Source organism: Mus caroli, unplaced genomic scaffold (assembly GCF_978045245.1).
Source record: "Mus caroli unplaced genomic scaffold, Mus_caroli_1 scaffold_9, whole genome shotgun sequence".
Lineage (NCBI taxonomy): Eukaryota > Metazoa > Chordata > Mammalia > Rodentia > Muridae > Mus > Mus caroli.
Window position 1 is genome coordinate 58,153,575 of NW_028227264.1, and position 124,900 is coordinate 58,278,474.

At 46.6% G+C, this 124,900-nt stretch overlaps 2 protein-coding genes across 5 annotated transcripts; one reads left to right on the forward strand and one right to left on the reverse strand.

Annotated features, from left to right (window-relative positions):
* Positions 1 to 11,086: 11,086 nt before the first annotated feature.
* On the reverse strand, positions 11,087 to 25,861 carry Anapc16 (anaphase promoting complex subunit 16). 2 transcript variants are annotated; one of them, XM_021174520.3, is made up of 5 exons: positions 25,679 to 25,839; positions 25,152 to 25,201; positions 19,563 to 19,729; positions 14,096 to 14,170; positions 11,087 to 11,998 (listed from the first exon to the last, which is right to left on the reverse strand). In XM_021174520.3, the coding sequence occupies exons 2-5, from the start codon at positions 25,181 to 25,183 to the stop codon at positions 11,883 to 11,885; spliced, it is 390 nt and encodes a 129-aa protein (XP_021030179.1). In that variant the 5' UTR covers positions 25,184 to 25,201; positions 25,679 to 25,839; the 3' UTR covers positions 11,087 to 11,882. The 2 variants fall into 2 exon arrangements, with proteins under 2 accessions (XP_021030179.1, XP_021030180.1); XM_021174521.3 differs by lacking the exon at positions 25,152 to 25,201 and having other exon boundaries at positions 25,679 to 25,861.
* Positions 25,516 to 119,023, forward strand: Ascc1 (activating signal cointegrator 1 complex subunit 1). Of its 3 annotated transcripts, none has more exons than XM_021174518.3 (11): positions 25,516 to 25,616; positions 27,320 to 27,452; positions 29,715 to 29,814; positions 34,558 to 34,655; positions 35,686 to 35,864; positions 61,420 to 61,556; positions 69,567 to 69,686; positions 81,916 to 82,040; positions 83,804 to 83,889; positions 117,134 to 117,255; positions 118,731 to 119,023. In XM_021174518.3, the coding sequence occupies exons 2-10, from the start codon at positions 27,344 to 27,346 to the stop codon at positions 117,248 to 117,250; spliced, it is 1,071 nt and encodes a 356-aa protein (XP_021030177.1). In that variant the 5' UTR covers positions 25,516 to 25,616; positions 27,320 to 27,343; the 3' UTR covers positions 117,251 to 117,255; positions 118,731 to 119,023. The 3 variants fall into 3 exon arrangements, with proteins under 3 accessions (XP_021030177.1, XP_021030178.1, XP_029338513.1); XM_021174519.3 differs by lacking the exon at positions 25,516 to 25,616 and adding an exon at positions 25,946 to 26,160; XM_029482653.2 differs by lacking the exon at positions 25,516 to 25,616 and adding an exon at positions 26,187 to 26,617.
* Positions 119,024 to 124,900: the final 5,877 nt, after the last annotated feature.

The following is a 124,900-nucleotide window of genomic DNA, read 5'->3' on the forward strand; positions in this document are numbered from 1 at the left end:
GCCCTTCACATGCACGCTACACACACACACACACACACACACACACACACACCACAGAGAAGTGTCATAGTTGTTTTGATTGAGAGAGAGCTGGGCTGGACACTCCTAACAGGTGTTAAAGTGTGTCTTTCTGAAATTCTCCTGTGGAGGTGTGGGAGCCCTAAGCCCAGGCATTCCGGGCTGAGCTAGATCTTGACAGAGATAATCAAATGCAAATAAAGCCCCGCAGGTTCCTAATGCATCTGTCCACGCAAAGCAGGGTGTGCTCCAGAAAGGGACTCACAGAGGGGAGACCAGAGGGCACTGACCAGAGGGCGGGCGGGTGGGCGGGGATGCAGCTCTGCTGGGAGAGTGCTTGCCCAGCAAGCATGAAGTCCTGGATTTGGTCCCCAGCATTGCATAAGCTGGGCAAGGCTCAGGAGGTTGGTGGCAGGAGGATTACAAGGTCATTGTCAATAACAAATTGAATTTGAGGTCAGGCTTGGTCACATGAGACCTCTGGAGGTGTGTGGGGGTCACTCTAGACCAGAGCCTTCCCTTCTGCCTTCTGAAGGGACCTTACTGACACACGAATTGTGGACTCGGTGAGTTAAATTTCTGCTGTGTAAGCAGGTCAGCCTGTGGCATTTTGTTAGAGAAGCTCCAACTAACAGTGTCCCTATGTCCCTTGAAGTTCCCAGGCCATGACTCTTCCCGGCCATCCCTGCCATGCCTTTGTGGTTTCCTCCCAACCGCATGGCGTTTCTTTTACCTCTTTCTCAGGGAATAAATGACATGTGTGGGAAGTCCCTGGCACGATGCTCCATATGTAGTCACGCCTTTCTATGTTAACCAGGATGAGTGTCCCTAGTGTTCCCAGAGCTGGGGTACCACTGGTTCCTACCCATCCTCTATGCTAAAATGAGAGACATGGCTTCGAGCCCAGGGGCTTGTCTTTGTTATTGAAGACTCTTCCTTCCCACCTCAGCACCTCTGAAATCTGAAAGTACCCAGCTGGCACTTGCCAGGGCAGAACTCTTTAATGGAAGCTCATTTTGGCCACAGAGCCAGCAGACTTAGAAAAACTCAAAATGGGAAGTGGCTTCACTGTCCTTGGGTAAGAACTTCTTCTGTGCTGGTGACTGGCTTGGCTTTTCAGGGTAAATTGGCACTGCAGGCCTCTGGGATTAAAGCCTGGGTGTTCCTAGTAGCTTAGTGAGGACTCCTGTGGCTGTCAGGAATTTATAATTGCAGACTATAAACTTAGGTCCTCTCCCTCCCTCAGCTTCTCTTTTAGTTCCTGAGTCCTCCTGAGTCTGGGGTCTCTGGAGGCTATACCCTTGTATTTCTGCTGCAGGCCTGGCTCTCCACAGGCTCTGACCTCCCATCTCCTGATGTCTGGATGCGGACTGAGAATGGGGCCACAGGGTGAGACCTGGTTCTCTCTTGGCAGTGACACAGGGCAGGGATGGGAGTGTCCTGAGTTGTCTTTCAGCTGCTGTTTGTTTTGAGTGCACCCTGACTTTGTAGGATGATCTAGATGGACTCTTGTTTTTGAGGCTCAGTAAAGAGCTGAGCAGATATTGAGACCCAGTCAGCCCCAGTGTGACTTTGGGGGTCTGCTGAACAAATTCAATGTCCATGGCTTACTTTCCTGTGCTTGTTCAGAAACCTCTGAAAATAAGGGAGAGATGGGGCTGGGGGTCAACTGAGGCTTTTAGGGCCCCAGGAAGGGAGGGAGAAGCAGCAATGTGGGAGAAAAACAACTGCCCACAAAGTCGGTACACTCCTCTGAATGGGCTCACTCTAGGCTGCCTCTTATCCTGACTTTTGGCTGTGAGCCCGGAAGGGAGGGTCCTTCAGTAATTCTCTCCCAGCTTAGGACATACGCCTTTCCCCTAAAGCAAATAAATAACTTCGAAGCTGCAGTGCCAAGTTCCAGTCCAAGCAAAACGACTGGACTGCTCCCCTCCTAGTGGTCTGCAGACTACACCTGATGCGCTGGACCAAGCAGTGGCTCTGCCCCCCAGCCTCAGAGCCTGTTGTCCAGGCCTTTATGGAAGAGTCTCTTGTAGACAACCTCTGGCTCTTCTGGTGGAAAGTGGGGCACAGGAAAAGAGGCTCAGAACAATGTTCTTGCTTCCTCCTCCTGAGACACCACACCACTCCCTGTTTACACGGTATGTGTTCCAGCTACACCAAGTGACCGGAGTTCAACAGATGTGGCCTTGTCTTTGCACATGCTGTTCCCTGGGCTTGGAACACTGGTTTTGACACTTTCCCCTCTGCTGGGCTATCTGGAGCATCCTTCCACCTACAGCCTGGACTTATCACTATGAAATTGTCTTCGCCACCCTCCTCATACCCAGCTCCCAGTCCGCTTCTGCAGCCTCCTGGACTAGGGCGGGCCTGCAGCTGCCACACTGAATAGTCTCTGTGCTTGCTGCTGCTCCTTTGTTCCAAATGGCTTCTAAATCTGACTACAGAAGAGTCACACTTGAGCCTGAGGCTACGTACTGGGTACCAGGAAGAGAGAGGAGGCTGTAGTTTTTATTTATGTGGTATCCAGCTATGCACGTTCCCGTGTGTGCACATGCAGGCCAAAAAGTAACACTGGATGTTTTCCTTATTCACTGAGGCACTGCTTCTCAACTGAAGCCAGAGCTTGCTGTTCCTGCTCGCCACCTTGCCTCAGGGACATGTCTCTTGAGTACAGAATTATAAGCAAATCGCCATGCCGACCTGGCATTTATACCTACGCAGGTTCTGGAGATTGGCTCCTTAGGCTCGAGTGGTAAGGGCCACTCTGTGAGCCATCTTCCCAGCCTTTATTATTTTTAAATTAAAAAAAATTATTTTATGTACACTGGTGTCCCGCCTGCATGTATGTCTGTGTGAGGGTGTCAGATCTCCTGGAACAATAGTTATAGACAGTTGTGAGCTGCCATGTGGTTGCTGGGAACTGAACCCAGGACCTTTGGAAGAGCAGTCAGTGCTCTTAACCATGGAGCCATCTCTCTAGCCCCTTATGTATTTTAAAGCAAGGTGTCATATAATCTATTGTTCAACCTTAGTATGTAGCTGAGAATGACCATGTAGAATTTTTTAAAAAAATATTTATTATATGTATGCATACCGTAGTTGCTTTCAGACACTCCAGAAGAAGGCATTAGATCTCATTATGAATGGCTGTGAGCCACCGTGTGGTTGCTGGGATTTGAACCCAGGACCTTCGGAAGAGCAGTCAGTGCTCTTTCCCGCTGAGTCATCTCTCCAGTCGGTACTTAGGTTTTTAAAACATTATTTATTTTATGCGTCTGAGTGTGCCGTCTGCATGAATGTGTCCAGAAGCCAGAAGAGGGCATCGGATCCCCTGGAGTGGAGTTACAGGTGTTTGTGAACTGCCACATGAGGGGTAGGGATTGAGCCCAGATCCCCTAGAAGAGCTACCAGTGCTCTGAACCACCAAGTCCTAGCACGGACAGTGAACTTCGGATCCTCTGCCTGCCATGGCCTTAGTGCTGGGATTACAGTGTGCACCTCACCTGGTTTGATACCCTGTGTTTGAGACATAGCCTTAGTCTGGAGCTCACTCTGTAGCCCAGGCAGGCCTCTGACTCACAGAGATCCTCCTGCCTCTGCTTTCCAGGTGCTGGGATTAAAGGCGTGTACCCCCACACCTGGCTTAAAGCCTGCATTTTCACTTGTGAGGCACAGGCAGGCCTGGAGACTGTCGCCACATGTATGTCGGCCCATGGTGCTGTTGTAACCTGCGGTGTGGCACATGCTGGCTAAGTACTCACTCCGACTCCTGCGAGTTGCTAATGCCAATGGCCCCAGCGTCTTGTCTTCCTGCTTTCACTTCCCCTGCCCTCTAGCCCAGCACAGCAATTTGCCTACGCCCTTGCCCTTACCATGCAAAACCTCCACCAGCAGCTACTTATTTTCTCCCGTCCCATTGCTGGGCTGTGGGAACTGCTTATGAACTTCCTCCCAAGACTGCTGGCCAGTTCACAGACAGGAGCCATCAGATGGGACCTCCCTCAACTTCCTGTCAGGTCACCTAGGAGGCTACCCACATCAGCAGTATCCTTTCCCCTCCCTCTTCAACCGGTTTCTACTTGTCATCTGTTCCCACTTCTCAGCTCCTCAGTTCCAGCAGTCCCTTCCCTTGCCACCTCCTGACAAAGGACTTTAAGGCTTTCTAGGCTTTGCCCCCCAATCCCAGCCCCTTGCCCCCAAGCAGGCAGTGCTCCCCCCCACCCCCCGACCTCTGATGTGGCTGAGCTGAAGACAAGGTCAAGCAGCTGCCTTCAGCCCCAAGCTCAGTTGTGTGGCTGCCCTAGATTCCGCTGTCTGCCTCTGACTTTTGGGTGCCACCTTCCTGCTTCTGCTGTCTCTCTGGTAACCAACTGCCTGTCGCTCTCCTGGCATCCCTCTCTGCCTATAAAAGGTTGGTAGCAGCTCCTGGAGAACCCTGTTGGGTACAATCCTCTGCTTACTGATTTTCTGGACAGTGTCATCTGTACCCTGCCATGGATTTTCTTGTGTTCTGGGGATGGAACTCAGGCCCTCATACATTCCAGGCAGTAATTGTGCCACTGAGTTACACCCCTTACCTTCCTGTGGCTTACCAAACACTTCTAGGCTGCTGAATCAGGAATCCAAGTTACAGCCCATTCTCTTAGAACCTAGCCTCACAGCCTCGGGAGGCTTTCTTAACCTGCTCCTGTCTGTGAACCCTCACCCTAGCCAACGGTATTATCTGACACGAGAAATCAGGCCAATTCCACCAACCACCACGTCCTTCCCAGGGCCCTCTGGAGCAGCTCCTGGATGAGATCCATCCTCCTGTCTTCAACTCCAAAGGCAGCCATTTCTCACTCCATCTCCCCGCCTCCCGCCAGTGTTCTCTACCACACCCTCAACTCAGCTCTGCATCAGAACCAGATCTTGGCGGTTCCCCTCTGCAGTCCTCAGTGGGCCCCACAGTCTCTGAGGGGTCTGAGTTTGGTCCCACTGCTTGCGGAACCATCCACAGCAAGCCACCTGTAGCCCACAGAGCACGGGCCCTTGCTTACCCAAGGACTCCCAACACATTTAATTCCTTCTACCTAGAAAGTTCTCTTCCCCACTGCTTTTGGCTCAGGTCTTGGTCTAACCATATCCCTTCTGGGAAGTGGTCAGACCTCTGTATCCCAGCTGGATCCCTCCTCTCTGCTGTGATATCTTACAGCACCCCAAACTTTCTACTTAGGTTCCTTTGTTGCGTCTGCTATTTCCACAGACTCCGGGGGCTGAGGACTGCGTCTTGCTCAGCACCGTGACCTATCAGCCGATAGACCTACAGAGGCTGAGTTAGTGCTCAGTGTGTGGTGAGGAGCTGTCCTCCTGGAAGCAGTAACCAACACGCTGCTTCATTATCTGCTCTGGACAGCTCGTTATAATAGTGACACAGGCCGGCGGGCTTGGGAAAGCGACTCTTAGAGAGCCCGGACAGACTCTCAGAGTCTCCAGAGAGACTGGAAAACTCACGTGTGAAGCAGAGCCTGGCTGCTGGATGCCGACACACTGCACTGCCACCATGCCATCTGCATGTGGGCAGGAAGTCACCAGCATAACTGGCTTTGGCTCACTGCATGGATAGAATCATGTACTGCGGCCTGGTGAGATGGCTCAGTGGGTAAGAGCACCCGACTGCTCTTCCAAAGGTCCGAAGTTCAAATCCCAGCAACCACATGGTGACTTACAACCATCTGTAATGAGATCTGACTCCTTCTTCTGGAGTGTCTGAAGACAGCTACAGTGTACTAACATATAATAAAAATAAATCTTAAAAAAAAAAATCATGTGCTGCATGGCTGCTTTAGAAGCTCCTATCTGTTCCATAGTTTATGCCATCAGTGTGGCAGCCGAGAGGTCGGGCTCTGGGCTAAGTTCTAGGGTAGTCTAGCCTCTGTCCCTTCTTACCTCAGACAGTACTGTGCTCTGGGTTTTGCATTGGAAATTGCTAGGGGCTTTTAGATTAGAGCAATGTTTCAGGATGGAGCTTAGCGGAGAATACTTGTTTAGTCAAGGCAAGGCCCCAGCTCAATCCTGTTAAGAGTTTGAATGTGAAGTGTCCTCACAAGCCATGTGTTTGGACACAATGTCCCTGGCTGGTGGTGCTGCTCTGGAAGGTTGTAGAACCTTCTGGACATAAGGCCTAGCTGGTAAACGGAGGCTGTAGGAACAGCCTGTGGACATTACAGGCTCTATTTTCTGGTTGGAGCCATGTAACTAGCAGTTGTTACATACCCTGCCACGGTGTCCCCTAAATTGTACCGAGAGCTAAAATAAACCCCTCTTGACTTAAATGAACTCTGCTAGGTATCTGGTCAGTTCCAGGGTAAAGCAAAGTAACTAACACAAATTCCAGCCTTTGACAACAGAGAAGACCTGTTAAATGCATTTACTTAGTTTGTTAGTTCTGCAGTGTTTGACATGGCAACCAGGCTGTATGCATGCCAGGTAAAGAAGTGCCCTACCACTGAGGGCAGCCCGGCTCCGTTCTATTCTCTGACCTTGTTTCTATGTTCCGGGCACAGCTGGTTGCATCATCCTGCCTTGTAAGCCAGGTGAACTCACCTCTCCCGGCTGTCAGACCCCCCTTTGACCAGATGCTGATAAAGGAAGCTCGGAAGGCCAAGCACCAAGATCCAGCTCCTCCTGCCTCTTCCCCTCCCCTGGAGCCATCTCCTTCCCCAACTCCAGGGAAAAAAGTCTGGTGTGATTTATGCTTTGCCTGTTGTCTAAGACTTCACTCTCAAGTATCTGTCACTTTAGACTTATCTCTTTTGTGGCACTTCAGGTAATTATAAAGAGGCCTGGCAGGATATTCAGGCAATGTTAGGTGCTTTGGTAAAAGGCTGGCAGCCTTTGCTGAGTCTGGTGTCTCTTCCTGGAACAGCAGGATGGCTCTCTTCAGGTTCTATCTCCATCCTTTATGGAGGGAAAGGTTCCCAGCCTTAAGGGCCAAAGTTTCTACAACTCTTGAACCTGACTGGGAACAGAGGATTCGGGGGGCTTCCCTGTGTGAGGAGAGAGAAGCCACAGCTGCAAATGAATGGCAAAGAAAGCTCTGATCAGCAGCTGGTTCCTCAGAAGGCCGATGCACAGCAGGGGAGCACTGACAGGCCAGATGAGCGGCAGGCATGGGGTGGCAGTGACAAAGAACACTCTCACACCCAACCTGGTGGCACATGCCGTAACCTCAACACTCAGGGGCAGGAGGACCAGGGAGGGGTTCAAAACCATCTTCAGCTGCATAGCAAATTTGAGGCCAGCCTTGGCTACATGAGATCCCGTGTCAAAAACAAACTAAAAGTGTGTGTGTGTATCTTAGTCATGAGGACCTGAGACGCTGAGTACCTCATACCAAGCTAGGAATGGCAGTAGAGTGTGTCTGTAATTCCAGTACACGGGAGGTAGACAGAGATCCTATGTCAAAAGGAAAGGTGGAGAGTGACTGGGAAGGCACCTGGCACCAGCCTCTGGCCTCACAGGCATACCCAGATGCTCCTGCATATGTGTGTACATATACATACACCACCCACAGTACTAGAATATTCATCATGGGAACTCTGGGTTTCTAGCTGGCATGGCTGCACACATCTGTAAGTACCAGCTACTTGGGAGGTGAAAGAGAAAGATCACGTAAGCCCAGAAGTCTGGGGCCAATTTGGGTGAGACCATATATCCAATTCCCATATTAATATTTGTTCCTTTTTTTTTTTTAAAGATTTATTTATTTATTATATGTAAGTACACTGTAGCTGTCTTCAGACGCTCCAGAAGAGGGCGCCAGATCTCGTTACGGATGGTTGTTAGCCACCATGTGGTTGCTGGGACTTGAACTCTGGACCTTTGGAATAGCAGTCGGGTGCTCTTACCCACTGAGCCATCTCACCAGCCCTTGTTCCTTTGTTTGTTTGTTTGTTTTTTGAGACAGGGTTTCTCTGTGTAGCCCTGGCTGTCCTGGAACTCACTTTGTAGACCAGGCTGGCCTCGAACTCAGAAATCCGCCTGCCTCTGCCTCCGGAGTGATGGGATTAAAGGTGTGTGCCACCATGCCTGGCTAATACTTGTTCATTACTCTACTATTAATGTTGCTGTTGTTAAAGATCTGTTCTATATGCATGTATGTATGTGCACCACATTTGTGCGTGATACCTGAGGAGGTCAGAAGAGGGCAGTTATTGGAAGCCGCAAAAATGGAGTTTGAGATGGAGTTTGAGATGGAGTTTGAGATGGAGTTTGAGATGGAGTTTGAGATGGAGTTTTAGATGGCTGTGATTTACCATTCGGCTACTGGGAATGAAACCCAGGTCTCTGCAAGAGCAAGTGCTCCACATCACTGAGCCATCTCTCTAGCTCCCTAACCCTGCATTTTAATGTTCAGACTAAATAATTACATGCATAGTTAAAAATGGAGAGCTTTGGTTGGCCTAGTAGCACATCTTGCTAATTCTAGCACATAGGAAGTAGGAGGAAGAAAATCAGGAATCCAAGACCAGCCTGGGTTACATGAGACCTGCGTTCAAAATCAACCTGGGTACTCAAGACCCTGTCTCAAAAAACCAAAATCATCGAGGCTAGAGCGATGGCTCAGTGGTTAAGAACACCCTCTGCTCTTCCAGAGGTCCTGAGTACAATTCCCAGCAACCACACGGTGGCTCACATCCATCTGTAATGGGATCTGTATGCCCTCTTCTGATGTGTCTGAAGACAGTGACAGTTTATGCACATATATGAAATAAATAAATCTTTAAAACAAACAAACAAACAAATACACAAAAACAACAACAAAACCAAACAACAGCCCCCCCTCAATCATTGAAGTTAACTTTTGAGTCTATTAAAGAGAAGCCAGTTATTAGGGTTATCATTTCTGTCTCATTACCTTAGGCTATCCAGACTAACATGTAGTTAATTCTTGCCAGCTCCAGAATAAACAAGCCTCCACTGTGCTTCAGAGTCTTCCTTACGGAGCCTGAAGGTAGAAGGCAGGACGGTGACAGCTCATTGTACCAACACACAAGCTCTCAGCACTTTCCCCTTGACGTGCATGTGTGTGTGAGCATGTCCACGTGTGCAGGGTAGAGGACACATTTATCTCATCCTCAGGAGTGCCAATCACAGCCTTTGAAGCGGAGCCTCTCAGTGGCCGGAGAGCACCGATTATTAGATAGCTGCCAGTAAGTACTCATAGCTCTGCTTCCCCAGCTGGCGCCTGAGTGTGTGCGGCCACGCCTGGCCTTGTGTGGGTTCTGGAGATGACACTCAAGCCCTTGTGCTCGTGAGGCACCTTACCGAGCCATCTTACCAGCCCCAGAAGTTTTCATGGTACAAGGGCTAAGGCTGGGGATTATACTATGCTGTTTCAAAGAGCCTGAGCTGTTGGGGCTGGCAGACTGGATCCTAGCTCTGCAGCTTGCTTTGGACTCATGCTCCTCTTCCATGTATGTGTGGGATATTATTTAGCTTATATGCTATAGAAAGGGCTAATCAAGGCCTGGTAATGACTGGCACATAGTAAGTGCACAGAGGAGAGATGAGTTAGACAAAAAAACTAGAGATGAGCTAGCCCAAAGCATGGCAGAACTGTGGATGAGAGACAACAGCCAATAAAAGGTGCAGAGCTGGAGCACACATTTACAAAGTAGCCAGGGCCCTGTTGGGAGGGCTTGTGATGCAGTTGAATGATTCATGCCAAACATTCACAAAGTAAACCTGTGGTTCTTTAATCTCTCTCCAGCTCTCTGTCCTCTCTTCCATTACCCACACGATCTAGCTTCTCTCTAAGGTCTTGTGTAGCCCAGGCTGGCTATGAAATCCTAGTTCTTCTACTTTCACCTCCCAAGTGCTGGCATTACAGGTGTGTGCTACCAAGCCTGGCTTCTCTCTAATGTTCAAGGTCGGATCAAGAAATGCTCAACTTGGGCTGGTGAGATGGCTCAGTGGGTAAGAGCACCCGACTGCTCTTCCAAAGGTCCAGAGTTCAAATCCCAGCAACCACATGGTGCCTCACAACCATCTGCAACGAGATCTGGCGCCCTCTTCTGGAGTGTCTGAAGACAGCTACAGTGTACTTACATATAATAAATAAATCTTAAAAAAAGAAATGCTCAACTTAATCGAGGAAATACTCTGTAGTAAGCCCAAGTACCAGTGGGAGAAGGGAGGTGAAAGTCTGGTCTCACATGAAACCAGGGGTCTGGTCGCTTCTCTCCATAGGGAAAGTCTGACCACGGGCTGCACCTGAATATTCAACTCTTCTCTAGGGAAGCAGCTGGGCGTGGGGCTTTCACCACAGTGGCGGAGAAGAACAGGGAGACAGTGAGGCTGGCGCTGGTACTTCTCAAGCTCTGGCTTGCTTCAGACCAGAACAGTGGGCTCCATGATGGATCAATTTTTCCCCACTCCCACTTACACGGTTGTCCTCTGCCTGATCTATGTGGCCCTGAGCAGCAGTTTCTCTTCACTGGCCTAGACTTTCCCCAGTAAATGAGGCCAGCTCCTCCCTGGCAGCGACTGTGTGTTAAATAGTTTCAACTCCTGAGATTAAGGCCAATTGCTACTAGGATTAAATTTATTTATAATTAAGCAACTCTAAGCAGATCAGATGTAAGTTATTAATTAATGAGCAGAAAGCTAAATGCTGGCTAGGGTAAATTTGTATGTAAAAGTACATAAGCCTCCTAATTGTGCAGTGTGGGTCCCATGACGAGGGCTTGGTCATCCAGGTTTTTCTCTATCTTCGTGTAAAAACCTAGTGAAGAAAGAAGGGTAATCCTCACACTTAGTAGGCTGAGGCAGGAGGATGGCTATGCGTTAAGGCCAGCCTAGCTACTGAGAGACAAGGTTCCAAACAAATGAACTAACCAACAAACAGCCCACCGCCACACTCACTGAGGTTGCAGGAAGTTGGAACTTCTATACAAGCAAACAGCCCACAGCAAAGCAAACCTACGGCTTACTTAAGTGTCTTTCAAGTCTAAGGAAAAGCGGGCCTGACCTCCTCTCTCTGTCTAGGTCCCCCAGGCCGGAAAGGATGCGCACAGCCATCTGGACCTCGTGTAAGGGTTTATTTGCCACAGAACTGCTTTCATACCCAGTAAGCCGGACTAAGGCTTCGGGGTTCAAAAGGATTTAGGTCACTTCATATTTTCAAGTGCTGCAACATTCAAAAAGCAATTTTGGGGGGCAGAGATGAGGTGGGGTAGCACCATTTGGCATGTCGTAAGAGGTGAGAGAAATAATCTGTAATATTAAATGTCTAAGAATAGAGAGGAAAAGGACACTTTACAGTTCCCATCTGGACGGACCCTGAGCTGAAATCACATTCATGTGTGAAGAGAAATGTTTGGGCTGCGACCGTGAAACGACAGATGCTGACCTTGGGCTTGGCTGGTGAAAGCTTCCAGACAGCTTCTGAATGACAGGACATCCGCCATCCAGTTGGCTGACTCTGGCATGTGTCCACTTGGCTTGTGAGAATCAATTTTTCCTAGATCCCAAGCTCCTGGTTCTCTGAAAGGACTGTCTTCATCTGATCCCCAATACTTCTTTTTATTTTTATTTTTTTGAGACAGGGTCTCATAGCCCTGGCTGTCCTGGAACTCTATGTAGACCAGGCTAGCCTCAAACTCGCAGAGATCCTCCTGCCTCTGCTTTCCAAATGCCGCCCAATGCTTTAAAGAATATGAATGTGAAAAACATCTCGCCAACATCTCACGTGAGCACTCGTTGCCTATTAACAGAATCCGAGAAACCAAGTGTGGGTGTGGATTCAAACATGCAGCTCACAGGACAGCTGTGACTCCCTGGGTGGCTGTGCACTAAGGGTGGTCGTGCAGGCAACATCAGCCAGAGGAGGGTGTGAACCCCAGCAGCTGCTCGATGGGTTTAAACCGCCACTCGTCGGCCTCCAGCTCTTCCACCAGACCAGCCAGTTTTTCCATCCGAGCGACTTGCTGATCTGGAGAGTCCAGGGACAGAGCACACCAGGGCATTTCCGTCAGATGGCCGCCAAAGTTACCAATGTGACAACTAGCCTAGGCTTCATCTCCAGGTGGATCTTCCCACTTGGAATTCAGTAATGGGGCCTTACTTTATGTACGTCTGAAGACTCATTTTTGGGAAAAAAAAAAAAAACCAAACCCCCCCCCCAAAAAAACAACAACCCTTTTTCCTAACCATTCTCCACTCATCTGCATTACGCACGTCTCCCCTTTGCTTACGTTAGTGGGGACTAAACCCGGGGTCAAGTGCTCCACCCCTGAGCTGTACCAGCCTCCGTGTGTGTACACGTCTGTGTGGATGTGTGTGGTGCACATGGTGGGCAGAGGCTGCACTGGCTTCCTCCTGAATCCACTCATTCCCATTAGTTATTATTTCTGTGTATGTGACTAGGGAAGCCAGTCTCTCTAGCCCTTATCTGAATGTTCTTTTTCCCTCTTGCTGTGCGAATTCAGCAAGGCCTGTCACCCCTTTATCTCCCTTCAGGCTCAGCCTTTTCCATGACCAAATCACAAGAGGGGGCTTCCATGTCCTTTTCTTTCTCTAAGTCTGGAAAGTTTACATTAAAATACTTTTAAATACAGTTATTAAGAAATACAGGTGACTCTCTTGAGAAGCCCACACCCATACTTGGGTATGTACGCTCCTTTGCCTAAGGGTCTCTCTTTCTCTTAATCCCTATGTTTAAATCTGTATTAAAACCTTCCCTCTGCTCAAAGGCAAGCAGGGTTTTATTGCTGTAGCAAAAGTGGTACTCAAAAGTGAGCTCTCTAAAACCTCTTAATAAAGAAAACAGAGGGGCTGGAGAGACGACTCAGCAAATAAGAGCACAGAGTGCTCTTGCAGAAGAGCTGAGTTCAATTCCCAGCACCCACGTCAGGCGGCTCACAACCTGACATCACTGCATCTGACATCACTGCATCTGACATCACTGCATCTGACATCACTGTATCCGACATCGCTAGGCTTTTGAGGCACTTGTTCTCACTCACACCCTACACATGGACTGCATACCTACGTATAATTAAAAGAAGAAAAAAAAAGAGAGTATGAGAGTGAAAGAAAGATAGACAGAGGGATACACACAGAGACAGAGGCAGAGGCAGAGATGGAGAAGGAGGAGGAGGAGGGACGGAAGGAAGGTGTGAGGAGAGAGAGAAAGAGAGAGAATATAAAACAAGCAAGGTGTGGGAGTTCAAGCCTAGCGCTTGGGAAGTGGAGGCAGGAGATGTGCACAGAGTTCCAGGCCAGCCTGGGCTATACAGTGAGTTTCTTTTCTTTTCTTTTCTTTTTTTTTTTTAAGACAGGGTTTCTCTGTGTAGCCCTGGCTGTCCTGGAACTCACTCTGTAGACCAGGCTGGCCTCGAACTCAGAAATCTGCCTGCCTCTGTCTCCCAAGTGCTGAGATTAAAGGCATGTGCCACCACTGCCCAGCCACAGTGAGTTTCAGAGTGAGGAAACAATAAAGAGAAAAAAACCAGTTAGGATAGGCTGCGGAGGAGCCCAGTGTTGGAGCACATGCTAGTACGTGCCATGCTCCTTGTTTGAGCCTCAGCACTGGAAAAAGCAAAAAGATAATTACCATCACCACACTCTTACATGTGCTAGGTGCTAAAGAGTGGAGCTGGACTTCGGGCTCATGCCTAGAATCCCAGCTCTCAGGTAGCTGAGGCGGAAGCCCCCATGGTTTGTCCCAGGAGGACTGGTGCATGTGGAGACTCGGTGAAGTGCACATGCCACCCGGGGCTCAGGCTTTGACAGGGCAGAAGGTGCTTCAGACACTAGAAGATAGTGGCCCCTGAAGGGATGCAGTAGCCAGTCTCAGAAGGAAGAGGCCGAGGCAGCAGAGGAGCGGGTAGCGGCGGCTCCCCTAGAGAACTGAACCCGGGCCTTCAACTTCCAACCTCCAATGGAATTTTCACGCTCAACAAGATCTTAGAATGCTCTTCAATTCAGAAGGTCCTCTTAACCACTGTGGGGCTTTGGTCACAGCACTGCCCTCTCATAGTCTGTGTCCCTTCATTTCCTGTAAGTGTACAGCAGCTCCTGTACTTACCATGCTTCACCTGTTTAAGTGTGGACGCCACTTGATAGCTAAACACCGACTCACAGAGGAATCGCTCGGAGCCATCTACGAGGGAAAGGGCACAGGCGTTAGTTTTAATGGCTTCTGGAAAAGCAGGAGAGGCTGTCCACTCATTCCGTGTCTTCTACACTTGAGGTCTAGGGTATTTCTGGTGAGAACAAAGGTGATCCTTTAGAACACTGCTTCTTAAGAGCTACCTCTTCTATACCTAATATTAAAATAGTCCTACTTGTTTGGGAGTTCAAAAATAGTGTTACAAAAACAAAAACAAGAAGCCCTAGCCTGATGTCCTAGTTACCACTGCCCACCTCCTGACCTGTTCTCTTCTGTACACCGGGCAAACAAGGCAGCAACAAGCTAGCACACCCAGCTATAAGGTACGTGTGTAACTTACTGTGACAGAGCTCCAATTACTTTCATTCTAAAACACAGCCAAGGGAAAAAGAGCTGTTGACTTTTAATTCATCAAATTACATCATCATGACCATCAGCAAACCTTGCTGGGAAACTTCATTCTGTAAGGACGAACGGCAAGCTTGACCTTCCAACCAAACCGAGCACTGCAGTCTAGATCCTGATAAGGGAAATGGTGCAAGCTCAGAGCCTAGTGCCAAGCTAGTGCCAACAACTGCCAAGAAGAAGGTGGCTAGCTCAGTCATGCCACCATCAGTGCAAAGGCTGGTCCTACAAAACACAGCTCCAGAGACATAATTCACGTAGGAAAAGGCAGCAACCCCCGAGGGCAAGTGTTTTATTGCCCAAATTTCCAGACAAATGGAAGAGAGGACACAGCTGTCTCTCTCAAGGTAGGAGTTCACACTAACACGGCCAGATGTCAGCACCCACTCATCCGGCATGGCCCGGTGTGTCACGGGGATTAAGTGGCCCTGAGATACTAACACACTCTGGCCTCATGCTGAGTTTCACACAGATCTTTCTTTACAAGTCTGGGTGATCAAAGGGAAAAGTCCAGATACTGAGTCTACCTGAATGATGTGGACACACAACCAGAAAGGCTTCCTGTCTTACTACCTTCAAGTCAATGCCAGAGAAAGAGAGAGAAACAAACAGAGAGGGGGTGAGGAGTATTGCACTTAGGATGAGAGGTCTCTAAGTTTAATCCTCCCACCCTTGGCTTTTCATTCCCCTTTCTTGAGGTTAAGACCCAGAGCACCACCATGCGCAGTGTACCCTGTGCTTCTGATTGGTGTGAAGATCTGCACATGCTAATGACATCATCAACTGTATCTAGAGAAGGGCAGAGAGCAGTGGGCAACTCCAGAGCCCAAGGGGAGGGAGCTGCAGAGAACCCTGACACCAAAGACACGGTTGGTGGACTATGCTCTTGCATGGCAATGCTACACTGGCATTCGTCTTAAAGACTCATCTACAGCCCACGGCTTACTTTGCAAAAAGCGAAACGCAGAGGTAGAGATGTCCTCTCAGGTGGTGGTCCTGAACTGCAGGAAGTGGGAACTATGGGCTGTAAGGATCAAGTGCTGAGTGGGGAGGCTCCTGGAAGTGCTGCCTCCCACCCTCATTTAATCACTAGGATACTGAACTTAAGTTATCACACTGGCCTATCCTTGGTACTGCGTTCCAAAGCAAAGACAGCAGCTTACACCCTCCCACACTTGAGGCCCAAGACCGCATTCCTTCACATGCAGCAGTGCACTGACTACAAAGCCTAGTGCTTCTTTTTTATTTTTGACTTATTCACTCTACATCCCAGGTCCACTGTTTCTGGAACTACATCACATCATGTGTTACATCAACCAATCTAAAGGCCGGGATTTCTCCAGAGAGAGGTCGGCCTGAGGCGGCCTGTGTATAACCCACACATCAACACATCAGTCAGCAGTGCATCAGCTTTCCTTTTAAAGGACAAGCAAAGATTACGGGTGGTGAAAAAGTTCAGTAAATGGCCCATATCCAACTCTATCACCAATTCCACTCAATTCAGTGCTAAGACATTTCATTTAAAAGCTATTACTCCCCAGTAGGCAATGAGACAACCCCAGGTGATTTATATGAAGCAGTGGCCTGTGAGGTCCCTAAGATACAGCCACTTGTGGGCTGGAAGGCAGCCTCTAATTTGCTCACTAATAGCTGGGTGAGTGCAGTGTTAGCAGAGGGCAGGACACTGTTAAGTCTTGCTGCACGCTGCTCTTAGCAGACAGCAGATGTAACGAGAAGTTCATCCCAGAGGTTAAACATAGGTTGTTTGGATTTATATCCTAGATTTAGGGGCAGGAAACATCAAGCTGAACCTGTTAGGATTATGACCCACACCCAACCTTGACTCTTTAATTCCTTCCTTTAAAGGATTTATTTATTTTATATATGCAAGTGCTGTTTTCAGGCACACCAGAAGAGGGCATCGGATTCCATTACAGATGGTTGTGAGCCACCACGTGGTTGCTGGGAATTGAACTCAGGACCTCTGGAAGAGCAGCCAGTGTGCTTAACCACTAAGCCATCTCTTCAGTCCCACTAACCTTGATTCTTAAATGCTTTTGTTCCTTACTCTCTGCTGCTCCTGCCCCCTCCCCCCTTTTTAATAAAGTCTCACTCTGTGCCCTGGCTGGCATGGCAGTCTCTAGATAGTTCAGGCTATCATCACACTCAGAACAGTTCTCCCATCTCAGCCTTCTGAGTGCTGGGGTTTCTTGCTTTCCATCAGCATGCTCTGTTTCTATTTTCCTCTTCCATTAAACTAATGTTAAAAAAAAAACAAAAAACAAAAAAAAAAAAACGGGGCTGGGGATGTAGCTCAGTTGGCACCATTGGGCTTGGACCCCAATGTGGAATAAAGCAGACAGAGTAATAATCTATGTCTGTAGTCTTAGCACTTGGGAGGCAGGAGGAGAATAAGGAGCTCAAGGAGTCAGAGGTCCAGCCTGGACTACACGAGACTCAAAACGAAATGAATGCACCAACCAAGAAGAAAAGGCTTTGATGCAGGCATATTAACCTACAACAGGGTCACCTGAGCTCTGACATTCCTGTCAACTCACATTTAGGAGTGCTTCATGGAAGGACACACACAACTCATATGCAAATACCATGCCACTTCACAGAAGAGACTTGAGCACCTGCTGACTTCAGTATCCATGGAGATAGGTGTGGAAGTCGGAGGTGTGGAAGTTGGAGGTGGTGTAGGAGAGGAGGCTGAAGCAGAGCCAAGCCCCAGCAGATACTGTGAGGGTAATGGTGGTGTTTTCATTTTCTCAACTAGGCATTTATTACTTAAGTATGGGTCCTCATGGGAAGGTCAGAGGACAACTTTTAGGAGTCAGTCCTCTTCTCGAACCATCAAAGCCATGAGTCATACTTAGGTGGTCAGGCATGGTGCCAGGTACCTTTTACCAGCAGAGCCATCTTTTCTGTATTTTACCAGATAGCCCCTTTTCTGTATTCTTGATATTCAAAAGTATGTCAGATACTTGCTTTGTCGAAGTCAGTTGTCTTTCATTGTAAGCAGCTTTTAAGATTACTGGGGAAACTCCTGGTTAAGAGAGGCCATAACTACACCATGAATTTACACGTAGTAAATCCACCATACGATAGAATCCAATTCATTCCTCAGTGAGGTAATGAGAACGTCCAGATAGAGGCCTGTTAGACCATGAGCTTCTGACGGACTTGAATGACTTTTTCCTTGAAGCAGTGTTAAGCACTGATTCTTCTCTGTTCTATAAAGCTCGCTAAGCAATTTAAATGCCTTCAACTTGCCATCTGTTTTGTGGCTGACCTCCTTAACTACATCGCTGCTGCAGAGAGCTACAGTTGTAATCCACTTTTAGTGCCAAACACAGACACAAAGATTCTACTTCCAGTCAAGACTTGGTGATACCAACTTGAATATCCGCACAAACGGAGACCAACAAAAAGGCAGAGCAGAAAGTCCACATGCCTGACACATCGCCTTCCACACCACAGGGCACCTGTGGCTGCTCTGCCAATCAGATGTAAGTGGCCTCAGAGCCTTCTGGCACGAGTCTGCCAGGCATGCAGCCGGGCCAGAGTGCTTGCTTGTCTACCATGCCTGAGGCCACTGGGTCCAATCCCCAACACTGCTTTGGCATAGTTGAACCTGAAACTGGGGTTTTTAAAGTACCCGATATAAATGTATAATGGGGGCTGGTGAGATGGCTCAGTGGGTAAGAGCACCCGACTGCTCTTCCGAAGGTCCAGAGTTCAAATCCCAGCAACCACATGGTGGCTCACAACCACCCGAGATCTGACGCCTGAAATGAGATCTGACGTCTTCTGGTGTGTCTGAAGACAGCTACAGTGTACTTACATATAATAAATAGATAAAAAAAATATTAAAAAAAATGTATAATGATGTCCCTAGAAAGCCAATCCCTAAATAGTTTGTACCTTTCTCAGAGATATCACCCAATTAATTTAAAATATATGCATGTAAATATGCAAGATTTAAAGCAAAAAAGACCCTCTTATAATTCAATACAAAAATGCTTGACTCCAGTGAATTTCGAGTCCTTAATGGGTTCTTTGTCAGTATTTTTTTTTTTTTTTTTTTTTTTGGTTTTTCGAGACAGGGTTTCTCTTTATAGCCCTAGCTGTCCTGGAACTCACTTTGTAGACCAGGCTGGTCTCAAACTCAGAAATCCACCTGCCTCTGCCTCCCGAGTGCTGGGATTAAAGGTGTGCGCCACCACGCCTGGCTCTTTGTCAGTATTTTGAAAATATGAGAAGACTCCCTCATGAGAAGGCCTCAGATACTGGTCAAAAACCAGTTTCCTGTCCTAGGCTAATTCAGGATCTGTAGGGTGGGCCCAGACATGTGCATTTAATTTCTTTTCTTAAAAGAAAGAGAGTCTCATTGTACATTCCTAGTTGGCTGGAACTCACTATGAAGACGAGGCTGGCCTAGAATTCAGAGATACATCTGCCTGGCAAGACATGTTCATTTTAAGTTAAATGTGTCACATGAGTCTTACGCTCCTACAATGAATTACCAGTCTAGTTTACATGAATCCGAGACATTCCAGTCACTAACGCCGTTTCATGGCTGCTGCCTGTGACCTAGTTCTGGCCAGCCAGTCTGTGTGATAAGACCAAGTCTATCTCCAGTGCTATAAAAACCATGCCGTCACACAGCCATGTCTGGCAGTGGTCCATGAGAGTCACCTTCACAGAGGTAAATACATTGACTTTTATTTCCCCTCAGGCCTCTCTGGTGGGATCAGTCTATTGGTAGATACTCACTAAAAGAGAAAATACATCAAGCAGGTGTAACAAGGCAACCTGGAGCAGGAGACCAAGAGGGTGCGCGGTGCCAGTGGCAACCCTGGTCAGGTCACTCAAGGGCTTTGGCTTGGAGCTACCTGAGGCCCCCCCAGCCCCAGGTCCTTTACACTCTACATGCACTGAAGGTCTGAAGCAAACCCAGCATGAGAGACATCACCTTCTAACATCTCTCCAGCTCCTTTTGGGTAGGTGAACAGAGCTTTCCGAGGTGGGGCAAGGTCGGACACACTGAAACCAGATCCAGTGACAGAGCTTCCACTGACCCCACCAGCTGAAGACGAAGATGAGGAGGCGGCCATTCCCTCCAGTAGAAGTCTCTCTTCACTAGAGGAAAGAAACAGTGATTGGCAAGTTTATAAAGCCTGAGTGACCGCATTTCATTCTGGCCCATTAGGGCCAGCTTTCCCTACCCTCCAGCCTTAGGTAGTGTTTAATAATGTCACTTAGGTTTTAGAGTAAATCATGTTTAAAAATCGCTTGAAACAGGCTGGCGAGATGGCTCATGTGGTAAGAGCACCAATTGCTCTTCTGAAGGTCCTGAGTTCAAATCCCAGCAACCTCATGGTGGTTTACAACTACCCATAATGAAATCTGACATCCTCTTCTGGTATGTCTGAAGACAGCTACATTGTACTTATGTATAATAATAAATAAATCTTTGGGCTGGTGAGAGCAGGGACTGAGTGAGCAGAGTTGACCGGAGCAAGTGGGATTGGCTGGAGTGAGTGGGGCTGGCTGGAGCAAGCAGAGGTCCTAAATACAATTTCCAATAACTACATGAAGGCTCACAGCCATCTGTACAGCTACAGTGTAATCATTTACATAAAATAAATATCTTTTTAAAAAATAGCTTGAAACTAGGTATGGTGCTATATGCCTTTAATCTTAGCACTCTGGAGGCAGAAGCAGGCGGATATGTGTGAATTCAAGGCCAGCCTGGTCTACTTAGTAAGTTCCAGAACAGCTAGGGGTACACAGAGAAACCCTGTCTTGAAAACCCAAAACCCAAAATGAAAACGAAAAGAAACCTTAGAGAGTCCTATTTTCTCCCATTAACAAATTATACCACTTGGGACTGAGTGTGGGTAATTTATGAGTTATGAATGTTGATATGGCAGTGCCAAGGCAGAAATGGGACCAAGGATAAAATAATACTGCACCACAGGACACTTTGTCTTGGTTACATTCCTCACCAAGCCACAGCACGAAGTTCACTTATCAGGTTTTCCAAGTACGAGTCCAGAATAACACTGTGTTCTGTTCCCAAAGAAGGGAAATCGGTTAGGACACTACTGGCATGTTCATTAAGAACTCATTAACCTTTTCATCTAATGTAATACCTAAGTCTAACACTTGGTGGCGCCCCAAAACTGGAACAAAAATAATTCAGGACCTGCACTCAGAAATCATGGTCCTTCATGAACTGAGCATCTATGGGCTTAATTCTGCATCCCATCTGAAAACCCAGATCCCAGTATTGAACACATGTGTCACAAAACTTCACAACAAGAACATAGCCTCAAAAGTCTAGTATATTATTTAAAAATGGTTAGTACTATGTTTATTCCATTTAGAACTTGCTGTCAACCTGGAAATGTTCTGATATTCTAATTCTTTCCAATTTGGTAGCCATGAGTCTCATGTATGTCTACTAATGCAACTGAAGAGCTATTTGTGTCCATTTAAAAATAATAAAATTTCAATAAAACCATATGGCTAGTGGTTTCTCACTGGGCAAGGATTCTAGTATTTAACTGAACAAATGACTTTACATAGGAGTGCCCTGGGACATTCTAGATTCACAGGAGGCTGAGGCAGGGGATTTTGTAGCCTGGAAAACATAGCCAAGAGCCTGTTTCAATAACAATAGACAATGGGTAATTTTCATATTACATAGATTTCAGCATTTTTTTTAAAAAGGACTATTTATAGAGAAAGCCTTAATTTGCTAGCCTGGAACTTACTCTACATCCCGGCCTGGCCTGAATGACTCATGGCAACCCCACTGTGTCACCCTCCCAAGTGCTGGGATTGCAGCCATGTGCCACCATGTCTGGCTTTAGAACAATCTTTAAAATGAAATTTCCAGGGCTGGGGATGTCGCTCAGTCAGTAGTGTTTGCCGAGTATGCAGGAAGCCCTGGGTCTAGCTCCTAGCACCATATAAACGAGGTGTGGTGGCACAGAAGTCAGGGGGCAGAGGGGGAACAGTCAGAAGCTCCAGGTCACCTTTGGTTAGAGCAAGTTCAAGGCCAGTCTGGGAGAGATAAAAGCCCTCAACAAAACCAAACAAAACAGAAAAACAAAACCACATCTCCTCTCCATTCTGGCCAAGAATTCTGAACTTTACTGAAGTTTTTTCCCACTTCCCCACCTTGGTTCTGACATACTTGCTAGAAAAAGTTGAAGGCTGGGGTATGACTCAGTGGTGGAGCACAAGCTTCAAACATTTTACGATTTAGTTTTAATTCCCAATGCTGAAAAAGTTGAAGCACTTTTTTTTTTTAAACAGAAAAATACTGGAAATGCTATGTTCCTGTATATCCTTTATGTCCAGACCATCTAGTTTCCTTCTAAGGAAAATGGTTCATGTAGTCTGAGAGGGTGGCTGCTGGTTCCTAACTCCGTGTCGGTGACATGTGGTTGTCCGAGAAGCAGAGCCTGGTCTCTACTTCCATGACGTGGTCAGTCACAGGTTGCACTAATGAACACTGACATGGGTTAACAGAAAAGCTAATGCTGTTGGACCAGCAGCCTGTTATAGAGAAATGCTATCTCACTAACCGGCTTTTTCCGTTTAACTTTCTGTTGTTGTTGTTGTTTTTGAAACAGGGTCTCACTGTGTAGCTCTGGCTGTCCCAGAACTTGCTATGTAGTTTGGGCTGGTGTAAAACAGAGACCCACGGGCCTCTCAGTGATGGTATACAAGGCACGGTCAGCAGGCCCAGCTCATCAATAACACTCTCACCTTGTCTTTAGGTTACTTTCAGAATTGTATGTCTATCCATCAGGGAAAGCAGCTCTTCATGTGCAACTTGTAACTGCTCTTTTGTGGCATAGCAGCTCCAACTCTAGCCTGGTAAACCTTTAATTGTTCCTTCAGAGACTTAAGTACTGATGGCGGGGTCCAAGTCTCTAACCCCCTCCCTGGTTGGGATTCGAGGGAAGCAGACAGCACACTCACTTGGCTGCTCCCTGGAGAGCAGCTCTGGTCTTACTTCCTCCCAGTTCAGGGCAGGACCCACTGAGAACTATTTTTCTCAACTAAGATTTTAAACTCTGATCTTTTCAGCTTCCACCTTGATGATGTTCTATTTAGTTGCTTCTGCTTTGGGTTTTGTATTTTGAGATCAGCTGCTCCACAGAGCACCCAGGCGACTGCCAGTCAGCTTCAAAGGCTAGCCACAGTGACTATTCTAAGCTGAAACTCATCAAAGGACTTCCCTTTCATCTTACTTTCTTCCCAATTCCCAGAACTATAGCTCCATGTAGAGAACAGTTGGAGTGGAAAAACAGTGCTGAATCAAATCAGCACAAGGTTAGAACTCACTTTGTAGACCAGGCTGGCCTCGAACTCAGAAATCCACCTGCCTCTGCCTCCCCAGTGCTGGGATTAAAGGCGTGCGCCACCACACCCGGCCAAGGTTAACTTTCAATAAGCCGTTTTCTGCTGAGACGGAGAGACACCTGTAGGATGTCTGGCTCTAATGATTTGCTTAAGGTTTATTTGGGTTTCTTTTCTTTCAGGTGCTGGAGATGAAAGCCAGGGCCCTGTTAAGTGCATGTTCCACTCTGAGCTACACCTCAGTTTCTAGTTTTGGATGCCATCATTAAGGGGTAAAGAGAGTAACAAACCCTAGCCTGTAGCTGCTGAGCTTGGGGACTGACTGATCCCTGTAACTCTAAGTAGCCTCTCACTTAGGTATGTTCATAGAATGCTTACACAGTCCATGGGAACCCCTGACTTCCTAAAGGTCACCTAAGTTTTGAAGCAATGGCTTGTTGATGTGCTGCTGTGCATAAGGGCAAGGTAGTCCAGTGGTTAGGGACTGACTGTGGGGGACTGACGAGCTGGCTCAGAGGTGAAGGGTGCTTGTGGCTCTTGAAGAAGACTGGAGGTAGGGTCCCAGCACTCAGTGTTTGGTGGCTCACATCCACCTACAACTCTAGCTCTGAGGGGTATGCTGCCCATTTCTGACCGACTTGGTCAACACACACGTAAAAATAAGTAAATCTTTGTTTGTTTGTTTGTTTTTTCGAAACAGGGTTTCTCTGTATATCCCTGGCTGTCCTGGAACTCACTCTGTAGACCAGGCTGGCCTCGAACTCAGAAATCCGCCTGCCTCTGCCTCCCAAGTGCTGGGATTAAAGGTGTGCGCCACCACTGCCCGCCTACATTAAGTAAATCTTCAAACAAGCACCGATGGTAAAGAAGTGCCTGCCTAGGTGAGTACCCTGGCTTTGCTGCCTGCTGCGAGACTGGAGAAATCGGCTGCCTTTTCTGTTCCTTAGATGCCTCGCCTGTAAGCTGGAGTCAGTAACAGTGGAGCCTACCCCGAGGAAGAATTATGAGGATTAAAGCACAGCCTAGACAAACAAACCGGCCCAGCCTGGCCTTCAACCCCAGATTCCGCTGGCTTGGCTGGCCGAGTGTTGGAATTACAGGTGTGCACTGGCACATCCACTTTTTCCTATGCACCATCCAGCTTTTCACTTACAGTAAACCTCCCGGAAGGGAAGGGTCTGCTCCGGAGGCAGGCAGTGTGATGTTACGCACTTCACACATCCTAGCGCCGGGCTACACACTCAGTCAGCACATTCACCTCATGGTCTTATTAAGAATCTTGCAGTGGGGCTGGGGAGACGGATACATGGGGGAAGTGTTCTCAATGGAGGGGTTGGGGATCCCTTCAAGTCACTTACAAGCCTCACAGGTGTGGTAGCTGCCTGTAAACCCAGCCCTTGGGAGGTAGAAGATAAGCGAATCCCCACGTTGTTAGCTAGGTTATCGGGAATGGGAATGTTCTGGGTTCAGGGGAGCTATGAAAGGCTAAGGAGGAAGACAGCAGACACCAGCTTCAAGCCTGGGCCTGGGGATGTACTGTGCGGTGGTTAGAGTGTTTGCTTACCCAAGTGTGAGGCACTGAAAAGGATCCCGAGACAATGGAAAGGAGAAGACAAACTACCTTTGTACCCTGGAGGCATCTTATAAAAACCCTTGTTACAGTGGCTCCTGGATGAATGATTTATAAATACGAGGTCAGCCGGGCGTGGGGGCGCACGCCTTTAATCCCAGCACTTTGGGAGGCAGAGGCAGGCGGATTTCTGAGTTCGAGGCCAGCCTGGTCTACAGAGTGAGTTCCAGGACAACCAGGGCTATACAGAGAAACCCTGTCTTGAAAAACCAAAAAGAAAGAAACAAAAAACAAAAAACCCCAAAAACCAACCAAACAAACAAAAAACAAACAAACAAACAAACCGAGGACAAAAGCTATCAGCTCAGTAGAGGCTGCAGGGAACCGAGACAGTTCCAGTCATGACTCTTTCTGCACGGAGTATTCAACCCTGTCGCTCAGGAGACTACCATCCTCATAACGAGGCACTCAGTGAAATTTTGTTGAATGATGATTATCTGGAACTTGGCCCTATCAGGGAAGCTGTGGCTGCTGCCAAGCAGAGGAAACGCTCCTAAGAAGCGGAATGATATTTTGTGGGGCACAATATGGCTGGCGTGGTTAAATACTTACTTTGTGTACGACAGGGACGACCTCGCACTCATAAACTTTCCGCTTATGGTCTTAAAACAAAACAACAAAAAAAGAGATCCTCCTTTAAAATAAAGCCCAGAACAAACCAGATGCTTAGGTCGATCGGGATCCAAGTGAGGTGGCTAATTATGACACCCGTTGGGTTCTACTAACAAAAATCACTAGGTGTCCCACCTAGACAGACGGATCACCACCCGCAGCATCTAGCTGCGGTAGCTCTCTCTGGGTGGGATGAAGAAGCTAGCGGGAGAGGGGAGGAGCCAGCACCCTAATCCTGGCTACTCCAACTCCACCCAGGTACGCTTCGGGAAGGCTTGCGGCCGGCCCACGGCGCAGGCGCCAACCCGCCCCACGCATGCTCAGTCGGATGACGCTGCCTTTGCATACGGCCGGCGCCGGCGAGCCTCCAGGGTCTCTTCCTACGCTCCCAGTTAGTCCTGGCAGGTAGGAGCGTACTGGGGAATCAGTTCCCCACCGAAGGGTCTGGAAGGTTCTCGGCCACTTACCTCAGCAGCTTGTGCACTTTGACTGACAGCCCCGCCCCTTGGACGAAGCGGTGTGGCCTCGCTCGCCACGACGTAGACGGCGGCGTGCGCGCGCCCGCCTGAGCTGTGGGAGTTTGATGGCGGTGCTGCGCCTCTCCCTGCGGCGGTGAGGGCTAGAGGGTGGCGCTAGCGCGCATGCGTGAGGGGGCGGAGCTCGGCTGGGCCAGACCGAGCTTTCCGAGAACACTTCCGGGTCGCTGTGGCTGCCCCGCCCTCGTCCCCGCCCCGGTCCCCAGCTGTTCTGGTTCTCTTGCTGCGTTGGAGTTGTCTGGTCCCCCTCTCTAGCGTAGGGTGTTCAGCGTTTGTTTTTTATGACTTAGGACTTAGCTTCTCCCGTGAGAATTGCACGAAGGCATATCTACTTTGCCCTCTTCAAACACCCATGACCCAGGGCTAGTCCTCTCCTTCTGCGCAGTCTCTGTGCCTGGAGCTGCTCAGGAAAGGTACCGCAGTGGCTTCGTGCTCAGGGCTCACACTTTGTAAAGGCTCCTTTTCGACAGAACGTGGTTTTTGAAGTGGGGCAGGGATGCTAAAGGAGTAGCACACCAGGGGGGCGCGGCACAAGACTGTTGATAATTGCATCCCCCTGCCAACGTTGACTTTCTGTTTTCTCAAAGCACGAACCCTCCTGCGTCCTGCAGGTGGCTGCAGATTAGCGACTTGACTGAGGGTTGGGCCAAGCATTCATTTGGAAGGGATTGTTAGGCTTTCTTTGGTGGAACTTGTTAAGTACGTGAGCTTGTAGCCGCAGCCATCTGGGATGGGAACATGGGGTAGTTTATCAGGAGCCTTTAATTCCGAATTATTGATTCAAGCGTGAAGCCGTTTGTTGTGTTCTGGAGGCAGTGGCCTCGGGAAACTGTTGCTTCTCAGTACTGTGTTGGGCCGAGAACTGTGTTAGTAAGTCATATTTTAATTGTAGTTTGATAGGGAAATAAATCTGATTGGAAGGTATTTCTAGCATCTTTAAAACGGCTTACCTCTCTTCCGCGGGTATTGTACCGATGGTTCCTCAATGCGTTATCAAACTGGATATGATAAAATATCATACTGGATAGGGTGAATGAAGCACTCTGCTCATACTTAGGTGGCTAGCAAGACCTCACCCCCTATAGGTTAATCAGACACCTATACAAGAACTTACATTGGTGAGCCCATGGAAAGCGACACTATTTTTGCTTAGGATGTGCTGTGAACTGCCCAGTTGAGGCTTACATAATGGAGTTTTTAATTTAAATTTCTTATTACATTTATTTACGAATGTAGTCTGTGCATATGTTACCTGCCTACATAGCAGAATTTTTTAAATTTAAATTTTTATTACATTTATTTATTTAGTCTATGCTACTTGCCTACATAATGGAGTTTCTTTTAACTTAATTTTTTATTACATTTGTTTGTTTATTTCCATATTTTGTCTGTGCGCTTGCTACCTGGCTGCATGTGTAGTCCAGAGGAAAACCTGCAGGAGTCAACATTTTCCTTCTGCCGTGTGGGTCATTGGCCTTGGGAGCAAGCGCCTTTACCTGTTGAGCCATCTTAGTGACCTAAGTATTCATTGTTTAATAAAAAAAATAAACAAAAGGGCACTTTCTTTTTCAGGACTTTTCTGGAACGTCATTTGTCATGGATGTTCTACGCCCACAGATTGTAACGTTCGATGGACGGAATTATAGAAAGAATCCCATCCAGGAGAAACAGTACCAACATGAAGAAGACGAGGATTTCTATCCTGGTAATCCTGGTGGGGGGGGAGCTCTTAGGTCCCACAAGAAGGAAAATGTTCTTTGTACTGTAAGGGCAATTCTTTGCTTTGTTGCTGCTCAGTGGGTCTAACAAAGCTGACTTCAGATGAGGTGTTCCTGGCTGCAGTTCGTGTTTCAAGATAGATTTCATCCTGGACAGAGGCCTCAGTGCCACGTAGAGTAATTTTTCATTATTATTATTATTATTAAAAATTATTTATTTTATGTGAGGATACTGTAGCTGTCTTCAGACACACCAGAAGAGGGCATCAGATCCCATTACAGATGGTTGTGAGCCACCATGTGGTTGCTGGGAATTGAACTCAGGACCTCTGGTAGAGCATGCAGTGCTCTTAACTGCTGAGCCATCTCTCCAGCCCTCATCATTATTTTTTAAATCTGTGTGTGTGTGTACATGTGATCACGGATGCCCAAGGAAGCCTAAAGGGGTGTTAATTGGATCTCCTGGAGCTGGACTCACAGGTGCTTGTGAGCCACTCAGTGTGAGTGCTGGGATCGGAACTCAGGTCACCTGCAAGACCAATGAGGGCTCTGAACTGCTGCGCCCCCCTGTGGAGTACTTGTTAATTACTACTGTTACCTCTAAATAGTCTGTGGCACAATTAAACCCCTTTACCTGTGAAATTGTAAAAGAATAGGAGTTATTATTATTACTAATTTTTTCTTGAGACAGAGTCTCTCTATTATGTAGCCCTGGCTGTCCTGGAACTCACTCTGTAGACCAGGCTGCTCTTGAACTCATAGAGATCCACTTGCCCCTGCCTCCCCAGTACTGGGCTTAAAGGAATGCACCACAATGCCTGGCTAAGAATATGAATTATAAAAATAAAGCCCTGAAGGATTTAGTCCAGTGTCAGATAATATTAACTATTGTTGTTATGTTAGTTTTTTTTCTTCCTTCTTTGTAGTCATGCCTTGACAGGTCTAAAGACACAACTAACTTTATTTTAACATACAGTAATTTTGTAAAAAAAAAAAAAAAAAAACAAAAACAAAAAACAAAACAACTAAATAGTTGAGGTGGATCATAACTATTTTCAGGGTTATGACCGTGAGGTTAGGTTTAGTGTATAAACAGCCTTTCAGGTTCTTTGCAACTCTTCCTTTTCAGTTCCTAAGGGTTTCTACTGAACCTTAAATCTTGGGATCCCCCCCCCACACCCCCCACCACCATGTGATCCTTTTGACTGCCCACTGTCAGCCTTGAGCTCTTTGAGATTTCCAGTATTTTTTTTCTTTTGGTTTTTTGAGACAAGGTTTCTTTGTGTAGCCCTGGCTGTTCTGGAACTCACTCTGTAGACCAGGCTGGCCTTGAACTCAGAAATCTGCCTGCCTCTGCCTCCCGAGTGCTGGGATTAAAGGCGTGCACCACCACTGCTAGGCGAGCTTTCCATTCTTTGTCTCTCCCTCCCTCCATCCTTCTCTCTCTCTCTCTCTCTCTCTCTCTCTCCCCCCCTCCTGTCTTTCTCCCCCTCCTCTCCCTGTCTCTCCCTCCCTCCCTCTCTTTCTCTCTCCCTGTTTTCTTTCTTTCTTCCAGTCCTCCTCCCAGATGCAGGAACTCTTCCAAGCATTTGTCGTTATGCCTGACCTCTCTTTTCTCTACGTTGAGTTTTTATTGAAAAAGTTCTCCTAGTACCATTCTTCTTTTTTTTTTTTTTTTAGATTTATTTATTTATTTATTGTATGTAAGTACACTGTAGCTATCTTCAGACACTCCAGTAGAGGGCATCAGATCTTGTTACGGATGGTTGTGAGCCACCATGTGGTTGCTGGGATTTGAACTTAGGAACTTTGGAAGAGCAGCCAGTGCTCTTACCCACTGAGCCATCTCTCCAGCCCTCCTAGTACCATTCTTATTTATTAATAATTCATTGAAGTAATTTTGTGCCCTAACACCAAAATGTCCTGACTTCTAGACTTTAAAAGGTGAGTTCATGTGGCATGACCTTCATGTCAACAGGATAAGAGTAAAATGTGTTGTTCAGGCACCCTAACTTTGTAGAAAATTCAACTAAATATTGGTGTGTATATATTACATTCCGAGCTTCTGAGACTGAAGGATTTAAAGTAATCACCATGTTCTTTTTATCCTTTATTTCTCTATGCGCAGATTGGGGTAAAGCAATCATTAGACTGTTCTTTCCCCTCTTTAAACCCTGAGATTGGTTGTGGGCTAAGGCGGGGGCTGTTCTCCATTGAGCCTTTTTCGACATGTTACGGTTTCTTTGCAGACTCCATGGAATACTCTGATGAGCCCTGCGGTGCCTATGAGGTGGCACAGACCCCTCACGGATTCCGGGCCACCGTCAGTGCCCCTAGCCTGCTCTACAAGTGAGTGAGTAAAGTCCCTATCAGCTTCATGGGATAGGGCTTCCAGGAAACTCAGCAGGGAGCCAGCCCTTCAGTCTTCCACACTTACTTATGGTGGTTCTACTTAACTACTAATGATGAGAGTTTAGTGTTTTGTGTCCTGAAATGTCAGAGGACTGATTGCAGATTAACGTAATCATTTTGCGTATATTGCCACATCCTGCTGACTTTCACTTTTAAATGTTCTTTGAGTCTACCATTTATCTTCACTGCCACTCCCTTCTTTTCCATGCATTCCTTTTTAAATATGTGTATTTAGTTTGTATGTGTGAGTGCTTCCATGTGTGTGTGAATCCTGCTGGTGTATCTGGTGCCCAAGGAGGGTAGAGGACTTGGTTGAGTCCTCAGGAACTGGAGTTAACAGGTAGCTGTGAGGCACCCGATGTGGCCCGTGGGAACAGAGCCTGGGTCCTGTGCAAGAACAGCAAGTGCTCTTACTCGCTGAGCCATCTCGTCGTCGGCCCCTCTGTGGATGTCTTAAAATAGCCCTCTGTGGTCTCTCCGGATCTCTGCTCTCTTCTTAGCCCTCACATCCAAAGTAGAATGATTTCAAAGCATTGTTTTTTGGGATTTGTTTTTATGTGGACTGGTGTTTTGCCTGCATGCTGGCCTATGTACTGTGTGTGTGAAGTGCCTGTGCAGGCTAGCAGAAGTCACTGCATTCCCTGGAACTGGAGTTACAGATGGTTATTAGGCACCATGTGACGCTAGCAATCTAACCCAGGTCCTCTGGAAGAGCTGTCAGGACTTTGACCACTGGGCCGTCTCTCCAGCCTCCCGATTCCCACGTGTTTATTTATTTATTTATTTATGACACATAGTCTTCTTTATAGTTAAAGAGTGACATGGAACTCTTGCACTCTTGATCCTCTTGCCTCAGGCTTGGAGTGATCTTTTTAAAAGGAAGATCTGATTATTTGACACCTTCTGCTTAAGATCGACTGTAGGGGCTGGTGAGACTGTAGGGGCTGGTGAGACTGTAGGGGCTGGTGAGACTGTAGGGGCTGGTGAGTCGGCTCAGCAGGTGGGGGCACTTAGCAGGACAGCCTGGCGACCTGAGCCCCCTCCTGGAACCCTTGTTGAGGTGAATGGTGGGAACCAACCAATACCACAGAGCTTTTCTCTGACCTCCATGTAACCTGCTGTGGAAGGGGCACCCACATATGCATACACACATGAAGACACTTAGGTATACACACGTATACACTAATAATACATTTTAAAAACTCTGTGCTTTTCCAATACAGATGGAATTGTGGTTCATTAAAGCAGTGGACAAAATTGTGAGCATGCCTTGGCTGATTCTGCTTTTCCCCTCCCCGCCTCCTCCCTCCCTCCCCCGCTTCCTTCCTTCCCTCCCTCCCTTCCTTCCTTTTCTTTTTTTCCTCTTTAGCTTATATTACTCTTTTGCCTTGAGCTTAGTGTCAGAACACGGTCTGATTTTTTTCAGTTCCTCATATGCGCTGTTGTTTCCAGCCTTTGAGTTCATGTGTGTGGTGAGCCTTTTGCCTTGGGTGTGTGCTGGCCCTCAGTCTTCTTACCTAGTTAATTTTCCTTCCTGGAGAAGCTGGCTCTGATCCCTGCCATCCCTGCCAATCATGGGTTTTCCACCCCACTGTGTGCTTTTTTCATAATGCCCTCTGCTGGGGTCAGTAGCATTATTCATAGTCCGTATCTGTATGTATCCATGTGCTGCTTCATGTCCCCTCCGCAGAGGGGAGGCCTTGGAGGCAGGCCTCTGTCTGTTCTGTTAACCCTCAGTGCTCATCCGGACTAATGTGCTCTTTTGAGGATTGTCATTTTAAATTGCTGTGAACTCTGTGGTCACTTCAGCATGTGCTTGCACACATGCTCGCTCACGCTGTCCCCCACACTACCTGCTAGGCGAATGCTGTCAGCAGCTGAGCAGCTTCTGGGCTTGCCTGGGAAGGCAGCTGGTCTAGGAAGCCCGTCAGTCAGTGCTGTTTCTCTGTTTCAGCAGATGAGTTAGGTCCACTCGGTGGGGAGAGGGGCAAATATGGAACCGAATGCATTTGAATTCCTTTTCATCCTCCTTGAGAACATTCTGAAGTACTTGTTGTGAATAAAATTCTGTCTGAATGTAGCCAAATGGGATACCAAAGCTAATCCTGGCAGCTCACTTCCTAGGCTTTGCTGACATTTCCTCCTAGGGGACATGATTTCAGGATGGCACATTTTCAGCTTCCTGAAAGAAAAAGTGTAACTTGGTTTAAAGTACAGAGGTGCTAGGGCTGAGGTGTGTAAAGGTTCCTCAGATGCCTACTTCCGATGGTGACCTTTTGAAGTCTGTAGACTGTAAGTTCTTGTATTCCTGAGGAACATATGCATGATAGATTAGATGCTGACCTGCTAAGTCTTTTTTTTTTTAATGTTTAATGGACTCTTTTTTTTTTTTTTTTAAAGATTTATTTATTTTGAGCCGGGCAGTGGTGGCGCATGCCTTTAATCCCAGCACTTGGGAGGCAGAGGCAGGCAGATTTCTGAGTTTGAGGCCAGCCTGGTCTACAGAGTGAGTTCCAGGACAGCCAGGGCTACACACCAGAAGAAGGCATCGGATCCCATTACAGATGGTTGTGAACCACCATGCGGTTACTGGGAATTGAACTCAGGACCTCTGGAAGAGCAGTCAGTGCTCTTAACCACTGAACCATCTCTCCAGTCTGGCCTACTAAGTCTTAATTACTATATAACATTTCCTGAGAAGATCTCCCCAACCCCCACCCTTTTCTGTCTTTCTTTTCTCTGTCCCCTTTCCTTTCTAATAGGGGCTCTGGTATCGCCTGTGCTGGGCTAGAACTTGTAGTTTGCCTGCTCAGTCTCCCGACTACTGAGATCTCAGGTGTGCACCATGTGTCTGCTGGAAGATTTCTTATTTCATTTCTGTGGGCTGATTTGGGTCAAGGTTTTGCAGTGCTTGGGATGAATCCTTGGGCCTCTTTGTGCATTGCCAGATAAGTGTTCTACCATTGAGCTGCATCCCCAGTCAAACATTTCACTGTTGGAAAAAAAAAAAAATGGACTACTGTAGTAGACCTTAGTGGCAATGACCAGGCTTTGTTATTCCTGTAAAGACAGTTGACTAAGGGCTAGGTGCTAGCTCGGGCTGTGCAAGTATATGGAAAGCCTCAGGTTCAATTCCTGAACTCTTCCCTAAAAGAGGAGTCTCAGACATAGTCAGCTGTGGTATTGGGTGTGTAATTGGAATTGTAGAAGTTGAAATAATGTTGATGACAGGGAGGTCTTTCTATTAACTTTATCATCCCGTGATGGTCTCAGTGCTTTGTAGACTCTGAAATGTCTCTCCTGGGATCCAGTAGTCTCGCCCATATTGGCAGTTTTAATACCGTAGGTTCCAGAAGGTAGCCTTGAGTGTCAGTATTATTTATACTTGAGGCCCAGGCAAGGAGTATAAATGAGTCGGTGGGAAGTAGCTGAAATGGGTGGGTGGGAGCTGAGAGGAATGGTGGGCTTGTGATGGGTTTGTCCCGTCTTCGAGGGGACTGCTCCGGTAGCTGTGATTCAGCAGATATACAAACACCCACAGTAATAAAATGGATAAATAACATAATATTATAGTATAGTATTACATCCCTGAGGGAATCTCCCAAATAAAACACTAATATGTACTGTGCTTAACTCAAAGGTCATATGTTTGCTTCTGTTCCCCCTTTTTTATTTTTGTCTTTGATACAAGGCTCTCTGTCTCTTGTCTCTCTCTGTCACTCTGTATCTGTGTGCTTGTGCACACGCGCGCGTGCGTGTGTGTGTGTGTGTGTGTGTGCATGCGTGTGTGTGTGTATGTGTTTGTGTTTGTGTTTGTGCTTGCGCATGTGTGTTCTAGGCTAGTCTTGAATTACTGATCTTCCTGCCTCAGCCTCTTAGTACTGATTCCAGACCTCCTCGAGAATGGCTCTTTTTGCGCTTTCCAGCTGTCTGAATGATAACTCCTGATCCCTTTCCTAAGCTCCTTCCCTCTATGGTGGTCTGAGTGAGAATGGTCTCCGTAGGCTCATAGATTTGGATGTTCAGTTCCCAGATTAGGAGGTGTGACCTTGTTGGAGGAGGTGTGTCACTGGGGTGGGCTTTGAGATTTGAAGAGCCCACACCAGGCTGAGTCTCACCCTCTGCCTCGGAGTTGTAGATAGGATGTGAGCTCAGCTACTGCTGACAGTGCCACGCCTGCCTGCTTGCCTGCTGCCGTGTTCCATGCCGCGCTGGTCATGGATTCACCCTCTGAAACTGTGAGCAAGGCCCCAGTCAAACGCTTTCATTATAAGTCGCCTCGGTCATAGAGTCTCTTCACAGCAATAGAACAGTAACTAAGACAGCCTTATTTGAACTTAGAGTTAATTTGTTGGGCAAAGTTCTGCTGCAGATGCATCTGTAGCCGCATTGGTGGCTGAAAGCACTATTTGAGACAGTATCTGATTTCTCTTGCTGCCTGCAGACCCAGACTTTGAATCTGACTTGAGAAGTAGGCAGGTGCCAGGTGTGGAGTTCTGTTGATGCATTGAGTTAGAGATGGCAGCCTTTTGCTTGTGAGTGAAGATAGCATGTCCCATGAGTCCTAATGATATGTTTTTCTCTACTAATATTTAACCTTTATTGAAGTGTTTTCTATTAGGGAGTGTTTCTGGCCATGTGGAACGTAAGCATGTATTTTGTTCTCTCCCTGTATTATAGGCACATAGTTGGAAAGAGAGGGGATACCAAGAAAAAGATAGAAGTGGAGACTAAAACATCTATTAACATTCCGAAGCATGGGCATGAAGGGGAAATCGGTGAGACCTGACATAATTTACATTTACACTTATTTCTCGTTACTTATGTTTTACACATGTGCAGAGCTTACCAAACTTTTAAATTATTTTGAGTTACATTTGTTTAGTTTGTGTGTGTGTGTGCATGTGTGCATATGTCTGTGTGTGGGTGCACAATGCTGTGACATGTGGAGCTCAGAGGACAATCTGTAGGCGTTGGTTCTCTCCTTCTGGAATTTGGGCTCTGGGGATTGAACTCAGGTTGTCAGATGGACAGCAGTAAGTGCTTTATCCACTGAGCCATCTCACTGCTCACTCCCATCCCTGCCCCACCCTCCTCCACCCCAAGAGTGTCATATAGCCCTATATGTAAGGTTGGCCTTACATTTACTATGTAACCGAGGCTGGCTTTGAACTCCTGATCCTTTTGTCTCCATTCCCAAGTGCAAGGATTTCAGGCATGTGCCACCACTCCTAGCGGAGATACTTGAATGTGTATGTGTGCATGTGCATGAGTGCGTGTGCTGTGCACCTGTTCCTGTGGGTATGCGTGCATCTGTGCATCTGTGCATCCGTGCATCTGTGCATCCGTGCATGACGAAGCAGAGATTAATCTCAGGTGTCTTGGTTTCTCATTTGCTCTCCATGTTATTTATTTACTTATTTATTTAAGTATTAATTTACTTTTGTTGTTCACTGAACCTGGAACTTGTGGATTTTGTTAGACTGGCTGGCTTTATGTAAGTCCTGGGGATCCAAACTCAGTTCTTGTGCGTGTGCTTCCACACGCTCCTGGCCAAGCCTCCTCCCCAGCCCCAAGTAGTTTATTTTAAAAATTCCTTGTTTACACTGAACTTGCTGGCAGCTGTCTTGACCTTGATGAGCTCCCTGCTCAGACCCTTATCTCCATTCGTCCATTCGTTCATTCGTTCGGAGCCCTTTCAGATGCCTAGAGGTGGTAGCACTGGATGGCGGATGGCGTCCAACTGTCTCTACCTGTGGAGCTGTGCGGGTTATTGAACCTGTTACTGTTTTCTGTCTTTGCTTGCAGTGATCACTGGTCAGCATCGAAATGGCGTGGTCTCAGCACGAACTCGGATCGACGTGCTCCTGGACACGTTCAGGAGGAGGCAGCCTTTCACTCACTTCCTTTCCTTCTTCCTCAATGAAGTTGAGGTTCAGGAACGGTTCCTGATGTTCCAGGAGGAGGTGCTGAGGAACTGCTCCAAGGTAAGCAGAAAACAGTATCAAGAAAAAAATGTTTTTAAAAAAGTAAGAAGGGGTTCATAATTCAAACAGGAATATAGACATATCTGCCTATTTGTTTTTATATAAGAGATGAAGCATTTCCCTTTTAAAACTTATTTATGTGTGTGCATATTCATACATGGTATAAATGAGTGTGGGCTACACCCGCCCATGTGGAGGCCAGAAGTTGATGTTAGGTGTCTTCTCTTTGTCTTGGGCTCTACTTTCTCTTTTGCAATATGGTCTCTTGTTGAACATAGACCCTGACAGTTTTCAGTGCTGGCTGGTCTGTTAGACCCTGGGATCCTCCTGTCACTCTCCCCACTCCCCCATCTCCCTTGCTTACCCATTCTGAAGATAGGGATGTCTGCTACAGCTCCTGGCTTTTGTGCAGCTGCTGGGACTCGGAACTTGAGTCTTCTTGCTTGCTTGTGCACGCTTTACCTACCGAACAATCTCCCAAACCTACCTCTAGTCTTTTAAGTTTCCATTATTTTTATCTTATTTTATATATATGTGAGTGTTACCTACTTTTGTCTGTCTGTGTGCCATGTGTTTCCTGGTGTCTGAGGAGGCCAGAAAGGAGCAGCGGATCTCCTGGGACTGGAGTTGTCTGTAGCTGAGGATGACTTTGAACTCTGGCTCCTCCTGCCACCACCTCCCCAGTACGGGGATTACAGATGTGTACCCCCTTGCCTGGCATAGAAGGCCATTCCTGCGTGTACAGTATTCCATGCCATGCCTTTTAGGTGGCAAGAGGAAGAAAGTACCACGGTCTGCTGACCTTCTATCTTCAGGCATGGTGGCTCACTTGGGGTAGTACCATGATACAGATAAATTTGTGTGTAGACTTGGAGGGCTGGAGAGGTGGCTCACTGTTAAGAGCGTTTATGTTCTTCCAGAGGACTCGGAGTCAGTTCCCAGAACATACAAGGTGGTTCAGAACTGTCCATAACTTCAGTTCCAGGGGATGCAATGTCCTCGTCTGGCTTCTGTGGGCACTGGGAACACATGCAGTGTACACACACTCACACACATAAAAAGTAAAGTAAGCCAACATTTAGAACAGCCTCATAGCAGTGAAATTGTTGTTACTAGGATAATAACATAAAGTTTAGCTAGGCATGATAGCACACACCTATAATCCAAGCACTCCAGGGCAAGACAAGAGAATCTAGGGTTCAGCCTGGGATATATAGACTTCAAAACAAAATAAGAAAAGTGAAGGGAATAAAGGCATGAAGCACTTACAGACCCTGTACTTTTCTCCATACCACACATGAAATGCATGATGGAGCCCAGCAGTCAGGAGGTCGAAAGCAGGAGGAGCTTGTGTTTGAGGCTATCCTGACCCTGTCCAAAAAAACAAATAATCAGACCAAGTTGACATATGGTCAATTTCCATTCCCTTCCCTGCCCCCTTACATCCCACCAGCAGTTTCCCCTCCTTTGACTTCCCACAATCCCTCTTCTCCACTTCCCCATTGCCCACCCCCATCCACCCCTCTATTTCTCTTTTGAAAATTATGGAGCTCTCATCAGTCAAGTTTCAGTAAGACTAGGCACCTCCCCTGATATCAAGGCTGGATAAAGTAACGCACATAGTAGGAGGAAAGGGTTTCTAAAGCAGGCAAAAAAGTCAGAGACACCCCCCTGTTCCTACTCTTAGGAGTCCCACAGAAGACCAAACTACACCACTGTAACATGTGCAGAGGGCCTAGGTGAGTCTGGTGCAGGCTCCTTGGTTGTTGATTCAGTCTCTGTGAGCCCAGGTTAGTTGATTGTGTGAGTTTTCTTGTGGTGTCCTTGACCCCTCTGGCTCCTACAATCCTCCTTCCCCAGGACTCCCTGAGCTCTACCTAATGTTAGGCCGTGAATCTCTGCATCTGTTTCCATCAGTTGCTGGGTGAAGCTTCTCTGATGTCAGTTGGGCTGGGCATCAACCTGAGTATAGCAGAGTATCGTTAGGAACCATTTTCTATCCAAGTCTTTGTCCAGCCTGTCCTGGACCTTCCACTCTCTACATGGGTCTCAAGCAGGACCAGTAACTGGTTGGTCACACCATTTTTGGGGCAGGTGAGAGAAGGTTTCAAGATAGGGTTTCTCTGTCTGTAGCCCTGGCTGTCCTGGAACTCACTTTGAACTCCAGACTGGCTTTGAAATCACAGAGGTTTGCCTACCTCTGCCTCCCAAGTGCTGTGATTAAAGGTGTATGCCACCACCCTGCCTCCTTCTTCTTTATGTTATGAGAACTTCACCTGTGTTGACCAGGCTAGGCTGTTCTGGAACTCCTCAGCTCACACAATCCTCCTGCTTCAGCTTCTTGTGTCGTTGAGATGACAGCCTGTGACATCATCCCTAGCTCAGATAATTTTGTGTTTTGAATGTTAACTAGTGTTCTAGGTTAGTTTCACATGGTCTTTCTTTTTCTGTTTTTCGTTATTGTAATGACTTTGTCCTGATTTGTTTCTTACTTAATTCCTAGAAGTGAAAAGGAGGTAATGTATTTGAGTCTTTTTCATGTATTTATCCAAATTATCTTCAAGAAGATAATTAAGTTCTCCAAAGTAGAATTTTCTTTTGGTTTCTTTCTACTCTTTGTCAACACTACAGAAGTTCTTCTGTGTATTGCTTTTGTCATAGAAAAGGAGGAATGAGCCAGAGGTTTGATTTCCAGGCTCTTTGTCTAAAGGGAACCCAGATGCATTGTAGAGTGGATGCCGTGCAGGGGAGATTTTGTTAGGTAGAAGTATTTTCAAGTCACTTGTCTCTTAAGCACTTTCAGGTTCTGTGTCTAGGTCATAGCTTAAACAGCAGTTTCAAGGCAGGGTACAAGCACAGCTGTAAAGATTGAAAAGATGCCACGTCTGTCCTGTACACAGATGGTATAACCTAACGCCGATAGCATCAGTCTTCTCAAACTAATTTGCTGAAGCATCTCCCAGAGGCTGGTGCTTGAGCCCAGCCTGACAAACTTGAGGTCAAATGTTGGGGTCAATGGCAGATGGAGACAACTTATTTTCTCTCTCTCTCTCTCTCTCTCTCTCTCTCTCTCTCTCTCTCTCTCACACACACACACACCCCATGTACACATCACACATACACATACCATATACATATACCACACATACATACCACACTCACACACATACTCACACATATAATACACTACATACTCATACCTCGAACCCCCACACATACACCACATACATACACCCACACCATGCACATAGACCATATATATACACATACTCACCACATACAAACATACATACACATACCACACACATACACATATATACATACATACACCACATACACACACCCCACACACATACACCACACACACACACACTGGTAGGGGGGGAATAGTAATGGAGAATTCTTGACGTACTAGGGGACCATACGCCTAAGAAAACTAAGGCTTTCTCCCCTGGCAGCTAATGACTGTGAATAGCTCCTTAGCTTCCTCTGTGCTGGCATGCTTCTTGCTTTCATCTTGTGCAGGTCTTTTTGCAAGCAACCACAGCTGCTGTGAGCTAACGAGTGCATTAAAGATGCTGTTTGCCTCTGGTCCCGTCTCTTTTTAAAGATTTAGCATCTATTTAAAATTTATGTGTACAAAAATATTTTGCCTGTATGTAAGTGCACTGTGTATGCAGGGCCTGTGGAGGCCAGAGAGGTGGGTGGGTCCCCTGGAACTGGGGTTATTGGACACTGTGAGCCACTGTGTGGGTCCAGGGAACTGAACCTGAGTCCTGCAAGAATAGCCAGTGCTCTTAACTGCCGAACCATCTTTCCAGCCCCTGAACCTTGGCCCTTTGAATCTTTCCCCTCTTCTTTTTGTTTTCTGAACCTTGAGAGATTTTTTTTTTTTAAATGTGGATGGTCTACTTCTTAAAAGTTCAGAATTTTAAAAAATCTCTACTTTGTTTGCCATGACGGAAGGATTAAAAATTAAAATTATACTTAGATGTACCTTACAGTGAAAATAGCTTTGGAGGTGTACATCTGTAGGGATTCTAACAGACACATAGGTCTGTGACTGTAGAGCAGGCTCATGGCCACGGGCAGGCCCGTCAGAGCCATCCCATGGCATCCCTTGTCATCTTCCTGACACCTAGGATGCTGGCGGTGAACTCTCAAGCACAATCCTGCCCCAGCCCACCACGCTACTGCGGTTATAGGGCTGCACCACCACACCTGGCCCATTATTATCTTTCTGAGAATCACACTGATAGATAGGTGTCAGTGTCGACACAGGCATCCTAAGATGGAGTCACACGGACAGGCCATTGACACCAGCCCTTTCACTAGGACGGCTTGGGTGCCGTCTGCCCTGTGTGTATCAGCTGTTCTTCTGAGTGAGCTGGATGGCTACATGTCATGGACGGGCTACAGTTCTGCTTATCTGTCTCTTTGTTACAGGGCATCATTGGGATCTTCCAAATTTTGGCAATTATGGCTATGAACAATTGAGCAGAGGTTTTCTATAAAAACAAACGTTCATTTCCTTATAGTAGATACCCAAAAATAGGATGGCTAGTATGTGTGGTAGGCACATGTTTAACCTTATAAAAGTATTACCAGGACTGCTGAGAAGGCTCAGCGGGTAGACGTGTTTGCCGGGTAAGCCTGGCAAGCCTGGCAACTCCGGTTTGGTTCCTGGAATCCACATAAGTTAGGAGGAGAAAACTGAGTTTTCTTGAAGTTGCCTTCTGACCACTCCATGTGTTCTGTGCATGCACACACATCTTTTTTTGTTTGTTTTTGTTTTTTGTGTTTTGGAGACAGGGTTTCTCTGTGTATCCCTGGCTGTCCTGGAACTCACTTTGTAGACCAGGCTGGCCTCGAATTCAGAAATCCTCCTGCCTCTGCCTCCCAAGTGCTGGGATTAAAGGCGTGCGCCACCACGCTCGGCATGCACACATCTTTACCATTCCCCCCCCACACACACACACACACACGTACACATCCTTTACCAGATACACACATACACACATATGCACGTCCTTCACTAGATACACATACATACACACACACATGCAAATACCCTTCACCAGACACACACACACAAACACACACACACACACACACACCTCACTACTCTCTGTCTGTCTGTCTCTCTCTCAAATGGTCACTATTGTTTATATTATCCATTTTAATAGATGGAGCAGCATCTTACATAGTTTCCATGGTTTCCATTTTCATTTCCCTGATGCTCAGCTTCTTTTCCCCTCACTGGTATATTTTCTTTGCTGAGGTCCCTTTCATGGTTTTTCCCATCTCAGTTATTGTTCTTAGGCCTAGAGTGATGCTCAGGAGTTAAAGCCCTTGCAGCTGTTGCAGAGCTCTGGGCTCCAGAGGTTCCCAGCAGGCACATGGTGGCTCACAGCTGCGGGTAGCTCCAGTTGTAGCAGATCCGACCCCTATTCTGACCTCTGAGGGTGCCTGCATGCTTGTGCTGCACACACACACCCAGGTACACACACACAAACTATTTTAAGGAGTTTATTTTTTAAAGATTTATTTATTATATGTAAGTACACTATAGCTGTCAGACACTCCAGAAGAGGGCATCAGATCTCATTACAGATGGTTGTGAGCCACCATGTGGTTGCTGGAAAGTGAACTCAGGACCTCTGGAAGAGAACTCAGTGCTCTTAACCGCTGAGGCATCTCTCCAGCCCCTTAAAGAATATTTAAAGCTGGGTTGTTTGCTGGGTTTAGTGACACACACTTTTAATCTCACCACTCAGAAAGCAGAGAGAGGTGCATCTCTGTGGGTTTAAGGCCAACCTGGTCTACATAGAAAGTTCTAGGCTAGCCAGGGCTTTGTAGTGAGACTGTGCCTTAAAAAAAAGAAGCTTTTTTTTAAAATGTTGACACACTCATGCATACCCTAGATGTTTGTTCTTTCAAGAATATATGCTTTGCAAATATTTCCTCCCAATATGTAGCTTGTGTTTTTATCCTCTTACCAGTATTATTTGTGGAATAAAAATGTTACATTTTGATGGTCTAGTTTATAAATATACAATACAAATTTTGTATTATAGGTCTTTTTATAATTTATTTATTTTTATTTTATGTACATTGGTGATTTGTTTGCATGTATGTTTATGTGAGGGTGTCAGATCCCCAGAAACAGGAATTGCAAACAGTGTGAGCTGCCATGTGAGTGCTGGGAATTGAACCTGGGTCCTCTGGAAGAACAGCCAGTGCTCTTAACCACTGAGCCATCTCTCCAGCCCCATAAGTCTTTTGATGTCATGACTAATAACTTTTGCACAGCTATGAAATGTGCTTTTTTCAGAGTTTGTATTTTTTTTTTTTTAAGATTTATTTACTTTATGTATGTGAGTACTCTATCTGCATGTACACCTGTGTGCCAGGAGAGGGCATAGATGGTTGTGAGCCATCATGTGGTTGCTGGGAATTGAACTCAGGACCTCTGGAAGAGCAGCCAGTACTCTCAACTGCTGAGCCATCTTCCCAGCCCTGTTTTGTTTTGTTTTTTATTTTTAGATATTTAGTTCAGGTGTGGAGCAGGGCTGTGGCTCATAGTAGGGTTGTAACTGATTGCCTTGTATATGCAAGCTTCAGATTTTCATTGTTGTTGCCAATCCACGCCACCTAGGTGAGGGCAGGGTAGGCTTTATTTGTTTGTTTTTGTTTTGTTTTGTTTTTGTTTTGTTTTGTTTGAGATAGGGGTTCTCTGTGTAGCCCTGATTGTCCTGGAACTCACTCTGTAGACCAGGCTGGCCTTGAACTCAGAAATCCGCTTGCCTCTGCCTCCCAAGTGCTGGGATTAGAGGCGTGCACCACCACTGCCTGGCTTATGCTTTCTTTTTTATAAAAGATTTATTAACTTTTACTTTGTATGTATGTTTGCCTACATGCATGCATATGTCCAGCACACGAGGGAGGTCAGAAGAGGATATTGGGTCCCCTGGAAAAGGAGTTACAGATAATCACAAGCTGCCATGGAGCTGCTGGGAACTGAACCTGGGTCCTCTGCAAGAGCAGCAAGTGCTCTTAATCGCTGAGACATCTCTCCATTCCTTCGGGTTACACTTCCTTAATTCTGGCATGAAGAGAGGAATAAAGATATTTGGGATAAAATACAACAGTGGTTAATTTCTGTAGTTTTCATAGAGGTTGACTGAGATCTGATTCTGGAGTCGTTGCTTATGTGCAGTTGAGCAAATGGTCGGGAACGTTGTAGGAAGAATTAAAGGAGTTCAAGTACTCAGCATGGCCACAATAAATACTTAATAAGTGTTAGCTGTCCTTCCGTACTTACTGTTGCTAGGTTACAATGCATCATTAGAGTGCTAAGAGTAGGTGGCCTGGGGATGTAGCTCAGTTGGTAAAGTACTTGCCTAGCATGCAGGAAGCCTTGGGTTCAATGGCCTGTGCTGCACAAACGGTATGGTGGCACATTTCTGTAATTCTAGCATTAGGGTAGAGGGGCCCTGTTCATCCTCAGGTACCTAGAGAACACAGTCCAGCTTGGGAAACATGAGGCACTGACTGGAAAACAATAGAACACAGGTTAGATGAATCTAGCTTTGAAAGTTGCAGCAGTGCCAGTGATAATTTTTAAGTATAGTTTTTTTTCCTAAGCTCATTTTTAAGTTTGTCTTAAGACAGTGTTTCTCTATGTAGTCCTGGCTATCCTGGAACTCGTTGTGAAGAGCAGATTGGCCTTGAATTCACAGAGATCCACCTGCCTCTGCCTCTCTTTCCTAAAGTGTGGGGATTCAAAGGTGTGTGCCACCCAAGGGCCAGCCTGGGCTTCACAGAGAATTATATAACCAATTATAAATGATGATCCTGGCTTTTAGTGCTGAACCAAGGTTGCATGTACATGTCAGATAGTCATGTGTGTATGAGAACAGTTTTCCCTTTAACATTTTAGACAGGGTGAGTTCATTTGGCATAGGGTGGAAGGTGAGCTAGACGTTCAGAAGCACTGGCGTGGGGGAGATGTGGTTCAGAGGCAGAGCATGAACCTGCCCAGCAGCACAAGACAAAAGACCAACAAATCCAGAAACACAAAGGGTCACAGCGTCATGTACATCTGTCATTTTATGCTGGCACTGAGGTGGTTCCGTTTTGAAATTCTCTTCCGTGTAAATGCCAGCGTAGCTGGAGCTCAGTGTCTGTTGTTCACAGTGCTGTGCACAGCTCACATGGGACAGGTGCCCTGTGGCCAGTCGGTCTCTGTGGGTGTGTGCACAGCCTTTCATCTCCTTGCACACTGGCATAGGCAGGCAGGGAGCAAATGCTGGCAGAATCGCGTTAATTCCTCCAGAAGGAGGTTGTCTGGATGAGGTCCGGACATCATGCTGGCCTGTGTCAGCCTGCACCACTGCCATCCTGCGTTCAAGGAGGCTTTGCACTGATAGAGTGGAGTTTCTGCCTCTAAACGGTTCCCTGGGAACAGCCAGGAAAGAGCACAGCACGGAAGAGGAAACAAGCAAGGGGCCGTTATCTCTGTTCGATGGAAGAGGTGTTCTAGTGAGCTTCCTGCCACTGTTAGAGTGACAGGCCAGTGGCTTTAAAAGCCAGCAGCTATTTTCAAGGGGCAGTGTGCATTTGTGATCCAGTCAGGTGACTTCTGCTCTGTATCTGTTCACTGAGGTGACAGGTGTCTCCTCAGGTTCCTCTTAAGCTCATCTGAGATTTCTGTTTCACTATCTTTAAAAGGAGTAGGTGAGACTAGCAGTGTGGTGATATGATCCCAGTACCAGGGAGGCAGTGGGGGTGGGCAGAGGAGCAGAGGGGCAGAGGCAGAGGCAACGAAGGCTCTCTGAGTTTAAAGCCAGCCTGATCTGTGTGGAAGGATGGTATTAAGATTTCCTTATTTCAAACAGAGGCACTAGCGTGGGAGAACTGGCCCAGCAACTTGTCTACCTTTTTGTGTGGGCAAGGGAGAGATGCCCTCCCCACCTTACCCCCTCACCTTGGGAGAGCTGGCCCCTCAGTCATGAGAGCAGGTGAGCTGGCTGGAGGGTTAGAGAACAAGAGCTGGCTGTGTCCCTTGCTGGCTCCAGCATCGGATGAGCTAGCCAAGGCAGTGGAGGAGAGCTCGCCCTCGTGGTGTGGGTGTGGGAGAGCTGGTATGCTGATCAACTCCACTACCACCCAGGCCCAGTTCCAGGGCTTTGAGTTGTCCCACTCCAGCATCCACCCCACCTATGAACTGCTGGAGCTATAGGATCTCATGACACAGGGCAACAGCAGGATATCAGAGAGGAGTCCTGGGGAGGGTCCAGAATGGTGTGCAGAAGCCAGTGACTCACTGCAATGACCATTCGCATGCACAGAAGTGTGGACAAAATGGTATATTGTGAGATAACACTGTGACAGACTACAGCTTCCACAAGGAGATTTTTTTTCTTTGGAGTTGCAAAGGCAGAGGGAGGGTATGAAGGGACAGAGAGGGGAGTGGGATTGGTGTGCATGATGTGAAAGTAACAGAAGAGCGATACAAAGGTAAATAAAAAAATAATAAAACAAAGGAAAATGAAATTCCTCCCCCTCTCCCTTCCTATCTTGCTTTTTGAGATAGGGTCTTGTTTGTAACCCAGGATGGCCTGGAACTCACTATGTAACCCAGGCTAGCCTTAAATTTGAAGTGATCCTGCCCCAGCCTTCAGGTGCTTAGGTTGCAGGTGTGAACTACCATGCCTGTCACTACTTCTCTACTTACATTAAAATTATCCTTGATTTCTCCTGTTTAGTATGGTATTGTAAATAGCCTTTTAACAATTGCAGTTTTCTGCTGGCTGGAGAAATGGTTAAGAGCTCTGGCTGTTCTTCCATAGGACTTGGGTTCAATTCCCAGCACCTACATGGCAGCTCACAATTGTCTGTAGCTCCAATTCTAGGGGGTCTGGCACCTTCACACATACCTGCAGGCAAAACACCAATGCACATAAAAATAAATAAATCTTTTTTAAAAAGATTGGGTTGTGTGTGTGTGTGTGTATGCTTGTTTCAATTTTCAGCTGCCTATTCCTGTTACATGGAAGTAATTGGTGTGTGTTTGTTGACATTGTCGCATTCACATGTGTAGATTAGTATGGAGGGCCTCAGTGACAAAGCACCAGCGGCCGAGGGCTTGTGCTCTCCAGTTCATTCTCTCGAAGCTCTGTAGCCTAGAAATCTAAATCAGGTGCTGGGGTCTTCTCTCCAGACCCATCTCCTTCTGACACGGGCTTCCCTGTGTGTGTTTCTGTCTCCTAATCTCTTACGTGGGCTCCAGACATCAGGTTACGTCCAGGCCCAACTACCTGACTTCATTTTTACCGTAATTACCTCAGGAGAGGATCAGTTACCAAGTATATTCATACTGTAAGGGTCTCATGTAGCCCAGGCTGGTCTTAAACTTGATTCCCAGCTGAGAATAATCATGAACTTATAATCCTCTGTCTCTGCCTTCCAAGTGCTGGGATTCTAGGTGCGTGCCACCATACTGGGCTGCAGAAGCCCCATCCGCCCTTCTATCACCTGTCCTTGAACTTCCCCTTTAATATAAGTGGTCGCCTCTTCTTTCTCTTTGTTTGATAGCATGCCTGTCCTTGACCTCCCCCTTCCCTCTCTGAGGAGAGGGCATTTACTTTTAGTAAAGTGCTTCCTGAAATTACCTTCCTTTGCACTCATCAGCTCTATAAGAAGAGTCATTTGACTCTAGACATTATCACCATCATCTCTGGGCTTCAGCTCCCGAAGCCCGAGTATTTAATGTGGGATTTAGCTGCTCGCAGACACCGGCGAGGCATTTTTCATCTGTGTGATCTGCAGGTAAATGGCACCTTATTTTTTTCAGTCTCTCCTTGCTCACATTGCGAATCGTAAATGTCTTACTGTCCACAGGTTCAAGAAGTGTATTAGAGCCCCGAGTATCTCGATCATCTGTAGCCACTGTTGCCGCTGTAATTCCACTTTATCTCACAGCGGGACCTGCTCGAAGGTGCATCAGTAATGAAACACAGTAATTCAAAACTGTGTGTGGTGGAGCATGCCGAAGGCTTATAGATCTGTCTGCACCAACCAGGGATTTTTCAGGCTGCCCAGAGAACCTGAATCTTCTGTAGCTTCAGAGCCTTGGTTTTCATGCTGTGTGAGGCTGTCCCTGGGCTGAAATGGCTCTTGGGTCTGGGGTCACTAGGATTATTCACTGAAGAAGAAAATTATATATAAGCTTTACCATATAATTTAGAATTCTTTATGTGTTAAGGAAATTGGAAAGTTTGTAGGTACCTTATGAAGTGATTTAGTGAAGGTAGTCTGTCTGTAAGAGGAGTCACAAGCCCCTGGAGTTCTGATGTCGCTTAGGACAGAAGAGAAGGGAGATAGATGCTCACAGTGCTCTCAGAGTTGCCATTTCGATGGAGGGCAGGACTTACAGTTGGTTTTCTTTTTTGTTTGTTTTTTGCTTTTTCAGTTCATATGCTTTATTAAATGCCTACCACATGCTGGGTAGACATAACACATAGTAATTAAATCTGTATTTTATCTTAATAGTGAGCTCTTTCCTTAAAGATTCCACATCCTTTTTCAGGGGGCAAAAGGGGCAGACTTCTCCCAGAACTAGTATTGCCAGGGGAGAGCTGCTGGAGCAGTGTGCTGGGTACCCAGAGGAGAAGGCTTGCTAAGGCCAGTGACATGGAGAATCTTAGCTTTGTTGAAAAATAGTCATGAAGGTGCTGTGGAGGATGCCTGAGGTGAAAGAGCCTGGTACCAGTTAGGAGCCTGTTCATAGCGCCTCTTGAGAGAAGCCAGGGTGCCTGGCATATTTGGGATGTTTGGAGAGTTTCTCTAAAGTGGAGGTAGTAATAGTTCGGAAGTCACAATGTCGAAGGATGAAGAAGATGACGTCATTTCAGAGCATGTAGGTAGTGCTGCACGAGTGTCAGCTGGCTGTGTTGTTAAACATCATTACATCAATCAGGATTCGGAGTATCCCTGTGGATTAGAGAGCAGCAGCAAGGGACACACTGGTGTCAGGTTCCTGTTGAGGGCCAGGGAGTGCTGTTCAGTGGCGGAGTCTGTCACCCCCCCCCCCCCTTCCAGTGTTCTGAGACTCTGGGTTCCATGTCTAACTTTGCTGAAAGGGGGCACGGGAGTGGGAGAATCAGAGTAGAAGCTGAGCTACCTCGATCCAGTTTGGTTGGATAGTCACTGAGGTCAGAGTCATCAGGGTCCGCCTTTGAGACCCACTTTCGTTGGAAGCAGTGCTCACTAATGCACTAATGCTTATAAGCTGTTTTGGGAGGCACATAAGCTTGTCGCCACGGCTCTCACAGAACCGAAGTGTGTCCCTCCTTTAGGAAGGGAGAGGCTCTTCTCTTTAGTGGCTGGAGACTTAAGCACTGTATGGCGAAGCTCTTTTCTCTGGTACATGTTGGCTGATTCTTGACTGTTCTGTCTTACTAAGAACCTCTCTACTTTCTGAATAGAGAGAATTTATAAGCCAGAAGAATCAGTTTATATAGCTCAACAAAGTATTTCATTAATAACACATAGAGGCTCTCAGAGGAAGTTGGTTTTCCTAAACATTTTAAAGGAATAATGAAAATGACTCAGCAGAGCCTAATTTAGTTCCCAGTCCTGCTAGAACGGGGACTGTAGAGTGGTTTGTGTAAACCTAGGCATGTAAAAAGCAGGAGGAAGTCCTGCTGCTGTGTGCCAGAGACCTCATTAAATTTCATTCAGTCTTCTGAATGGCCTGAGACAGAGGTGTTTCACAGACGCTGAGCTGAGAGCAGCTAGGTGTGTCTGGTTACAGAACCAAACACTCAGCGCTCTGCCCTATTTGAATAACTTCCTATGCTGATGAAGTTTACATCATTTGCCTGAAGTGCTTTGTTGGAGCTTTGCCATAAAATAATAAATAAAATGAGCAAGAAGGCAGGCCCTTATGTTTATTTCCTTTCTGTTTGCACAGGGTCTCAGGAAGTGAGTTGGTGAGTCTGTCACAAAGGCCTATTTTCTTAGCAGGTCCTTCCTTATTCATGGGCTTTGTGTGAAATGATGTATAGGACCTTTGATAAGGTAAGGTAGGCGATCCCTCTTCTTTCATGGAAGAGGAAACTGAAGCTGAGAAACATGAAATGATTTGTCTAGCACCAGTGGGCTGGTAACAGTGGAATTAGAGCCTGGGACAGTAATGCCAAGTAAGGCTCAAGCTTTCATAATTCCTGGACCTGCTAAAAGATGACAGGCATGTATGTAATTGATGATTATTTTTGTCCCTGCTAGTCAAGGCAGAGCACAGTGATCAGATTCTTCCAAGCTCGTTTCTTAGTCATTGCACAGTGAGCATGGCCTTGTAGGCCGGGGAGCTTCCTGTCTGCTTGCAGGCACGCCCACATGTAGGTGCACCCGTGCAAGCTCCCCTCTGCTCGGCTCTTGCTCTTGAGTGGTAAGGAAGCAGAAGGAGTGCTCCATGGTGGAGCACTCACTATCTGGGCCTCTCCCCCAAGCTTGTCAGTGCTAGAGGTACATTGCCAGCATTTCCTGGGGTGCCAGACCAGAAATGAGATGGGCCTGAGGGTGTGATACTGTCCACCTTAGCTGCTGGGGTACTGAGGCGGAAGGATGACAGGTGCAGGCCCTAGCTGGGCTATCTATGGAGTAAAAGGATGGCTTGAATAACGTAGTGAGATTCTGTCTCAACATAAAGAAGGGCCAGGATGTAGCTCAGTGGTAGCATGCTTGCCTAGCATGTGAGAGGCCATAAGTTCGGTTCCTAGGATAGAAAACAAGCTCAAATCAGAGGAAGCCCGAGGTGATGATGTGGTTGCCCATGGTAGGCCACAAGCAGCAGCTTGATGCAGAGTTAAGGCTGTACACTGGGGGCTCTGAACTCTGGCTTGGGCTTCAACACACTTCTCTGATGGAGGCTGTTTTGGATTTGTTTTGAGACCCTACTTAACGTGTAAAGAAGCAGAACCTCGGAGATGTGACTTTGCCATAAGGAAGCTTGCTTGTTTTCATCCAGACAGAGCTGCCCGGGAACCTCCTGTTACTTCCTGCTTGCCTCTCCTGGGTGCAAGGTCAATAGCATTAGAATTTTCAGGCGCCAGCCTGGGTGGCCAACCTAATGGAGCAGAACAGTTCCAGCTCCAAATAATGGCAGACTTGGAGCAGGGCCCAGTGTAATTAAACCCTGGGGTAAAGAACTTGATGTTGCTCTTGATGCGTTTCCATGAGCAAACTTGAGGTAGGAGTCTCTATTCCGAGCAAAGGGGAACAATGGCCCTGGAGACTTAGACCACTGTCTTAGAGATCGTTTGATCTTATATTAAATTTAGACCATTCTAGAAGAGATATGGTTGGCTTATTTTTTGTTTATTTTGGTGGTGGCAGTATTAAGCAGGGTAAAATTTAGTGTTTCTCTACTTATTAAAAGATTTCCCAGTAAGGTTACTTATGAATTTCCAGTAGTTAAAGACAGGATGACCTCATGACTCAAAACCTCCTAAAGACCTGGGGTTATGTGACCTTGAGCGGCTCCTTTGTTCTGTGCTCTGTTGTACTGTGTGCATTTAGTTTCTCAGTATTCAGTGTTTTCCTGGCAAGCGAACTCAAGCAGATGAAGGTGATAGCCTTGCGAAGGGTATGGTAAGGTGGATTAGCTGGCTTTCTGTGATTGTGGCAAAACCCTTGACAGAAACAGTATAACCAGGCGTGCTGGCGCACGCCTTTAATCCCAGCACTCGGGAGGCAGAGGCAGGTGGATTTCTGAGTTTGAGGCCAGCCTGGTCTACAAAGTGAGTGCCAGGACAGCCAGGGCTACACAGAGAAACCCTGTCTCGAAAAACCAAAACCAAAAACCAAAACAAAAACAAAAACAGGACAAATAAACTGGAGAACAGTGGAACTAGTTGCCTAATAAGAGATAAGAAAAACACAAAAGAAAAGTGTACACATTATTTGTTTTGAGACAGGTCTCCCCATGAGCCCTGGCTGGCCTGGATCCCACTGTGTAGACAGACGGCCAGGGACTACAGCTCAGCAGTGCAACCTATCCCTGTGGTTCATCTCTGGTTTTAGTTTTCCCCATCCTTTTAAATCCTTGTTAATTTATGTTTTAAATGTATGCCATCAACATACTTCCAAAAATCAAGACTAGATAAAGGGTCATACCAGTGTGGTGGTACATACCTGCACTCAAGCATTTGGGAGGCAGGGAAAGGCCGGTCTTAATGACTTCAGCCTGGTTTGCATAGCGTATGTTGTTGTTGTTTGAGACTAGCCTTGAATTTACTAAGGAGTCGAGGATGGCCTTGAACCCCAATCCTCCTGCCTCTACCTGTGAGCACTAGGATTGTGGACATGAACCACCCACTTGTTCCTGATTCATGTGGTGTTAGGGTTTTATGTGTGCCAGGTAGGCACTTTACTTAGTTAAATCCCTAGCACCTTTCTGTAGATGATTGTCGGTTCTTTCCAGCCTTGCACAAATGGTAGCAAAGCATATGAAGTCTTTGTTGTTTCACTTTTTACTTACTTAATAACGCATTCTGTAAACTCACCCCTTGTCGCTTATACACGTACATATGTAGTTTTCAACTGGACACTTAGGTATTTTGCAGTAGTGCTGCATTGCCTAAACTCATAGACAGTATTTTATATTGTTAGAAATATATCTTCAGTGTCCACGTCTAGAAATTGGGTCATTGGGCTCATGACTCTGTTTAGTTCAGGGTCACAGGGTCACAGATTACAGCAGACTGAGAACTTTGTTTTCTTCCAGTTCTAGGGTCTGGAAGGTGAAGACTCAGGTGCTAGCAGGGTGGAGCCTATCTTCTTGCTGGATAACAGATGACTTCTCTCTGTGTCCTCACGGGCACAGGAATTCCTGCTGTGTTTTATTGGTATTTTTTCTTCTTTCGTGTAGATACCAGCTGCATTGGATTAGAGCTTCAGTTGATGATATGAGGTCACTTGATCTGCTTCAAGGCCCCTTGTCCCCTGGGAGTGAGCGCTTTGACATAGGATGGGGGGAGGAGGAGGACACAATTCAGCCCTTAACCTTGGAGACAGGGCAGCCCAGGCTGACATTGAATGCCTCATGCCCCTGACTTTGGCCCACGAGTGTGGGATTACAGGACATTTTGCATTTCTGCTGGCAATATGTGGAAGAGCTCAGTCTATACCACATATGGACTGGCGGGCTTTTGACTTGTCACGTGGTAAATGAGAAGTAGGATTCAGTGCAGTCCTAATTAGCACGTAGTTTTCTTATTTTCTAGAACTGTATTTATCTTTAATGATCTGAGGTTCTGTGAGACAGACTGTAGACCAGAGCTGGGTGGCAATGTAGGAAATCAGGTGCTGCTGCCAACCTAGGGCAACAGGCCCATGATGGCTGAATGGTCCCCATGGTGGCAGGCCTAGTGTCATGGGACTCAGCACCCTGTCTCCATGGAAACTAGTCTGACAGTGCCCATGGGGCCTAGGGATTATCCATGAACACCACTGAGAGATACTAGCAGTGAAAAACAACCATGGGTACCCTCCCCCACTCAGAGCTGCTGTCCCAGTGTTCCCTCCGATCTCTTCACAAAGAAAAAGAAATGGAATGCCAGGTGTGTGGACAAACAGAAACTTTCCCAGGACCGTGCTTCCCACTGGGGAGAGGGACAGCAAGGAGGTGGCTTCACCTCTGCACTCCAAGACCGTGGGTGGCCTGCGATTGCTAGAGGGCCATATGCTGTGTTTATAGAAAGAGAAAGAAGGGGGATATGTTTTATGGGGGAAAGGGGTGTCTCAGTGGGCCCATGCTGAGGCATCCCTTACCCCTGAGGGACCAGCCACAGCATGGTATAGTACAGAATAGAGTTTATTTGGGGTATGGGGAGGGTAGTAGAGGCAGAGAAAGGCAGAGAGAGTAGAGAAGTAGAGGCCATTGGGGGGGGTGTGGGGAGCAGGTGGGAACAGGAAGGGAAGAACAAGAGAGCAAGGAGGGGGTGAGCAGCCCCTTTTATAGTGAGTCAGGCACACCTGGCTGTTGCCAGGTAACTGTGGAGCAGAGATTAGACAGAATGCTAATAGCCTGCCTCTACTGCAGGAGACTGTGCCTTTCTCTGATTCCCTCCCTCCCTCCCTCCCATCCCACTCTTGGTTCTTGAGCTCTTGAAGGAGAAGTCACTCCAGGGCTCCAATGCAGTGATCATCAGGCAGGGTTTATTTTTAGCAGGCTAATAGGCAAAAAAACAGTACAATGGCCTTCTTGACTTGATTCCTCCTGTCTTCAGTCCTGGAGTGCTGTCTGTCTTAGAAGCTGCTCTTACCCACAGTTCAGTCTGTTACAACCGGATGCAGGGACATATAAGAAGGCAAAACTACTCGTGAAGCTGAGCCATTTCCTGGGGAGGGGACAAGGACACTGGTGACTTTCGTGTGTTCCCTGGGGGTGGGCCCAGAGGCACAGAGACCACACCAAGACTAGCTGTGACCAGCTGTTTTTCTCAGAGTGCCGCCCTCCTCAGCTTGGCTCTCTTTACCCATAGATAGGACTTACTCGGTTTAACTCTCACATTTGTTTTAAGTACAGCAATGATGCTCCTGCTCTGGATGCTCTCTGCTGCTGCAGTGGGGGTTGCTCCTGCTGGGGAGGACAGGAGGGAGAGTGGAGAGGGCTGGAAGGCTTCTGCTGCTGCTGAACCTCAGGTTCCCTTTCTCCAGAAGGCAGCCCTGTTACTTCAGTTCCTGTCCCCCTTCCTCCTCCTCTTCTTCATCCTCTTCCTCCTCCTCCTCCTCCTTTTTCTTTTTTTCTCAGACTGCTTCTGACTTTTCATATGCAGTCAGGTTTTGTTTTTATTTATTGTATGTATATGAGTACACTGTAGCTGTCTTCAGACACACCAGAAGAGGGCATTGGATCCCATTACAGATGACTGTGAGCCACCAAGTGGTTTCTGGGAATTGAACTCATGACCTCTGGAAGAGCAGCCAGTGCTTTTTAACTGCTGAGCCATCTCTCCATCCCGCAGTCAGGGTTTTTGACTCAAGACATGGGCAGACAGTGATTAACTGTGCACAACAACTTTCAAACATCTTCATGTATGTGTTAGGTACAAAGGAAACTCCAGTTCCCCAAAATTCCAAAAGACAGTCCAGTGAGCTAAACTTGGCTGATAGGAGGATTTCTGGCTATGAGATAAAAGCCAGCATTTTCAGGAACTTGTGAAACTGGTTCTCATCTACCAGAAAGAGTAATTTCCCTCTGGCAGAAGGGATAAATGTACCACCTTGTGTTGCCTATTAGCATATCAAAGTATATGCAGGACTTCAGGCACCCCCTGCCCCCAGCTCAAGTACCTGTTACATATTTCAAAGTCCAAGCTAGCCCTTCTCACCTCTTTCCCTACCCTAAAATCCCTCTAGCTCATGTCTTCCCTCCCCTCAGCTGCTCTTTCTGTTATCCTGCTGTCCTCCATATGTTGGCTGTCTCTGTTCTGCACCTGCTTCTCTGACCATGTTCTCTCTATTTCTCTATTCTGTGTCTCCTGCTGTTCTCCCCTGTATTGCAGACAGCCCTGGCCAGGTTCAGTCTACTACTGTCTCTGCTCTGGACTCTTCCAGATGCCTCTGGCTGTTCTCTCTCTCTCTCTCTCTCTCTCTCTCTCTCTCTCTCTCTCTCTCTCTCTCTCTCTCTCTCTCTGTCTCTGTCTCATATCTACAATATACATCTTCCCCATCCCTGCTCCCCTCACACCTCACCACCTGCAGTAGGTGGAGAGTTGGCCCAGAGAACAGGAGAGCAGGTCCCACCCCTCACAGGCTGCAGCTCTCAGGAGAGCAGATCCTGCCCCTCACAGACTGCAGCACTCAGGAGAGTGGGCCCCGCCCCTCACAGGCTGCAGCACTCAGGAGAGTGGGACCTGCCCCTCACCTAGCATAGAGCTGGCTGTGGTGCGAAAGTGTGGTTGAGTCACCCCAAGGACATGAGAATGGAGAGCTGGCCCTGTCCCTTGACAGCTGCTGCATTGGGTGCGCTATCCAGGCAGTGCTGGAGAGCTTGCCCTGGTGGTGTGGTGACCAACTCAGATAACACCCAGGCCCAGATCCAGGGTTTTGAGTTGGTCCACTCCAACATCTACTGCTGAGCAAGAGAGGGGCCAGTCCTGCAGATCCAAAGCTGTAGGATCTCCATGACACAGGCCAACAACAGAATATCTGAGAGGAATCCCAGTGAGGATCCAATATTGATAGTATAGCAAGAGCCCAGGCCTTGAACCAGAATTCATTGGCAGTGAACATTTACACATAAAAATGTGTGAACAAAAGGGTGTACTGTGAGAAATACTGTGGCACACTATGGATTCTACGAGGAGATGTATTTTTTAATTTATTTTGTGAGGGAGGTTACAAAGGTGCAGGGTGGGTGTAAAGGGATGGGGAGATGAGTAGGACTGGGGTTCCTGATGGGAAACTCACAAAGAATCAATAAAAGGTAAAACAAAACAAAAGCAGAGCTTAGAAAAGAAAAGAAAAGAAAAGAAATCTTTCATAACCATACCATAGAGTGGTTTATACAGTGTGGAGTACGAAAATCAGAAAGCCACTGGGTGAAATCTGTGATTTTATTTTATTATCTGATGCTCTAAATTGGGAAGTTAGACTGAGGGTCGACAGTTCACTTTAAAGATGCTGTCTGACAGCGTCCCATGGGCTGATTGAAACTTTCAGTGAAGGTTGGTAACAACAGAACTCCTAATCTGAAGTTCAAATGTCCAGGAAAGGAAGACTGTCCTTTGAGGGACACCTCCTCATCATCAATGCCACCGCTTAGTCCAGACCTCCTGATGGTATGCTCAGGTCACAGGGACCCCAAGGACCACGCAGGAGCCAATTCTGATGTAAATACACAAGGGTCTTTTTACAAGCTCGAAAGCAAGGACTCTCATGTCACCGTCACGTCATGTCAGAAGTGAGAGTCTCAAGTCTAGGGATGAGGGGTGTTTTGTAGTTACAGCAGCTTGGGTAATTTCCATACGGCAGGTCAGCAAGTTAATATTTTAAAAACTGCATTTTTGGCGTAATCTGTAGGAACCAAACACCTGACAAACAGGACGGCTAGTTTATCTGTTCTCTGCATGGTGTCTTAGGTTATCAAGAAGTACCTTGACCTTGCTGTTGTAGCCTGACTGACAGTTACCAAGGAGGGGCTGCCATAGGAAGTTTGCTCAAGTAGACTTTGCTCTGGAATTGGAGTTGGTTGGGCTTTACACCAACATACTGGGTAAAATCAGTTTTGAGTGATCAGGTCCCATTGGGTCACTCACTGGTCCTAATCCTAAGGAGTGGAGATGGATGGGAAGACATAAAATGAATTTTAATTTCCCTTCCCACAGGTGTATGCTAAGGTGCCCTCGTGTGTCAGGGACAGGGAATCCTCTTGGGAGCCAAGAGGAAGTCTGGCAGATAACAGAAAGAGATGTTTCTCAGTATAAGTCCAGCTGGGAGGCATTCTGCTAGTGACACACGCTCCTTCTCCCGGAATAGAAATAAACGTATATGTGAGCAACTTAGCTTTTAAAAAGTAAAATAAAATCATGTGTTTTTATAGAACTTGATAAAAATAGTCAGATGTACACATTCTCTCTCTCACACACACAGAGACATGCACACACAGTTTTCTGGCACCTTTATCTCTCTGGGCCTGGTCCACTTTGGCATCTCCATTGTCTGGTGGTCTGTTCCTATCTTGCCAGCATCTGCTCCTCTCTCTGTCTTCTCATGTCTGTGCAGGGGTGTTCAGGCTCAGCAGACAACCGTGCAGATCTTTGTCACCTTGACCTTTCTGGTCCAGCGTCCTCTTCTGCTCCAACGTCCTCTTCTGCTTGTCCTTTGGTCATGTCAGTGAAAGTGGTAGGATGTAGGCCCTGAATGTAGGGATACTGAGGTGGTCAGAGGTGGGACTTAACTTCTTCACACGGCTTCTCTTGTTCCAGTGAGTGAAATTGCACATCATCGAATATTTGTGTGTGTGTGTGTGTGTGTGTGTGTGTGTGTGTGTGTGGTGTCTGTTTATATCTTTTATCTATTCAATGGTATTTTTCTCTAAGTTTTTGAAGGTTCATTCTTATCTGTTTGTGTTTCTCTGTCTGGGTGTGGATGTGCATGAGCACGTGACGTCCAAAGAGGGCGTCAGGTGTCTCTTTGCATCCTTCTCTGCCTGCTGCTGTGAGAGAGGTCTCTTCCTGAACCTGGGGCTTGAATCTCTGCATGGCTAGACGTCAGCAAATCTCATCAAATCCTTCTGTACCCACCTCCCTTGCTGTTGGGGTTGCACATGTTTGTTGGAACTGCGTGACTTGTTGCATGGGACGGGTCCCCAGTCCATTTGTGGTGGAGTTGTGCATAGTGGAGTCACTTAGGGAGCATCCCATGCCTTTCCTAACATAGCAGGTGTTGCCCTGGGCTAGGGCAGTCGGGATGGCATGCCTTGCACTAAGACTGCCCTGAGACAGTTTTGCTGTGTAGCTCAGGCTGACCCTACACTCATGGCCCCCCTGCCTCAGCATCTTGAGAGCGTGCTAGCGTAAGTTACAGGCCATGCTGCCATGCCCTGCTTTAGAGCTGTTTGCTCCTTAATGTCACCTCTTTAATTAAATGAGGCAATTTGGGTTGATGGGTAGAATAATAAGACTCCTTCATCAGATACAGAAATAGCTCAAGCTCCATTAGCACCTAGAAAGTGGGTAATCTATTAACAACTGTTGCCAAGGCAGAAATGAGGCAAACCATGAACAGGGTGCAAGCTGTGTGTGGTAAATGTATTTCTTTGGGGTGCCTTATTAGACAAGAGATCTGATTATGGAACTTAAAATTTCAGAACTAGAATTTCTCCTGCTACTCTCCTATTTAGAGGAGAGTCTCAACATCTTTTCTCGTTTTCCATTTGCAGTGTGAGGTTAATGGAATATGCCGGTTACCCATAGTTAAGGGTATAAGGTGTGTGTATGGTACACTAGACATGGTCAGCCTGGAAGACATTCTCCAAAGTGAAGCCACTGAGGCTGTCTATTGCATGATTCCTTTTATGCCCTATATGCAGAGTAGGCAAATCCAGCGTCAGATTTCACACCAGAGCTTACCCTCGAGGACAGGAAATGATCACTCAATGTGTATGGAGTGCTGTGAGGAAATGAAAAAGTTGTGAAAATGAGGTGAGCCATTGATTACACAGTATAGTTATGCTAAATACCACTGAATCTCACATGTGGTTCCCAGAGACGAAGGGATGGGAATGTAAGCAGTGCCAGTGCCAGGGAAGGGACCTACCACCAAGCCACAGGTTCAGCCCTCGGAACTTAGTTTAATGCCAAGTATTGTTATCTGAAATACTGCAGTATCCTTAAGATAGAAAGAGTCCCGTATGTTTTGTTTTATTTGAGGCAGGGTCTCTCTCTATAGCCCATGTTGATCTAGAGATTACTATATAGCTCAGGTTGCTCCCAAACTCAAAACCCTCCTGCCTAAGCTTTCCAGTTGCTGCAGTTACAGATGTACTTCACCACACCCAACTTAAGTCCTCCACATTTTATAAAGAGTGTGCTGTTTTGGTCCTTTGGGAAAGTTTTCTCAGGGGAGGTCAGGAGGGACTCAGTTGCCATGAAATTATCAAAAGAGATAGTCTTCATTTTTGGAAACAGGATATCATTTTAGCCTGGGCCAGCCTTGAACTCCTCCTCATCTTTCTGTCTTCATCCCCCTAGTTCAGGAATTACAGACATACACTTGCACACCCAGTGCAGAAAGATTTCATTAAGATTCACTAAGAGCACGCACCGTGCAGAGGACCACATCCCTGTACTCACATCAGGCAGCTCACAGTCACCAGTAACTCAGCTCGAGGGGTCCAACACCCTCTGAACTCCAATTCCATGGAGCCTGACACCCTCTGCTCTATGCAGGTAGCTGCCTACATGAGTGCACATTGATTCAGATATACACAGACAAAGAAAGCTTTAAAATACTGCATTCTCTCTTTCCTGAGAACCCTTGTTTTATTGGGCTGCCATTTCTTTATTTCTTTAGAGTAAGATGATTAAAATCACAACCACCCACTTAGGCTCTGCCACCAAGTGTTACCCCCACGTCCCTAAATAATACTTAAAATTCACATGATAGTGAATTTTAAACCATAGAAGCCTGGCGTCTGGGAGTCCCACTACATCATGTCCAGCCACTCCAGAAAATGTAATGATGAAAGGCCACAGAAAGGGTTTATCACTGTAACTGCATGGGAAGAGGCAGCAAGCCTCCTTGGTCCATCTCGGCAGGTGCCAACAGGAGCCTTAGGTTCACATATCACAGGGGAAGAAGTTGGGTATGGGCACGAGGCATGCATAGCTAAACAGTTGTGGTCAAACCATGTGTGGGTCTGTCAGACTCTGGACTCTGGGTAGTCTTATTGCTTGTACAGGCCATTTTGTCCCTGCTTGGCGCCTGGGTGAAGAACTTGGTTTTGGGATGATCTGTCTGTATGTGACACTATTCTGAACTGCGGTTCCAGGGACCCGAAATTGTCCTGGTGATGCTGGAAAACTTTAGTTATCTTATCTTGGTGTCTTAATCCAGTGTGGAGGAGGATGCCAGGCTTTAGGTGGACATTCCTTAAGTGATTCACATGCAGAGTTGAGCAGGAATCTGACCCCAAGTTTTCAAAGGAAAGGTGCAACATGAAGGCAGAGCTGTGGGCATTTGTCCTGCCTTAGCCACTCAGCCAGGGCCAGGTGAAGAGTTGGTGCTTTAGTGCAAAAGTCTCCTCTTAAGTTCCTCTCTTAAGCTTATCAAATTAACCATTTTAACATGAGTGGTTCAGTAGCATTAAATACTTTGATAGAGCACAAGTACCAGCTGTGTGTCACTTTGTAACATTTTATTTGTAACATTCTATCCTTTCTGCCCATTCATAGTTGCTCCCTGCCTCCTCTATCCCTAGCAGCCACCAATTTGTGTTCTGTTCGCTAAACTCTGGACGCCTTGTATAAATGATAATAAACAATAATACATTCCCTCTGTCCATGTTTCTTTGGTTCAACTCATGTTTTTGGCACCTGGCTCCAGTGTATGCTGTTGTTTCCCCAGCCGTCTTTACCGTTTGTTGATACACATTTGGGTAGTCTCATTTCTTGGCTACATAAATAGCACTTTGAGGGGTGTGTGTGTGTGTGTGTGCGCGCGTGCATGCGTGCGTGCGTGTGTGTGCATGCTTCTGAGTGGGTCTGTTTTCAGTCCCCTGGGCGTGTACCTGGAGTGCAGTTGTTGGTTGCCAGGTAGTTCTGTCTGGCTTTTCCTCAGTGTCCCTAAGCTTTCCCAGTGGCTGGCCTGGATTACTTTCCTTTCCTGGCATTGTCTGAGGCTGCAATTTCTGGCAACCTTGTCAGTCATTTTTCCCCCTCTTGCATTATTTTGAGAGTTAGTACCTCATTGTGGCTTGCTCTGTATTTCCCTAAATTACTAATGGTGCTGAAGATCCTTGTGCATTGTCCTTACAGCTGTCTGTGTTTCTTCTTTGGGACGATATCATCTAAATCCTCTCTGTTTTGAAGATTAGGTTGTGTTTTCATTTTTGAGTTGCAGGAGTGATTATGTATTTTGGATACTTTAACAAATGACACAAACACTTCTGTTCTGCAGGCGCTCTTCTTTCCTGCATTCTCTGGTTTCTTCCTTTCTCTTCTCCTTTGCTCCCCTTTGCTTTCCTCCCTCCCCTCTCTCCCTGTCCTTTCTTCTCCTCCTTCCTCTGGCTCTCTTCTCTCCCCTCTTCTTCCTTCCGCTTCCCTCTGCTTCTTCTTTCTCCCCTCTGCTCCCCTCTTCCCTCCCCTCTCCTTCCCCCCCACACCTCCTTACCCCCTCCCTTGTTTCTTTGGTTCCCTTTGCCTCACTGTGTAGCCCAGGCATGATCTTCTTGAGCTCATGATCTTCTTGCCTCCTTAGTGCAAGAATCACAGGTACGCCGCTTGTGCTTGGTTGGTCTTACCACTTATGTATTCAGTTTGTGAATTTCCATTAAGTCCAGTTTCCCAATGCCTCTTTGTTGGTTTTTGCTTATACTGTATATCTAAGAACTCATTGCCAATGCAGGGTCATAGGATATTAATTTTACTTATTTTCTGAAAGATTTGTGGCTTAACTTTATGTGTAAGTCACTGTTCCATTTTGAACTAATTTTTATGCACAGCTGTGCTTTGTCTGTGCCCTTCCCATGTGTAGACATTGCCTGCTACATGGGTTTATCATCTTGTTCTCAGTTACAGTCATGACACTTACTTATGTGTTTTGTTTTGTGTTTTTGAGACAGTATTACTCTGTAGCCTTGGCTGGCCTGGAACTTGCTGTGTAAACCAGGCTGCCTTGGAACCCACAGAGCTCCACCTGCTTCCAGGTCTTCGGAATGCTGGGATCAGAGGCGTGTGCCACCTCGCCAGCTTTGCCATAGTTACTCTTGCCGTTTGCTTCTATTTGAGCTGAGTTTCTTGTTTCTCTTCCCTGTCAACAGGATCGTGGAGTGGATAGCACCATTTTTCAGAATCCCAAAAAGCTTCACCTAACTATTGGGATGTTGGTGCTTCTAAGTGAGCAGGAGATCCAGCACACGTGTGAGATCCTGCAGCGCTGTAAGGAGGAGTTCATTAAGTAAGTACTAGGTAGCAATGAGGAGGGAGCTCAGCCTGGGCGGGGGGCTTTCCGAATCACACATGTGGTTGGGAATCAGGTGAGGGTCTCACTTGTATGTATGTGTACCTTGTGTATGCCTTAGTGCCTACAAAGTTTGGAAAGGTATCAGATCTGGGATTAGCATGACAGAGAGTTGTAAGCCACCATGTAGGTGTTGGGAAACAGCTTGGTCCTCTGCAAGAACAAGTGTTCTTAACTGCCGAGCCACCTCTCCAGCCCTGATTTGTACATGTGTAGTGCTTAACATTGGACTGTCACCTGCGAGTTTAAAAATTGACTTAAAGCACACATTTACAGTTTAGAGTTGTACTAATTGATAGACAAATATTGTTCTTAAACAGTATAGCCGGTTGTTTGATCCAGAGTAGCATATTGCTACAACTCCATTGGCTTAAAACAACACACTTAAAAGAACATCTGGTTTACCATCTGTGGGTCAGGAGTGGGAGGGAAGTCAGCCCAGGCTGGGATCTTCTCAGTATCACAGGCTTGTCTGTAGATGAGGGAGCTGGGTGACACGGGGATTTTATTGTTTGCTTACTTGTTTATAAAAAGTACAAACGCATATACCCACGCAGTGACACGCATGTGAAGGTCAGAGGCAGCCTGCAGTTCTTTCCTTCCTCTGTGTACTTCCAGGGATCAACTCCAGGCTCACACATGGCTGCCCAGTACCTTTACCTGCTGAGCCGTCTCTCCAGTCTATGTCAGAAGATTTGTATGGTTTCACTGGACTGAAATCACATATTGGCAGAGCTGGGATCCTTTTTAGTTCTCAGGAAAAGTATCTATTTTCTTGCCTTTAAAGCCTAGCTTTTAGAGGTCTCTCACATTACTCACCTAGTGACTTCTTTTCTCTACCTCTAATTCTTATGTGGCATTGTTTGCACCTTCAGTTGACCCTGCTGCTGTGATTGCAGCAGGAACAAGCTGTTGGCCTTTAAGAACTCTGACTTGAGTGAATGCATCTATATAATTAAACCAGTCCCTATTACCAAGCCCCTTACCCAAGACATGGAAGAGAGTAGGGCCTAGTCCTCCGGGAGGGCCTACCACAGTAGTGCAGACTGTACTGCAGCACTCCTTAGTGAAGAGACACTGACAGATCATCCCTCCTGTTCTCCCCCACCCTGCCATTTCTAGTTACTTATGAATAGCGTGGGCTCACTGTGCTGCCTCAGCCTCTTGAGTAGCTGGGACTTTCTGTTGCCTAGGCTAGTCTCAGATTCTGAGGCTCAATCCTCCATGCTTAGCTTAGTGTTAGGATTATAGGTGTGCACCACTGTACCTGCCTAAAATTAAAATGTGAAGAGGAGGAGGAGGGGAAAGAGGAGGAGGGGGAAGAAGAGGGGAGAAGAGGAGGAGGAGGATGAAGAGGAGGGGAAAGAAGGGGGAAGAAGAAGAAGAGGGAGAAGAAGAGGCAGAGGGAGAAGAGGAGGAGGGGAAGAGGAGAATGGAGAAGAGGATGAGGAGGGAAGAGGAGGAAGAAAAGGAGAAGGATAAGGAAGAAGAAGAAGAAAAAGAGGAGGAGGAGGAGGCGGCAGAGGAGGTGGAGAAAAGCAGCTGTGATGACGACACATGTAGTCCCAGGAGGCTAAGGCAGAAATATCTTAAATTTGAGGCTCACTAATGTGGTATGGTGGTATGTGCCTGTGAGCCCACAACTTGGAGATGGAGCAGTAGAGTAAATGTAGATATTTTTATTTTAGTTAATAAGAATCTCAAGCGAGACATGGTGGTACACACCTGTCATCCCAGGCCTCTGGAGGCAGAGGCTGTGGGTTTGAGGCTAGCCTGGTCTACTTAGAGAGTTCTGGGCAGTTTCGTATCTCAAAAAACGGAGAAGAAAAAATCAACTCAGGAAGTTTCCTGGGGCAGGCTGACTTGTTACTTTTTTTTTTTTAACTGTAAAAATTTAATTTACACATATGTCTGACACGGAAGTATCATTTTACAGAACTTCCTCTCTCTCTCTCTCTTTCCCCCTCTTTCTCTCTATCTCTTCCTCCCTCCCTTTCTTCCTCTCCCTCCTTCTGGCGTCTACTTTAATTTTCACAGATGGTTTTTCTCCTTTCCTTTCCATGAGATTTGGTGAGGTGGTGAGATTTGGTGAGGTGGTGGGGTGGCACCATCAGGTCTAAACTGAGGTAGGGCATTCTGTCCATCCAGACTCCAGAGAGCTTGCCTGACTACCTTGCTGTGACTAGCAGCCTACAGTAATGCCACTTGACACAGGGACTGGGACACACATAAGAATGGAGGACTTTTGCTTTGGATGTCTTGATGGCATTGGCTTGACAATAAATATCCTTGGATATTTATTGGGAAGAAATGGCCGTGGCCCTGTTGGCACAGCTGATGTTTCTTCTGTTTTGGTCATCTAGAAGTCAGTACTCAAAAGTACCCTTTCTCGCTTTTTACTTAAGACTGATGAAGAGAAATTTGAAAACTAACTCTCCCAAATAGATTTTGGAGAATTCTATTATTGGGCTGGGAGACAGGTTCCTGAGCCCCTGCACAGCTTGAATCTGGGACCCCTCATCAGGAGTGATGCAGGAATGAAGACAGACAATAAAGAAAGGACAGACATATGTACAAAGAAGCTGGCATTGGGCGGGCTGGGATCTCTGATGGGGAGACTGTAGTCCCTAGAAGCTCAGTGTGTTTGTTCTATGTGTTGAGTGGGGAGGCTGTTGCATAGAGCTGAAGATGGGTTACTACAGATAGACGAACAAGAAGGCAGGCCTGTGATATACAGTCGAACAAGGAAGCAGGTTTGCCAGTCTTGGTAGCAGCAAGTCTTTATAGGGGATCAGTCTTCAGGCCACGAACATCTGTGGGGAGGGGCTATACCTATACATTTTCTGTACACACCATCAGCATTCAGAGCAGAAGAAGGCTTAGCATCTCTCAGAGCCTCACCCAGGAAGGGTTTCTCCCTGCCGTGGATTGAAACATGGGCTCCTTGACACGTCAGTCACACACATCTACTCAAGACTTGATTTGCTCAGGGCTTCCTCTGCATCCCGCAGTGGCTCAGTGGAGAGAGTGCTTTATACACAAGCATGATGCCTGAGTTTGTACCTCCAGAACCCATGTAAAGCCAGATGCAGCAGCACACACCTGCAGTCCCAGCATCCCTGTGGTGAGATGGGAGCCTGAGAAAGAAAGCTCATGTATTGCGCGCCGCTTTTGTGTCCCCCTGGTAAGAACACGCTCAGGGCAACCGGAATCTTCTGCAGCACAAACTTTATTGCTTACCCCATCAGGAGCCAGTGGAGAAAGGAGCCAGAGAGAGAGAGAGATGGCGGAGCCCCCTCCCTTTTATGGAGGACTGTCCTCCGCCTCGGACGTGTCACTCCCTGATTGGCTGCAGCCCATCAGCCGGAGTTGTCGTCACGGGAAAGGCAGAGCACATGGCGTGGAAAGCTACCCCGGCACATGCGCAGCTTGCTTGTTTACTACTTAGAACACGGGTGTCAGTGCCATCAGCGCCATCTTATAATGGCGAATGTGAAGGCGGCTCCTTACACTCATGGACTAGCTAGCTAGAGTATACAACGATGAACAATGAGAGGTCCTCAGCTGAGGTAGAAAACAAGGTCAAATCCCTGAGGTTAGTCTCCACACAAGCACCAGCACATATGTGTGCTCATTCCCACATGGACTCACAAAGCCCTTTTTTTGTAAACCACATGATTATATACAGGTACCATATTCTAACATGGCCTTGTAGGAATGGGTCACCTGGCTCAATGGGTAAAACAAAGAGAAAGGATCTAAAGTCTTTCTCTGGGTTGCATATAAGACTCTGTAGTACATTGATTTGTTTGGGGGTTAATTACCCTTCTTTCTCTTCTCCTCATCCTCCTCATCCTCCTCTTTCTCCTCCTCTTCTTCCCTTTCTTCCTCCTCCTCCTCTCCCTCCTCTCCGTCTTCTTCCTTCTTCCTCTCCTTCTCTTCCTCCCTCTCCCCTCCCCGCTTTCCCCTCTTCCCTTCTTCTATATAAACCTGGCTGTCCTGGTAGGTTTAGGCCGTATAGACCAGGCTGGCTATGTCCTCACACAGATCCTCCTGCCTCTGCTTCTAGCTTTGCTTCCTGAGTGCTGGGGTTAAAGTTGTGTGTCATCACTCCTCCTTGTCAGTTATCCATTTTCCATTGTCACTTGAAGATAAGAGAACTACTTGTTTACTGGTTTTCTGAGACTGGGTCTTCTTGTGTAGCTCAACCTTATCTGTTCCTTGTGACCCCTGCCTTAGCCCCTGAGCAATAAGCTATCCAGCCTGTACCACCAGTCTCCACAGAGACAGATTTTTTTTTTTTTTTAGCATAATCAAATACTGGTTGAGTTTTAAGGTGAGCCTGTTCTTTTGGTTCTTATTCTTTGCTCTATGGCAGACATGGTTATTTTCTTTTTAATTTTTTGAAACAGGGTCTCTCTCTATAGCCCTGGCTATCTTGGAACTCACTGTGTAGAATCAGGCTGGCCTCAAACTCACAGAGATCTGCCTACCTTTACCTCCCCAATGCTGGGGGGATTAAAGGTGTGCACCACTACATTCGTTTTATTTTTATTTTTTTACTTTTTATTTTATTTTATTTTATTTTTTTTTTTTGGTTTTTCGAGACAGGGTTTCTCTGTATAGCCCTGGCTGTCCTGGAACTCACTTTGTAGACCAGGCTGGCCTCGAACTCAGAAATCCGCCTGCCTCTGCCTCCCGAGTGCTGGGATTAAAGGCGTGCACCACCACGCCCGGCTCGTTTTATTTTTAAATCTTACTTAAAGCTCAAAATAATTTAGTGTCCATCATTAGATAGTTGCATTTTTCTTTGTATAAGATTGAAAAATATTTAAAGGTCTCACACTTCAATATATTCCCAATTCTCTTTTTGCGCAACTGAACTTAAAGTAGCTACACTTTCCTGGCTGCCACTGGGATAATCCTAAGGTAAAAAAATGTAGAGTTAGATAAAATATTTATGTAGTGAAGTATTTGTTCTTCTCGCCTTAAGAAAGTCAGGCCACAGGTTTTAATCACTGGGTTTTAATCCTAAGCTGTGGGCAGACCTAGCGAGTTCTTCCCTTTTGTGTACTTAGTGACTTTCGTGACTCACTGCCAAATTGGAGCCTGGAAGCGTGTCAGAGAGTGTGCCGGGAATAAAGAGCAGTCCTAATAGTGCTAAGCCTCTGACATGACAAGATGAAAACGGTAATTGTGGTTTTTCAAATTCAGCAAAGCTTTTGAAATAGGACAAAGTTGCCCTGCCAGAAATCTGCAGTGCATGCAGAAAGATGTTTAAAGATGCTGTTTTCAAAAGGCTGGGAGGATTGGAGACCAGCAAGTAAAACACTCAAGCCTCCCAGGGCTCTTCTCCTTCCCTTTGTGCTGTGTGCACTTGTTTAAAACATTTACAGGGCAAACTCACACCTCCCATGTCAGATGAGGGTCAGAGTCAGGTGTCTGCAGTGCTTAGGGTAGGACCAGTTTCCCCAAGTAAGAGGCTTCACTTAGAAAAACAATGTATTAAACTCCGGTGGATAAATTGTCTTTTATTTTCAGCCACCTTTGTCCATAGCCTTTGCCATGGATATGCAGGAAGGACGCCACTGTGTAATGGCGTTTCTAACCCCAACCTGCTCTGCTGTAAAGATCTCAAAATAAAATGGGCAAAGGAAGACACTAAAACTAAGAGGACCAGTGTAGACTGTGCCGTAGCCTAATGTGATGGCATTTCAAGTTGGAATATTAAAGTAAACATGACTTATATTGGATTTGATAAAGCCACAGCTCCTGGGTATTTGAAGGAAGTGGGTAGTTGAATCTGGAGGTAGTTGTTGAAACTAAAGGGTGCTCTCTAACCAGAACCCAGATATTCATGGAAATTCTTAAGGCTGAGGCTCATGCAGCTTTAGAGATGTTGAATGGATTATTCAGTGTTGAGGAGACTCTGATGCTCAAATGTGTCCCTTGTGACTGTTCCCTCTGGGATGTAGGACAAAAACAGGGCAGTGGCCCTGAGTATTTGCTTTCACAAACATGAAGCAGTTCCTTGTCAGCTTCAGCATCTGTCTCCTGAAGAGGCTGATAGTAAAAAATTAAAATAAATAAATAAAAGGCAGAGACCCTCACAGGCAAGGGCTTCAGCAAGAGGGACAAGGGGGTGGGCAAGAGAAGTGAGCATTGGCAGATGGTAATTTCTAATTATTGCTTCAGATGTCATCTTCTAGCCACTAAGACAGAGAGCATTAAAGAGGCTTCTCACTTACGTTCTTTCACCTTTCTCTTTGTAAACCGTGAGGCAGTTTGCAGGTCATAGATAAGCCTGTTGAGTTTATCCAGCTTCTTATCTCGGCCCAACATCCCATTCCAAGGATTTACATTAGTATATAAGGAGGATGTGTGCTGTTCAGAGATGGGGGCTTGCTTGGCAGTCCTCAGCACCAAGGAGAAGAGCAAGAGAGGGAGAATTGGGACTTGCAAATCAACATAGACAGTAACTGTGCTTACGCATCAAAATTTGGTGCTGTTTGATAAAATCAGTGTACTTAAACAAGTTCTACAAAGACACCTACCAATTCATGGTAGTTATTACCTGGTAAGAAGGAGTTGGACAGTCTGCATAGTGCTCACCCTGCAATGTCAGTGCTTGGGAGACAGAAGTTTGCTTCAGGTTCAAGCTGTCTTGGGCTACATACCCCTAACACTGCATGAGCTACAGACACAGTGTGACCTGTCTCATAAAACAACAAAACACAGGAGAGAGTTTGGGCTCTCAGTCCATGAAAACGTAGTCATGTCAATCGTACTGATGCTAAGCAGCACCTTCTAACAAACTGCAGGTGGGGAAAGAAAGGTTCACACAGCTCTTCCATGAAGCATTAAATAAAACCTGGTAAGAAGGTGGTAGTGCTGACCTAACTATGCAGGGTTGGTATTTAACTTTTTTTATTAATATGTGTATGTGTGCCTATGGGGTTCCTATACCACTGCATGCTTGTGGAAGTCAAAGGACAGCTTTCAGGAGTCTGTCATCTCCTCCCACCTGGTGGAAGTGGTTTCTGCTGTCCTGCTACTCCAGACTAGCTGGCCAGTGAGCCGAGCTTCTGGACGATTTTTCCGGTTTCCCTCCCATCTCATGGTAGGCATGCTGGGATTGCAGATGTAGGCCTGTGCATCGTCCTTTCTTACATGAGTTCCAGGGAACAAACTCAGCTCATCTGACTCGCCTTGCACACATCCTGGCTAACCATCTCACCAGCTCCACCACAGTTCATTTTAAAAGCAATAGGAAAGCTAGGAACAGCACACACTTCTGGACCCAGTGAAAGACCAAAGCAAGAGGATTGTTTTAGTTCAGAAATTTGGGCCAGCCCAGGCAACTCAATAAGACCCCATCTCTTTTTGTTTTTGTTTTTTTGAGACAAGATCTCACCATGTAACACTTGCACATGTAACTCGAATGCGCTTGTGCGCGCGCGCGCACACACACACACACACACACACACCAAACAAGCAAGCAAACACCCCAAACAGTGACTTGGTTCAGCAGCTGGGGTTGGCTGCGCTGCCCTTCCCTTGAGGTGGTTTTCATTAATGTTGCTGGGTGCTCCTGGAGATGTGTTTTTGGTATCCACATTGTCTATTGCTAGTGAGTGAGTGCCTCCTGCAACTTGAAGAAATGATGAAGAGGGAAGGGCCAGCACATGGAATGATGTTGCCAATCATGCCATCCCTTAGAGCTCATCACGAGTATTGACTGGAATATGGTATGGTGCTGGAAATACTCACCTGTATTCTACAGTTGTGGGCATCAGACAGTTATTAACTTGAAACTAGGACAGCTGGACTATGTTGCTGGAAAAACCCCACGAGCCAGTCCTTGTACCTTTTGACCATGCATAGTAACCATCTTTCACAAAATTGCAGGTCCTTTGCTTAAAATCCTATTTTTTTTTCCTTTGGCAGTGACATTTCTGGAGGTAGACCCCTGGAAGTTGAGATGGCAGGGATCGAATACATGAATGACGATCCTGCTATGGTGGATGTTCTTTATGCCAAAGTCCACATGAAAGATGGCTCTAACAGGTAGGCTTTTAACATGTGCTTATTTGAGAGGTTCTTAGAACTTGGGGGCGTTCGGAGTTTGCACAGCATCACCTCAAGCTCACACCTTCTCCGTCCCAGCCTTCCACGTACTAGGATTCCATGTTTGCACCAGTGTGCCTGGCTTTGTTCATGAAAACAAGTGTGCTAACACATTCAGAGAAGACAGGTTGTGACTGTTAGCCTAAAAGATTCTTTGAATAGCGAGTGTTGATCATAACAGTCAGTTTTTTTTTTTTTTTTTTTTTTTTTTTTTTTGGTTTTTCGAGACAGGGTTTCTCTGTGTAGTCCTGGCTGTCCTGGAACTCACTTTGTAGACCAGGCTGGCCTCGAACTCAGAAATCCGCCTGCCTCTGCCTCCCAAGTTCTGGGATTAAAGGCGTGCGCCACCACGCCCGGCTAACAGTCAGTTTTTTATTGAAGTAGGTTGTATGTTTTTCAGCATAATTGGAGGTAAGAAGGCAGGTTCCATAGGTGATGTGATGGTGACTTAGCGAATACCAGGACAGTATGGGAATAACAATCACACTGCCGTGGGATTGTTAAGATTAAGCTACATAAAATGTTAAGAATAAACCCACAGTGGTGGCACACGCCTTAATCCTAGCACTTGGGAGGCAGAGGCAGGTGGAGCTCTGAGGTTGAGGCCAGCCTGGTCTACAGAGTAAGTCCAGGACAGCCAGGGCTACACAGAGAAATCACGTCTTGAAAAAATAACAGTTAAGAACAGTCCTTGGCATGTGCTAATATCATCTTCTCAGTCTATAATTCAGACTATTGCCTTATCTTTCTTTGAAAAATGTTTTTGTTACATCTATTTATTGTGTGTGTCTGTGTGGGCTTGTGTATGGACAGAGAACGATTCACAGAAATCTGTTCTCTTTGTCTGCTATGTGGGTCCCAGCGATCAAGCCCTGGGTGTGGCTCTGGCGTGGCAGCAGGCAACAAGCTCCTGTGTTTGATCATCTTTTTACTTTTATTTTGGGAATGTTTTGCTTGCATGCATCCCAGTTCACCTGGTTGGAAGGCATCGGCTCTCTCCTGAGCTGGAGTTATGGATGGTTGTGAGCTACCATGGAGGGGCTGGGAATCAAATCTGTGTCCTTTGTAAGAATGTTTGCGTAAGACCCTAAGGCCTTAGTATTGAGTGTGCAGCACCCCCACACCACAATTTGATGACAAATCGCTGCAATGGCAAGAGGTTTATTGTTCCGATGCGGGTGGGGTTGCTCAGCCTCGCAGGAGGAGTCAACCCCGAATTCAGAAAGCACAGCTCTTTTATACTCAGACAGAGTTTCTCTGTGTAGCCCTGGCTGTCCTGGAACTCACTCTGTAGACCAGGCTGGCCTCGAACTCACTCTGTAGACCAGGCTGGCCTCGAACTCAGAGATCCCTCTGCTTCTGCCTCCCAAGTGCTGGGATTAAAGGTGTGTGCCACCAGGCCCAACTTTTATACTCTTTTTATGGTGGGTTATTATGACTGGTCAGCAAAGCAGCAGTACATTTTGAACTTACGGGTCATCTATTAACGTCACAGCTATAACGTCACAGCTATTAACGTCACGGGGAATCCTAGCAAGGTCAGGGTGGTTTGTGGTCTTTCTCGGGATTTAGTGTGAGGCAGGGTAGGGGAATTTTTCTGGGAACTGCTAATCTTGTTTTGGCAGCTGCAGGCTTAGTCTGGTCATCTTGACCACTAAAACTGTATAGTTTGGAAAGTCCCTTCAGAGGGGGAAGGGGCTAGGTCGTCTTGAATTTATTTTGGATTCTACATCTGGTGCTGTTAACCAACTCAGTTATCTTGACAGCCCAATCCAGGTCGTTTCTGAGGTCAGCCATTTATCATGCTATCACCATGTATTAAATAATGGAAGACCTTTTGTGCATGGAGATATCCACTTTAAATAGGAAGTTTATTGGGGGAAGGTTATCTTTTTATTTAGGGCAGAGTAGAGGGCTCGTACTGAATCAGAAATGTTTTTGAGAAAATCTAGGCAGACTCCGAAATTGATTTGCTCTCCTATAGAATCTGCTGTTGGTGTGTCTCGGCAGGGTCTCCAGAGAAGATCTGGATAGCCTGGAATTCATTGTGTTTACCAGGCTCGCCTCAAACTCAGTATCAGGCCTCCTGCTTCTGTCTTCTAGTGCTGGGATGGCAGCATGTGCCCACATACCCAGCTTTCTCTAGGGTCTCCTGGGAGTTGCTCTTACATCTCTGTAGTCTCCAGTTAGAAGTGGGTTTAGAGGGAAAAAGAAGAAAAATGCTATACTGTGTGTGTGTGTGCGTGTGCGTGCGTGTGCGTGTGTGTGTGTGTGTGTGTGTGTGTGTGTGTGTATCGTATCCCAGAGTTTTCTCTTCTTTGATCCTTGGCATATGATTTAAAGATCATACTAATGAAACTACTATAAATCCCGGGGCTCATTGCTCGTTAACAAAGTACAAAGGCATCGCTAAACAGTAATAGCAGGCTGGAGCTTGATACATGACATGGATGCTTTACCTGTGTGTTCTAGGTTGTAACTGTTTAAATGCCTTCATGTTATTGTAAGTCTACTATGAACAGAGGAGGTTGCTTTCCAACAGTGAATGAACTAAAATAGAGATAGTAGTTCTCAAACTTTCACCATCGCTTCAAGTTCTTAAACGTCACGACACTTCAGAGAGCTTTCGTTTCTGTGTAGTATCTGTCAGTACTTAGTCATTAATAGTTATCATAATGATAATGTATAAAATATATATTATATAATTTTATAATAAATAATTATTAATACTTATTGAAATTAAAACTTAGATTTAATGTGTGTTAATTTCCTTAAAAATGATGGAGCTGTCCTTAGCTGTGGCAGTGCTGGAGATCTGGTCCCTACCCCTCACCTGAGCAAGAGGGAAGCATGGGAAAGTTTGTGGTAAATAGCTCAGATACCACCCAGTCCCAGATCCAGGGCTTTGAAGTAGCTCAACCCAGCATCTGTCCCATCTATAAGCTGCTAGAGCCTGTGAGGGGGCTGGTCCTACAGATCCAAGGCTGCAGGATCTCCATGACACATGGCGACAACAGGACATCTGAGAGGAGTCCCTGTAAGGATTAATGGTGTCGCAAAAGCCAGACGCCTTGAATCAGATCAATGTCTCTTTGAAATGAACATTTGCATGTACACATGTGTGAACAAAGGGGTATATTGTGGGACAGATTTTTGTTTTTTGTTTCCTTTTGGGAGAGAGGTTATAAGGGCAGAGGGTAGATATTAGAGACAGGGAGATGAGTGAGTCTAAGGACAGCCAAGCCTACAGAATGAGGCCCTGTCTCAAACAAAAACAAAAACAACAAAGATAAGGAAAAGAGAAAGAAAATGTCTACGAAGTAGCTAAGTCTGATCAGCCACAACCTGCCTGTCAGTGTTCTCCAAAGTACAGATGGTGCTGGGTGTACAGAGATTGGCTTGGTGCCCAGCTCCTGCAGACAACCTTCGCTTAGGTGTACAGGCAAAGTGCTCCATGCAGAATGGCAGTTTTACCACAAGAATGTGAAGAGGATGTGTGTATTCAAGGAGCGACATTCAAAGATAAATGACCCTGGCTCTTTAAGCTGCAGATGTTTAGTGAGGACGAGTAAAATAACCAGACGCTACCAGTCTCTGTGCTGAGGGGTTCTAGCTGTACATGCCATTGCTTTTTGCATTGGTTTGAGACAGTATTTCACTGATTAGCCCAGGCTGGCCTTAAACTTTCAGTCCTCCTGCCTCAGCCTTCTAAGTACTGGGATTTCAGGGTCATGTGACTATGCTGGGCTGCATCATTGCTCTTGTCCCATGATTGCAAATGTCGTTCAGTCAAAGCAGCAATAATATGTCGCACTACGGCTCAACATGTGCTCTGCCTCCATGTTCCCCCTAGTATTTTCAGACTGTTCTTGAGGCTAACCCAACAGTTCAGTGGGTCTAGTTGCTTGATGTTCAAGCCCAGCAGCCTGAGTTCATGTGGAAGGTAGATGGCTTCAGAGAGTTGTCACTTGACCTCTGCATGTGTGCCATGCACAACTCCCACAATGATAAAAATTGAATTTATAAATAGTTTTGGACTCATGACCCCTTATGTCTCAGGACTCTGCAAAATACAACGGACAAACTTGTAGTATGAAATTCCTGTCTCTGACACTTAAAACTGTCATTTCTGGGGAAAGTATGGTTAAATTTTGGTTAGCATTTAGTGTGCCAGGCCAGAATGGAGCCATGGTAGAGCTCATGTGTAATATTCTCAAGGGCCTGGGTCTGATCCTCTGCACTGCACAATACACTCATACTATCTTCATGTGATCTTTGCAATATTTACATAAAGTAGAGGCCTGTATGCAGATACACACTTAAAACTCAGTGTTGTGAGACAACCTATGCAGGTTTATAGGCACACAGTTAACAGGAAGGCATCTGGGAAATTACGTGAGATTATGATGTTGATTCTGCACAGTAATGAAATGTTCTCATCGCTGTTTCAGTTCCGTTGTAAGGCACATGTGGCCGAGACCAGACGGTTAGGACTTAATCTGCTCTTGTGGGCTTCCAGAGGAGCTCAGAAAGAACAAGGTGCTTTCTGCCTTGAGCATTTTCATTGGCTTTTGCCCTTGGTGCTGCTGCTTGGATCCTTAGTTCTGTAGGTCCTCATATGCAAAGATGCAGGGTTGAGGATGGAAAAACAAGACCATAGAACTGAGTTACTTTTGAAGACAGTTCTCACACTGGATCATCCCCTCACTGATAGAGAGCTCAGGTCTTGGCGACAAGCTCATCAGAACATTCCTCACAAAGCCAGCTCTCACACATTTGGTGAACTTCTTCTTGTCAAATCTTTGTGAATTAAATGGCCAACTGTCCCCAAGTCCTACGTGATCAATCGAGAACATTTCCAAGTCATTCCCATCTCTTCTACTGCTCTACTTTGACCTTTTATTGTCCATTTCTCCACGGAAATAACAGTTGTTATTTCAGAACTTAGAAATCTCCCCTTCCCAGATGTTCACTTCTTAAGAGACATATGTATTCTAAAGATCTAGTTTAAGTCAACTTACAAACCTTCTGGAATGTCTCCTTTATCCAAGGAAATTTAGAGGGTTGTGCTAATTGATACAGGAGTAAGACATGGCCTCTTTTAAAGTGTGTGATGTGATATGTGTGTGTGTGTGTGTGTGTGTGTGTGTGTGTGTATGTGCAGAGGGTTTCTTTCTCTGTTGTTCTCTACCTCATTTATTAATTTGCTTTTGAGACAGGGTCTCTCACTGAAACTGAAGCCCACAAGGTTGTTTCAGGCTAGAAAGGGTACATAAGACTGGTTTTTGTTTTGTTTTGATTTGTTTTTGTTTAATAAGGTTGTTTGTATGAAGTCAATGTAATAATTACAGTTATTAACCAACAGAAAACATCACTTGAAAGCTAAAATCTGTGTACTCATTATAGCAACAAAAAATTACAAGATAATTGGGAATAAATATGACAAAGCACTTGTAAGAATTTTTGCAGGAAATTGTAAACTATAAGAGACTTGTGTATTCAATAGTAGATGTTGTCTCAGTCTGTGCTCTTTTGCTATGAAGAGACACCATGCCACAGCAGCACTCATAAATGAAAAGCATTTACTTGGGGTTGGCTTATAACTTCAGAGGTTCAGTCTATTATCTTCACGACTGGGGAAGCATGGTAGCACATAGGCAGACTTGTAGCTGAGAGCTTTACATCCTGATCTGAAGGCCGCAGGGAGAGAGAGAGAGCCACTGTGCCTGGCTTGGGCCTCTGAAACCTCAAAGCCCATTCTCAAAGACATTCTTCCTCTAAAAGGGCCACACCTCATAATCCCTCTCCAGTAAAGCCTCTCCCTAATGACCAAGAATCCAAATCTATCAGCCTATGGGGGGTCATTCCTATTCAGACCACCACAGATGCCATTTAAAAGCAACTGTGGTTAATTTTTTGAGAATTTTGTTCAACATTTTTTGACCATGTCTTTTCCACATCCCTCTCCCCATATGTCTTAGTCAGGGTTTCTATTCCTGGACAAAACATCATGACCAAGAAGCAAGTTGGGGAAGAAAGGGTTTATTCAGCTTACACTTCCACATTGCTGTTCATCACCAAGGAAGTCAGGACTGGAACTCAGGCAGGTCAGAAAACAGGAGCTGATGCAGAGGCCATGGAAGGATGTTACTTACTGGCTTGCCTCCCCTGGCTTGCTCAGCCTGCTCTCTTATAGAACTCAAGACTACCAGCCCAGAGATGGTCCCACCCTAAGGGGCCTTTCCCCCTTGATCACTAATTCAGAAAATGCCTTACAGCTGGATCTCATGGAGGCATTTCCTCAACTGAAGCTCCTTTCTCTGTGATAATTCCAGCCTGTGTCAAGTTGACACAAAACTAGCCAGTACACCATACTTTATTATGTCTAATTTTTAAAAAAGCTTTAAATTAAAAAAAATTGTGTGTGCGTGTGTGTATGTGTTTTGCCTGTATGTATATTTTTATACCACATGTGTGCCTGGTGCCCTCAGAGACCAGAAGGAGAATCAGATCCCCTAGGACTGGAGTTAGAGATGGTTCTGAGCTGGGAGCTTGGAATTGAACCTGGATCCTCTGTAAAAGCAGCAATGCTCTTAATCACTGAGTCATCTCTCAGGCACACCCTTCTTTTTTAAAAATAACCCAATAGTCCAGTTTATGCCACCCATAGACTGTGTAGGGCTATCCTCTGGAGCATGGTCAACTTGTTAGTAGCTACACCATTACAAGAGCTCTGACTCTCCCTTCTCCAGTGACCGTCAGCCGTCCAGGGCTCCTCAGTTAGGGTGGGACTCCTGAGCCCTTCCCCCTTCGTACTAGAACAGGACTGATTGGGTCTTGTGCAGATACCATTCTTTAAAGATGCCATTTTCTGACATGGCTTTATATGCATTTAAAGCAAGTCATGTGCTATACACATACTGAAAGGCAGAGCCAGGAGCAGGAGCATTGCTGTAGGACCAGGAGCAAGGTGTTTAGGAGCCATTAGAGTAGTCTGGGAGAAGCAAGATGGCCCAAATTAAAGCAGTGGCGGTGGGAATCAATAATTGGATGCAAAAAGTAAAATCTGCTGGATTGGGCAATTTTCTTAAAGTGGAGGGTAGAGAGATGACTAAGCTAGTTTATGTCAGGAGTACAAAGGTGATGCAGATTAGGGAATCTAATAATATCCCTGTCAGGTTTAAAAGGAATATCTAAATACATGCTTAAAAGGATTTTGCTGGGCACAGTGGCACACTCCTCTATTCCCAGCACTCAGGAGGGAGGCCAGGTAGAGTTCAAGGTCATTCTTTTTTCTTTTTTTTTTTTTTTTTTTTGGTTTTTTTTCGAGACAGGGTTTCTCTGTGTAGCCCGGGCTATCCTGGAACTCACTTTGTAGACCAGGCTGGCCTCGAACTCAGAAATCCGCCTGCCTCTGCCTCCCGAGTGCTGGGATTAAAGGCGTGCGCCACCACGCCCGGCTAAGGTCATTCTTAGCTACAGTGTGAGTTCAGAGTCTAAACTGCAGGAGACCCTCAAAAAGCCCAAACCCAAGTTAAATCCCTAGACCCCACGTGGTGGAAGGAGAGAACCAAGTTGACAGGTTATCCTCTGATTTCCACATCTGTGCCTGCCCATGTTCACAGTTAAATAAACAAACAGAATTGAAACATAAAAGTGAAACAGCAAAGTAGATATAGTTTAGTTGCTGAGAATTGGCAAATGGGAGAGTTGTATTTGTATGTTTTGGTGCCGAGTTCTACATAGCCATTAGCCATTAGGAAGGGACCGTGTGCTGTGGTTTTACACCCCTTGAACAGAGCCAGCAGGGCATGTTTGCTAGGTGTGGGCTTGTTTGTATATTTTTCTTTATGGTCCTTCTTTGGGGGGAAGTCCTCTCTGCCAAGGGTAATGACTCCATGATAATCAGAGACAGCACAAGTCCAGGAGGCGAGGGTGTATATGTCCTTAACAAAATGGCAAACTGCTATGACCTTCAGGTCAGCCCTTAAGGCTGTAGGAAAAAACTCTGAAAACATGAGTTCAAAAATATATAATTTCTCAATTATGCAAAATATAAAGATGCAATATGAATTATGTAAGGAGCTTCATAGATCTAAAAGAACAGAGATAGCTGCACTATGAGCTGGCTTGTCAGAAAGATACAAAGGCAGGTAGATTCCTGAGTTCAAGTCAGCCTGGGAGGCAGATCTCTGGATTCATTTGCCATGGTTTTTTTTGTTGTTGTTGTTGTTGGTTTGGTTTGGTTTGGTTTTGGTTTTTCAAGACAGGGTTTCTCTGTATAGCCCTGGCAGTCCTGGAACTCACTCTGTAGATCAGACTGGCCTTGAACTCAGAAATCTGCCTGCCTCTGCCTCCCAAGTGCTGGGATTAAAGACATGCGCCGCCACCACCACCTGGTGCCATGGTTTTTTGTTTTGTTTTGTTTTGTTTTAAGAAAAAAAGTTCATGCTGTCTTCTAAGAATCAAGGGGCTAATGAATGTTTATTCATGGGATAATCAAAAGGGAGCCTGGAGTAAATGACTGAATTGATATGTAAATAAAAGACTGGATTTTGATTTATAAGAGCTGAGCTGTCTGGAGATATCTGGAGAGCAAACACAACTCTTTTAGGATTTTTTTCTAGCAGCTGTGCTGATTTTGATTGGAAAACCCAGGAGCTATCCAGGAGCTTTTAGAATTTTTCCTAGCAAAAGAGAGAGCTGTGTCAAGCAGAGAGCTGTCTCAAGCAGAAAGCTACATTGAACAGACTACAGAGCCAAGAGTTATCTACTGAGAGCTGTCTGGGGAGCCATCTTGAACAGACTACAAGGCTGTCATCTCACACCCCATCTTTTGACTTTGATTCCTTTCTGTCACTGCTCCCAAACACCCCTTCCTAAGAACCTCTCTCCAAGCTGAGGCTGGTCCTTGCTATTTTGAGGTTAGATTTTATATTATCACTGTTTATAAACTGCCCTGTCCCTTCACAGATAAGCTTTTTATTTATTTATTTATTTATTTTAGTGAATAAATAAAAATTAACCTGCTACCTCTAATTTCCCAGTTTTCCTTCCTAGAGTAAAAGTCACCAAGAGTCATTGTTTATATGTATTACTTTAAAGAAATAGAATTTTATTATACTTTTCTGCAGTTCGTTTTCAGACAGGGTCTCATATAGCCCAGGCTGACTCTGAACTTTCTATGCAACCAAGGATGACCTTGAACTTCTGTCCAGTTGCTTGCACCTCCTGAATGCTGGGAGGAAAGGCATAGGCCACCGTGTCGAGGTTGCTTTTATTTATTTATTTATTTATTTATTTATTTATGGTACCAGGATAGATCCCAGTGCTCTCTACCTAAGCTGAGTCTTTTCTGCAGTTTTTCTGATGTGGTAGGCTGAGATGCTCACTGTCAGTGTGTAAGGATGCTCTGAGATGCTGACAGTTTTCGCTGATGTCACCTCACTGTCCCCAGATAAGCGCTGGGTTGCTTAAGGGGCTGTTTCCCTTCTTATGCTCTTCTGACCTTTCTCATTGTCTTAAAGAACTTGTTGCTTTTATAAACAAGAAGCAATTTAAGGGGACAATTATGGAGGCACACCTTCCCTGCCCCATCTCTGTATTAGTGAATGAATCCTGCAACATTTTTGTCTGCTTGGGTGACATGTTTTTTTATTCCTCAGTTCCTGGCTAAAAAGTTCAGCAGTGCTTGCTCTGCTTCTTGTGACCTGCCAAAGGCTGTCATTTCTTCCTCTCCTGGTGTGCCCTTCCCCATTCCCGAACCCCTGTCTTATTCCTCCCCGTCCTTGGTCCCAAGACTTCTGACTCTGGTGTGGACATGAAACCGCTTTGCTACAGGTGTCCCCATTGCTGCCCAAGGTGGTTGTGCCCTCTGGCTCTCCTTCCTGCCGCTCTGTCTTCTGGTTCCTTCTCTGTCCTTTCCTAGGGATGCATCCCAGGAGGCTGCTCACAGCTGTCTCTCGCCTGCCTTGCTGTTAATCCTCCTTCCGTGCTGCACCTGTCCTGTGTTTTCATTACTCTTTCTGGTTTATTGAATAGCCCAGGCTGGTTCTAAACTCAGTATGTGGCTGAGGAGGACCTTGACTTCCTGCCTCTATCTTCCAAGTATGTGTGTTGCTGTACCTAGCTGAAGGAAGCTGAGCTGACCGCCACATTCCTATCATTCGCCTCCATTGTGCTCCAGACTTGTATTGCTGCCTGTTCTTGGACACACGTGCCTGAAGTGTCCTTCACACCTGATGTCCTATGCTACACAATTAGAATGGCACAGTGTTAGCCCTGCCCCTGACATCAGTGAACAGAGGAGTCTTCACAGCTTCAGCTGCTACACTGCCTGGTCACCAACCCGAGACTTCAGGAACTTTTCTTCCCCGTCTCCTCCACTATGCATACCGCTTTTCTCAGGGAACCTTCCAAGTTCCTGATCATGCCCCAGAGTGTCAGCAAATGTAGGAAGTGCCACCATTTCCTCATTCATGGTGGGGACCCAAAGACTTGGACTCTGAAGGCAGACTGGCCTGCGCTGAGTTCTTAAAACTCACCTTTAATTAAAATGGACTTGTGGGGAGAGGGATATAGGAGGTTAGCAGGAAGGTGACTATGATAAAGTCAAAGATATGTACATACACACGAAAATGTCACCATGAAACCCATTATTTTGCACACTAACTGAAAAAAAACTATGAAAAAAGTACTGGCAAGATGGCTCAGCGGATAAAGGTGCTTGCGGCCAAGGCTGACAACTTGGGAGTTCAGTCCCCAGACATTCATGGTAGAGAGAGAGATCTGACTCCCACAAGTTGTCATCTGACCACTCCTCCACACTGGTGGGCCCAACTTGGCTTGCTCTCTTCTGTGTGTGTGCTCTCTGGTTCTCTCTCGCTCTCCCCTCCTTCCTCCTCTCTCTCTCTGACTTATACACACACACACACACAAGATAAGAAAAGAAAGACATTTTTAAATTAATAGGAAAATTGTTTCAGCGCTGGGATTGACTCTGAGGCCTTATACATACTAATCACACATTCTACCACTGAGCAACACCTCAGCCCCTGAAGGATAGTGTGTGTGTGTGTGTGTGTGTGTGTGTGTGTGTGTGTGTGAGAGAGAGAGAGAGAGAGAGAGAGAGAGAGAGAGTTTGGATTTGCCACTTAGAAGTTACATGACCTTGTTCAAGTTCTATAACTTGCCTCTGCTTAGTGCCTTCGTTGGTAATTAGGATAACCATATGCTGTGAAGGTAGCTCAGCGTGCTTTGCTCCGTGCGGTGGCCAGTGCATTGTCTGCTGTTCTTTCTCTATGGAAGCGGCTGCCCCACTGATCCTGTGCACTGCCTCTTTCTTTTCTGCTCTCCTCTTTGGGAACACTTTCTCCTTGCCTGAGTCAAAACGCATAGATGGACATTGGGTCCCAGCAGTCCCTGTAAGAGCTTGACTCTGGGGTCTGGCCACTGCTTCACATCCAGCCTTTCTTACTCTGTCACAGGGCTCCAGTAACCAGCAGACTGTCTCTGTGACCCTGCACGCCTTGGGGTCTTGCAGGAACTGCTTTTTAATAACTTGAAGTGTCCATACTTTTCTGGTTTGTCTGTGAATCTTTATTAATCCTTCAAGAACATGCTTAAATCTATGTCTCCACACAGTCAACTACTGTCATAAAACCAATAGTGCACTGCAGTGACATCTCTTTCCCTCTCCCGGCCCTCTCCCCAGGGTCTTATTTTGTGACCCGCGCTGCCCTGGAACTCTGTGCGTCTCATGTTTGCTTCAAGCTTATGAACCTGCCAGGCTTGGTGGCTCACATCCTTCATCTCAATACTTGGGAAGCAAAGACAGGCTGATCTCTGTGAGTCTGAGGCCAGCCTGGTCTGCAGAGTGAGTTCTAGGCTAGCCAGTGCTGCATAGTGAGGACAGACTCACAAACAAACAAACAAAACAGCAAAGTTATGACTCCCTTCCTCTGTCTCCTGGGTGGTGGGACCTCAGACTTGTGCCTCCATAACCGGAAGTGACTTGTTCTTAATCAGACAGGGAGCTCTGGTGGGGGCTGTGGCTCTTGCCACTCCTGTGCAAGGCTTTGAATGACTGGCTCAGAGCACACAGTCCATTCATGTTGAATTAGTGGTCAGGGTTCAGGATTTATTAAAACTTCTGTGCTTCAAACTCCAGGCTGCAGGAGCTGGTTGATCGAGTGCTGGAGCGCTTTCAGTCCCTGGGACTCATCGTGAAAGAGTGGACCAGTGTGAAACTGCACGCCACGGTCATGAACACACTGCTCAGGAAAGACCCCAATGGTAAGTCCCCAAAGAGCTGCAGCAGGGCCGTGATCAGCAAGACCTCTGAGACTTGCTAGCGCTTTGCATGAGCAGTGGCCAGGAGTCCCTGATAAGCCTTTGCTCTGAGGAACCCAGTACACATGGCAGGGACATGCCTAGCGTGCAGTTAGTCCTGTCACACATGGGGCTGTTAGATTTTGCATACAGAAATATGAGATATGGGTTGGGGTACAGTGTTGGGTAAAGTGCTTGTTTAGTATGCATGAGGCCCTACTTTCAGCCATTGAGCATCTCTTCCCAAAGAAGGATTTAAGATGCCCAGGTAAATTTAACCTACACAGTGCAGAGCCTGTGTCTCCCTGCACCTTGCCCCCTTCCTTTGATACCATCCACAGGGTCCCGTCACTTGCCTGTAATTCACTGAGTAGGGTGGACTGGCTGTCCAGTGAGACCAAGACCCTCCTATCTCTGCCTCCCTTGGGCTAAAAGTCTTAAGTGTGCCACCATGCCAGCCTTTTCCCCATGGGTTCTGGGGATTAAGCTTAGTGAGGCCCTCATACTGCAAGGCCAGCACTTTCCTGACTGAGCGTCTCCCTCCCCACACCGTCTACTTTTTAACAGTCTCTTTGCTATTGATTTGCTTTCCAGACTGCTCCTGTTCTTTTTTTCTTAGCAGGGAAGCTGTTTCATTTGTATTGCTTGTGCTTTTGAGACAGAATCTCATGTAATTCAGGCTGGCCTTCAGTTTGCTCTGCAGAAGGGACATGACCTTGAGCCCTTGATCTTCCACATACCTAGTGCTGGCTTTATAGGACCGTGCTACCTCAGCTGGCTTTATAGGACTGTGCTACCTCGGCTGGCTTTCAGAACTGATTTTAAGCTGAGGGGTCTTGTTTAGAACACTTTCCATTCTGAGCTAGGTCAGGAGATCCCACACACATAGCTAAACTGGGATGTGCTCATGCAGTTGTTAGACCTGGGACTCTGCAGACCTGTGTAGTAGAAGATGGACTGGAGACGTAGAAAGAGGAATGCGCATAGGTCTGCCAGAAGGCAGGAAAGAGTTGCAGTCTGACAGCATTCTGAGAGTTAAATAATCCTTCAGGGCCTTTGAATTTTCTCTTCCCTGTTCTCTTCTCTGTATTGAATTTTTACTTGAAAAGGACATGAAAAGCTATGTCACTTTCCCCTCCCTGTCCCCATCCCTTTGATAGTCTTCTGGCTGTCCTTTAAGGACATCTTTTGGGAAATGCAACCTAAATTAACTCAGTCAGCTAGAGCACAGTTTTGTTTAGGCCAAGGTCATAGACTTGCTGTCTTCCCGTGTAGAATGTAGGGATAGCTTTCATGGTGGCACTCCCCCACCCCCAAGCCAATGTGGAAGGAATCCTTAGGTTAACCCACAGCCTGGACACCAGCAACTTTGAATAGTTTATATGTAAGCTTATATTATGTGTTTTAACACAATTAAAATCACATGCCACTTATTTGGGGGTTGTAAAGCCCTGGAGGTCACTTAGTGGGAAAGAGATCCGTGGGAGAGCTGTCAGTTACCCAGTGTGTACAGTTAGTGCCCGAGAGCTCTGAAGGAATGAAGACACACGGGCAGTTGGCACTGCCACATGGGAGCCCCATCTCCTGGCTCTCAGCTGTTCCTCCTCCGTCCTATGTTGCTTCCTAAAGCAGGAGGTGAGAAGTTTGCTAGGAGGCCTGGGGACCAACAGGGCAGGTACATATAGCCTGCTCAGCTTCCTCTCACACTGTCTCTGTGTTATTTACAGCGGAAGGCAGGTACAATCTCTACACAGCAGATGGCAAATATATCTTCAAGGAGAGAGAGTCTTTTGATGGCCGGAACATTTTAAAGGTCAGTATGATGTCGAGTGGCATGGAGGTCTTTTGGCACATGCCCCAAATGAGGAGGAAGTAAGGTGTTGCCTTTTCACACTACCGTGCTTCCTTCTGCTTCTCCTGAAAGGATGCAAAGCATTGTAGTGTCAGAGAGAGGGTGAAGGGGGAGATCCCTAGATCCATCTGGCTGTCCATCCATCCTCTTCGCACCTCAAGAGTGTTTGCAGTCTGTGACTTAAGAAAGACTAACATTTCCCAGCTACTTTGAGACTTGGTTTGAACCCAGTGCGTTTCACTTTATACTCTAGAGGTTTGAGCTTGCATTTTTAAAGTGAAAAATTTGTTTTGATCTAGTACATTTTTCTCTTCACCCACAGAGTTGCTCTCCAAGGTTACTTCTAGTCTATTTTTACTCAGGAGCAGCCTGTGTCCTAAAAGAAGGTAGTCAGTGTCTTGACTGCTGAGACCTCACTGTTCTGAATCACAGTCAACTTTGAGACAGGAAAATGCAAGTTCTTCTGCCCTGCATTCTCTCTTCTGCATACTGCCTCTGTTACAGCTGCAGCCAGATGACATGCTGTGGCTCCTCTGGGCAGAGAAACAGACAGGCCGTTGATGAGTCTCATATTTGCTGATGGTTTAGGTCACACAGTTTCAAGGCCATGAATGTTTTCTAGAGGTAGAGAGGTGTGAATGTCTATTAGTCAGAGCTCTCTGGAGTGACAGAATTGATATTTACATGTTTATCTTGTATATATCTATCTCTGGATGGAAAGTCCATCTCAGCTGGTCTTCAGTACATACTAGAATCCCAGAGAAGTCGGTTCTGATACTAGTGAATTTGCTGACAAGAGTGAGGGCAAGCAGGCAAAGAGCAAAAGCTTCCTTCGTCTGTGTCCTTTATATATAGCCTAACAAGAAGGCATGGCCCAGATTTAGGGTGGGTTTTACCACATCAAATGATCTGGATTCAGATGACCCAGGCAAGGAAAAAAACTCACAAGTGTGCCCAGCCCTCACAGGTGTGCCCAGCCCTCACAAGTGTGCCCAGCCCTCACAGGTGTGCCCAGCCCTCACAGGTGTGCCCAGCCCTCACAGGTGTGCCCAGCCCTCACAGGTGTGCCCAGCCCTCACAGGTGTCTCCAGCCCTCACAGGTGTCTCCAGTCCTCACAGGTATCTCCTGCTCTCACAGGTGTGCCCAGCTGCTTTGGTTTTAGTTGACTCTGGGTGTAGTCAAGACTAGCCATCACAGTGTGTAACAGTGGTCAGAGCCACTGCATCTTAGATGCTCTGGCCTTTACCCCTCCCTTCCCTGCTTTCATCCTAAAGGTTCTTCACAGAAAGCTCCTTTCCCTGACTTGTACCACAGGCTGTTTGAGCTTCATTTGAATTCCATGAGAACCAAGTTGGTTTTAAGACATTCCTAAAGATTTCTTTTTCCCATTGTTCTTTAAAAAAAAGAAAAAGAAAAAGAAAGATACAACAAAACCAAACATAACCAAGTATAATAACAACAAAACCCAAGTCTGCCTGACACAGTGGGGCTAAGCCTGAAATCCCTCATTTAGGAAATGGAGGAGAAGAAGCATGAGGAAGTCAGAGTCCTCCACACCCATATAGCGAGACTGAGGTTGGCCTGAGATACATAAGACCCTGTCCCGAAAACCAAAGAAACAAACAAAAGCTATGAACAGAAAATTCCCAGACAAAGGCAATAGAGGAAGAGAAGCATTGAATCCTACAGAAGAATGGAAGTGTTAATTACAGTGGAATTCATCATCAACCTGCCACCTGCCTACAAGCTATCATAGATGAAAAGCTAGCAGTCACGGGTGAGGGTTCACACCTGTGGTAGAATGCTTGTCCTGAACACTCCTGGCTATAGGCAGGACTATCAGTTTGGGGAGAAAGATCCCTTGAAGTTTCCTGACCTGAACTACCCTGTGGTGATGTGAGTGTAGCTCCCTCTAGTGTTGACAAGCCACAGTACCCTTCCTCATGCCCAAGTGGGCTTTGAGCTAGGCCCAGTGAGAGTTTGGAGACCATGAATCTCTAACACAGGGCCCACTGTGGTTAGACTTGCAGGAAAGCAATTTTAGTTATCAGGGCAGACTGGAATCTACAAGAATACTCAGAACTTTGGGCTTTAGCATTTCCCTGCTGCTTTGTGCAAGGGTAGTCGGTATTTAGGTGGAAATCATGAGATATCTGAGGTCATGTCTGTCAGAACCAGAGTAATACCTGATTAAAACTCATAAGTGGGGGCAGACATTTGGGTGTGGGGCATAACACAGTGGTAGAACAGGTGTCCATGTGTCTTAGTCAGGGTTTCTATTCCTGCACAAACATCAGGACCAAGAAGCAAGTTGGGGAGGAAAGGGTTTATTCAGCTTACATGCCCCCATTGCTGCTCATCACTAAAGGAAGTCAGGACTGGAACTCAAGCAGGTCAGGAAGCAGGAGCTGATGCAGAGGCCATGGAGGGATGTTACTTACTGGCTTGCTTCCCCTGGTTTGCTTGGTTTGCTTTGTTATAGAACCCAAGACTATTAGTCCAGGGATGGCATCACCCACAATACCCATCCCCCCATCACTAATTGAGAAAATGCCTTACAGCTGGATCTCATGGAGGCATTGCCTCAAGGGAGGCTCCTTTCTCTGTGATAACTCCAACTGTGTCAAGTTGACACAAAACCAGCCAGTACACCATGTAAGGTGGACGCTGGATCCAAGCTCCAGCAACAAAATCTTGACAATTAGAGTCCCGTTCTGAGTACATCAACTGGACAAGAGATCGCTTCCTGCTCTGAAGGCGAGGCAGCGGTTAGTCTTCCTGCCTCTAAGGGGGCACATTATCAGGCAGTTACAGTGTAAAATCATGGGCAGATGTGTGGAAGAGGAATGTGTGCCCTTGTATCCCTAGGCAGGGCACCCTCTAATCTCTCTCGTTCCCCTTAGTTTACTTCTTAATCGTTAGTTTCAGGAGATAGAACCTTTCACCTGTGTTTCAACCAAGGGAATAAATCTCTCTAAAAATGAAGGCATTGTGGGTGTAACTGCCATTCCAGCCCAGCGTAAATCCACCCGACATAACTGTAGTCTGCCACCGTATGGATTTGTCCTGCTAACTACAACATGAGAAGCCATGTTCTCTGAAACCCTTGAAATGAAAGAAAATATTCAGAAAACAGATTGATTGTTTTTATATTTCAATGATGAAATTTTTCTTATTTTAATTTTTGTTTTTTAAGACAGGGTCTTATTATGTAGCCTTGGTTGGCTTGGAACTCACTATGTAGACCAGGCTGGCCTTGAAGTCATGGAGATCTGTCTTCCTCTGTCTCCCAAGTCCTGGGATTATAGGCATGCACCATCACTCCTGGCTTATTTTGCATTTTAAATTGCATGGGCGCAAGCATGTGGAGGCCCAGGGACATCTTTGGTTTCTCTCTCCCACCGAAAAGGTCCCCAGGATCTAGTCAGGCAGTCAGACTTGGTAGCAACTGCTTTTTTGGAATGAACTATCTCACAGACATCAAAATTATTATTTTAAGAAAGAAAAACAAAGGCACTAACAAGATAGGAGCTGACTATAGTAAACAGAAAGGTGAACCGTGCTGACTACAGAAGAATGCAAGCTTTTCGAACATACTAACAAGCACACTAACAGCTCATGGGGCAGGGAGCAGGAGGGTCTTCAGGAGGCAGCCTTGGGGAAAGCCGGGCTCCTCAGCTGTCATGGGAAACAAAACTGGGAAAGCCGTTGCTCATTGCTCTGAGGATGTAGTGAGTGCCTGTCGATTGCTGCTCCGTTCCAGGAGGGAGATCGGTTCCCCTGGCTCCTTGGAGTAATGTGTGTTCTCCATGCCTTGGTAATAAGAAAAAAAATCTCTGATGGCTTTGGGAGTAAAAGGCAATTTTCCCTTTTGTACAGCTCTTTTTCAGAGCCAGAGAAGCTGTAATTGACTAGCGTCTGGTTATTCCTAGTTAAAATAAGACTTCCCCAGGGAAGGCTTGGGAAGGAGGACCTGACAAAGAGTTGTTCTGTGTCATTCAGAGCAGACACGGGAGAGTACAGTCAGCCGTGGTGTTTTTATGGCAGGCTGACAGCTCCAGGAGGAGGGCGCATGGCAGATGAATAGGCTGAGGCTCCCGAGAGTTTCCACTTCTGAGAGGTAGCAGGGAAGATGCGTCCGTGTAACCATTGGCTGTGGGGCCACGGAACTGGAGACACAAGGCTGATGTGAGGACAGCGGGTGCTAAGGGAAGTGACTGGTTGTCAGTGGGCAGCCCCTGGCAGCCAGGCATGATGGCCTTCCCCCTGGGGGGCTTGAGAAGTAGCTTGAAGCAACAGAACCAGTCTCTATACCTTCCTCTCAACAGACTGACTGCAGGCTGAGGGGGAAGCCCTAGATGGCAAAGACAAGCCAGGGAGTCTGAGGGGCCATGAAAGCATCGCAGGTCCCAGCCATCAAGAGCCATTCAGGAGGATGACAAAGCCTGCCTTGGCAACTTACAGAGGCCAGGTCTCAGAGATACTAAAATAGGGCTGGAGGTGTAGCTAGGTGGTGATTGCTTGCCTAGCATGCATAAGGGCTAGGTTCAGTTCTTCAAACTGCAGGGGAGTGTTTATTTTAATCCTGATGTGCTAACTCAGGTGTGCAACTCTAGCACTGGGGGGTTGGCACTGAGGCAAAAGGCCCTGTGTTTAAGGCCATCCTGAGCTACATAATGAGCTCCAGGGGCTCCTGGGCTGCAGAACGTGACTCTCAAAAACAAAACCACTGTGAAAACTGTAAGACAAGTCTGAGGAGCGTTAGTTTATTATGAGAGTGTTTTAACTTAGGAGGCCGGCAGCATTAAGCTGGGTATGTTAATTTTAATAGTTTCCCCTTAAACATGGTTCCAGTCCGTGGTCCACACTGAGCCTGGAGTTGGTTGTGAGCTGCTTCTCCCAGCATTTCATCCGTCTTCATTTGATCCTGGTTCCTTCCTTAGAGTTCTTAGAGGAAACCAGGGAAGGTAAACACATTTCACTTACTCATTCGTTTTTACCGTCTACAAGGGAGCTTTATTAGGGGACACTCTTGTGACCATGGGGAGCACAGTCAGGCCTGGAGGGAGGAGGGAGGATGGAGGCAGCGTGAGGGGATGTGAAGGAAGAGAGACCCTGCCCTTCCAAAGCCTGGAGAGGAGCTTCGTAAGGAGAGAGAAGCTGCCTGTGTAGCCTAAAGAACAGCAGGCCTTCAGAGAAATCCCAGGATGAGTGCGCTTCAGTGAGATGGTTACTCAGTTGTCTTGAAGGAAGTTTGAATTTCATAAAGGAGTTTGTTTTTTTTTTTTTTTTTTTTTTGTCCTGCAAATGTACATGGGCCAAGCATGTATATACTGTTTGACAGAATCAGAAACAGTGCAACAGCTGGCCAAGCCAGGAAGGAACACGCCCCCACACCATGCCCCCTGACTGGCTCTTCCATCAGTGTGTCCTAAGGCGTTCAGTATTCTCAGGAAAGAGGCTTGTTTTGAAAGAATGCTTAATTTGAAAGATCAATTCAGTTCTTTTGTTTTTTGAGAGATAGGTCTTGTTCAGTGTCACTTTAATTTATGGTGATCCTCTTGGCTTTCAAGTTTTGCACCATGACTAGATATATGTAAGTGTATGAGTGTGTGTGTGTGTATGTATGTGTAGACAAAAGGCAAAATCTGGGATTTATATAATCTTTAGATATTTGGACTTATGTGATTATTTTTTAAACATTTATTTACGTGTATGTGCGTTCCCTGGTGTGTATGCCACATGTGTATGTGCACACAGAAGCCAGAAGAGGTCGTTGGTCCTGGCAGTGTCGTTACAGGTGGCTGTGACCCGCCTGACATGCTTGCTGGGAACTGAACTCCGCTCCTCTGCAGGGGCAGCAAGCACTCTTAGCCACTGAGCCATCTCTCCAGCTCCTAGGTTCTCTTTTCTGGTTTCTGTTTTTTATTTTATTATTATTATTTTTTAATGAACTTCATTTTTTAGAGCAGATTTAGGTTCACAGGAAAAGTGAACAGAGAGTAGAGTGCCCCCATGTACCCCATCCCACTGTATACATCCCCAACCACTGACGGCCAGCCCGTAGTGGTCCATTAGCTGCAGAGTGGACCTCAAATCCACTGTTTACATGAGGCTCACTCTTGATCTTCGCAGCACATCGTGTGGGTGCATCCACCTCTGCAGTAGCAGACAGAGCAGCTTCATAGTCTCTACCAGGTTTTTCCCCTCCCTCCCTCCCTCTTTGCACCCCTCCCTCCCAGCCACTGTGGGCGCCTGAGCTTTCGCATGTCTACAGAGCATCTTCCAGTAGAAATCACAGCTGCAAGATGCATTTATGTTCCCTTCATGCCTTTTCTTTTTTAATATTTATTTTTATTATTTTATGGGCTTGAGTATTTTGCCTGCATCTATTTCTGTGTACTGTATGCATGCGCGGTGCCCACAGATGTCAGAAGAGGGCATTGGATCCCCTGGAACTGGTGTTCCAGACAGCTGTGCAGTGCCTTGTGGGTCTGAAAGAGTATCCAGTACTCCACCGCTGAGCCGTCCCTCCAGCCCCTCTTGATGCCTCACTGTGGCTCAGCGGCTTATTCCTTTATTGCTGAATGATGCTCCGCTGTCTAGTTGTCCCAAGCTTTCTCCTTCACCTCACTGAAGGACTTCTTGATTGCTTCCAAATTGTGACAGTTACAAATAAAGCTATAAATGTCTTTGAATAAATAACAAAGAGCACAGTGGCTGGATCATGTGTTAAGAGTATGCTTAACATATATATTTTAAATACACAGTTGTCTTCCACACGAGCTGTACCATCTCGGATTCCCACAGCAATGACCGAGAGTTCCTTTGATTCTGTGTCCTTGTCACTTTTGGTCTTTTTCAGTGTTTGGAGGGTAGTTCATTCTTTTTTATTTATATTCTTTTTAAATTTGTGCATGTGTGTCTATTCCTGCATATACCACAGTGCACACATTGAGGCCAGTGGGCAATATCCAGGGATCAGTTCTCTTCTGCTGTGGGATCCAGGGGTGGAATGCAAGCAGTCAGGCTTGCACATGCCATTGCACATTGACCCCATTGCCTGCCTAGGTTTGGCCCTCTGTCAGGCACATAGCAGTGCCCAGCTGTCTTAATTTGCAGTTCTCTGCAATGCGCAGTGTTGAACACTTTCCAGATACATCCTTGACATGTGTGTCCTCTTTGGTGGTTTCTGTTCAGGTCTTTTGATTCATTTTTATAAAGGATGGAATGTCGGACTAGAGAGATGGCTCAGTGGTTAAGAGCACCAACTGCTCTTCCAGAGGTCCTGAGTTCAATTCCCAGCAACCACATGGTGGCTCACAACCATCTGTAATGATATCTGGTAAGAGGGTATCTGTAATGCCCTCTTCTGATGTGTCTGAAGATAGCAACAGTGTACTCAGCTAGACCAACTCACTGGGAGGACATAAGAACAGGCTCTGAGTTGCTCTGTGGGTATCTGGTGCTGCTCTGTGAGCACAGTCCACTCATCCAGCTTTCCTGAAGGTGCTGCTGTGAGTCTGTCCTTTCCCGTTTCCTTGTTGCCACAGTCTGGTTTCCAGGATCAGGCCACACAGGATGTGATGGCTCCACTTCCTGCTCTGTCTGTTTTCACTCCATTTCCCTCTTCTCCTACCTTCTTAGTAGGGTTTAAGGTTTTCTGGCGTCAGTCCTCTGACTGTTCTTCCATATTGATTTGGCTAATTTGATTTTTTTTTCCTTTCTCAATAAACTTTAGAATCAGTTTGTTGATATCCATAGGATGATTTTTCTGGGGGTTTGATTGTGGTTGTTTTAAATCAGTAGATCAAGTTGTATCTGCCCATAAATTACTTAGTTTTAGGGTATTGTTGTTGTTGTGGGGTTTGTTTTGCTATTTTTCAGTAGAGTTTTGTGGTTTTCTTGAAGTAGATACTCCTTAATTATATTAGCTTTGTATTATCCCTTTTGGGGTATTAGTATAAATAATACTGGATGATGATGATTTCTGGTTGTGAATCGCCATGTAGGTGCAGGGAATCAAACCCAGGTCCTCTGGAAGAAATGCCAGTGTTCTTAACTGCTGAATTATCACTCTAGTCCTGTGCTCCGCCCCTACGCTCCTTCTTGACACAGGGTTTCTTTGTGTAGCCCAGGGGGAGTTCCAGGACAGCCAGCCTGGCCTTAAACTCAAGAGTTCTGGCTGCCCCTCTCTCTGAAGTACTGGGATTAAAGACATGAGCCACCACTGCCCAGCTTCCAGCCTCTATTTTAGGGTCAAATTCTGATTGTTCATTGATAATAGATATAAAACTGAAATTTTGAGTATTAATCTTGTGTCTTACAAGCTTGATATTATCACTAAAACTATGAAAAGTGGTTTTGTTGTTGTTTTTGTGACACGTTCTCACTATGTTGCCATGGTTGGCCTGGAACTTGGTATGTAGAGCAGGCTGTCCTTAAACTCAACAGTTCTGCCTATCTCTGCCTCCTGAGTATTGGGATTGAAGGCATGCACCACTATGCTCAACTTTTGGACTTAAAAAAAAAAAAGATTTATTTATTTTATGTATGTGAATGTGGTTGTCTTCAGACACACCAGAAGAGGGCATCAGATCCCATTACAGATGGTTGTGAGCCACCACGTGGTTGCTGGGAATTGAACTTAGGTCCTCTGGAAGAGCGGTGCTCTTAACCACTGAGCTAGCTCTCCAGCCCAGCTTTTGGAATTTTTATCTAGCATCCAGGTCCTAGACCATCATGTCATCTGTAACAAAAGACAATTTGTTGCTTTATTCCAAATATGTCTTCCTCTTACTTTGTCTCTTACTTCCCAGCTGGGACTTTGAGTATGGATGGAAGGCAGGGGTGTCGGCATCTTTGCCTTGCCCTTGACTTAGCAGGAAAATGTCAGGTCTCTCACCATTCAGTAGGGTAGCTGTGCAGTCCATTTGTCCTGAGCCCTAGTGTTTTATGAGATAGATGCTCCCTCAGTAACTTAGGCCGGCCTTGAACTCATGATCCTGCCTCAGCCTCCCAAGGATATGAGCCTCCACATTTGCGCCAGTTCTTCACTCCTAGACTGCACAGCACATCTAGCAGTTTGTCGATTCCAGCTCTATTTTCCCAAGGTTATCCTCGATGCTGGCATTGAGCTGTGATTCTTGTGCCCTCCTGTGTCTCTTGGGTGGTTCTGTTACCTCACTTCCATAGGAGGCCTAAGAAGAGTTACTGACTTTTTGGTCTATTGAGACTTTTTACTTGTTTTTTTATTCTTATTTGTCTGTGTGTGTGTGTGTTCATGTGTGACATGAGCACAGGTTTGCCTGAGCCATGGGGTGCATGTGGCACACAGAGGACATCTTTCCAGAACTGGTTCTGTCCACTGACTGTGGGAGGGAGCCAGTGGTTGAACTCAGGCCCTTAGGCTTGCCAGGCAAGAGTCTTTATTATCTGCTGAGTGGTCTCACTGGCTCTTGCTAACTTAAAGCTGACTGCTAAACTTTTTTCATGGTGGACCAAAAACCAGGAGTCTCCCAGCTTTAAAAAAGGTTTAAGCCGGGCGTGGTGGCGCACGCCTTTAGTCCCAGCACTCGGGAGGCAGAGGCAGGCGGATTTCTGAGTTCGAGGCCAGCCTGGTCTACAAAGTGAGTGCCAGGACAGCCAGGGCTACACAGAGAAACCCTGTCTCAAAAAAAACCCCAAAAAAAAAAAAAAAAAAAAAAAAAAGGTTTATTGAGGGCTAGCGATACAGCTCTGTTGGTAGAGTGCTTTCCAGGAAACACTGGGTTTGGTTCCCAGTACCACATGAACCAGGTGTGCCGGTACATGGCTGTAATTGTAGCACTTGTGAGGTACAGATAGAATGGTCAAGAGTCTGAGGCCAGCATGTGGGACCCTGTCTCAAATAAATATATACATACATAAAACGTTAATTGCAATGCAAAATCATTAGAAAGTGTATTCTCTTACTTGACGAAGAGAATTGTGTTTATTATATAGTAATTCTCAGCTCAAGCATTGCTATCCCTGGAAACTGCTCCTTTATTACTTGGCTTTTTTAAATCTTTTTCCCTCAAACTTTTCTGAAATCCCTTGACTGATCACCAAGCCCATTGCAGTATGGGAAGATGAGCAGCTTCCCCTGCGCTTGGGGCTCAGTCACTGTCACCAGATTCATGCTGCATATGGCGTACAACTTGAAAAAGAAGAGTGTTTGTTTGTTTGCTTGCTTGCTTGCTTATTTGTTTTTGAGAAAGTTTCGTGTAGCCCAGGCTAGCCTTAAACTCCACAGTATAGCCACAGGTGACTTTGACTTTTTGATTCTCTGGCCCCCACATCCTGATGGCTGGGGTTACATGTTTGCGCTACCCTTGGTTAACATGCTGGGATGGAACATGGCCTTTTTCAGGTTTAGACAGCGCTCTACAGGTGGAGCTACGTCTCTAGCCCCTAGGATTTGAAATTTTTAATCTTACTTAGTAAAGTACTAAAGCAGATGTCAGTCTTCTCATCTCTTTAGTAAGTTATTGATTTTGCATATAATGACTGATTTCTGCTAGAAAAAGGGACATCAGTGTGATAAAGCAAATGCCCTTGAAAATACAGTGTACGGACTGGTGAGATGGCTCAGTGAGTAAGAGTACCCGACTGCTCTTCCAAAGGTCCAGAGTTCAAATCCCAGCAACCACATGGTGACTCAAAACCATCAGTAATGAGATCTGACACCCTCTTCTGGTGTGTCTGAAGACAACTACAATGTACTTACATATAATAAATAAACAAATCTTTAAAAAAAAAAAAAGGAAAAGAAAATACAGTATACGTGCTGATAAGGCCTGGAAGGTTTTCATGCAATTATGCTGATTATTTTTGTTTCTCTTTGTCTGCAGTTTTCTTTTCTCTCAGATGCTAAGACCTGATAGTGTATCTGTTGTGATTTGCAGCTCTCCAACCTTACTGGGTTATTCCAGGGTGTTCTGTCAGACACACAGCTCACACAGCAAGGCTTTCCTGCTTACACATAAATGCAGCTCACTTGACACGCTGCTGTTCTCGAATAGTGTCTCTCCATGCTATCAGAAGTCATGTTATTCTCTGCAGTCACATGGCAGGGCATGGGAGAAATGACTCTGGAGGGTTTTTCTTGTGTGTAAGAATATGAGGATGTTATGAAGGAGCATGGTGCGCACACACACACACACACACACACAGACACACACACACAGAGAGAGAGAGAGAGAGAGAGAGAGAGAGAGAGCGCAAGCATATACTTGTATCCTGTCAGGGTTGGGGGAGCAATCAAGAATCAAGGAACCCTGAGCAAAAAAGGAGACTGGGAAACTGACAACAAAGATCCTTAGTGCAAAAACTAATTGAGCTGGGTTTGTTCTCTGCACATGTGAGAGGGTGAGGCAGGGAGACTGCATCAGCCTGAGGTCTGTGTGACCACATCATGAGTTAAGGGCTAACCTGGGCTATATAGTAAGATTCCACCCCAAAATACAAAACAAAAAGTATAATTAATTCATTATTTGGTTCTTAAAAAAAAAGACATGGCAGCCTCGAGGTCAGCTTGTGTCGGGAGGTTTTGGACAATAGTGTTGGCAGGTCTATGGCAACAGCGAATGACACTCCTCTCTGGCAGAGTGCACTGTCCCTTCTGTCTGAACAGTTCATCTTCAAGGAGCATTCCTCCATAGAATGGCCAGTAGGCAGATGATAACACTAGGCATTAAGGGAAGCATTCATGACAATGAGACTTTAGCAACTCATGGGGTATGGCAGACTTGCAGCAGGATGGCAGATGTAGACTGGACTCAAAGAAAGGAAGCCAAGCTATGAATTTACTGGAGAATTGGGAACCTTTGAAACAGAAAGGAGTCAGGCATGGTGATGCATGCCTTTTATCCCAGGGGCAGTTGGATCTCTGTGAGTTCAGGGCCATCCTAGTCCAGATAGTGAGCTAACTAAACAAACAAACAAACAAACAAACAAATGGATTGTCAGAAAAATACTAACCAGGGTCAGATGTAGTAGAGCATGCCTGTAATCTCAGCCCTGGAAGGTTAAGGCAAGAAGATTGCAAGCCTGGGCTATACAAGTGAGACTATGTATCAACAAAACAAAGCAAACAAGTTGTCCTGTAAAGTGTTTCAAATTAGAGCAAGCTGTCAGGAAGCTAGCAGCACTTTTCATTTTCTTGTAAGAAACAGAGTCGCAGCCTGGTGGTGGTGGTGGTGGTGGTGGTGGTGGTGGTGGCGGCGGCGGAGGTGCACACCTTTAATCCCAGTGTTTAATCATCCCCTTCAGGGAGGCAGAAACAGGCAGATCTCTTGAGTTGAGTTCAAGTGCCTGGTCTACAGAGCCAGGACTACACAGAGAAACCCTGTTGCAGGAAAAATCAAACAAACAAAAAAACCCAACAACAGAAGGCTCCATAGGTAAAGGTGTTTACAGCGCAGGCCTGGTGAACTGAACCCTCTAGAGGTGAGAGGAGAGAGCTCACCACAAAGCTGTCTTCTGGCTGCCACACCACACATGCACTATGGCCCAAGTGCACACGGGGGGGGGGGGGGGGGGGGGGGGGGAGAAGAGATGGGAAGGGAGGAGGGGTCAGCTTCAGTTTGAGGTGGCACACATGTATGTACCCCAGAGGCAGTATGCTAAGACAGGGGATCAAGGGTTTTAAGACTAGGGGTAAATAGCATGATCTTGATCTTATCTTAAATAACCAAAAGGGGGGAAAAAAGAAAAAGAATTATCTATATAACAAGTCTGTAGGCATGGGCATCTTTTGGACAGAGCCATAAACGTGGAGCATGGCCCACAGTGAGCCTGATGACCAACCCAGTGTGCCCCAGCACCTGCTGTTTGGTCCTCAGACCAAGGACAAGCTGAGTGTTTCTCAGTGGTGAACAGGACAGGGAAGAATGACAGGGCATGAGCAAATTATGTGCAACTCAGCCAGCGGTGTGAGGGCACGGCTGTGGCACAGTGATGGTACCTTCCCTCACCTGCTGCATGTGGTCGTGTGAGGACCGGCTGCCACTGTGTGACCAACAGTGTGTGGCCATCTGGCCTTTCACAGAGGTTTGTTGACCCCAGACTTAGAATTTAGAGTTTAACTTAGTCATCTCCTTTTGTGTGTGTCTGTACGTGAGTGTGTGTGCTTGTGTGAAGGTCAATATCAGCTCTCTTGCTTGCTCGCTCATCACATTACTGTATTTTTGTACAACTAGTTTTTCTTTTCTAAGAACTGTGTTTGGCCGGGCATGGTGGTGCATGCCTTTAATCCCAGCACTCAGGAGGCAGAGGCAGGTGGATTTCCGAGTTTGAGGCCAGCCTATTCTACTTAGTGAGTTCCAGAATAGCCAGGACTATACAGAGAAACCCTGTCTCAAAAAACCAAAAAAAAAAAAAAGAACTGTGTTTGGTGTGTGCACATGTATGCTGGGGACACTGCTGTGTGGTCGCAGTCTGTGGACGTACCTTCCCAGCCCTAGTTAGTTATGTTTCCCCCTCACCCAGAGCAACTCTGCATTTGCTTGCTCTTTGTTTGTTTTTCGAGACAGGCCTTCTCTGTGTAGTCCTGGCCACAGTTGTGCTTCATGATGACATATAGCACAGTCTTTTTTTTTTTTTTTTTTTTAGATTTATTTATTTATTATATGTAAGTACACTGTAGCTGTCTTCAGACACTCCAGAAGAGGACGTCAGATCTTGCTACAGATGGTTGTGAGCCACCATGTGGTTGCTGGGATTTGAACTCTGGACCTTTGAAAGAGCAGTCGGGTGCTCTTACCCACTGAGCCATCTCACCAGCCCCTAGCACAGTCTTTTTGAAACAGGATCTTAGCTTGTGGTTTGATGCCCTTGAACTTGTGAGTCTCCAGCCTCTGCCGCATCAGTTGGTGTGACTGTTTAATGGAGCCTCAAGATATAGTAACTAGTTAATGAGCAGTTAGTACCCGGTTCTCCTCTCAGAAGCCATGTAGGTTTGTTGTGGTAGCACTGGAGGCGCTGGGACTGAGCCACCGTCTTCCCTCCTCGGTGCTCGGTGCTGAATTACAAGCTGCTGCCAAGCTTATCCATCACACAAGCAGCCGTTTGTGGAGTTTAGGAAGGAGATTATGATGGGATATCTTGTTAGACTATGGGTGGGGTCACTAGGCTGTGTTAATGATAGACATGGTCATCAGGGGTGGCAGCAAGCGTCTTAGCCCCCTGAGGCATCTTGCTGCCCTCCACCTTTATTCTGGATGACTAAACCAGGAGGTTGTGGGAGTGACCGGGAGTGCTGCTGTCTTCCCAGTGCTAGAAGAGCACTGCGCAGTCAACCTGACAGGTGTTAGAGATGGCCCCTAGAGCATCCTGAAGAGCTGCAGCTGGTCTCTGTTGCATGCAGTTTGCTGGGGGAGCATCCACATCCAGGCATTGTTTCTCCCACACAAATTTTTTCCCTAAATTTATGTGTTAAGTTGCCTGGAAAGGGAAGACTCTAATGAGGTTGCCTGAAGAACCAGCTAACTGTCAGTGGGGTGAAGCCATTGTTGAGATGTGTGTTGGCTCAGCCAATTGCTTATTTTGATGGAAGCCAGTGCCTGTTCTGGAAAGATAACCCTCACTGCTCTGTGGTCGCCTTCTCATGCAATGACTCTTCTCTCCTGGCTCCCCGCCAGTCACACACTCTGCTGACTTCTCTTTGCAGTGGCATTGGAATACTCCTACATGTTGTTTCGGCCCTGGGGGTGCTGACAGATTCTATAGGGTCTAGCCAACACAGTACCAGACATAGGCACAGTCTGGCAAAGCCAGCAAGTGCAGAAAACACCAAGAGGTTGCCGTTGTTCTTCCGGGACTCACGGCTGGCTCTCCTCGGAATGAAATGTGTGGTAACATTTATTGGATATCTTCTAAGCAGAAAGCACTAGCGAGATGCCTGGCTGGTGCGTTTGAGGGGGGAGGGGTGGGTATTTAATCCTGAGCTCCTTCCCAGGAGTACTTTGAATGGGTACCTGTTCTAATGTTGGGAATACTCATCCACAGGCATGCCTAGGGATCTGTTCTTTGTTTTGTGTGTTACTCACTGAAGAAATGAGTCAAGTGTTGGTTCTGTTTAGATCTATTGTAGTTATTGTGTGTGTGTGGGTGTGTGTATATGTGTGTGCTGTGCATACATGTGCCTTTGTGTGTGTGTGTGTGTGTGAGAGAGAGAGAGAGTGTGTGTGTGTGTGTGCGCGCACACGTGCACATGCCATGTGAGTTACAGATACCCATGGAGGCCAGATAGATCCCCTGGAGCTAGAGTTACAGATCATTATGAGCTACAATGTGGGTGCTGGGAACCAAAACTGGGTCCATTGTAAGAGCAGAAAGTGATTTTAACATTTTTTGAAACTGGTCTTTTACTAAACCTAGAGTTCACCAGTTTGCTAGGCTGACTGACTATGGGCCCCAGGGATCCGCCTGTTTACAGTGGTCTACAGCATAGACCAGTGCATGGCAGCATTTACCTGTAATCACAGTGCTGGGGGTGAGGGGATAGAGGGATCCCTCACACTCTCTGGCTGGACAGACAGAACAGCAGGTTCCAGGTTCAGTGAGAGACAGGCTTACAAAATAAAGCAGAGAGACTGGAGAGGTGGCTCAGCGGTTAAGAGCTCTGACTGCTTTTCCAAAGGTCCTGAGTTCAATTCCAAGCACCCACATGGTGGCTCAGAACCATCTGTAATGGGATCTCATGCCCTCTTCTGGTGTGTCTGGAGACAGCGACAGTCTACTCATATCCATAAAATAAATAAGTCTAAAAAAAAGCAGGAAGTAATAAAGAGATAGATACCTAGTGTTGACATCTGGACTCCACATGAGTGTGCCCTGCAAGCCTAAGTGCATACCCAGCACACACACACATACTCACACTCACACACACACACACACACACACACACACACACACACACACACGGCTCCTGACTGAAGGAAAGCACTGTGGGTAGGCACCCTTGTGGTACTTGTGTGTGATTATTGCTCTAAGAGTTAGGGAATTGGCATAAGAACAAGTGAAGTCGGTAGTGCTGTGAAGTGGTGATTGCTCTAAAAAGGACAGATTTCCATCCATGAAATCATTTTAGAGTCAAAGCAGAACATTATTGTCAAAAATTAAAAGCTAGGGAGAAAGCTGTCTGGCTAGAAATCCAGCAGAATTCCAATGACTGTTTTTTAGATTGTTATGGCTTTCAACTCTCAAGGCATGCTTGGGCATGATAATGCTTTCTCCTCCAAAAAGCCTTTTGCTTGTTTGAGTCTGGCCACGCCTTCACAGAGGGAAGGTGGCTGGCTGAGCAGGACCATGGGGACAGAAGTGGGTGTCACAACGTGTAAAGCTCTGGTGACTGAAGGTGTGTGTCCTGTAGCTCTGGCTGAGGGTGCAGTCTTGTCTAATGAGGTGACAATAACGGAGTTGATAGCATGTGGCAGTCCGCCTTCTAGCTTGCAAGAGTTGTCCCTAGCTCAGCTATTATTTGGACAGCTATTGTTTGTGCATATGTAGACACCCTGTTGCCTGAGGACATCTGATCTGCTCTCACTTTTGAATCCCATCCCCATGTTGGAGAACTGAGAGTGGAGCTGGGCTTCTCCCCTCCCCCCTGGCCTCCCCATCCCCCATGCCCTTTTTCTCCACTTGTTACTTTGACACAGCCAACAGTCAGGGCTTGGGTGCCCAACCTCACTAAAGCCCCGGGGCGGGCCGAGTTGCTTAGGTCTTCCTGTGAGACGAGATGTAGGGCTTTGCTTCTGCTGACCTGTACTTCCTCCCTGTGAGCCTTCTCCTGGCCATTGAGTACTGTTATGAGCACTGTCTGCGGGAAGGTGACCAGACAGGAGATAGAAAGGAGAGTGATCGCAAAGCTTAATGAGCACTGGTTCTTCCCATGGCAGCTCTTTGCAGAAACATCACTGGGTCAGCTCTGAGACAGCAGCCACCCTCAGAGCTGCATTACAGGCTTAGGGGCCGAGGAGGCTCTCAGCCAAGCAGCCGCCAGACAGTTTACTGTGGTAAAACAGTAATAGCCATGCCTCGAGGTAGGATTTTCTGGGGAAGAAACTTGGCAACAGATCAAGCTGCCATCGGCCCGTCTCAGATGCCAGCTCTCGAATGGCACCATGTGCGGCCTGCATGGAGGTCAGGCACAAGCTTTCCAGCCCTGTCAGCACAACCTCCTGGCTCCACCACCTCCGCCCCCTGCTCCGTGTTTTTTTCTTGCTAGTTTTCAAAATGGAAAGGCTCTGCAGGGAGGGGAAGTCCCTTAGCATTTTGCATATTGAGGTGCTCAGCAGAACTGCCTGGCATCCTGTTTGTATATATCGGTTTTAATTCACTCTCTAATAGGTCATTTGGTCTTAACAGCAGTCTTAAACTTGATAATACTTGCATCAGCAGCGAGTTGTGGGCCAGCCGTCCAAAAGTGCAACCCCGAGTGATTACTTGCAGAAGGTTTTATAGCCTTCCTTCCCTTTCTCTGTTTGCCACCTCCCTAGGAGGGGCCAGGCTGCAAACAGACCTCGCACGATCCAGCAGAGACTTGCAGGTGGCTGGGGAGCAGACTGGGAAGGAAGTCCCTTTCCTCTTAGTGCAAGGAAAGCCATCCTTGTCAGAAGGGACTCCAGCTCTGTCCGAAGGACTTCAGTATTGTGAGTGGAAGAACCAGAAGTAGGAGTGCCCTGTTGACAGGATGAGGAGCAGTAGCTGGCCCTGATGTGCACTCACACACACACACACACACACACACACACACACACACAGCCTGAGGAGCTGTAGCTGGTCCTGATGTGCACACACAGCCTTTCACACTTCCCTTATGGAGGCTGCTGCTGATAGCACTCAATCCTCCCACACACTGTCCTTGGCCGTGCTCCTTGGCTCTCAGTGAGAACACCGTGTCCTCTTTTTATCGGCTATTATTGGCTATTGTTATTGACTCTCTCACCATGATCACTGCAGTCTGAGGTTTCAGACTAAAAGTAGCCTGGCTGCCGGAGTTAGGGCTGAACTTGAAGATGACTGCAAGATAGCAAATCCTTGCCAAAAACAATGCCTTTTATTCTGAAGTGGATGTTGCTGTCCCAGTCTTTAGAAGTATTGCAGCTCCATGAGGCCAGACTGTGGCTATAAAGATTTCTAGTGAACCTTCTCTTTTTATCCTTTCAAGGAAAGTAGAGTCTGTCTGTCTGTCTGTCTGTCTCTGGAATGGTCCGTTAGACTGTTGGCAGGGAGTAACTAATAATCAGGGTGTTCGTTCTGTAGTTTGGCTCTGGAATGTCCCCCGGCTTCCTGTATCTTAAAGCCTTGATCCTCCAGCTGTGGTGGTGCTGTGAGGATAGAGAGCTTTAGATAGAGGGAGTGTGGGTCATTGGGATGCACCCTTAGAGAGGATTCTGGGATTCTGTATCCTTCATGGCTCTCTCTCTCTCACTTCCTGGATGCTATGAAATCAAACTTCCCTTTGCTACACAATCACATGTGGCATACTGTGCTACCACAGCTTAGCACTGAGGCCACGTGACCGAGGACTGAAATCTCCAAAACCACGAGCCACATAAGCCTTTCAGCCTCTTAAATTGGTTTGTATCACAGCAATGGAAAACTGAGGAACACGGTACTCGGAGTTGTAACTTAGCATTCTTTCCTATGGTAAATATAGGGTTTCTTCATAAAATATCCTGTTCAAAGGTGGCAAAGTTGTGGCAGAGAGTAGCTCTGGATATTGGGGGGAAACAAGTCAGCCTTGGCTATCTGAGAAACTTCTAGGTCCTTTCCAGAGGACTTTCCTCCATGCTAGGCATGTCCCTTGGCCTCCAACATCCAGGCGAGTGTCTCTGTCTGTGAGCTCCACCCTCAAGACATTTGCATTTTCCCTGTTTTGTGTGTAGGAATATGGCTTGCCCTGGTATAAGCAGGCACAGCCTCTGTGGGTATTTTTAAACAGATGGAGGCTTTTGCTCCTGGACATGCCTGCTTCCCAGGTTGTCTTTCCGTTCCTCCAGTACTTGCTCTCATAGAAGAATCCTTGTATGCAGCCAGAAGTCAAGGGTGAGCGAGGAAGACCTGAGGGCTTAAAGGGCCTGTCCCCTCCACCGAGGCTCAGCAGCAGCTTCTAGGTTTGAGGATTTTGTTGTTGCTGCTGCTGTTTTGTTTTTCAAGACAGGGTCTCTCCGTGTAGCCCTGGCTGTACTAGAACTCCCTCTATAGACCAGGCTGGCCTCGAACTCAGATCTACCTGCCTCTGTCTCCCAGGTGTGTATGCCTGGCTGTTGTAGGAATTTTAACAAATAGAACTTTGAAAAAATGTTTGTGATCCTAATTGCAAAATAGATTAGTAACATATTTTCAAAATTGACTATATTTTTAGCCCATTAATCAATTTCTTTACAAGTTTTCATGACATGAGTTGGGGTGGTATTTTGGCGTGCACGCGTGTGTGTGTGTGTGTGTGTGTGTGTGTGTGTGTGTGTGTGTGTGTGTATGTAGTTCTTGTTCTACCGTGTGGATCCAGGGATTGAGCTGAGGTCATCAGGTTTGGTGTTGTGAGCTCCCTTACCCACTGAGCCCTCTCACCTACCCTGATGTTAAGACGTTTCTGTTTATTATGTAATATCTTATTTCTTGCGACAATATCTCATCCCAGGCTAGCCTCAAATGTTTCTGTGTTGCTGAGGATGATTTTAACTTCTGCTCTGCCTGCCTGTACATCTGAAACAGAAGTCAGAGTTGGCAAAGACCTGGGAACTGGCCCTGTCCCTATCCCCAAAGCAGAACTGGGGCTAAGAGAGGTAATTGGCAGCAGAGAACATGGGAGACAGAAGTAGGGAGCAGCAGGCACGGGCCGACAGTCTGCTGGGGATGGTGTGGGCCTTGCTGAGGGGGAGGGCCCAGTGCCAAGACACCTCACTAGTCCGAGGCCTAGGCTGCCTGAGCACTGAGTATAGTTGTCCACATGGCTGAGTTGTTCAAAGAAGGCTAAGTGTGGTCAGTTGATTCCTAGGTAAGCAACTTTGTAAGTGGCTCTGTGCTATCAGGTTGACTTAGCCACTATGTCTTCTCAAGGGAAGTGTTTGTTTGTTTATTTGTTTGTGGCTTTTTTAGGCAGGACTGTCCTGGAACTTACTCTATAGACTAGGTTAGCCTTGAATTCACAGATCCGCCTGCCTCTGCTTCCCAAGTACTGGGATCAAAAGCTTGCACCACCTGGTAGGGAAGGTGTTTTAAATATGTAGGCACGTTTACACCCTTGAGGCCATGATGGTTAGGGACTGAGCAGTTCTAAGATGCCCCTATGGCTTCTTCCTAGTGACATTATTCTCCAGAAACAGCGGCTTCCTAACCCTAGGGTTTCTGTGGAGGGGCAGAAGGGGGGAGCAGGGCCAAGCAGGATGTCACTGTGTACCTGGGCTGTCCTCACACTCATGGAAAGCTTCCTGCTTCAGCCTTCTAAGTACTTGGTTTATGAGTGTGAGCCATCATGTCCAGCTCCTTAACTGAAACGTCTTTATACTGACTTTCATGGCCAAACTGCAATGTTTTCTAGTATTTTGGACCCTTCTTTTTGCTTCTGATGCTTACTATATACTTAGCCAGAAGTGCCTAGCAACCATGCCTGGATGCAAAGCTGACTTGACATGGCTGCTAGATTTGTCAGTGTGTCGCTTTTAAAGTCAGCCTCTGACAAAAGTGTAGGTTGTGGTAAAGGCTTTGTTATTTGCCAGAGTATAGCAGTAATGGCTTCCAGTCCAGTTCCCATTGAAAGTGTTCCTGTCTGAAGCCTCCGGATTCTGCCTGTGACTGCTTACATTTCTGTTGGTCTGCTATTCTAACTCTTACCAGAATCAGCCATTGTACCAGACTTTAGCATTCTAAGCTTTTTAGACCTGCTTCTCCAGACACTTGCTAATCCCCCCCCCAAAAGTTCCAAAAGCTTCCAAACCACAGTGTGAGTCAGAGTAATGGGCTCCCACTTCTCCAGCGTCAACTTTCTGTGTGTGTATGTACGTGAGCGAGTGTGTGTGTGTGTCTTTAAATCATCACTGCAGTCCAGTACCTGACAGGAACAACTTGTGGGAAGAATTTATCTATTTATTTATTTGTTTGTTTGTTTGTTTGTTATTAATTATTATTATTTTTGGTTCACAGTTCAGCGTTTCAGCACATAGTACTTGGCTTTTTTGACTCTGGGCCATGATGACACAAAGCATTATGGCAGCAAAGGGTGGTAGCAGAGATTGTCCAATGCATGGTGGACAGGACAGAGCAAAGTAAGAGGCAAAGGACCATGTGTTATCTCCAGAGGCACAGTTCCAGTAACTAACTTCCTGTTAGGCCCTACATTCTTGATGTTTCAAGAACCTCCCAAAATGGTGGTTTCAAGAAACACCAACTCAGGGCTAAGTACTGTGAGGGCATTTCATAGTCAAGCCACGACAGCCCTGAAACATGTGAGCACTTATGCTTGCAGCCTAAGGGCGGAGTTTCCTCCCAAGCTGGCTTCTTGGATACCGACTAGTTATTCTCAAGAGCAGTACACTGCCTCTTGGTCACAGCCTTCTGTTGGCCAGTATGCTAGGCCTGCTGCTAGGAGCTCTTCATTTAGCTCAGTCAGTGGTCCTAGGCCAGCCCTGGTTCTTATCTCTTAAGTGAGAACAATTAGGTTTAGCTCTGGTTCTCATCACAGCAACTTTTTGAAGGGTTAATGAGCTGGGATTTGTAGGTACTTTTAGATCCTTAGATGAAAGGTGTTATTTAAGCTTTGTACAGGGAGCATCTTTCCAAGGCGCTCAAAGTGCTTGTCACTCACACTGTCTTCAGTTATCCTGTTACCTGCCTTCCCATGTAGAGAGGTAGGTGGGCAAGCACTATGATTAAGTATTAGATAGTACCATTACTGTTACTGTGAACTGTAAACAGGGTAACTGTGTAATAGTAGAAGTTGGTAAAACAGTCTGAAAGTCAAGCACTGGGGAAGCTTCAAAGTATCGTGCATTTGGTGTTCCTTAATACCCCCCCCCACACCCCCACACCCCCACACGGGCTTCAGAACTCTGGTCACATGTGTGAAAACAAGAGAAAGCACCATCCCTTAGGGGGAGCTTGGGGATGGGGAGCACAGTCAGCCGGAGCTGGCTTGGGGGTCTCTGAGCCTGCAGGGAGGCCATGGTGTCTGGTTCTCAGGCTCTGGGCACCCAGGCGCTGCTGGATGCTGCGGAAGAGCTGAGAATGCAGTGGGGGCACATGGGCTGGATCTAGCCTGGAGCCGAAAGGGAAAAGAGGGGAGAGCTCCAGCTGGGTCCTGCCAGGAGGAGAGAGTCCTTGGCTTGTTTGGCTTGTCCTTGGCTTGGTGGAGGCCGTGGCTAGGAGTGCTGAGAAGCCTTCTGTGGAAGATTAGACAGCCGGCTCTTTAGGCGAAGGTCTGTTTCATTGCTCCATGGCAGATCCCAATGAAAAGAGACAGTCCATGGTTTTAAGACATTTATTGTCATGGGGGAAAGTGGATGAGTAAAAACTTTATCCCAGTTTTTCCGGGCGGGCCTGAGGTTAAATACCTTTTGCAGGGAGGAGTGTCTGGGAAGGGGAGTTTATTGACTAAGTCTCCAGGCCTTTAGGTACCCCATTAAAATGGAGATCTGTCTTGAAGCTACAGGACCACAGGTCATGTCTTCTACCTATGGAGGGACTTGGGGCATTGCCCTTATGTGACTTATGGCCACAAATCTATGGAGGGCTGTGGCCTCGTGCATGAGCCTAGTGTCTGGGAGCATGGCAAACTGTCTGCTGTCCCTCAGGGTCACCAGAGTTTCCAGCCTGTGCTCCACTAGGAACCAGGCTGCCTTTCATTGTCCTACAATGCAGGACTTACATGCTGTGTGTTTCCTTCCTTCCTTCCTTGGTGCTGGGAGTGAACCAAGGTCCTCACACATCCTGGGGCAGCCGCTCAACCACTAAATGACATCCTCAATCCCATCACACACTTCGCATTTCCATTATGAACTTAAACTGAGTCTTCTCTTACTGCAGTGGAGCTCACTGAGTCCATCCGGCATGAGAAGCACATTTTCTTGTCTTTGTTTTTTAAAGACTTATTTGTTTATTTTATGTGTATGAGTATACTGTAGCTGTACTGATGGCTGTGAGCCACCATGGGGTTGCTGGGATTTGAACTCAGGACCTCTGGAAGAGCAGTCAGTGCTCTTAACCACTGAGCCATCTCTCCAGCCCAAGAAGCACATTTTCTTAAAAGAGAAATCTTTGGGCCAGCCAGTAGTAGCACTTGTCACAAAAGCCAGATGGTGTGAGTTCAGTCCCTGAAACCACAGTAGGAGAGAACTGGCTCCTGTAAGTTATCCTCTGACCCACACGTATCTCTGGCACACACATGTCCACACCCCAGCACACACCCACACACAATACTAATAAATAAACTATTTTATTTGGGGGGGGGAGAGAGAGCAAGCGAGTGAGCGTGTGTGTGTGTGTGTGTGTGTGTTTGAACATATGTGCATGTGTGCAGATCACTGACAGCCCTTGGGAGTCGATTCTCTCCTATCTTTTTCTAGGTTCTGGGACTGAATCAGGGTGGTCAGGCCTCAAGCATCAAGTGCTGCTAGTGGCAGAGTCAGCTCACTTTCCCATAAATAAACTTGTTTTCCAAAGAGGGATCTTTGGGTTTTTTGTGTGTGTGTGTGTGTGTGTGTGTGTTTTTGTTGTTGTTGTTGTTGTTTTTTCCAGAGCTGAGGACCGAACTTGAGGACTATGACCACTGCTTTGTCTGAGAGTGAAGAAGGGGCAGGAAGCCCTGCAGGCTTATTTCCTGTTAGGACCAGCCTTCCTTTAGTTCTGTACCTTGAGGTCACACTCCAAGATTTCCAGTTTCAGTTTTGCAGCCCCTCCTGGTGTCTGATGGTTAGCCACCAGACTGGGAGGAAGGAGTTGCGGGTCCAAGGTGAATGCTGGGAAAAATGGCTACAGTCAGCATTCTGGCTTGCTGCTTGCTTTCTTCCAGTGTAAACCACTGTGTTACTAGAAATCAATAATCCCCTCTGTGCTCTCCCCAGGAAACAAACTCAAGCCCGTGGTTCCACAGAGCATGAGAGCGCGCCAGCAGGGTGCTTGGAATTGTTTTCTAACAGGGCCATATGTAGCTCAGGCTCATTTCAAACCTGCTGGCTCCTACGCCTCCCTCTCCCATGCTGGGGTTACAGATGTGTGTGTCACGATGCTGGCTAAGAAGACTCCATTTTAACTTTGAGTTCTCTGTCAGAGAACTCTTGGGTTTTTGTTTTGTTTTGTTTTGTTTTGTTTTGTTTTGTTTTGTTTTTGAGACTGGGTCTCTCTCTATAGCCCCCTGGCTGTCCTGGAACTCACTCTGTAGACCAGACTCATGATCTCAACAGAGATCGGCCTGCCTCTGCCTCCCATGTGCTGGGATTAAAGGCATGCGCCACCACTGCCCAGTTTGGACCCTTGGTTTTGACCTTAACCTGCTTTGTCCCAGTGGCTCTCAATCTGTCTTCACTTGGTGACAGAAAAGGTTTAATTTTCTGGGCTGGGGAGATGGCTCAGCTGATGAAAGTTCCAGTTTGCACTGGCAATGTAAAGCCGATGGGTTTGGTACAGTCATAGAACGGCTTGTCCAGCATAGCCGAGGACCAGGCTTAGGCTCTGGAAAACATGTGAAAAGGCCAAGCATGCCAGCGTGTGCGTGCAGTGTTAGTGTGGGAGGCAGAGACAGGCAGACCTCTGGGGCATTCTGGGTAGTCTTTCTTTCTTTCTTTTTTTAAATTTATTAATTTTTTTACTTAAAGAGGAAAAAAAAGCATGTCCCAACAATCAATTGAGGGCATATGGATAGAACAAGTTTTTAAGGTTCCTGGTTTTAAATGCCATATAATAATGTTGACAAGTTAAAAATAACCACTTCCATGGTTATGTCCAATACACAAGTGACCATGAAATGTTTCTGAGTGCCCTAATAGGCCTTTTATACCAAGTTTATTTTCTTAAGACTTGGTTTTACTGCCTGGGCTGGCCTTTAAACTCAGTGGCCGAGATTAAAGGCATGAGCCGTTGTATCCAGTTCAAAATTTAAAATATCTTTGAAAAAAAGAAAAAAACCAAGAATGAAGCTAAGTCTGAAGGACAACCATGCGTGCTGGAGCTTTCTCTTCAATGGTGCCTCTTCCTCACCTTCAGGTTGATGCAGCAGTCAGTGGAGTCTGTATGGAACATGGTGTTTGACTTTATTCTTGACAATGTTCAGGTGGTTTTACAGCAGACTTATGGAACTTGGTAGTCTTTCTACTCTAATCTGCAAACCATGAGTCAGACTGTGTTTCAAAAACAAAACCCAAAAAACAATGACACAGCCAGGCATGATGGTGTACTCCTTTGATCTCAGCACTCAGGAGGCAGAGGCAGGCCAAGCTTAATGAGGGCAGCCTGGACTACAAAGTGAGTCCAGCCAGGCGTGGCGCACGCCTTTAATCCCACCACTCGGGAGGCAGAGGCAGGCGGATTTCTGAGTTCGAGGCCAGCCTGGTCTACAGAGTGAGTTCCAGGACAGCCAGGGCTACACAGAGAAACCCTGTCTCGAAAAACCAAAAAAAAAAAAAAGTGAGTCCAGGAGAGCCAGGGTTCTTGTTACACAGAGAAACCCTGTCTCAAAAAACAAAAATAAAAACCTAATGACATCTGAGGAACACCAGCAGAGATTGTTTTCTGGCCTCTATATACATCTGCACCCCAACACACATGAGCACACATTAAAGAGTTTCTCTCTCTCTCTCCCTTCCTTCCCTCCCTCCCCCCTTTCTTTCTTTCTTTCTTTCTTTCTTTCTTTCTTTCTTTCTTTCTTTCTTTCTTTCTTTCTTTCTTTCTTTGCAGTTTTTAGACAGGTCTTACTATGTAGCCTTGGCTGACCTATTTAGTTTAGACCAGGCTGGTCTCAAACTCACAGACATTCATTCACCTGCCTTTGCCTCCCAAATTCTGGGACTAAAGGTGTATACTGTATTGCCTGGAAGAGTTTAGTTTCCTCCTGATCTTTGTGTCCACGGCACAGGATCGCTGTGTGTACGTTACAGTTTTCAAATCCTCCCTGACTTGGGTACTAGAGCTTCCTCTTAGAGTTTTCAAGTTTGTCCTTACTGCTGTCCCTGGAGAACACTGGCAGTCTTCCATTCCTGTTAAGTCTCCCCACATCGGCAGTCCTTCTCCGTAGCTGTTCATTATGTTCCTTTAAGGGACCCCTATAACCACAGAGCTGTATGAGTATCAGGAAAGTGCTAGGGAGATAATGCTGAGAGCTCAGCATCCCCGGGGTTGTTATAAAACAGGAGGAGGAAAACTCCACGGGCCTGAAATTCTTTGACTGGATTTTTTTTTATTAAATCTCCCACCAGATCTACTATTTCCTAAACAACAGAATGCTTTGTCTTCCTGCTCCTCCTGAACTGCCTTAAGTTCAAAAGAGCAGTCGGGGTTTCTCTGCTGCTTTTGAACTTGTAGTTTGAGCTTTTTCTTCTGTCTCTCCTTGTCATTTAGGCATTGACTTCAGTGGAGCAATTTAGTTCATTTATACTCATTCTCTCCCAAAATTCAATTACAAATTTTCAGCTGAGCTCTAGTCAGCTGACCCAGGAACCAGGTTCAGGGGAAGAGCTCACTGTGCAAGCCATGTGTTAGCTTTTGAAGGTTAGGCTAGGCCTTCCCGAGACCTCTCTTAAGGGGAGCCGCCCACAGCGAGGGATTAAATGGCTATCTGAAAGAAGCCTCGGTTCTCTACCTTACATGACAGGAAAAGATCGATGTCTCTCCTCTCACTAGGCCGTTACTAAACTGGAGCCTTTTTCTCTGGGGACTGAGGAGCCAGCAACAGAACTACATTCAGCAGTGAGCGAGCAGATTCTTAGCCAAAATGGGAGAATTGGAAGCTCAACTTACAAGTCCACCTCCGCACCCATTAGGGAGCAGGGGCACAGATGTGAGGGACTGGGGTGTGCTACCAAAGGGGAAGAATGCTCTTATCTCTCCTGGGTACCCATCAAGATCGCCCAGGCATTTGGGTACCTCCTCTTCTACGGTTCTTAACTGTTGTCGTCTGTCAGCTGTCTCAGTGCTGTGGAATGTGGCATTCAGGTGGCATTAGAATGTTGCAGGTGCTCACCCTGGTAGCCATCTTGAGTTCCACCCAGTTGGGCAGCCCACAAAGAGCAGCCTTTGAACTGGGACATTAAGTCTTCAGGGCTACACACAATTAGGCAGGAAATTCAGGCTGGGTCAGACACGGAGTACAGGACCAGGGCAGGGTGATGGTTCAAGACTCAGGCGGACTAATGAGGGGAGAACACACACAGTTACCACGTTGTATATAATACAAGAGCCTCCAGAGTGGAGAACACTTACCTGTCTTTCTTCTTACACTTGCTAGAGAGTAGAAGGTCATGCATGGGGAGACACAACTGAAGCATGAGAGAATATGGCCAGCTTGCAGTGAACTGGAAGGACAAAGAGAATTTTCCCTCCTTCCCTCAAGAGCTTAATCTTTAAATGTAATAGTAACTGGGTTTCTAGGGAGACAGAACACAGATCTGTTACCTTCAGACATTATAGAAGTCACAGAAAATATGAAACTCAAAGAAGAGCTTGCATACCCAGAGTAGCTGGCACACAGTTCCTTTGAGCCAGGAGAGGGAGAGGAGGGAAGGAGAGGCCAGAACTGTGTGCAGTCAGGTGTGAATGAAGTCCTGCAGGCAACCAGTCACCATGCTGCCTGCCCTCGGAACATGTAGAAGTCTGCCTGGACACAGTGAGGACTCTTAGATTCTTCTCCCTGGTGATACAGCGTGATGCTGTCCTTACATGGATCCATAGCACTTGGACCTGACAGGGGACAGTGAGACTCGGGAGGCAGGGACAGGGCAGATCTCTGTGAGTTCAAGGACAGTCAGGGCTACACAGTGAGAGGGCTACCCTGTCAAAAAATAAAAACCAAAGTAAAATAAAAGACAAGAAGGCCAACCCAGAAACAGAAAACTGGGATGGACTGTGCTCTCAGATGGAGCCTCGGCACCTAGGAATCTCAGCATTTTACTATAGAGACTTGAGCATGGCGGTGGGCTGTTGTATGCAGGTAAACAGGGAAGACTGGTTTATGGTCTACAGCTGGACTAAGGGGACAGGTTCAGCTACTCTCGGTAGGAAAGTGTCTGCAGGGAAGCAGTTTTTAGGCTGTCAGTATCTGGGAATGGGAGGGTTGGGGAAGAGAGCCATCATGGACGCTGTTTGCACACTGCTTGCATTTGGTCCCCCAGGAAGGCGTCCCTCTGAGCTGAGGCTATGCATGGCGTCCTTGGCATGGCCTTGCCTCTGCCAACACAGTCACTCAGGGCTTCCTCAGCTCCCTGTAGTCAAGGTCATCTAAGTGTAGACAGTCACAAGGTGGGAGTCTCTCCAGGGAGTATCTCAGGACCCACTTCAGGGGAGAAGGGCCATGGAGGAAAAGAAGTTTCCACTTCTCAGGGTGTGAGGATGCAGCCGGCAGTGGCCTGCCGTTAATGCTGTTTACGGTTCAGTTTCATCTTTTAGCATGAAATCTCCTGTCATGAATGAGTTCATAACAATTTAAATGGACACATAAACACCATCATAAAGTTAAAAGAAGCAACCAGCAACTTTTTACAAACAGATTGCAAGGGCATACTTCTAATTCATAACAGTGGGTTCATTCCCTACTATGTGAAGACTAACAAAGTTTTGTTTTGTTTTGTTTTTCGAGACAAGGTTTCTCTGTGTAGCCCTGGCTGTCCTGGAACTCACTCTGTAGATCAGGCTGGCCTCAAACTCAGAAATCTGCCTGCCTCTGCCTCCCAAGTGCTGGGATTAAAGGCGTGCGCCACCACTGCCTGGCTACAATTCAATTTTTAAAAGTGGATACTTGTAAAGTTCTTTATGGCAACATGCTTCCACATGTCTAACTGTGCTCCAGAGCTCATGTCTAATGCATGATCATAACCTATAGACTGGAGAAGGGCCTGAGACGTGACAGCTGGAGATACAGCCATAGTGACAGACAGCTGGATGGATTATGTCTGTTTGTGGGCATGTGCAGCGTGCAGGTGCCTGAGGAGGCCAGGCGAGAGTGATTCTTCTCAGAAATGCTCTGACACCCTCCTGTGCCTGCTTACAGTGGCTTCCTGGCTTCTCCACACCCAGAATGTTCTCTCTGTCCCTCGTTCCTGCTGCTTCACTACTCCAGCCTTTCCAAGGCTTCTGTCTCAGCTGAGATGACCTCTGCATCCAGCTAATCTCCTCAAGATGGACTCTCCCCGCCTGCTCGAATACCTTCAGTGGGTTTCTCTGGCTGGCACGAGGTTTAGCTTGTGAACCTGACCTCAGGGGCTTCCGGAATCAATTCGTCTCTCCTTGAGTCTTTCTCACTGTAACTTTCAGGACGCCTCCCTGGCCCTGCTCACCACACTCATTTCTGCCTCTGAGCCCCATGCCCTGTCTTGTACATGCCCTAAGGTCCAGCCCAGTTCTAGTCCCCTCTGGGTGGCCCACAATATCTGACGGGATAACCTAAAGGTTGGCAAGGGTTTGGTTGGCTGCTGTCTCAGAGAGTCACAGTCACCAGGTTGGTGCAGGCTTGATGGTATTCATAGATGTTGGAAGTGAGGCTGAGCCTCTTCACATGGAGAGCAGAAAGCAGAGAGCGGCCAGAACCACAGGCGAGGCTGTTCTAGGCTCTGCTGTAGCCTTTTAGAACGATGGCAGACTGGGGTGCATTGCTCACAGCTGGTTTAGACTCAGAGACAGCAGTGCTGGTCCTCTCACCACCACACACTTAGCACTTGCAGCGGAGGCTTTTGGTTTTGTTTGTATTGTTGAGATAGGATGTCACCTAGCTTGGGCTAGCCTCAAAGCTTCAGTCCTCTAGCCTGAGGCTCCTGAATGTGGGGTTACAGGTGTTTGCCTCCATCCTGGCTCCAGGTAAGCATTTTCACTGAAGTAGAGAATGCATGTCTGTACACATGTTCAGACCTGGAGACAAGCAAGCAGGGACTCATGGTAAGACCATAGTCACACCTCCTCCTTCTCATCAGCTTCCTACCCTAAGACTTAGGAGATAGAGCCATGCCATGTACCTGCACAAGATGTCCATTGACAGTGCTAAGTGATACTCCGCATCAGCAACCGAGCCAAGAGCAGAGTCCAGTTCCCAGTAGACAGAAGCAGAGATCCAGCAGACTCTGTAAGCTTCCCTTACTGACTAGGCTTTTCCTTCCTTTCTTTCTTCCTTTCTTTTTTTCTTTCGTTCTTTCGTTCTTTCTTTTTTTTTGACAGGGTTTCTCTGTGTAACCCTGACTGTCCTGGAACTCACTCTGTAGACCAGGCTGGCCTTGAACTCAGAAATCTGGCTGCTTCTGCCTCCCAAGTGTTGGGATTAAAGGTGTGTTAGTTAGAATTGAGATATGTGTCCCACTCCCAGCTTAATTAGAGGTAATACAAGTTTTGGTAAGTCCCCTTCAGGGATTTCTTGACGGACTTATAAATTAATTCCAGCCTACACACAGACATGTCACATTGTCCCCACCATGCACTTGCAGACAGGGTGAGGCCATAGCAGGAGGTTTGTTGTTATTTTGCCCAGCAGATATTTATTGGTCCCACGTAGACAACTAGGTACTGTTAGGAAATATACAGAATACACAGGTCTTGGTTTCTCCTTCCACAGGGTTTATGTTCTGATGAGTCACCAGAAATAATTGATAGCACCGACAGCAAGGCTTCGCGCTAAAAATATAACAGTGACTAAGGAATAAAATAGGTGAGAAATCAGTGCATGATCATCTGTCCCAAAGTCTTTCCAAGCATTCAGAGAGAACAGGAACACAGACAGAGGTGGAAAGGCTAGAAAGAAGGCTAGCCTGAGCTACAGACAGCTATGTGCAAAATCCATTTGACTGGATGCTACGGCACCAGAGAAAGCAGGAACTTGGGAAGGTAAAATAAATGCCAGACATAGAGAATAGGGAGGTGTTAGAGACACCATAAGAAACTCCTGGGTCTCAGTAACAGGTGACAACTTAGAAGGCATCTTTGCAGGTCTGTCTCCCTGTCTCTGCTCACTGTGACTTTCTTTGTCCCACACGGGTTTGGTGGGGGGGTGGGGGTGGGGAGGGTGGTCACTGCACACATTGTCTTCACAGCCTGCACTGGCCTGGAGAGTGTGGTGAGCGTGCATGTTTACTCCCCTGCTGATCCTCCTGAGTACTTCATTGGAATCATGTCTAGCTAACTTCATTACCGCACATGCGCGGTTTCCGTTCATCAGGCTGAGAGTAGTAAGGGTCCTCCTGGGCAGATGATGTCTGGGGGTCTGTAAGAGGAAAAGTCCAGGCGTGGGTGGCTCATTCCAGCTCCTTGTACCTTTGCTTGGGACTGTGGACACAGGGAGGGGTAGAGGTCTCAAAGGCCACTAGTCTTTCCATAGCAACTTGTAGGACACTGAGCCCCAATGGCATCATTTTGCCCCTCCTTTGTCTCTTGGTTATTATGTGTTGTCTGTACCTAGAGGGCTTTGGTTTGCAAAGCTGTAAAGCTGTCAGTCTTGTTTATGTGGTTTTCACTTTAAATTAATGTTCAGCAAAGGGATTAGCAGATAACTATTTCAGCCTCAAATTTTTTTTTTTTTTTACAAGAGTGGATATGGTTTGCACAGGCTGCCTGAGCCAAGAAACAGGGTTAATTGTGTAAGTCAGTGCAGGAGAGAGCTGGTCTCCCTTCAAAAAGACAAGAGAGCGCAGCTCACAGCCTCCACATAGATCCTCTGGGGTCAAATTGATGTCATGTTGAAGAATCAATATTTACTGGACTTTGTAAAGTTAGCTTTTAATGAATCTCAGACATTTTTCTGAGCCACTAATTGCAGGAGGAAGAGAGGTGGCAGAGCCTGGAGTTCATGGGCGTGGGGCTGGTCAAAAAGTGAGAAGACAGCTGCCAGTGTGCAGAGCGTTATTCCACCCTTAGATTCTACTCAGTGGTGTTGGCTACTCATATTGAAAGGCTGCTTGGAGCTGGGGGCATAGCTTGGAGGTAGAGCACATGCAGAAACCCTGAGCTCAAGTCCAGGACCAAAACAAACAAACAAACAAACTTCTCCCATCCTGGTTCTTCCTAGGCCTGACTTAGCTTGAGATGAGATGGGGTGTGTTGGGGTGGTGTGGCCATAGATTACTATCTGCAACCCTTCCTCGGTCCCCTGGGATGGATCCCACTGTCACTTCAGACTGTGTGCCTTCTGAATGTACTTTCACAAGGTCAGATCCTTCCCTCCCACTGCCGCTCTCGAAGCACTCAGAATGGAAGATGCAGTGTGGAACAGTTCCTAGAGAATGCTGGCCCGAGTTCTCATCTAACTGAAGGGCTTCCAGAAACATGCAGTGTTCTCTGGCAGGGTTGCACGCTTGAGCATCGAGTGTCCCTTGCTGCACTGTCCCCCTCCTGTTTGGGATGAGCTTCATCCCCTTATTAGGCCATCAGTGACCCTAGTAAGAGCTGTTGACAAGGTAGAGGAACACGTCCTTTGGGCTTTTAGGTCACCCTAAGAAAATCTGATACTACCAGGACTCCCTGGGTCAGTAACTGAAAGTCAAAGCCTGTGGTCAAGCCCCATGAGTGCATGCAGCCCCAGGCTCATTTTATTTTATTTTATTTTATTTTATTGGTTTTTCGAGACAGGGTTTCTCTGTGTAGCCCTAGCTCTCCTGGTACTCACTCTGTAGACCAGGCTGGCCTCAGAAATCTGATTGCCTCTGCCTCCCAAGTGCTGGGATTAAAGGTGTGTGCCACCACTGCTCGGCTATCTACGTTCCAGGCTCTTTACTGCGTGTTCTTGGAGTGTCTGCTCGGTAGAGACATCTTGGCTTTGACTTTGCAGCCTTCCTCTCCAATGCATTTTCTCAGGGAGGCTTTAGGACTAATGAGGAGGAGAACCGGCTGTCCCTTCTCACTCCACCCCCATTCCTCCTCTCTAGGATCATTATTCATAATAAACACTGACAGGAGAAACCTGTGGCGGGGGAGGCTGGGATTGTTGTGGTGTGGTGTTTAAAGACAGAAGGGAGAGTGAACATTTTCATCTCCAGCTCTATCTGATTTCTTCCTTTGCAGACATTTGAGAACTTCTACTTTGGTTCCCTGAGGCTCAATTCTATTCACATCTCCCAGAGGTTCACGGTGGACAGCTTTGGAAACTATGCCTCCTGCGGACATGTTGACTTCTCCTGACGTGGGTATGGACAGCACTAGAAATGGAATGGCTTCCTAAGGCGGCGAAGAAGAGAGGCTTCATTCCAGTCCCTGGGGCGTGGCTGTGGGGTTTGGATGATGTGCTGGTTGCTTCCTGTCAATTTGATACAAACTACAGGCATCTGGGAAGAGGGAACTCGATGGCCATGCCTGTAGGCAAGCCTGTGGGGTGTTTTCTTGATTAAAGATTGATGTGGGGAGGCAGGCCCAGCCCACTGCAAGTGGTGTCAGCCCTGGGCAGGTGGTCCTAGGACATAAAAGAAAGCAGGGAACAAGCCATGTGGAACAAGCCTTTCCTACCCAAGTTGACTTTGGTCATGGTCTTTGATCTTAGCGATAGAGAGCGAATTTAGGACAGATGCTGGTTGTCCTGGGTGGTCCCTCCAAACCCCCAACTCCACGTTCCTTTTGATGGTCATCCAGGGTCCACAGTGTCTGCCGAGATGCTCGTGGGTACAAGGAGAGCATGAGCCCTCACCCTTGTTTGGTTTGGTGTTATTAAATCCAAGTGTGTCGCCATGCTGTCATTACCACCACCTCTTGCCACATAAACTTTGCCCTTCAGCGCTCTCCTCATCCCTCACTTCCCGCAGCCACTGGCAACCATATAACTCTCTCTGTCCCCATGCTGTGACAACTGAGTACCTCATGCAGCCAGAGTGAGGTGTTTGTCCTAGCATAGTGTCCTCAGATCCACCACTCTCTGTCATCTCATTGTGCTGCCTTCCTCTTAAAGGTGGATACTGACCACTGTAGTATGTACACTTTGTTTACCCATCTGTGCACAGCTGATCCTTGGGTTTCTCCCACTTCTTGACTACTGTGAATAGAGCTGATCCCAACCTGGTGTGCAGATGGCCCTTCTACCCCACTTCCATTTCCCTCGGCGGCCAGAGTTCTCAGTAGTCATGATTACATTTATGCTGCTTGGTCTGTCCGTTTTCATTGTAAATTTAGTCCCTAAAAATATTTCGGTGCAGGGCTCGGGATATATCTCAGTTGGTAGAGTATGTGAATAGTTTACATGAAACTGTATACACAACAGTATATGGTGGCCAATGCCTGTAGTCCCAGCATGTGGGAGGGAGAGGCAGGGGACTCAGAAGTTTAAGGTCATCCTTGGATACATAGAGAGTTCAAGGCCAGCCTGGGATGTATGAGACTAAGTCCTCTCCCCTAAATCCCAAAAGAACCACAAGGGACTAGAGACCTGGGTCAGTGCATAAGAACATTGGCTGTTCTTTCAGATCACCTGGGTTCAATTCCCAGTACCCCCACGGAGGCTCACAACCATCTATACCTCCAGTTCCTAGTCTGGCCTCTACAGACCAGGCATGTAAATAGTGCCCAGACATATATGCAGGCAAAACATAAAGAAACAAACATTAAAACAAATAAGCCGTAACAGTGTTGGAGTCCTGTTCTGCCACATCCCACATCTTCTCTGGTTTCTTCTCAGGAGAGCAGCAGAGAACCGTGACTGACTGTGAACGTCGGGAGCCTGGCAGCGTGGCAGCAGCAGGCCCTTTGGCCTCCAGTTGACCGGCAGAGAAGGGTGCTCCAGCCCGTGCTCCTCCCTCCTGGCTCTCATCCTCCCCCTCCTCCTTGGCTTCTGTCCTTCCCTCCTTACCCTCCACCCTCCTTTCTGTGAGTCTGCTCCTGAGCTCTGAGGTGCGGCCGACCACGGTGATGCGGAGAGTTGCTTCTCTGAGATGGCACAGACCGTCTGCAAATAAATGAGCTTCCCAGGTGGCTGTGCTGTGGTCTGTGCACGGGTGGCCTGTGCTGGGTGCGGCACTTGCTGACTTAGCTATTCTTTTACCAAGGACTCATTTGTAAGTATGTCAGGGTCTGTTTCCCCAAAAGACTCCAACTTGCTGCTGATGACAGGCAGGTCTTGTAGATCACCTCAGGGTGTTACACAGACGTGGCTCTACTTTGACCCCACTGGCCTCCCCAGAGCATCTTTCCCCACTGTCGGGTGCCCTTCTCCATTAATTTGTTTGAGGTGTTAGGTATTAATGACTTAACACCTGTAGAAATTGAGTTTCATTTTGGAAATTGCCGTGTGATATGTCAGGTTCTCAATTCTTAGGAGAACTGTTATCAGATCTCAGAGTTTCTGTTCTCTCCACATGTGAGCACATACCTCGAGGTTAGGCAGGCTGTGTGTCATTAGGTGGGTTCTCAGGCACAGGGGTCAGTTTTCCAGAGGTGACGTGGGGATGGCAGCATGCTAACTAATGGAATGCACGTGAAAATTTGTGTTTTGTAGTACTTTGTGTATTGGTAGATACTAGTAGAATTAGGATTCTTTTTTTAAAATTTTTATCTTTTGTTTGTTTTTTTTTGAGATAGTGTCTCTATGTAGTCGGGCTGGCTAGCTTGGAATTTGATATGTAGACCAGGCTGACCTTGAACTCACAGAGCTCTGCCTGCCTCTGCCTCTGCCTTCCAGGTGCTGGGATTAAAGGCATGTCCTCTATACCTGGTCAAGTTTGAGAAATAGTTTTCTGTTTTTACAAGCTGTAGTAGCTAATCTTAGCAGAATATGCCTACTGGCCATGCATTTGCACATTGACTCAGCCTTCACAGCAACACACTGGGCATTGTCATTGTCACCATTACCACCACCACCATCACTATCACCACCATTACCATTATCCTGATTTTTCAATCTGAGAATTAATAAGATTGAGAAATCTAGAGCTGGAGAAATGGCTCAGTGGTTAAGAGTGCTTTCTGCTCTTCCAGAGGTCCTGAGACTGGCTGATTTCCAACACACATGTCAGGCAGCTCACAATTGCTTATAACTCCAGCTCCAGGAGATATGTTACCCTCTTCTGGCTTCTGTGAGCACCTGCATACATGCCACACACAGAGACATGCACAGTCACACAAGTCACTTGTACATAGACACACACACACTTAAAAATACATAAATCTTTTTTTTTTAAGTTTGTTTTGTTTGCCTGGAAGCCTTTGGTCTCAAAGTATAGTTTTGTATTGCCAGAATCCCCAGAAACCTTCTTGGGGGCGGGAGGGTGGGTGTGCTGTCCAGACTAATCTTATACTAATTTTAATTTTGTACTAAGGTATTTTGGCCGTTTTACTCTGGACAGGGTCATTGATACAAGGACATCATCGCTCTGGGAGTTAAATGCAGTGTATACATGAGTGGTTTGTATTTTTCTGAGCTATGCTAAGGTGAGGCTTAGGTGGGCTCTGTTGTGTGTTTTTAGAAGTTTTTTCCTCAATACTTCTGGACTTGTTCTAGTGATTTTCTTTTCCACCTGCTGTTAGGAACTGTGTCATGCCTAGCCCCCAGTCCTTCCATGTTACTGTCTTTGAAGACAGGGCCTTTAAAGAGGCAGTTAAGTGACATGTGAAGCCATCAGGGTGGATCCAAGTTCCACTGACCTGGACTCCATAAGAGGAAACTGGGAGTCATTTGTAAAGAGACAGGACTAAGATTGACCCAGAGGAATGGCCTGTGAGACCCCGTGGAAGGTGCTAATCTACAAGCCACGGACAGTGGCCTCTGGAGAGACTGAGCCCGAGTGCTTTGATCTTGAACTTGTAGTCTCAGGAACTGTGAAAATAAACTGGCTACGGAGGCCTTTGGTCTGCGGCCCTTTGTTATGGCGGCCCTCACAGACAGCTGCTGGGTGCAGAAGTTCACAGGCTACCTGTCTTCCTTTGAAGCAGACATTAAAGGGATCTGTAAAAATGGAAAACAGTACCCCCCTTTTCCCCTAATTGTAAGGGATTTATGTTTCTTGTATAATACATTATTGTTTTCTTAATTTGAAATTGGAAGATTATTTTTAAATACGTGTATTTTTAAATTCTTACTTTTATTTTCAAGCATACTAATTGCCAATGTGTGTGTTTCTCACACACACAAGTCCATGGGGGTCCTGAGTAATACTTTGGTGTAAAAGCTTCTGAGACCAGAAGGTTAAAGACTGGCCAATGCACAGCTTATTTAGCTGGGCAGTGGTGGCCACGCCTTTAATCCCAGCACTTGGGAGACAGGCAGGTGGATTTCTGAGTTCGAGGCCAGCCTGGTCTACAGAGTGAGTTCCAGGACAGCTAAGGCTACACAAAGAAACCCTGTCTTGAAAAACAAACAAACAAAAAACCCCAATAACAAAAACACTGTATGATGCTATACTGTCTTCCCTGTGGGGTCATGCAGATAAGACCGCTGTGGTTTAGATGCTCCTCCTCCAAGGCTGTGTGTTTAAAGCGTAGTCACTAGCCAGTGGCATTATTAGGAGGGAATGGAACCTTGGCAGTGGGTCTTTTGGAAGGAGCTAAGGCCACTTGGAGACGTATCCTTAAAGAAGACTGGGATGGGGGCTGGTGAGATGGCTCAGCGGTTAAAAGCACTGGCTGCTCTTCTGGAGGTCCTGAGTTCAAATCCCAGCAACCACATGGTGGCTCACAACCATCTGTAATGAGATCTGACGCCCTCTTCTTGTGCGTCTGAAGACAGCTACAGTGTACTTACTATAATAATAAATAAATAAATCTTAAAAAAAAAAAAAAGACTGGGATACCCAGGCTCTGCTCTCTGCTTCCCAGCTACGCTGAGGTAGCAGACCCCTCTGCCCCTCTTACTGCAATGAGCTCTGCTGCCAACCCACCAAAGCAGCAAGGACCCTCCAAAAGCATAGGGCACAGTAAGCATCTTAGAGGTTCTCCCAGGCGTTTGTCACAGTGACACGAAGCTCATGGACACAAGGGCCAGCTCCGAAGGGTTTGCGGCTGCAGATCACGTGATACACAAGAGCTCTACCACTGGCCTTCATCCCCAGCCCAGAACTCTTCCCCATCCACTCACGTTCCTCACAATAGACAGAGATCTAAGTTACTTTCCCTGTCTGTGTAGTGTTCTCTGTAGACACTTGTTTGTTTGAGGCAGGCTCTGACCATGTTACCCAAGCAGGTCTTAAGTTGCCTTCCTGTTTCAGCCCCTTCAAATCCTGGGACCACAGATTCACACAACACAGGGACCAGCTGTTGATACCGTTTTACATTTAACAAGCTGATGATTGATTAATAGTGATTAGTTGGGATTCTCTAGAGAAACAGAAATATATATGTATACTTGTATAGAATATACATGGGATTTATTAGAATGGCTTACAGGCTTACAGCTATATCCAACAATAGCTGTCTACCAATGAAAAAAATCCAGGGGCTGGTGAGATGGCTCAGTGGGTAAGAGCACCCGACTGCTCTTCCGAAGGTCCGGAGTTCAAATCCCAGCAACCACATGGTGGCTCACAACCATCCTTAACGAGATCTGGTGCCCTCTTCTGGAGTGTCTGAAGACAGCTACAGTGTACTTACATATAATAAATAAATAAATCTTTAAAAAAAAAAAAAAAAAAAAAAAAAAAAGAAAAAAATCCAAGAGTCCAGTAGTTCAGTTGACAAGGCAGGATGTCTCGGCTGGTCTTCAGTACACACCAGAATCCCAAAGAAGTCAGCTCTAAAGCCAGTGATGGAATGGACTTGCCAGTGAGAGCAAGGACAAGCAGGCAAAGGTCAAAAGCTTCCTCCTTCTCGGTCCTTTAGATAGACGGCCCTGAGGGTGTGGGCCAGATTAAAGGTGTGTCTTCCCACCTCAAAAGATCCAGATAAGAAGTCGTTCTTGTCACTTAAATGATTTAATTACAAAAAGGAAAAAAAATCATTTATAGCTGTATCCAGCCGCTGGGGTTTTGGTTAGTTCCAAATGTAGTCAAGTGACAACCAAGAACAAACATCACAGATGAGCGTGCATTGGTTTCTAGATACGCTTGGTATGAACAATTTTGAAGTATCTTTGTGCAATTATCTTTTCGAACTTACATCTAGAAATGAGAATGATGGGAAACAGATTGGGTATTTTTATTAGAAAATGAAGGCTCTCCATTTTGTATTGATAAATATTAAATGCAACAGAAAATGTAAAAGACATACAGATACACACGATTTAACAAATAAGTTCAGCAGTATGTCATATTTGGGGCCCATGGTATAGAAAGGCTGACCTGCCAATAATTCTCTAGAAGAAAAGCCTTTTTTTCTTTATAAACCAGGTTCTGAGTTATTTTGCATAATTCTTAGTCTCGCCATTTTTGGATTCTTCCTCCTAACTAGTTTCTCCCTCAACTCTAGCCAAATGTCTCTGGTTGTGGTGTTACAGAAAGCAGGTCCCCTCGGATGAGCTGCCCCTGTGTGGAAAATGTTCCGACCTACATGGGAAGGCAGCTGCAGTTCCTGAACGGCATTGGGTTGCTTTCCACACTCTTGTTAAGCCGCTCTGGTAACCAGACCCTTTGTGCATCGAAACTGTCTGCTAAGTGCTGTGGAGACATTGTGGATAGCTTTGACTAGGATTGAGGGGGCCTGTCTAGGATTAAGGGGGCCTGTGGCTCTCCTACCTGGATGGAGGCCTGGGTTGGATGTCCCAGGAAGCACCTGAGAGCTGGAGATAGGAAGATAAATCGAAAGGTCACCCTCAAGCTACATATCAAGTTGGAGACCCTGTCTGAACTAAAAAGACTGGGTCTAAGAAGATGGGGGAGGCCTGGAGAGATGGCTCAGTGGTTAAGAGGACAGGCTGCTCTTCCAGAGGTCCTGAGTTCAAATCCCAGCAACCACATGGTGGCTCACAACCATCTGTAATGGGATCAGATGCCCTCTTCTGGTGTGTCTGAAGACAGCGACAGTGTACACTCATAATGCAATAAATCATAAAAAGAAAAAGATGTGGGAAAGATGATGAAGATGGATTATCACCTCTCCAGCCCAAGGGACAAACTGTTTTGCTTTTGAAATGCCTGGGATAATTCTGCTCAAGTTTCATAGCCATTGCATGCTATGTATGTGTGGCGTTAGAATGCCACTCTATATGGAAGCTGGGATCCTCAGTCCCCTCCAGTCCCTATGAGAAGGACTCCACTGTGAAGCTCCTTGGTACCCGCCTGGAGGGCTCTGCATCCTTTGTGAGATGCAGATGTCAGTATCTGGAGCTTGCAGCAGCACCACAGGAAATCCGAGAAAAGCCAAGGGAAACTATTGTTTTGTGTTTTCCCAGGGGTCCCCACCCAGCCCAGGCCACTGGGCTCAGGAGGCATGCCAGGCCCTGGATGACTGTTACCCTCACAACCTGTGTTTTTTCCTATTGATTAAGATCATGTTCTTTCATTGCCTTTAATTTTTATTTTATTTTATTTAACATCACAACAGCCAAGTCTTTTATAAAAACACAATCTAGGGCTTGGGGGCCAAAAGTTTAATACGGTTTGCCCTTTTCGTACTCTTCATTTTATTTGTAATGTAAATCTCAGTTGTGTTCTGATCCTGGGTCTGTGCCTAGCTGCCAGCCTTCCCAGCTGGTAAGGCAGCACAGGTCTATAGGCAATGACAAGGGTCACAGTTTTAATAACCTGAACAACCTCCATCAGAACCTGCCTCCTCCTGCCTTGTCTCCTTCCCCAGTGCATCATCAAACTCAACATGAAGTCAAAGTCACAAGCAAATGGCTGGGCCCATTTAGATTTGCAGACTCAAGGCAGATGATATGGCTAGACACGCATGTGTCTTTTAGGGTTGCCCTAGGAAAAGCTA

Bases quoted from the DNA above. Each gene is read 5' to 3' on its own strand.
- Anapc16 (XM_021174520.3), bottom strand. From the start codon at position 25,183: ATGAGTGCGAGGTCGTCCCTGTCGTACACAAA. The intron at 19,730-25,151 runs GTAAGTATTTAA...TCTTTCCTCTAG, and splicing joins TCGTCCCTGTCGTACACAAA to TGAAGAGAGACTTCTACTGG. The intron at 14,171-19,562 runs GTGATGTCTCTC...TTTCCCTCGTAG, and splicing joins AGCTGGAGAGATGTTAGAAG to ATGGCTCCGAGCGATTCCTC.
- Ascc1 (XM_021174518.3), top strand. From the start codon at position 27,344: ATGGATGTTCTACGCCCACAGATTGTAACGTTCGATGGACGGAATTAT. The intron at 34,656-35,685 runs GTGAGACCTGAC...CTTTGCTTGCAG, and splicing joins TGGGCATGAAGGGGAAATCG to TGATCACTGGTCAGCATCGA. The intron at 35,865-61,419 runs GTAAGCAGAAAA...CCCTGTCAACAG, and splicing joins TGCTGAGGAACTGCTCCAAG to GATCGTGGAGTGGATAGCAC.